Below are 144179 nucleotides of genomic sequence, written 5' to 3'. Positions count from 1 at the left end.
TTCCAGCTTCTTCTTTGCCATTTCTAAGCTATGGCTCTCATTCTCATATTCAGATATAGGGACAAATCTGCAGCCAATATATCCATGTTTCCAACATGAGGAAGGACGAAGGGCAAAAAAGCATTTGAACACCTTCTGGTGACTTACCAGAAATTCCATACAACATTTGCATATATATATATATATCATTGGCCAGATTTTAGTCGTTTCATCACACCTAGCTACAAATGAATGTTTCAGGTAAGTGGGTAGGTGATCAACTAAAAGTTGGGGCTCTATTGAGAAGGAAGGGTGAATGTATATGGGAAGTACTTAGTAGTCTCCTCGATGATACACAACACTGTGCTACTTTTGGAAAAGTGTCCTAACGCATCATATCATTTCAACCAGAAATACTTCAATATATGCCACCAACAAATAAGGGTATCTTTAACATAACCACAAGACCCAAAAGATCACACCAAATGAAATTAACAACTCCATAATATATATACAGGTCATGTTCAGTTTTCCTAGATTGTCTCCTAAAATGTTTTCTTACATTTTTTTTTACATTTTACATTTGTAAAAATCGATATCCAACAAAAATTCAAACATTGTATTTAGTTGATAGGCCTAAGAGCACTTTCAGTGACAGAGCAATCAACCCTCACACACTGGAGATTGCCATTCCCAGTGTGTTCCTTAATAAATTAATCAAAATATGTTCCTATTGGAAGAGTAGACTAAGACAAAGGAGACATAACAACCGAAGTGTGAACATAGTTTAGTTCCGAGTCCCAGTAGAACAGATGTAAAAAGACGTTTTTGAGACAATTATGGAAATTTGGGTAGGGTCTAAATACCAAAGACTTGTTCATTTTGTTGGGTGTGATGATGCTGCTGGGGCATCATCCTGTAAGACGTCCCCACTGTTTAGAACTATAGAGTGAAATAGAGTACAATGACTTGATGACTGGGATTTGTTTAAAAATACTTCAGCGAAGGAAAAAGAAAAATAGATGAAACAAATGTGACAAAATATTGGTAACTGTTAAATCTGGGTGATAACTTTTGGGAGGTTTGTTTCGGGGAGGTTTAAACCTTTTTAAAAAATGTTTAAAATTTTTTACAATAAAACTTTTGTATTAGAAGAAGTGCCCAACTTCATTTTGTGTTGTTTTTGTTTTTAAGGCAGAGTTTAGCTCTTGTTGCCCAGGCTGGAGTGCAATGGCACAATCTTGGCTGACTGCAACCTCTACCTCCTGGGTTCAAGCAATTCTCCTGCCTCAGCCTCCCGAGTAGCTGGGATTACAGATATGTGCTACCATGCCTGGCTAATTTCGTATTTTTAGTAGAGATGGGGTTTCTCTATGTTGGTCAGGCTGGGTTCGAACTCCCGACCTCAGGTGATCCACCTGCCTCGGCCTCCCAAAGTGCTGGGATTACAGGTGTGAGCCACCATGCCCGGCCAGAAGTGCCTAACTATGAATGAAACCACCCATAAACTTTTCTTCCTGGAAAAGAAATCACATTTGTTTTTCTTTAATTTTCAATTAATATTTTCTACTATGTAAAGTCAATTAGAACAAAAGCTCATTTTCCTTATTTGGACATTACTTCTGTCTTTCCTCAGCCAATTAGAAGAAGCTTTAGAAAAAGTCTGACAACTAAACAGCCCTGTGTGGTGAGATGCTATTTATTTAACACACAAAAAGAAATGACCCCAGTAAGAACTGCATCTAGGAAAGAAGGCATCTGAGATCATTTCCTATTCTCAATTTTCCCTAAAACAGAGCTTCACAAAATCTGGGAGGGATTAATACCCTGAAGCTACATCATACGCTGAAGAACCTTGTGATATATAAATATTCCTTATGTCACTTTGTTGGTTTTTTTTTTCCTTGGACCCTTGAAAACTCTTTTAGAATCTTAGCTGCTACTTAAATCTGTTGTCAAAAATGATCATAAAAACAACCTGTGGCAGGCCAGGTGCAGTGGCTCATGCCTGTAATCCCAGCACATTGGGAGGCTGAGGCGAGTGGATGGCCTGCTCAGGAGTTCGAGACCAGCCTCTGAGCAACATGGTGAAACCCCATCTCTATTAAAATACAAAAAAATTAGCCAGGCATGGTGGTGGGCGCTTGTACTCCCAGTTACTCAGGAGGCTGAGGCAGGAGAATCGCTTGAACCTGGGAGGCAGAAGTTGCAATGAGCCAAGGTCGTATCACTGCACTCCAGCCTGGGAGACAGAGCAAGACTCTGTCTCCAAAAAGAAACAACAACAACAAAACACTTGTGTCAGAGACAATAGTGCTTAATAAATAATACATTTGCTCCTTCCATGCTGAGTCCTCTAGTTCTTGGTTCATTCCATGCTTGGCCTCAAGCCTATTCACTCCCTCTGTGCTTAGTCCCCTTGCAGTTAGAGAGGGACAAAGCCTAGTTTGGACCAACAGCCTGTGAAGAAAGTGAATGTGTGTTATTTCTAGGATACGGTATTGAAAGCCCATGTGAATTTTATAGCCCTTTTCCCCTACCTCTGTGATTATGGAGGAGATGGCTTATTCAGAGAAAAAAAAACAAACACACAGGATCAGAGCAGCCTAGATAGCTGAGCCATTGCAGAGAGGACAGGTGCCCTGCAGAGCCACACAGATCTACAGATGACTTTGCACAAGCAGGAAATAAACCTTTGTCTCCTTAGCAACTTATATTTTGCAATTGTTTGTTGCTGCAGCATAACTAAGCCTATCCTAACACATGACTGAATAGAACAATATGAATAATAACAGGGGAATGATGAATTATTACAAAAACTATGTAACTACATAGGAATGATTACAATATACTATCAGTTGAAAACAAGTAGAAAATGAAAATATGATTAGAAAGCTAGGTGATAATTAAAGGCAGGGCTTCCTCAGTAAAATTTACATAGTGGATAAAACTGAATGCAAAAGTCTCAAAATGTCTTTGGAAAAAAAAATCAGCCAATCAGAATTTCATATTTACTAGACTCTCAACTGCTAAGATTGAGATGGGGAGTGGAGCTCAGTGGAGCTTAGACCCATGTTCAGGTTTATTCAGATATAAAAAATGTTATTACAAATTAGTAGTATCCTGGAGACTCTCAGAAGGCAGGGCAAGAGATTTGCAATATGTCAGAGAGATTGCTGAGGAGGGCAAGATATATAAACATTGGGGACCAAGGAAACATTGTTTATTGCTGTTGTGACTCCCATTCTCTCCCCAGACTGTGCAGGTTAGGACATGTATTTTTCCAGAATGATGGATGATTTAACAGAAAAAAAAGGGATCAACCTAGAAACAGACAAATGAAAATCAGGAAGGTTCAATTCCCAGAGCTTATTCCTCCAACGCTGCCCGCAGGAGAGAAACTGAATCTGGGGGAGAGATAGCTTTAGGTCACTGGAGAAGTGGTAATAAGGCCTATGTGAAACCTGCCTCTACAAAGCTTCCCTTTGCTCTGACTCTGAACTCAACAAGCAACCCTCTGATGCCCATTTAGATATCCTAGATTCCTTAATATTTGAAAGATGCTGTTCAAGATAGTAAACATGACTATTTCTCTCTCTGTAAACTAATCCACTGATATGAGGAATGAATGGTCAATGATAGTACATAGTACGTGGTCTCCTTCACAATTATCAGAAAATAGATATTCTGGTTATTAGGTCAGTCTCTTGTTTAGAAAGGACCTGTCATGAAGAGGCTGATTGCTCTTGGGTGACATTAAATCATTTTTGGACCTACAAAGCTAAGGATCATAGTCTGGACTCCGGTGATGCCAAAGTATTGACACCATGAGAAATCTGATCACAGCTGCTGACTACATTACTGACATCATACTGGTATACCTGCCACCTGCAACAAAAATTATATAAAGCAGGCAAAATTGTCAAAATATTACTGAGTTATTAAAACTCTTATAATAAAATTTAAATCCACAAATATATATACAAATATATGACAACAAAGGAAAACAAGGACAAGAAGTATGCTGGATATTCTCTAATCTTCACCCCTCACTGCCCTGTTTAATGCCCTTGATGGATGACTTCCACTGATGACATCAGCCATGCTCCCTAGTCCCCAGCTTCTGGTTGGGCACAGTCAGTAAGGGGCAATCCAGAAGATGGGAGGACAGGAGGAGAGAAAGATCAAGACATCCTATCCTGTCACTCTCCCTTTGCTAGGCCATGGTTGGGCTTCACGTATATTCCCCAACTATGGTAGCAAACCCTGTCAGCCATTTCTCTTCCCTAGCTACAAGCTTTCACAGGGTTTTCATAATAGCTCCACCACTTTTCTTCTTTAGGCCCAGAGGAACAACAGCTTGGCTTTCTGCTGTCAATGGTCCCTTTATTACACCCCCTTTAATTACACCTTTGAAAATGCTATCTGTTTCCAACCAGAACCCTGTCTTGTACAAGAAGAGAGGATAACAATAAGGTTACTTTGCTCATATTATTTCAAGTATAAGGAATTCAGATATCACAGTTATCAGTTTTAGGGGGGGTACATCTAGGAGACAATGAAAGCAACACAAGATTTGAGCTTCTGAGAGCAAGCCTGTGCCTTGTTTCTTTCCATTCCCAAGAGTCAGCAGAGAGTAAAGTCAATAGCAGAGATTCTGGAACCAAGTACACCAGGTTCAAGTCTTGGCTCTGCCACTGACCTTAGGCATGTTATTTAACCTAGTTTCCATGTCTGTAAAATGGAGATAATAATAGAATTGAAAGAGTTAATACGTAATGCACTTTGAATAATGCTGTGGGTATGTTTGCTCTTGTTTTCCCTAGTATCAATACAGTATCTAGTTATAGGTGCTCCACAAATTCTTAGTTATCACTAAATTCTATTGGACATAAGGCACATTAAATATAGATAATTAATTTCTTTTTTATGCTTATCCCCAGAAACTCCTGAAAATAGTAAATATAGGAATAAAAGAAGCAATTGCTCTTTGGTTAGGACCAGTAGACTTTTGGACTTGCAGAATGCAAGTCACACTGGTATTAGAAGAAAAATTTTTAAAGGAGAAAGTATGTCTTGCCATGAAAAATCTCTGTTTAATAGGAGTCTCTGGAGCATCTTAGCCAATTATGAGTTTTATACTGAAAAAAACAGACGTTTCCTTCCTTCCTGATCTATCTCCATAGCCCTACTGTGTCTTTGTTTTAGTTCACAGAAGTTAAAAGGAATTATCATCAGTTGTCATTGTGTTTTTAAAAGCTCGTGCAAATAGACTCCAGTCTTCTCCCCCTCTATGCCCTTATCTTCTCAGCTTTCCCCATCTGTGTAGGCTAAGGTAACTCTAATTTCCAGTTTATCTTTCCCAGGGGAATTGAACATAGCACCTTTATAATTCTAATATCAAACAGAAAAAAACCGTAATATTATCTATATGGAACCCCAATTCCATGTGAATCAAATATTTGCTTCAATTTATAACACAGAAATACTATATGAAAATATTGGGGGAGGAGGGTTGTTTTTTTTTTTTTTTTTTTTTTTTTGAGACGGAGTCTCGCTCTGCCGCCCAGGCTGGAGTGCAGTGGCCGGATCTCAGCTCACTGCAGGCTCCGCCTCCCGGGTTCACGCAATTCTCCTGCCTCAGCCTCCCCAGTAGCTGGGACTACAGGCACCCGCCACCTCGCCCGGCTAGTTTTTTGTATTTTTTCGTAGAGACGGGGTTTCACCGTGTCAGCCAGGATGGTCTCGATCTCCTGACCTCGTGATCCGCCCGCCTCGGCCTCCCAGGAGGAGGGGTTTTAAAGCAAGTACAGAATGTCAGTTTATTTTTGGAATGGAAAAATGTACCTGAAATTCTATTAAAAATGGTCATCAAGTTTTAAAGCTTTACTTTTCTTTATTCGAGTACTCAAAATAATGAGAAAGATATAGGGGGTTCTTAAGTGGAAGTCATATACAAATAAAAATTACATAGAATTTGGCAGTGTAGGATATTTGCATTGTATATAATCTCTATACACAAACTCTATAATCAAGCTATTTATTCTTTTGTACTCCATGAAGTGAATCCTTCTCCAGGTAAAGTACAGTCATCCAAGTGTGGACAATATCCAGGCTGTAACTCTGCTAACAACCTTTCATGAAAATTGGCAAGATTTTTACCCATCTAGTTCAGTATCATCATTGACCTAATTCTTGCAGCCAGTAACAATCATTCTTTAAATGTCGTAATCTTATTTATATATATGTATATATATGTGTGTGTGTGTGTGTGTGTGTGTGTGTGTATCCATAGAGCAACTTTTATTCCATTTGCTGTTTGTCTATTAGTGCTATTTACATGGTTTTATCAGTCATTTCCACTGTAGCTGCTGCTTATTATAATAACTTTGATGTTTTTTGGATCTCAGTACACAGTTGAGTGATTATACTTCTGAGTCATGGTACGCAATCGTTATGATTCCCTGAAAGGAGTGTCTCTTGTTTTATTTTATAGATCATTTTTCTCCTTGAAAACAAAAAATTTGCCCCATTCCAATTTTTTTCCTCATAAGCACACTCTCTATTTTTAAAATATATTTTATAATGAGACATTTGTATAAAAGAACATATGCTGATATTCTGTATGTTTATGTGTTTTAAACTTGCATAAATGGTGTTGGATTATAGGTCTCACTCAGCTGCATTCTTTGTTTTTCCCTCCTTTGAGACAGAGTCTTGCTGTGTTGCCCAGACTGGAGTGCAGGGGCGTGACCACAGCTCACTGCAGCCTCAACCTCCCAGGCTCAAGTGATCTTCCCACTTCAGCCTTCCAAGCAGATGGGACCACAGGTGTGTGCCACCATGCCTGATTCATTTTTTAATTTTTTTGTAGAGATGGGGTCCTACTATGTTGTTGGGGCTAGTCTCGAACTCCTGGGCTCAAGCAGTCCTCCCACCTCAGCCTCCCAAAGTGCTGGGATTATGGGTGTGAGCCACCATACCTGGCCCTTCTGTTCTTTTTTCACTCAATTTGGTTTTTAAGATCTACCTATGTAGCTATATATATATATTATCATTTTTAACTGCTACCTCATATTTTTAGTATACATCCACCCTATTTTACCTCTCCATTCGTCATCCATTCTACAAAATGGAAATGTACGTTGACTCTATTTCCCTGTATCATGGACAATTCTGTAATAAACATTCTATATATATCCCCTTATGTACCTATGCAAGAGTTTCTCTTGGGTATATCCAAGACCAGAATTTAGGATCACTATGCATATTTAATCTCACCAAGAAGTGCCAGAATGTTCTGTACTGCTTTATATTCTCACAGGGAGTGAGTACCTGAAAGTTTCTGTTTCTCCACATTCTCATTAACATTTGATGTTATCCTGTTTCCTACTTTTTGCAAATTTAATGAGTGTAAAGTGATATCTCATTGTTTAATTTGCATTTCTCTGATCACTAGTGAGGTTGTCTCTTCATTTACTTTTAGGGGACTTCAGAAAAGGAAAAAAACCAAATGGTTATTCAAACCCTTTTCCTATTTTCTCTTTGGGTTTCTTGTCTCTGTTTTGTTAATTTTCAGTTCTTATATGTTTAGATATTAACTCCTTGAGAGTTTTGGGTATTACAAATATCTTCACCCAATCAGTTGTCTATTAACTTTGTGATATCCTTCATGGAACAGTTGATAAGTTCAATTCTATCAACGTTTACCCTACAGTTTGTTTTTGAGCTCTTGTTTTAAAAGACTTATATTCCAAAAAATGCAAAAATATTATCCTATGCTTTCAACTATTAGCTCTGTACCAGGACTCAGCTACCTTTATTATTCTATCTAAATTTCTCAGCTTCATTGACTTCCCTTCTACTTCTGTGGCTTTTCAGGGGATAGATTTAAGTAAGGAGGCAACTCTTCCAGTTATTTTGCTATCTTTGTTGAAATGGAAAGGGGAAATCTTTTGTAAGTTTAAATGAAGAATAAAAGCTATTTTATAGATTGGAATCTAGTAAAATTTTGTCTGTATTCCTTGAGAATGAGCTGGTTATCAGACACAAGTTCAGCCACAAAGAATCCTGTTAATACTATTTGCAAAAATAAAGCTACCTTCAGGGACATTCAGTATAATTAGGAATGCTGCCATTAATAGATATAGCAAACCCATGATTAAAAATGCCCTACTATAAAGTCTCGTAAGAAAACCTTTGAGAATAAACATGAGAAGAGGCTCCCCCTATAACCCTCCGTGAAGAGCAAGAGAAACAAGGGAACTGGAGCTCCTGGGTTACACAGTTTTCCCACATGGTGTAGTGTAGGTAGCAGGTGGGAGCTGAATTCTTGTTAGTCATTAGCTGGAAGGTGGGTCAAAAAAGAGTGAGAGTGAAGAAGAAATTGAACAGACCCCACCAGCAAGATGGTGAGCAAAACATGGATATAAAATAGAGCAGGAGAGAGATTTTAGTGGCTGTGCAGGTGTAGACTTTCAGAGAATGGAAAGAATATTTAGAGAGGCAAACTAAGAAGGCCTGTATTTGGTATGCTGCTTTAAATCCCACATTCAAGGCCTATATTATTCTTCAAGACACCTGGAGTCCTATTTGTGTTTTCATTTCCTATGACTCTGTGCAGAGGCTAGGCCACCGGGCCTTGGCTTTTATTCAGAACATGGATAAATAAATCCTCTGTCCAGGTGCAAATGAGTTTTATTCTCTCTGCTTTTCTTACTCATTGAGTCCTGAGTATCTCATGTGTATCCTTTAATATAGCATTTGTCAAAGTGGGGTTAGCAATTGTAAGGGTGTTCTATAGTCAAATAAGTTTGGGATATGCAGGATTGTACAGTTTTAACATGAGTTCTTTGCAGGATTTCTTGGAGCCTTTAATATGCAAATATGTGCTATGATTCCTCAAGAGACAGACATGGTATTGTCACCAGTGTCAAATCTGAATGGGCTGCAACAACTGGATTCTTGCCTCCTTGAAGGAAAGAATTTGGCCGAGGGGCAGAAGTTGGTTTAAGGCAGAGTGAGAGACTGAGGCAAGTTTTAGAGCAGGAGTCAATGTTTATTAAGTTTTAGAACAGGAATGAAAGGAAATAAAGTACACTTGGAAGAAGACCAAGCGGGCAACTTGAGAGATCCATGTGCCCTGTTCAGCCCTTGACTTGGGGTTTTTTATACATTGGCATGGTTTCCAGGTTTCCGTTTCTTCTCCCTTGATTTTTCCCTTGGGGAGGGTTGTGTGCATGTGCAGTGGCCTGCCAGCGCTTGGGAGGGGCCGCATGCACAGTGTGTTTACTGAAGCTGTGCACCTGCTCACTTGAGGCATTCTTCCCTTACCGGCGGGGCATTCCTAGAGGAAAGTCATATACTGGTTAAACTCGCCATTTTGCCTCTTAGTGCGCATGCTTGAACCTGCTCGCCCAACTCCTGAGAACTGATTATGAAGCTGCTGATCACCAGCTTCAGGTGTTTTCTATCTGTTGGAAGACTGCCTTTCCCTAGAGCCGGCTGCAACCAATTATTATTTTAGAGAGACTGTTAACCGCCTGACCATCACCTGACGATCGCCTGACATTCCTGATGGGGGCCCTCTTCTGCTCTGCTCTTGTCTGCCTAGCTACTTACTCTGACAGTATGCTACACTTCTCAAATTTGACCACAAAATTCTTTTACTTGGGGCATCTCAGGATACTAATGTTTCATGGAGCAAATTCTAGGAAATATCCTGATGGATTGCCTAGCTTTGTTTGAGTTAGAATGGGGACTTAACAAATGTGGTCAAGGACAATATTTTTTGCAGTTTTTCTGAAACAGCATCTTGCAAGACACATTCTTTATACTATTACAGCAGTTGCTTTAACCATGATTGTGTTATCTGTGTCATTTCTGTCAATATGCATGAGTAAATCCAACTAAGTAGTTTATTCTAAAGCCTCTTGTATTGTTTGTTCTCCCTTTGTGACACTTCATGTGATTAGTCTTGTTTTCCTAAGAGCATGTATCCTCCATAGGGTAAGAACCATGCCTATACCTTTCCTGAATAATGCCACAACACATGGTACAGATCCAATAAGTGCCACTTGATTGGAAAAACACAGCAGAAGCAGACTTTTATAAACTTTCCTTTGTACTTGATAACATGACATCTAAGTATTTTTATGCTTTAATTATCACCCTTTATTCCTTTTTTCTCTTTCCTTTTTTAGCACTAATTATTCCCTAAAAGGAAAATGGAGAAAATAAATCCAAGCAAAGCAGCCCTGAAAACTCGTTTTTATTTATTCCAATTTTAAGGATATATCATTGACTAATGACTAAAAACTATGTCAACTAGTCTTTTGCTTGATTTTCACCCAGTTTATTCATTAGTTGACCAACATTTTGACTCTACTCTTTCATGGCTGTGTTTTTCTTAGATGCAAAACGCAGTATTTTTTTGGAACTTTTCTTTGCTTTTCAAGTCAGGAAAAATTTCCCTACCATGTCATTCCAAAAGCACTTGGCAGGTAAACTCTGTTATATCCTTATGTATGAAGGTCCTTAGCTTAGTATAATGGTATTTTGCCAAGTAAACAATTTACAGTCTATTATTTCTACTGGAAAGCCCCTTTTCAAATTGAAGAATTTCACAATTTAAAAAAAAGGCCACTGGTCAGAGAACCCCCAAGTTGTTCTTAGCACTGGTATTTGGGGTTTACAACTTAATGGGGTGGCATTCATATGGTCAGGTTGATACCAACACATCAAATTTACAATAGAAACTTTAGGGCAAAGTAGTTCTGTCAACAGTGCCATTGTTCTCCCTTCCCTTGTCTGCCTGCTCCCTCCCCATCTCCTTCATCTTTAAAATTATTGGCCCCTCTGCATGGACCTCTCCAGACTCCACCCTTGCTATCCTCTGGGCTTTATCCACACCCCTGAACTTTTCTTTTATCATTGCTTCTTCTTATCAACACAGCTTGCTGGCTTCTTTCAAGATTTCTTTCCAAACTCCATTAACTGCCACATACTTCTTCTTTCTTCTCAAATGTCTCCATTAGTGGATTTCCCTTCTCCCACTGCAACCTAAAACCAAGCCAAGAGATGTGGTTGGCATACTTTTCACTGAAGCTTCCAGACCTTAGCTCCAATACATCTTATCAAGAATTCCATTTTCTCTGCCCATACAGGATTCTCTCAACATTCCTACAGTTGCCATCCATTAGCCTCCAGGGCCGTTCCTCTCCCTCCTAAGTGTCAAGCTCACTGTTTTCATTTCTATCACATTCCCTTCCATGCTATTGATGGAGCACAATATCAAAGCTGGCCATCCATCTAACATCCTGGCTTCCCAGCTTAAGACCTTCCCTCTTCTCTGACTTTCTAATGCACTTCCCCTGGATGTCTTCCCGCCACACACACACACACACAAACATACACACACATACTCTCTCTCACACAGTCATGCCGTACAAGATCTTAGACTTATTCAACACTCAGTATAAAGCAGTATGTTTGTGTTTTTTATTTGCCTTACCCTCAATGATATTTATGTTGAGCATATTGAATGCTTATCCTATATTGAGTGTTGACTAGGTCTAAGATCTTGTAATGATCAAACAAACTGGAGTGAGTAGGAGTGACACTATAAACTGGCTTAATGTTTAATTTCATACAACTGCCTTTGACACCATTGAACTTGTTCAGTCTTCCCCATCCATGAATGAAATTTCAGGCAGTTCTCATGGTTTTTCTAATTACTCTCAGGTGTTAATAAGTATTTAACTTTGATTTTGTAAACAGTTCACTTACATTGAATCAAAACTTTACTATCTCAGTCCATTCAAGCATTCCCTCCCCCCACAGTTTGGGCTACTTCTCTCTACCTCCTCCTCCTGCTCCTGGCTAATTAGTCACTCATTCTGGCCCCCAGGGAAGGTGAAGGGGGTTGAAAGGAGAAGATTAACTGAAAAGTAGAAGTCTCATAACACTAGTGCCAGTGAAATCTCTTTGTTGGGGGCCCAAATTCTGGCTTTTCTTCTCTTTAGTGCTTCTGTGGGTTTGTAGGGGTTCTGTCAACATTCCTTTTGTGACGTCTCCTTCTGATGGCTATGAATGACACAGCTCTCAGTCCCTGGCATCTGGTGGTCTCTGTCTGACCTTCTAACCCTTCCCAGCAGACCTGTTTTGCAAAGTCCCTTTAAGACAACAAAGAACAGCTACTATAAGTCAATAATAAAAAGATAACCCAATTTAAAAACAAAGGGATTTGAATAAATTTCTCCAAAGAATATATACAAATGGCCAATAAGCACATGAAAGGATGTTCAACGTAAATATCATTGGGGTAATGCAAATCAAAAACACAGACACCACTTTATATCCACTAGGATGGCTATCATTAAAAAAAGGCAGTAACAAGTGTTGTCAAAGATATGGAGAACTTAGAACTTAGCTGCATTCCCATTGTTGGTGGAAGTGTGTAATAGTATGGCAGCTTTGGAAACCATCTGGCAGTTCCTCAAAAGGATAGAGTTAGATATGACTATGTTTCATTCATCCCCAGCAATTTCACTCCCAGGTATATGCCCAAGAGAAATGAAACAGATGTTCAAACAAAAATTTGTGACACATATGTTCATAGCAGCATTATTTATAATAGCCAGAAAGTAGAAACAACCCAAATGTCCCCCAGCTGGGTAAACAAAATGTGGTATAGGCAAGCAATGGTATATCCAATACAATGGAATGTTATTCAGCTACAAAAAGTAGAGACACTGATTTGTAACATGCACAAACTTTGGAAACATTATGCTGTGTGAAAGAAGCCAGACCAAAAAAGGCAATATATTTTCTAATTCCATTTATATGAAATGCTCGGAATAGGCAAATCTGTTGAGATAGAAAGTAGATTAGTGGTTACATAGGGCTGAGGAGTAAAAGAAGCAGGAAATGACTAATGGATACAGGGTCCCTTTGGAGGAGATGGAAAGCTCTACAATTAGATTATGGTGATAGTCACACAACTCTGAGTCTACTAAAATCCACTGAGGTGTACACTTTCAAAGGGTGAATATCATGGCACATAAGTTATATCCCAATAAAGCTGTGAAGAATGAGGAGAGGAAGGAAGGCAAGGAGGAAAAGAACAGTTACTACATCAGGTCCATGTCACTGCTACTGTGGCCCTCTTTCCCTACTCTAACCAGCCACCACTAATGAGGCTTTATTTTTTTCAGGAACCAGTCCTTGTGTTATCCAAATTTCAGTAAAGCATGCAATATAAACTCAAAGTGATTCTTTTCAAGTCTTCCTCACTTGACTTCAGTTTGGGGATGGAGAATACATCTCCCCACATTCCCCCATGGAGATGTACCACACTAATTCTCCAAAGGAATCCTTACTGTGTCTGAGAAATCATTTATTCTTAGCCTCCTCTTAAAAAGCTGATGAATTAGTGGAAGAACTGGATTGGAACCACCCTCTTTACAAATCCTTCATAGATGGTGTAAAGCTTGGCTAACCCAGGGCTCAGTAAACTTTTTGTATAAAAAAGCAGATGGTAAAGATTTTAGTCTTTGTAGTCTATATAGTATCTGCTGCAACTACTCAATTCTGCCATTGTAGTATGAAAGCAATCAGAAAAACAAATGAATAAGCTCAGCTGTAATCCAATAAAAGTTTAATTACTAAAACAAATGATAACTGAATTGGGTCCATGGGCCTCTTTAGTTTGCTCTAGAGTCACGTGGAGGAGTTTAGGCAGTGAAGGGGAGGGCACTTGACACTTTTTATTTTAACTGGAAGAGCCCCTTTTAACATTCTATTAGAGTATCAGGTAATGAAAATCCTCTTTCCAATCAAACTCTCCCGTCCTGCACTCCCAAAGTTCTCAACAACCCTGAGCTGCTCCTTACTCTCATTATACCCTCCTGTTCACCTGATTAAGTAACTGCTTTAATTTCAGTCATTTCCTCACACCTTGGACCACAGCTCAGCTTGGCCATGCCTTTTTCCTAGATTCACTTACCTCCTGACCCTCTCCAGGCTTCCCAACAATCAGAAAATCTAGGTATGTGGGACTTTTTCTGTTCCTGGACTGCCAGGAGGTACCATGGCAATCTCACAACCATAGTAAGTTGTTTGACCACACAGTTAACCCTCAGCAGGCTTTACTCATCCAGCATTGACTTCTTAGCCAACTTTGGCCAATTGAAAGCTTTTCATATCCAATCAAACCTCTAATTATTTTTCTGTAACTCTCAACCGGTACTCTTATTGCAGAGATGGTAGAGACCACTTGTACAAACTCTCCAACTTAAACGTGCTCTACATCTTAATCTATACTTGTACCATCATTACAGTAGCCACCAGCTACACGTGGCTATTAAGAACTTACAAAATGTCTAGTGTTAACTGAGGAACTAAATTTTTACAATTTTACTTAATTTTAGTTCATTTAAATGTAAAAACTTAAGCAGAATAAAACACTTTCTGCTAAACACAACTTTTTTGTTTTTATTCAACTGCTTCAGCTTAATCATTAAAAATTTAGTATCCAAATTAAGATATGCTTTAGATGTAAAATATGCACTGAATTTCAGACTTAGAGAAAAATAAAATATTTCATTAGTATTTTTATATTGATTACCTGTCAAAATAATATTTTCAATATATTAACTTATACATATTAAAATTAGTTTCACCTGTTTCCTCTTTTTCATGTGGCTACTAGAAAATTTAAAATTAAGTATATGGCTCACATCATATTTCTGTTGGATAGTACTGGTCTATACTCTCCTCAATTCTTCCTGTATCAGAATAAGGAACCACATTTTTTTTTTCTTCTGTGCCATCTCATACAGAATTTATGAATCCCGAGTTCATTTATCTTTTAGAATGCCAGATAACATTTCTTTCTTTCCCCAGTTATCCCAAACCATTCTCTTTCTAGTTCATTTTTATTAACCAAATATCAGGGAAGAACAAAGGATGTGTGGTAGCAAGTCCTCCTAAGACTTCCAGGAGGCATGAAGAAAATGACTCAAAGTCAGTTTAGGTATCTCAAATCTAAGGGGTGAAACCTCAAAAGGAATTTCTTCCTTACCCAGGCAATTAGAGACCAGGAATAGAATAGCCCATTCCCAGAGAAAAAATAGAGGAGACTCAATAGATTTGCATTAGCACCACTGATAGTTATATAAGTAATATAAGGAGTTTGATCTGAAATTTAATACAGACTAGGTTCCTAAAAACAGACTAAGAAAGTCTGCTAAGTTGGAATTTTGGAAATGAGGCTATATGAAATTTCAGTGAAGACAAACAACCATTCATGTTTTGGAGAGGAGGGGATTTTGCTTTTAGTTGTTGTTAATACTATTTTTTTGATTCTGCATAATTGCTAACAATAAAAAGGAAAGGAGGAATTATAAGTATGTCTCCTCCTTTAAAGAGTTAGGGTGAAAGGAAATTGTTTCTCTCTTCCTGAGCCTCACTGGGAGCTAAACCCAGCTTCCAAGTGGAAGTAGAGGCCAACAGTTCAAATCCCCGGAACTTCCAGGAAAAACAAAAACAAAAAAACACCAACCATTTCAGAGGCCCAGCTTGGTAACTGCAAGTTCTTTATTCCTTGACAAAGAAAGAATAGGCATGAGGAATCCATATTTTATGATCATTGTCTCCATGTTTTTTCAAAACAAGCACCAGCAACTTATTTCACCTCTGAGTTTCATCTTTGAGTTTCATCTTTGAATATACTTGAGTGGGGAAAAGTTCTTGTTTGGATCTATGGTTTCAACCTATAGTTACTGATAAACTTTTGGTATGGGGAAAGCTTGTTGGTTGCCTGTGTTTCAAATTTGAGATCTCTCTGTGTAGACCTTTTTTGGTATTTCTGAGTAGAGATGAGAGAGAAAGAAAGAGTTTGTGTGTGAACACTTGTGTATGTGTGCATACCTCTGTATGACTGGTGCAGAAAGTAATGCCGGAATAAAATTAAAATGAAACTGGAATTTCAGAGTAATTTGAGTTCCTCTCCAAAATGGGTGAATCTGACTTTCTTCCAGTATGGAAAAGGAGGAAGAGGGTAACTTTACAGTAGAAAAATCTGATAAGAACTATTTGAGGCAGGTAGTCAAGGTCAATATCAATAGTGGTAACTCATGTTCAGTTATGTGCCCATGATGTGATGCGATGAAAACTGCCCTTTTCTTGTGTGATCTTCCTTCCCAAAACCCATAATCCCAGGATAATCATGAGAAAAACCCCAAATGAGGCACATTCTAAACATGCCTAACTTTATTCCTCAAAACCATAAAGATCAAAAACAAAGCTTAATAAATTGTCCCAGCCAAAAGGAGCCTAAGCAGATATGACAACTACATATAATGTGGTGTCATGAATGGGATCCTGGACCAGAAAAAAAGGCTTAGGTTTTTTTTTGTTTTTTGTTTTTTGGTTTTTTTTAAGGAAAGCTGAATACATTATGGATTTCAGCTAATAATAATGTGTCGATTTTGGTTTATTAATTATAATGAATATATCATGCTAATATAAGATGTTTATAATAGGGAAACTGGTTATGGGGTATATGGGAACTCTCTGTACTAACATTGTCCTAAAATAAAAGTTTACAAAAAATAAGAATATTGCCTGCTGCTCTAGTGCAGGCTCTTAATATTTTATTAGATAAAATGAGGATAAAGGACTTGTTATTAACCTTGTAATAATATCCTTGAGTCCATGCCATGGAAGTACCTTATAAGTAAGATCATTTTAGGATAAGTTTCTCTTAGTGCATTACATTTCTCTTAGTAAGTAAAGGCCCCAGATAGTATCCCTCTCCCCAGGGTTTCACAATTAAGTGTGAAACCCTGGGACACACTGAACTGTAACAGATAATAGCTTCATCCTGGTCCACTGTATTGCCTGCCCACTGTGGCATTGGCTGAACTCACTGTTATTTAATGCTGCTAACACTTGGATTTTCCTGGAAAAAAAGTCTTTCTCAACATAATGAAAATACCACAAAACTTCAAACCCTGAGTAGCAATAGTCAACTCAATAACCCAATCTGTTCCCAGTTGCAAAGTGAACCCATTTGAAGAGAAACTTCTAGACATATAAAGTGCCTGCTTAATATGCTAACCACATTTTTATGTTCATTTTTTCCCTTCAATGTAGGTAATAAAGTTATAAGTTGATTAATACTGGTTTCCAGTTTGAAAGTAAAATCTCTAACTTGCTTCCATTACTACTTTGATTTGAAAGCTAGCTGTTTCAAAAGATGTTGCAAATTGAATAATACGTTAATATGCTTTCACAGATGATTGCCTTCAGGGAGAGTTTAATTATCATTAGGAGTGTGTGCCATGTTTTAGTTAGAACACAAAAATGTGGTAACAAGAGAAACAGATCATTAATGCTACCCATTTAATAAATACGGAACTAACATTTGTCATGTTCCAGGCCTTATGCTGAACACTGGGAATATAGTAGGCGACAAAATAGATACAGGGTCTGTCCTCTTGGTACAGGATTACATTAATTGAGTGAATTTATGTCAGATTATGTAACCGACTTGACTGAGCAGTCTCAACAACTTGGGAATAAACATAGAACTGTTTTATTTTTCCAGTAAATGTTTTCAACTCTGCTCTGTTAATCCTCCATCTCATTGGATAGCAGGATCCCTAATGTGATCTCAGTCCTAGTCTATAACTTGCTGTCCCTTTCAGTTATTAAAACATAATGTCTATGCTTATTAAGACTCAGGTCTGTTTATTTTAAAACTTGAATCACTTACTTGATCAAGGTTCCCCTTTCCCACAGATGGAGTGTGGTTGGCTCTTTCACACCACACCCTCCTTTCCTGCAGTTTTCCTCCTTCTAATTCCAACTCAGAAGGGTGAGAGAAAAGGTTGTCTGGTTATGGGACAGTCCAGGCAATGCTGCTGTTCCCTTTCTCATGGTAATCGCCACTGATGAAGCCGTGATAGACACAGTAATAGACATGGTGTGGGGAGCCAGTGCCCTAACTGACTCATTAATGAGGTATTTATCCCAAGTAGCTTCCCTAGGATTTGCCAGTCTCTTGAGAGACTCAGCTACATATTCCAACTTGGTTCCTTGTACCATATTCCTCTGATATGCATACTCTTTTCCCCTACACTGGAACAGCAAACCTATGACCCCAAATCTCAACTACGCTCTGTGGTTCCAATTCTGGAGTGTATGTATGAGCACAGGCTAGATCCATCTTTTGTACCTATTTGGAAACACACATTTCCTACCTGGCCTGGCATTGCCACACACTGTCTCAGACCTCTTTCCTGATCTTTCCCCTTCTCAGGTAAAAGCGAATCATCAAGCCCAGTGGCAGCAGGTATATCCCACTAGGAAAGGAGATACTAGTCTCTAGACACATTCTTATTTACCAGTACTTATCTTGCTCACCATGCACCACTTTTTGGGCTTACCCCTTCTCTATAAAGAAATGAGAGGAGAGAACGTGATGCTGCCCTCAATGGCCACATGGTATATTAGACAATTATGCAGTGGCCCATTCCCCAGCCTGTGAGATGCCTGAAACTAGCAGGCCTCCATATAGGAAACCTGAGAAATTACAGGTGAAATGCATGTGGGAAATAGACCTGGAGCAATTCAGATGCCTAGTGTCTGTTTTGTAGGATCCATTAAATTTGAACATAGGCCTACTCTATGACTCAGCAATTCTTTTTTCTAACTGTAAATTGACAATTTATAATTGTATAAATGTATGTAATTTGTATAATATAACCAATGGGACACAAAATGATGCTATGATTTATGAAAACAATATAGAATAATTAATATAGTTAAATATCACCTCAAATTCTTAATATTTTTTGTGGTGAGAACATTTCAAATTTACTCTTAGCAATTTCAAAATGTAAAATATATTCATCATGCTGTGCAATAGATCTCAGAAAAGTAATTCCTCTTGTCTGAGATTTTGTACCCTTTGACCAACATCTCCCCATTCTCCCTATGCCCCAGCCTTTGTACCACACAAGCATATTATCATATTCTACTCTCTGCTTCTATCAGTTCAATTATTTTAGATTCTACCTACAAGTGAGATCATGCAGTATGTATATGTCTTTCTGTGCCTGGATTATTTCACTTAGCAAAATGGCCTCCAATTACATTCATGTTGTCACAAATGGTAGCATTATTTTTCTTTTTTAAGACTGAATCATATTCCACTGTGTGTACAGAAGACAGTTTCTTTTTTATTTTTTTCTGAGATAAAGTCTCACTCTGTTGCCCAGACTGGAGTGCAGTGGCATGATTATAGCTCACTGCAGCGTCGAACTGCTGGGTTCAAGCAATTCTCTCGCCTTGGCCTCCTGAGTAGCTGGGACTTCAGATACATGCCATGATGCTGAGCTAATTTTTTGTATTTTATATTTTATATAGACTGGGTCTCGCTTTGTTGCCCAGTCTGGTCTCAAACACCTGGCTTCAAGTGATTCCTCCACCTTGGCCTCCCAAAATGCTGATTACAGGAACGAGCTGCCTTGCCCAGCCTACCATGTTTTCTTTATTCATTCATCTGTTGGTAGACGTTTAGGTTGATTCCAAACTTGGCTATTGTTAATAGTACTATAATGAATATGAGAGTACAGATGTCTCTTTGGCAAACTGATTTCAAACTTTTGAAGCAAATACCCAGAAGTGGGATTGCTGGATTATATGGTAATTTTGTTTTTAAATTTTTTAGGAACCTCCATACTTTTTTCCAAAATGGCTGTACTAATTTACATTCCCAAGAACAGGGTACAAGGGTTCCCTTTCTCCAAGTCCTTGACAACACTTATCTTTCACGTTTTTGATGATAGCCATTCTAGCAGAAGTGAGATCATCTTATTGTGGTTTTAATTTCTATTTCTCTAATAATTAATAATGTAGAGCACTTTTTCATAAAAGTCATTCCCAGATATACTCAGGCTATTGGTTCCAGGACCTCCTTTAATACCAAAATGTGAGCATACTCAAGTCCCACAGTTGGCCCTGTGGAACCCACAAAATTCACATATAAATAGAACTGCATAGTTCAAACCAGTATTGTTCAAGGGTCAACTGTATCCTGTTGGCTATTTGTATGTCTTCTTTTGAGAAATGTATGACCCAACAATTCCACTTCTAGGCATATACTCAACAAAAATGAGTACATATGCACCCACAAATGGTACAACAGTATTCACAACAGCATTTTTTCATAATAGTCCAGAACTGGAAATAAATAGTAGAAATGTAGTAGAATGGCTACATAAACTGTGGCATTGACACAAAGGAATACTTTGTAGCAAAGAAAAGAAACAAACTCCACCATATGCAACATGGGTGAATTTCACAAACATAATATTAAGGGAAAGGAGCCAGAAGCAAGAAAAATACATAATGTATGATTCCATTTATATGAAGTTCAAAAGTAGGCAGCACTACAAGATGGTGCCTGGTGCCAGGATAACAATTCCCCTTGGGGAGGAGGTGTATATAACCGTGGGTGCTATCAATGTTCTATTTTTTGATCCAAGGTTGTTCATTGAGCTCTATACTTATAATTTATGCAGTTTTATGAGAAGTTGGTGAATTACACTTTAATAGGGTGTTTACTAAGAAAAAAGACAATGTACTTTCTTTAATAAAAAAAAAGTTAATAGTTATTATATATAGAAATACTACACCCAAAGAAGCCAATTTAAGATTTGCAGCTTCAGAAGTCAGGGCTAACATATCCCCCAGTGAAACATGACTTATCCCCCCGTGAAACATGACTTTTCATTTAGAGCAAACTTCCAAATTACTTCACTTACTTTCAATTCCAAGTGCTCTTTGCATGTACAAAAACGTAGTGAGAACTGTCGACGTGTTGGCTCCATTAGCAGAAGAACTTTTCAAAGTGTTAAATGATGCCAGTTTTATATCTAAGTCTTCAGATGCTTCAAAGAGAAAGTCAAGTCCAATAATAGCTCATTGTTTTCATCTGCTGCAGCAAATCGAGGTTGGAAGTTCACTTTGACAAAAGTGAAATAGTTCTCATTATTGTGAATCCTATTGTAACTTCAGTTTAAAATGTCAATATTAAAGATAAATTGACTTGGTTTTTATAGCTATAATATTTTGAACTAATGTAAGTAAGTATATGATACTTTATTGCAAAGAGTTTTAAAATAGAACTATATGATAGTTCTATTACAGACCAATGTAACGATGCCAATATGTTACATAGTTAATACATTCAAAAAATTATATATAATTTTTATTATTTTAACCTTCCTCTTTCAAAGGTGTCCCAGTTAAGTTAAATGTTAAATATAAGTTAAGTTGTATGGTCTCCCTATCCATGACAAATAGCTGAATCACCCTTCCTTTCTCTAGCAAGCCATCCCAACACGCCTCCCTTCCCTACTCTAGACAGAATGAATCACTCAAAGCCGTATGATGTGGTAAATCGGCCTGAGGTAAGGGTGATGGAAAGAACATTCAAACTTCCACAGCTTTGCTTATGCTTTTTTCAATTTGAAATGTACACAGCCTATGTGGGGAACTAGCCCATCAGTTGTGCAGGTTAATGAAGGGTAAAAGAGTAGGAAGGATGTGAGGTTGGAGAGCAAAATCTTTCAAAATCTGGCCCCAACCAAAAAGTTGGAAGTTTATCCTCTAGTCAATGGAAAATGTCTAAAAAGTTTCCACCACAGGGAGTGACAAGATCCCATTTATGCCTTTAGGAAGATTGCTCTGACACCTGCAAGGGAGAGATTGGCAAGGACAAAGACTAGAAGCAAGATCAGCTGGTTTAGCTCAGCAGGTGTCATCTGTGTTCCTGCAAAAAGTAAAATTCTTAAGGAAAGAGTAAAAGGGAGAAGAAGAGATTTTTTCGAGGTAGAATTAAGAGGATTTGGTGACAGATAGTTAATGGGATTAATCAAAAAGCAAATGTAAATCACTTAGCTTAGGTGATGTAAATCACCAGCCCATAGTAGACATCCAATAAATATTCATTTCCCTACCTCTTAAAAGTGCATATACTTCTCAATGAGTGTGTTTTTCTGTTCTTTGGTTGCTGGAATAACTATGGTCCATATTCTTTTTTTAACTAAATAATATATTTTCATCTGGGAAAAAAAAACTTAAATGCAATGAAAATTGGAACAACCACTTTGGAGAATTTTTGGTAATATTTGGCAAGAAGTGGCAGTTTGAGTAAAGTCAACGATACTCATACTTCAAGACCCTGCAAGTCCACTTGTGGCTATAACCCATACTGAAACTCTTACACGTATGAGAGTCTTATGCATAAGGATGCTCATTGCAGCATAATTCATAATTACAGAAAACTGGAACCAATGAAAACATCTATGAAAATGAAAATGAATAAATGAGCTGCAGAATATTCATATGTCATAGTATACCACATTTACCAGCATGGATAAATCTCAATAACATATTAAGCAACACATACACACACACACACAAAAAGCTGCAGAGGGATATAGTATGATACCATTTAAATTAAGTTTGAAAACCTGTTAAAATACTATCTAATAAGGGAAAAGTGTATACAAGAGGGGTACATAGGAGGTCTTAATTGTATGTGACATTTAATTTCTATTTTTCCTTATTGAAACATTTTTATTGTATTCTCTTGTTGGAAGGGGAAGATAGGAACAGGTAAGACAAATAGGATATGACATTGACATTTAATTTCTTTGAAGAAAAGTATGGAGTAATGTTAGGATTAATAGGGGTGCATTTTCTAGTGTTCATTACAAGATTATTCTTATTCATACATAAAACATTTTACAATAAAATAAAAAGAATAATGCAGTAGAATAGTCAGATGTCTAGTCTCCTTTATGCTTCAGAATAATACTGTGCCCAGTATTTGCTAAAGGCTTCAGGGATAGACATTGGGTCACATCTTTAACCTTGAATTATCTCCATAGAAACAGCAACCACCTTGGTGCACTAGACAGAGAGTTCTGAGAAACGGGTGTGGGTGCTCTTTTTGGCTCTAACCTTGAGCAATTCAATAATTGTTCTTGTAACCTTGTGCAATTCGTTTCACTCTTGCCCTCAACTCCCTCAAATCCAGAAATCCAATCAATACAGCTAAGGTGACAGCCTGAATCTTACAGCAAATCTTAAAAATAATACCAGGGGTAGCAACCATGTATCACTGCCCCAGAGACTCATGTAAGCATTTTCACTAGGAGGATTAAATGAGACAGTGTATTCATGGTCTGTTGTTCCTCATCTATACATCAGGAAACAGGCTTAAAGAAGTTAACTAACTTGCCAATGACACACAGATAGAGCAGGGATTTTAACCCAGATGTCACTTTCTGATTCCAAAGCCCATGCACGGTCTTAACCAGACCAGGGGACTCTTGCTAGGTCAGATCCTTACCGTTAGTGAGTATCCCTTTTAATGTTCTGAGTAGGATGGCCATGTAACTTATCCTGAAAACTGAGATACTTTGAGTGTAAAAGAGGGATCTAATAATTACTCCGGGACCACAGGCATAAACCAGGACTGTCCCAGGCTAACTAGAATACGTAGTCACCATAGTAATGAGACTCTGGCAAACACATTCCAGCAGTCTTTTCAGATATATCACACCAGCACAATGGTTTTCTAGCAGTAAACAAGCCAATTGATTTAGATTCCCAATCTAAGGTTCTGTTAGCAACAGAAGTCCTCTTAACCCAACTGGCAGAAATAGTCGGCCAAAGGAGTGCCTTCCAATGGCATCTGCACATAGCTGTTGCCTGCAGAGGAACACAGCAGCTGCTCCAAAGTCTTTCCAGGGCTTAGCCCTTATCGCCCTATTCACATTCAGGAGCATGGAGCTTCTATTTCCTCCCTTACTGAAGCATTTTAAAAAATCTGTCTGCAAAGAAGCATTCACTTCTGAAAAACTTTGATATAAGAATGGGATGATGTTGCCCTCTGGTGTTACCAAGAAGTGGCAAGCAGCTACACAGACTCGGTCAGGGCAAGGGTGAAGGCAAGGGAAAGCACAACACTAGCCCTTACCAAGCAAGTGTATGAACACGTCTTCCTCCTTAATCCTTACAACAGCTTTGCAAAGTCCATCCTTATATTCCTCATTTTTATAGATAAGGAAACTGCTCAGAGAATGAGTATTGCATTGAACCCATATCTATCAAGCATTAAAGTCCATGGTCTTTCCTTGTATCATTCTATAGGCCAATATAAAAACTGGGGGTCTTCAAATATTCAAAATATATTTATTGAACACCCATTAATGCCAGAAATTGAATATGAGGAAAGACTGACTTATTCCATAAAGAAATTTCAGGGTAGGCCAGGTGCGGTGGCTCATGCCTGTAATCCCAGCTCTTTGGGAGGCCGAGGCAGGCGGATCACTTGAGGTCGGGAGTTCGAGACCAGCCCAGCCAACATGGCAAAACGCTGTCTCTACTAAAAATACAAAAATTAGCTGGGCAGGGTGGCACACACTTGTAATCCCAGCTTCCTGGGAGGCTGAGACATGAGAATCGCTTGAACCCTGGAGGCAGAGTTTGCACTGAGCAGAGATCATGCCACTGTACTCCAGCCTGGGCGACTCTGTCAAAAAAAAAAAAAGAAGAAGAAGGAAACCTCAGAGTATTTTAACATGAACGCGTATGAGGGCTAGACTAATCACTCAGTGCTTGTGATTATGTGATCACTTTCACTTGTAATGCCCTCCTACATCTTTGTAATATTTTCCTACATCCTTTGGAAACATTCACTGTTTTCTTCACCAGTCCTGGTCTCTCTCTTGTTTTTGATTCTCCTGTCACTTTCTCGGTAGCAGTTTTCTTAGTCACCTTGTATTAGAGTCATGGGTTTATCTAATTCCTCTGTTCATCACCCTTGTATTATATAATAAACTACCTGAGAGCTGAGACTGTGTCTTATGTTTTTAAATTTCAAACCTCCATAAAACCCTCTCACAGTACTTCACTGAGAATAGACCCTCAAGGTGTTCGCAGAATTTGGACTGTATTAGATATCAGCCACTTGATGATATTTTAATTCCAAGAGGTTAATGATTTTTTTTTTTTTCCAACTTGGTAACATCCCATTGTGTCCTCTTATAGGGCCAATTAGCCATGTTAAACGTCTAATAGCCTGGCAGGATCAGAGCTCTCCCAGCTCACATCCCTGTACTGGTGAAAGCATAAGACAACAAGCCCTGGAGCTGGGAAATGGGCTAGTGGTACAGTCTTTCTCTGCATCTCCAGAGTGGAGGCTGGAGGGGCAGTGTTCTGCTATGCTTGTTTCTGTCTCCTTTCATTCCCCTATTCCCCTCTATATTTGGTAGTTATTCTGTTCTACCCTAGCACTTTCTACCCTCTCATTCAACTGCTCCCTTAAATAGAACCTTTCTGCATTTTTCCTTTCCCTAAATGGCTTTCACTGATCCTGACTCTGGCGAGTCCTCTGTTTTCAGGGAAATGTGGCTAACCTCCTGACCTCTAATTCTGCTACAGAACAGCTGTCTTCCCACAGGCCATATATTAACCCTGTTTAAGCAACTCTTTAAATTCCTGACATGCTCAGTCAGCAGCAGCATTAGCAGCAGCACCATCTGCTAGGAGTTTAACCCTCTGGTTCCCTGGACTTGAATGGCGGAGGTAGATTAGAAACTCAAGCTTCCACATGTAGCTTGGCTTAAGTCACATGATACCTAAATGCTCCTCTATAATTCCACTAATTCCAAACATTAGCAAAGTAAGTTTTTATATTAAAAAGGAAAAATTCTAATACATTTATGTTTCAGTGATATATAACAGGAAAATATTAGAAACAAATATCCAATAAATACAAAATTAAGCCATATAATAGCACAACCAAATCATTTTGAATGGCTTCATAATATTCTGTGATTTTGACATATATGTGTTAACCTGGAAAAATACTTAAGTGAGAAAAAACAGAATATAAGAATGAATTTACAAGTAGTAACCATCTTGATGTACTTTTATCCAACCATTTTTTTCCTACATATATATATTTTTTAAATGTAGGAAAACAACTGCTATTAGTTTAGAAAGCATTTTCAGATATTCATAGTAGTAACAAGTCAATGCCAATATAATACTCTGCTCCAGGTACAGAATGTTAACAACATAAACCCACAGCCAACGGGTAGCATAAACCATTTTATTGCTTCCACCAGCTCCTGTAACTCTTTCTTCTATTAGCAATTCTTCAACACCACCCCCACAAAAAATAAACCCTTTTATTTCCCTCTCTTCTGCCCTTTCTTTCTTCCCAAAGTCATCTCAGACTCTCTTCTTGGCACCTGTTTAAGTCACAAATAAGGGGAATAGAACAGAAGAATAGAGCAAATACTTCTCCAATTTTATCTTTTTACCAGGACTCTCCTCCTTATGTCCCTGAAAGGACACAGGTCACTGTCACTAAAGAAAAACTGGTGGCCCATGAGTACGCAATTCCATTGGGAGGTGACAGTCCCACCACTGTAGTTTCAGACAGGCAAGATCATAACTTTGTATAATAATTGCCTAATTCCAGAAAGTGGGCACAAAAATATTGTTTGCTTCCCAAAACCATAATGGAAGGTACTCTCAGGCCTTTGCCATATATGCTAAAAAATTTTCTTATTTCTTTTTATGGCATTTATTTTCAGGATATGGTGATAGTTGCTGAGAGCCCACGTGACCTAACACTTGTCCCACCAGACAGCTGAGTATTTTTACTGATAGACAGTGGCATCTACTTGGAGGAGCCTCTTTAATATGTATTTAGGCAGCAGTTGTTCAAAACACAGTTCAGTCCTGTTATACAAAGAGCCATTTCCAGTCATTCCATTTGTATTCAGAATGCAATCAGATCAAGGAATAACTCTAGTTAATATTAGAGAAAATGGGAGGACAATTATAGGTTCATAACTCAGCCCATCCACTGTAGCTTGGAATTTGGGGAGGAAGAGTACAGAGGAGAGGTACAGATTCAATTAATTTCTTGATAAGTTTTCCATTTTTATGAGTTCCCACACTTGATTATATAGCAATACCCTATTCCCTTATAGCACAAACACACACGTATACCACCATCTCACCATGGATTAAGTTCCTGAATATCTACAAGATGAAAGCAGTTGAATTTGGGAACCTTAAAAGCCTAACACATAAACAGGAATGAGAGACTGAGTTTAGTGGTGAACTTAGGTAAGTTCTATAAAATTAATAAAACTATAAAAGAGCACAGTAAATAGACTGTTGATAGCCTTTTGTACAACTTAAATTAGTAATAATGGGTCTGTACTGAATAAAATGGAGAGTAGAAAGATAGGAGTTCTCAAGTCCTAGTGGTCTTGACTGATCTTTCGTTCCATGGCTCCTCAAACTTTAAACTAGTCTTGACTGGAATCTGTTACTCACCCTACCTAAGAAACACAAGAGGAGGAACAAGACTAATGATGAACGATTCATTGAGTTTCAAAGATAGTGAAATTAGGTGTGCCCAAGAATTTCCCAAGAGGCAGTTAGAAATAGATAACTAAAAGAGATTAGGAGTGAAGACAGACATTAGGGAGTCATCTAAATAGGAATAATGGATGGAAAAAATGAAAAGGAAAGAAAGCAAGTAGGGCTGATGCTTGAAATAATTCAAGACCAGTGGACAGAGAAAATGAACAAGAAATAAATTATTTTTCCTTCATTATCTTCAAATCTTCTGAAGTTTCACAGAAGCCAAGAGAACAGAGACTTTTCAAAAGAAATGGATGCTTATCATGGCTGAGTACTAAAGAAAGGTAGAGGAAAATAAGGACCAAGATCATTAATTTGATATCTGGGAATTGACAGTCCATCTCTGGTTTCTGGATTCATTACCCCACTAAAATGCTTCTCTCCAGGTAAAGAGGGTTTAAACACTAAGTATATGATGAGGGAAACAAAGGACAAGGGTAGACTCCTCCCTTTCCTTCACTATCAAACCATTTTGCTTATTTCAAGGTGAGAGGGTAATGGAATCAAACTTTCTGCAGAATAAAAGAGGCCAAATTATGTTAAGAGTTGAGCTGTTGTTCAGTTATGCCAAATAAGTAAATTGGTCCAGATAAGAAAATTAGAAGTTACATTCCTTCTAGTCCCAGTTTATTTATACATATCCTAGACATATTTGATAAAAACATTTTTTAAACATTAAAGCTTCAAAATAGAATTTCAGAAACCTTCTGTCCATTACTTTTAAACCATCACTGGTCTAACTTTTTATTTTCCTTAATGCTATTTTATGACCATTTTTCTTTGTCCATAAACACACATTATGCCTGCTTAGGTTTTCCAACATACAGGTGTGCCTTAACTTACTAAAACAGCCCTGGAGACAGGTCTGTCTCCAAATACCTTCAGTTATATTTTAACTCTTTGATACTCTGAAAACATTTTTGATTAATGAATACGAACATAAATATCTGGATGAAAATGAAAACTGAAGATTCTATAATTCTAAATGGCAGAGTTGGGAGGCCAATTAGTGGTCATCTAGCCTGATCATCGACAAAAAGCATATTTTCTTCTATGGTTGTCCAGAAGTAATAGCAAAAAAATCTCTATGTGGTCAATTTTTAAACAATTCCAATAATTTAGAAACTCTCCCATTTATTATTCTGTGTGACTTTAAGGGAATAAAAGTAAGAACAAAAAGCGGCTATTACAGAAAGACTTATTAATGCCTCTCCCATATAACAATTTTAAGTATTTGAAGGGCTGTCGTATTTGTCTCCTTTAATTAATTTAATAAACTTCTATTGAGCATTCTGTGCAAAGATGAACCAAAAAACTGCTCCACCCTCCAAAAATGGGTAGTTGCAAAAATCTTAAGTATCCTCTCACCTCCCTAACTTACCCGGTGAATTTCCCAATAGCTCTATGTCTTTTTTATTTTTTGTACCCCCTTCTCCCCCAACAAAAAGTATGCCTAGAGACTGGCCTGCATTAGGATAGTAGATGAAAAATTCATCTTTTGCCTTATTCACATTTAATCTAGTATTCAGTGTCATATAGTTTGTAAGGGGTGAGTTTGCAGACTCCAATATTTGCAGTAATTAACCGAAGACATCCCCTTAGTACCAATGGAAGACATCATCATGTAAGATGGAGAAACTGGTCATGTGGATATCATTCAAGACTCTTCAAAAACAACTGCTTGGTCACTTATGTTGGGAGAAACCCAGTCTGGAAGGTTAAAAGTAGCAGCACATTCTCATGCTGTCAGCCCCTCTAGCAAATCTTTCTTCCTTCCACTGGGAAAACAGTGGAAGATGTTCCAGGGATCATTGGATCAATGCCTGAATCTAACTTCCTGACCACAGGGTAGAGAATTCACATATTCAAAATATGAAGTCCTTTTTTTCCCCTTTAAGCGTGGTTATAGGATGTAAAATATCTAAACTCAAGCTTTCTGAATTTACCTGACTTTCCATAGGCACAGTTCAAAACTATTAAGGGGATAAATAAAAAGTTGGGCAAGTGCATTTTTGGTTTAAAATGGGACTCTTAAAGCAGAAGGGAGTTTCCTTCCCCCTCCCCCACAAAGAATATTTTATAGATGTGAAATACTAAGAGATTAAAGTTTCAGCAGAAATAAATATCTCAAAGGAGGCGCCATACTATTTCCTTTCCATATGTTTAGTACCTCATTTTCACACATCGTTTGTAGTCTCCTAAGTTTAGACAAATCATCTTGGCTATGTAGCTGCAAATCACTAAAGAGAGCCAAGCTCATAGAAGAGAAAATGTATGTTGTTCTTTGGGTTTCTGAATAAGGAAGGTACTTAGGTAGAATCTTATTTAAAAGCTTGCCGTTTTAAGTAATTTCATGCCTCTCATAAGATGGTACGTATAATAATTTCACCTATATACTGTGTAAAAAAATAGGTACTAGCCCTAATCAGCACTAATGCTAGAATTACACAAGATTTATCTGGCATTCATGCTGTTACAACGTACATAATATATATGATATAGCCATATATTTGCAAGCTTCTCTGAAGCACCATATCATCTCTAGGACTCTATCCACAGCACATAGTGTGTACATAACTGAGAATGAGATGTGCTTCTTGTGCTGGTCATTTGCCTGCTTGTTCTCAGATTCATTCTCATCCTTGCCTAGTTCTCCTGTAGCTCAAGGTCTACATTTCTCAGGCTCCTTTGACAAGTGGCTTCTGATAGGTTTGGCAAATGGGAAGCTATCTACTAGATTACTTGAAGACATACCCTGGAGAAGAGAAGCAGCCAGGGTATTTCTCCCTTTCTCTCTCTGCTTAGTAGCATCTCTGGCTGTAAGTGGTGGTGGTGGTGGTGGTTGTTGTTTTGTTTTGTTTTGTTTTTTGAGACAGAGTCTCACTCTGTCGCCCAGGCTGGAGTGCAGTGGTGTGATCTCGCCTCACTGCAAGCTTTGCTTCCCGGGTTCATGCCGTTCGCCTGCCTCAGCCTCCCAAATAGCCGGGACTACAGGTGCCTACCACCAAGCCCGGCTAATTTTTTGCATTTTTAGTAAAGACGGGGTTTCACCGTGTTAGCCAGGATGGCCTCAATCTTCTGACCTCGTGATCTGCCTGCCTCGGCCTCCCAAAGTGCTGGGATTACAGGCGTGAGCCACTGTGCCCGGCCTAGTGACTTTTTTCCGTAACACCAACTCCTTTAGGATAATTCTATGTATTTCCAGATCTCACAAGACAGCCACTGAGAAGTTCTGGCTCCTACTAGATGGTTCAGTTTCTGAGCTCTGAGAACACTATGTCCTCCCTTCTACCCCATCAGCCAAAATGGTGGTAGCACTTTCCTGCTTTTCCTAATTTCAGGATTCCTCAGTATCTTCTCATTTGGCTTCACAACTCTTCTATTACCTGTGCAACAAGTCCCCTGTACTAAAAGTCTTCTGTCTGCTATACGCAGAGTGATTTCTGGTTTTCTGAGGGGCTTCTTACTGATACTCCACATAGAAGTCTAAGATTGTGTTGTCATTTTTGATCATGAATGCAGTGATGACCTCCTTATAGGCAAGAAATGGGACACTAGTAATTTGTGGTAGGCGGTGATATCATACTTAAACTATAAGCTGTGGTTTCTCGAGGCATAGAACAAGTTGAAGGCAAGACTTTGGTCAAGTAACTATTGCATTTAACCATTATGATAGTAATAATAATTAACAAGAATTATTACATAGGATGGATGTTTCTGACTGCCCTGAAGAGTGAGCACAAAGAAAAAAGATAAGCCTAAGGCCTTAAATTTTTAACCCAAAAATCAAACTATATAGCCACATTCCATACCTCCATTACCATAAGGCAGAAGACTGAGTATCAGGCCCAACACTTGATAATGCATCATCAGTTACATGTATAGTCCTATCAGGTATTTTATACTGAGGTAAAGGACCTGGTTGGGAACGAGTGGTACCTGAGACTCAATGGGCAGACAGGGATGAGGTTCTGAATGCTGAATTGCCCTGAGCCTTCCTCTCCAGCAAAAGCAGCTCTCCTTTTGTCAGTTTTTCAATTTAACACCCAAACGGAGGCAAATAATCTTCACTTGCATAAAACCACTGCATGACTTCACTAGTGGCAGATGCCCTAGAAGAGGATGCTTATTCTCCCAGAGCCCATTCAAACCACCTATCATTATTTCTAATCTCATAACAAGAGTTTGATCCAACATAGCCCAGATGAAAGTATATGATCTGCTGCCATATGAAATAGCAAATACACCAAAGGAACTGCAAATGTTAATTTATGTTAAAAGAAATGTAGGGGACATGTATGAAAATATATTCTAAAGGACTATTCAAAAGGATGAAACAAAGGTTGGATCAGGGTGCATTTATTGAGATAGACACATATACCTGGATTCAGGATTTCCTGTGGTGGCTCAAGCATCAGCGGTGGTATCAATCACCTGCTAGTTTAGTAGAATAAGGCCAGTAAGATATGAAGTAGAGATGGCAGAACTTGCTTGACATACTGAAGAACAATGCTTTCAGACAAATAAAACACAAACCAGAAATGTAATTTTAAATTTTCTAGTACCCACATTTTAATGTTTTTAACAAATTATCTCAAGTACTCAATAGCCATTAACCATGAGACTAGTGGCTATAATATTAGATAGCACAGTACAGGCAAAGGAGTTTGGAGAATCAGAAATTTGGAATGGACTCACAGCGTGCAAACTGCTTAACCACTGCCAACCGTACCCTTGCTTTGAAGGATCCATAGGACTCTCCTTTAACCAAGTTGTTAAGAAATGCATTGGTGAGGGAAGCATGCTCATATAGAGGACAGTTGCATCCCGTTATATAGCAGCATTAGCTTGTGGTTGTATCACAGTTTAAAATGGCTACAAGTGTGAGAATGGATGCTGAGTAGTAAAAACAGTGTATGTACTAATCATTTGCTTGCTTTGTCTTGCATGCATTCCCCACTGTTCCTCTCTTCTGAATGTGTGAAAGAAACAACATTTTCCAGGCTTCTTTACCCATCACTTACGGTTAAGTTCAGCCAGTGGGAGACCTGGTGGGAAACTGGAGGAAAGAAAGAGTAGAGGGAAAGCCAGGGAATTTCTTCTTCCCTTACTTCAGGTAGCATTTCCAGCAGAGCCTGAGCCTCCTCTGATCCCAGCCCTCAAAAGCCAGCCCCTCCTTCTGTGATACCACCTCCTATGGACAGCCCTTGCCATGATTCTAACTCCTCACAGGCAAACCACTTTTTTGTATCTGTTAGTTTATTCAACCAAACTCTGTTTAATGCAATCTGTTATTATAGACACCTCTAATCCAGGGGAAGAGATCACAAATCCCCACAAATGGATCTACATTGATCTCTTAAATAAAGCCTATCTGTTTTCCCCTGATATGTTTTACAGTTTTAAGTATTCATTATATCCTTATGATACACACACAAACATACAATGTATATGCCAAGTATTACAGTTTTCCATGGCAAGATTTTCTATAATCTGGGAGCACTAATATTACCTGCCATGTGAAACCTGTTACTCCTTGCCACAGGATAGACGCTCCAGGAAACAGATTTTGAAGTAGAAACTAGCATTCAAGAAGTTCTTATGACAGTTGTCAGGATCAAACTTGGGAAGTGGAAAAAGCAATGTAGTCACAACAAAGGCCTTACACATGTGCATAAGGAGTTCTGGAGCTGCCATGTCCCTACAGAATAGCCAAATATTGATGTAAAGGGGCTAAGCTTTAAGAACCCCACCTTCACCAGTCATTGGCTGCAGACAGGAACCCTCCTCCCTGATGGGGCATGACCTTGGGCAAGACAGGGCTCCCTCCTCAGGGAAGACCTCAGCAGAAAGCCCCCAGCTTCCTATATTGTTGAAAAAATATGAATATTTGAGTCCTGAAGATGGCAATCAGAGCAGTCACCATAGCTTCACCTTGGGCCACTCAGAGCCACTTGTTTTGTATAATACATTTCTTTCTTTCTTTTTTTTTTTTTTTTTTTTGAGATGGAGTCTCACTCTTGCTGCCCAGGCTGGAGTGCAATGGTGTGATCTCGGCTCACTGCAACCTCTGCCTCCTGGGTTGAAGCGAGTCTCCTCCTACCTCAGCCTCCCAAGTAGCTAGGATTGCAGGCCCCCACCATTATGCCTGGCTAATTTTTGTATTTTTGCAGAGATGGGGTTTCACCATCTTGGCCAGGCTGGTCATGAACTCCTGACCTCAAGTGATCTGCCTGCCTCAGGTTCCCAAAGTGCTAGGATTACAGGTGTGAGCCACCACACCCAGCCTGTATAATTTCTGAAAGCACCTCTTCCCTCTTCCTGTGCCCCTACATCCCCTAGGGATATGTAGAAGGGAAAGACTAGTGAGGTAACCTACAGCCTCTTCTGCTGTAGCTCTTCTGGGGCTAAAACTGGTATTCATCATCTCCTTCTTCCATGACCGATTCACCTACGGCTTCTCATCAATTAGCATCTCTGCTGGTCTTTTTGGTTGACCTAGTGGGCTAACCCAGAACCCAGTTACTGTGTTCTTTTCAAGCCATGATTCTTGTCCTTGTCAATTTAACAACAAAATGGGACAAAAGAGTACCAAGAGTTGCCCACGCATACTCCTGGGTGCCAGATTTATTCCTCCCTGTCCCTGCTGTATAACAGCAGCTCAACCTCTAATGCCATAGGTCTGTAAGGTTCCATGGCCCAGTGGGAAGGGCTACTTTTCACTATAGTCTGGACATGCTGCAGAGCCCTTTCCCGTACCAACTCATGCCCAAGATTACATAGCTATTGAGTTACCAATCTTTCTGGGCCTCAGCTTCATCTGGAAAATTAAGAGAATTACAGTATATATTTTATTATGTTGTTGTGAGGACTAAATGAGTTTATATGAAGCGTATAAATGGTGCCCAACACATAAAAAACCTCACAACAGTAAATTCTACGTTTTATATTAATTTGCCTTGGTCTACAAATAAGGAATACAAGTATATACAATATGCTTAGAAAACACAGAACTATGCATACATTTTTCTTCTTTTTTTTGAGACAGAGTCTCGCTCTGTCACCCAGGCTGGAGTGCAATGGTGCGATCTTGACTCACTGCAACCTCCACCTCTCACGTTCAAAAAATTTTCCTGCCTCAGCCTCCCAGTTAGCTGGAACTACAGGCATGCACCACCACGCCTGGCTCATTTTTGTATTTTTAGTAGACGGGGTTTTGCCATGTTGGCCAGGCTAGTCTCGAACTCCTGACCTCAGGTGTTCCATCCTCCTTGGCCTCCCAAAGTACTGGGATTATAGGTGTGAGCCATCATGCCCAGGCATTTAAATTTATTTCAATAAGAACTGTATCATTTGCAGTTAATTTTATGTCTATTCCCTGGATTTGCTTCAAATGAAGTTCAGAATCCTTCACCATTGTCATAAGAAAAGCTAACCTTGGATATGGGAGAGAGTTAACACCTAGGTAAGTGAACTTTGGCCACTGGGGTATAGGAGCCACTGGATATTCTCCTCTTTTACTCCTCCAGTGGATATTCTGAGGTGCATTTTACATAGCTCCTCAGAAGAATCCTGCTAGGATCAAGCCTCAGTTGCCCACAGAGGTGATCAGCTCAATAACTCACTACTAAATTGGCCTTCCTTTCCTATTTGCCTCCTTGCAATCCATATTCTTGTTTCTGAAGATCACATCCCAAAATAAATTACCTACAGGGAAGATCTCTCAGGCTCTGTCCTCCAGAGGAACTTAGTCTAGAACAATTAGTACCAGAAGTAGCCCAAAGAAGCAAAGGCTGTAGATGAATTCTGGACCTGCATCACTCTCTAGTCATTGCTGGTTGGTGAAGTGACTAGAGAGTACACTAGTAAACTTTCCTTAGTAGTGGGTTTGAAGTGCACGTGGAAAGGCAACTGGCACTTAAGCTGTTGCGGGCAATGGTAAGTCTAAGGACTGTAAGGTTAACTGGTTTTCAAAATGGACTTTTAGACACCTTGAAAAAAAGGAAAATGACAGGCTCAAATTAGCTAACTATAACTCAAGGCACACTGTGAAAGTCAGAATGCATCCACAGCCGTGTTTATAGACTATCATTTCAGCAGCCATGGGGCAAACAGTGCCAAAGATCAGGCTCAGGATTTGCACAGTAGCAGAGCCACAAAGAATACATGCATCATCTTTGAGGTTGTGCATTCAAAGTGAGCCCTAAACCCTGGGCTGGGGACATTTGGGTAGAAAAGCTAGAGAAGATTGAATCCCCAGATATTCTTAGCCCTCAGACCCCCCTTTCTTGCTAGAGGAAAGAAACCTCCCTTTGCCTGCATAACTAACAAAGTTCTCACATGTAGCAGGTGTCTCACAAGATGATGCTCAACCTCCATTAGATCCATTCCTGCCTCCTCTCCTTGATTGTGACCAGTAACTATCATCACATTACAGTCTGAGCAAGGAATACACCAGAAGAATATAGTGTACACACCCAAAGAATTCTAAGGTCTGGGCTAACATGACTAGGAACTGAAGAAACATGTAAAAGTAGATATTCAAAGTGCAAACCAGGGCACCAGAATAAGATTGCATTTTATTGACATGGTGGCACTCTTCAGTGGATCAAGCAAGGAGTCCTGGAGGCAGTCCTAATATACTGCTGGCATGCCTCCTTGGAGCTCAGTGTTGCAGGTGGACTTCTCTGGGAAGAGACTTAGATGGAGATTAGCATGCAGGAAACTTATCAGTGAGTGCTCTCAGAATCAAACCCTATAAAACGGAAGGAAAGGAATTACGATTTGACTGAGAAGAGCTCAGGGGAACCATGCAGAAAGGAGCCTTGGGAACTTTGAAGATGGGAAGGCCTTTCAGAGTTGCTGAGGTGGGCTAAGACCCAGACTTTATATCCACCCACACCCAGGCACGGGAAATATATTGGCTGCCCCCAGAAAAGGGTCATTTTGGGCTCACAGTGCTGGCATACACAGACTCATATTGACGAGAAGGTGGGGTTGCTCCCACAATGGGAGGCAGAAAGAACCATGTCTGAAACTCAAGATTCACTGGGCATCTCTTGGTTCCTTTATGTCTATGAAAGCAACTGTCACCCAGCAAGTGTAACTATATCTTGTTGGGATGAAGGTCTGGGCACACCACCTCAGAGAAGCAACCTAGATCCACTAACAGGCTGCTGCAAAGCTGTGTAAAATCTGAAATGTGTAATAGAAGAGGGAAGATAAATATTAATCACAACCTCAGAACCAGCTGCAGCAGGGGACTATATTCTTTGTCCCACTACTCCTCATCTATTTCTTTTTATTGAGATTACAGCCTGCCACAATGTAGGCTATGATGAAATGGACTTGACCCTGGGCCCAAACAGATCTCAGTGATACAGTTACACTGTAGTGGACCCCTCTTATGCTTCACCTCACACCTCTCAGCTCACTTCCTTATTCTATTACCTTGGCAACCAGATGCACACCAGTGTAACTTGATACACTTTGCTGAGCCACACCAATTATTTCTCACTTTCTGCACCCACCCTCCTCATCCCATTTCTCCATTATCACTATATGGGACACCTGCAGGAACTTGCTAAGTGAATTTGATACATGCACAAACATGGATGGGAAAAGGAATTAACACCCACGGAGTAACCTTTGCCTCATCCCATTCCTCATGAAGATAATTTTCAGGTGCCTTCTATTCAGCTAGACAGAGGGTCCTTGGCATGTTTATGCCCCAGTTGCCCAGAGAAGTAATCAATCAGCTCTCTGACGCATCCTTGACTTTCCAAACTCCTTCCCTATTTCATTCTTCCTTGTCTCCCATTCATTCTTGAGATCAATTACCCAAAGAAACTACCTCCATGCAAACCCTTGTCTTGGTTTCTGCTTTTGGGACAGCCACTTCATGAGATTTAGTTCATCTCCCCTTTACCATTGAGCCTACATTTTGCCCAAGGTCACATGGTGAAATGAAAGGACACTTGGTGAATGTCTTCAATGCCTCATCACAAAGGTATCTTAACAAGGCACTTATCTTGAAAATCTGGACAACTTCAAGATTCACTTCATGTGAGAGTGATTCCACTTTTGGAGGACTTCCTAAAGGCTGGTGAACACAAAGGCTTCTGTGAAGACAAGGTCCTCAGGGTCAGTGACAGCCTCACACTGGATCCTTGGTAAAAACAAGTCAACAGGCCCTGAGCTGTCAATGTTGACAATCCGTTCCAAAATAATCTACCATTATCTTTTCCAAGTACTAAGCTGCACAGCAGTTTTGTTTCACTAAAAATAACGTTCTCCATTACACCTTAAAGTCATTTTTCAGCTGAATAGCTGTAAACATAGTTTGCAGAATTCCTATTTCACTATGTGCCTTCTCTTTTTTCCCAAGATTCTACGATTTAAGATATCTTTACTTTGACTAAAACACTGGAATATCTTCTGTGTCATAAAGAGTATTTGGAATATGAATTCTCGGAGGACAGGCATTATAAAGATGTCTTTCATCTTAATATACCCACAGCACCTTGTTAACAGAAGACACCTGAATATTTGTTGAATGAAATTTATTTGAGATCTTAGCAGGTCCAGCTGTTGAGTTTCTTCAATATTGATAACTCAGCAATATCTGTCTGGTGGTTGTCAGTCAGGATGGACTAAATTAAGCCCTAATAACACAACTTTATTGTATTAACACACTGAGATTTAGCAGTTTTTTCTTACATTACATGTCCAAAGGACAGCAGGGGAGTTCTCTTCATCAAAGTCACTTAAGGATCTGGAATGAGAGATTTCATTTCAACATATGCTTCTATGATCACACAGGCAAGAAAAGGAAATATGGCAAATTAAAGACTGGCTCTTAAAGTTCCACTCCGAAGTGACATATACCCCTTTGCTCTGGTTTCTTCAGGCAAAGCAAGTCATATAACTAGCTTCAGATTTTATTTTAAACAATGTACTTAGTAGTTTTCACTAGAAAAAAAAATGTAGCATGAATTCGTAATTACGTATTTTGCCCTGAATTATCTCGGCTCTCTACTTCACTTTAGAAGAGACGTATCAACCTAAAAGCAGAGGTTTATACTGCACAAATAAAGAGTCAAAAACCAAGACAAAGGTATGCAGTTGCAAAATGGCCATTTATTGCCTACAGGGGAAGGAAAGGGAGGGAGAGAAGGGAAGTACACAGGTGCAAGGAAACAAGCATATATTTAGCCCTATACATCATGTGTGAGCAGTAACCAATCTCCAAAATGGAAAAAAATATTTTGTTATCTGACATAGTAGTTAAGGTTCTTAAGCACCTCCCTTCTGAGCTGCCACAAGATTTAAAAGGCAGGACTGCTTTTTTTTAAGTCAATGTTCACATTAATGAAAAAATACTACCAACCGTGTCCTTTTGCACGCACACTTTGTACAGTGTCTATTGTGAAAAACATCTCAGCTGAGCAGTTTTGGTCAAGATTCAGACCTCATCAACTGTTTAAATGTAATAAATAGAAAAATAAAGCAGCTGGTGATTTTGTCAAAGAGAATGTGTTCAGTAAGAGTAGAACCACTTTCTCCAGGGATGGCAGAGAGTGTTAAATGGTTAAAACACCTACAGAACCAGTCTATTAAACATGAAACACTAGCAAGCTACAATTACATGGCACTTCATTAAATATTCTAATTTTTAAAAAATCTTAGATTTTTAAACTGATTACTGAAACACAGTAACAAGTTGATTTAGTCCTTGGCTTTTTCTTAGAACAAAAGCAAAGTAAATATACAACCTAGAACAGCAGAATTTGTTTTGGAATAGTATCAGTGGAAACTACCAAGTATTCAGGGAAAAAGTTACTAAAACACCTTGCTTGGTTTTATAGTCATGTGCTTTGCTTTCCAACCATTAGAATTAGATAGTTACAAAAACACTTTTATAGGCCACAGAATGACTCAAATGTATGCAAAATAATTCTTTAACTTAATGCCAGGTAATGAAAATAAGTGTACCTTTCCCTACTCAAACGATAAATTGAGTGGAAAAGTAGATTGTCCCATGGACAATTAGTTGGCACTTGTTATATAGTTGAAAAAAATCACAACAGAAGACATAAATTAATCCATGGTGAATTTGACCCACACACCCTGGCCCTTATAAAAAGTACATACACACTCTCTTTAAAAAAAAAAAAAAAAGTCCTCCATACTTCCCCACTCCAGAGACAACAAAGCCAAAGATGAAACATTCAACCTTCTCAAAATATTCTAAGTATTTCTATTGAACTCTGTATCTCAGCTTCTCCAAGATGAAAAAGTTGTTTGCATTTGGACAACTGTACGAATGCCCATAGTGCACATCTCAGTGCTGCTGGTGTTTAAGAAATGTGTCACCCATAACCCTGAACAATTCCAGATCCAGTGTGCAGTAACACAGCCATCCAAATCCCTCCCCCTGAAAAGTTGGCAGAGCACCGCTCAGGAATTTCACAGGTAAGGGAATATATTTTTTAGCAAGTTAAGCACAGAGAAAGGACAGTACAGTTTCTAAGTAAATACAAACCCAGATACTGCATCACTTACTGCCTCAAGATTGAAACAAGCAGCAGGATACTAAGTCTGTTTGGTAAGAAGCAAAGCCATTGTTTGATATCAATGCTGAACCAATTTTTTGACTTCAGATAACTACAAACTAAATAAAATGTGGTACATATAACAATTGATAGCTTGAAAGAAAATACATCAGTAATTTGAAATTAATACGGAACTGAAATGAGCAAGAAAGGACCACTTCTGAGAGGGTTACCATGATTCTTATGCCTTAGAGTTAAAAGTGACAGACATACAACTGGAAAATTATCTAAATTTTGAGATTGTCCTAACAAAAATAACTAGTAATAGGCACCAAACTAGAGCCTCCAAAAGATTCTGAAAGCTGAATGGACCATGCTACCACCATGCCAAAAGAGTCATATCACTTGGCATTTGTATATCATTTTCATAATGTGATTTGTTTCTGATGACATACTTCTAAATGCAGTTCAATGCTACCCAGTTTATACAATGTACCATAAAAATTAACATTTAATAAGCACAAATGTCCTTATTTCATATGCTTTGAAAGTGAAAGCTATTTTGCTTAAAAAATATTCCATTACTTCAATGTTCATGTCTGTTGAAAGAAGAACTCAACATGTTTATTTTCCTTTGGTTCCAAGAATAACCCAAGTCTAACCAAACGTATGCCACAAGAAATTGCCAACTGGGTTCATAAAGCTTGGTTATTTTCCTGGTATCACCCTATTTCCTGGTGTAGGACCTGTGGTTTAATAGAGATATTTACATAAAAAAGGTATTTGGTTAAAACAAGAAATATGCATGCTCTTCCTTACCACCTTCCTGGAAAGAACTGCTTAGTTTCTTTCTGTGAATCTTGTTCAAGACATCTTGTAGTATAGATATAAGGGCTGCTTCTTTTTTACCCTCAAGCTTTAAGGTGACACTTATAAAATAAAGGTGAGCATATCACTCTATAAAATGAAAGACGGTCTTGGCATCCTGTTCTTAAACAGATTAGAACTTTGGTAAATAAGACAGGTTAAAGATGTACTAAAATGTTTGAATTTAATTTTGGTGATTACGATGCTATTACAAAATTAGAATCGCCCAAAGCAACCATAGTATAAAAGTTCTCATCTGTCTACAAATTCAAAACTTTAGTTCAAGTTTCTGGCTTCCCTAGTTAATCTGTCTACCTACAATTCACACAGTTCTCCAAACATGATATGACTCAAAGGGAAAGGCGTAAATGAATCTGCTACACATTACAAAAGTGACCTTTTTTAAAGGGTAGGGCAGGTGGCAAAAAGAATATCTTACCAATGTGAGAATTCACATTTCTGTCAAAATGTAAGTATGTATGAGTGCTATTTTGAAAATGTGCCGTAAAGTCTTTGCTTGCTATAAAAACCATTATTTTCCAAAAACTGGTCAGCATATTTTGCAAAGCTATTAAAATACCTCAGAAACAGAATTTAAAAGGTTAGAATCAAATAAGCATTGGGACACAGTTTTATCATTAGAAAATCTAGCCATGTATTATGAATGACATAATGATATGGTTATATGTCTCTGGTTCTTCAAAGAACATATTTAGCCTATTCTTCCCTGTGCTTTCTATACTCTGCTGTTTCATACTAAAAGTATAGATGGCATTAGTGATTTTTAGAAACGCTTGGAAATGCAAATACAAACTTAAATTTTCACCCATTTAACAATATAAACTTAGAATTTTAAAATGGAACACTATATTTGCCCATGTTCCAGTTTTAATGTGCCACATCCTCAATGCTAATATAATCTATCATAGAATCAAGTGATATGAGCCTTAGATATCTTTCAACTTTCTCCCTTGCTTCTCTGTGATTTAATATATAACTTTAAGACACCAAAAAATACGGGCAAATAAGAAACGGAGCTTTTATATTTTTGCCAACTACACTAAAACACAGTGGCTTCTTTAATACATTCACACAGGATGCTAATTAGTAAAATTAAATATCTGCCTATGAATATCAGAAAAGTAATTTGAAAAGAAAGAGCTTGGAACAAGGCAAATGGGAAGGGAGGAAAAGCTGGTCTCAGAACCCATTGTGCCATACCTGACTTCAACATGTGATATTCAAACGAATGTTCACACGCCTTACATCAAAGAAATGAAACAAAAATATTCAGCTATGTTATTATACAAAATTTTTTTTTACATAAAACATCATAAATCTGGAACAGATTTACTATATCTGAATTCTAAAAAGTTGCCTATAGAATGGTGCTGGGATTCTGTTCTCTGCTTGCTTTTAGGCAGTGCTGTTGCTTAAAAGTTGACACCAGGCACAATATTTTAAAACAAAATCAACAAGCAAGGAGCAGTAGGTGGATCTGAGCCTTTCCCAGATGTCAGGCCTGAGGATGCTGCAATATTCCCCATCAAAATGTGTAAAGCTATGAGGCGGATACTGATGCCTGAGAGAGTGGGTGACTTGACATGCACTTGTATGACTGTAATAATGGCAAACAGTACAGTTTTCTCTTCCTCAAACAATACTGTTTTAGTAAATTTAAAGAACATTCCAGTTCTTAGACAAATATCGAAATATTTAAGTTTTAGGAAAAACATGTATCACATTCTGAAAATGCCCAGATTTTTTTATCTTCTGATTAAAATATGCAGCAGCCCAAAGGCATAAAGCTTAACTCATTCTGATAACTAGAAAGTATATGAGAATATATATTTTACTTTCATTGAATATATATATGTCATTCACCTCTTCCTTTTGGCTTCTCACTGCCAAAGTTCCAAATGGCATGCGTTTTAACAAGACAATGCTGAGGAAAGCAGCATTTCTGATCATCTGAATTGGCAGCTCAAAACAGATACCACTCCTTTTACAAAGGGAACAGAGGGTGAAGGGTATGTGAAATTTGGGCAGTGGGCTAAAGGGAAACCGTGCACATGAAATTTGGGTTACCATGCCCCAAGTGTGTACCACCCAAAACATAACACAATTACCTACTTCAACAGAGCTACTACCAACATTTACTAAAACCACATTAAAAATACACAGGATAATGAATGGTTTGAAAGAGCGCATTTGAAGCAGAGAGAACCCAATTACACACCTTCCTGCAACAGAGTGCCTCGATCATACACAAAATAAACTTAAGCTGTTTACAACGTTTCCCATTTTTTTTTATTTTTTCCCTCTACATTTAACTATTAAAAAAGTTTTTTATTAATAAATGGGCTCCTCTGTGGTTCATATACAATCATAAGTGAACTTTAAATTCCATTTTATACAAACATCTCAAAAAATATTGGGAGTGAAGTATGGTAGGAAATATTGCTCACATTGCTAATTAACATGCGTATATGAAAGGAGGAAAATGTTTTGTTAGTGCATATACCTCCAGAGCAGAAAACCCACCCAAAACAAAAGATCTAAAATAAAACATACAGTAGCTGATTACAAAAAAAGGTAATGTCCACAAAATTAAGTTTTTCATGCTATTCTACTTTCCAGTACTATGCTTCAGGTAATCAATTTGCATGGCTAGATGTTGCATACTTGAGGTATATAAGAAGGGAAACCTGCATGTTGAGGAAAATCTGTCATCTTAAGGGTTGTTTCTTTTTGTTTATTCTGGTACTTTAACATTTTTAAAAGAATATTTACATCAAAATTCACTGAACTACAATGACATTCCAATTATAACAGATGACAAACAACGCCTCTATCACTAGGCACTTTTAAAAGGGAGTTTAGGCTTTACAGAACCCTTCTGATGCAATCCCATGTATGATATGACATCATCCCACCACCCTCGTCCCACTAAAATTACCCTTCTGGGGAAATATTATCTTATATAGCCTGATTAATTTACTATGGAAGAAATTAGCATAAAATGACCAAAGTAAATGTATCATTTAAGACCAATAAAACAGTCTAAGATGTCAGGTTTGAAAGAGGAGACAAATTGTGTACATTTAAAACTAATTAAATAATTTAAATTTGACCTGTACTTTATATATTAGTGAGACACAAATATAGGCTATTGTCTTTTAAAATTTCATTCGCATAATGGAAAATTTCTTGTTTAATAAAAATATCACATTTTGAGACTAGAAACAGTAAAGTGCATGAAAAGTTTAAAATATAAATTTCAGAAAACTCTTATAGCAGCAAAAAAGCAGAATAAAGAAAAACTTAAAAACACAGACACAACCTTTTCCTGTTACTGTGCCATAATTAACATCAAGTAGCGAACCAATTATTCCCCAGAAAACAGTATTCTGTTCACTGCCTCTTGAGTCACAGATTTTCAACTGGCCCCTCTTAGGCAAAAAAAAGATTCCAACATACCTAAAGGCATCAACAATTGGGAATAAACCAGTAGCTTCTTAATTCAACCCTGACAGACAAAGGAAACAAAGATTAAAAGCATATGATGGCCATTTGGCAGCTAGAGTCAGGACAATGGCCCAAGGTTTTCAACTACTGCCCCAAATGTGTTCCCTCTCTCCCAAATCCTTTGCACTGTCATCTCAAAAAAACCAACAGCCCCATAATCTATGTTGGAAACACATAAAGTATCTGTATGATTTTCCCTATCTGAAACTTTGATCAAGGTCCTTTTATTCAGATTTTCTTTAACATTTGACTATAATGGCAAAAATGATATAGGTCATATAACATCTGTTTTCCTGGCACAACCGAACAGAAAGAAGGTTGAATTGGAGTAAGGAAAAATTCATTCTGTGGGCATCCTAAATGTACCGCATTCTATTTTCAAGGTATGTGGCAATACAGATTACTTACTCTTTCTCTATAAATAAACTTGAGAGACAGGCTTAGAATTAATACTTCCAACAAGGTTATATAGAGAGGACAAAAAAACCAAATTGATTCCTCAAAAAAACCCCAAACTAGCATTTGGCCAACAAATTGTCCTGTGGTGTTACATGCTTGATTATGAAAGCATATTGTACAACCATCTTTAATTTTTCAAATTCTCTTAAAACGTGTAGAGGCTATCTCATAGTTTATGTACAGAATGAGCAAATTTAAGTACTCTGTTAATGTGCAAATGACTTGGGAATCCAAAAATCAGTTATAAAGGAAAAATTCAAGGTTTTTCCTGGAAGGCATATCATCATTCAGTTTAAAATACTGTATTTATAGTTTTTAAAAATTGCCTTTTATAAAATGGTTGGCTCACTGAAACCACTCAAAAGAAAGTATTTGTTTTGGAAAAACAAATACACTGTTGTTGGGCCTCAAATTGGTAATTTATCAATTTTGAATGCTGGCTCTTAATACAATATAAAGGAGGAGGTCCAATTTAAAAACATGTTAAATTAAAATTTTGGAAAGAGAGTAATACTTTGGTTCCAGCCCTACTGCCAAATGATACCAATATGCACAAAAATGTACAAAGTCTTACAGCAAACACATAATGAAAGAAACCTGAAGAAGCAGCTTAAGGATGGCCATACTTCACTCCTACATACTTTGATTTACAACTGTACAGGTCCATAGCAACAGATCCCCGTCTTGGCGGGGCAGTACTCCACTACCTCCGATTAGGCAAGTGAACACCATTGACAAGAGGCAGGAGTGGAGGGTGGAGTTCAAGTTGTGTTAACAGTGAGAAGTGGTCTGAAGGGATGTGAGGGTGTGGACACCCAGTGATGTTGTTCTCAACCAGCCATTGAGGATCTAAAGGCCCCAGGACACCAAGCACGTTCATATGAGTCTTGGAATAGAAAATGTAGTCAATCACGCCCTGGAAAGAGATTGGGGATAGGAAGAAAAGAAAAATTCAGGATATATAAAGAACAATCCATAACTTATAAAAAACAAAAAACTGAGTATCTTTTCTTTTGGTACCTGTTGTCTTGATAGTGGGTCAAGTAAGACTCAAATCTTCAATGGGTATTACATGAAATAAAGGTGGCTCAATAGGGAAACACAGCATGCTACTGGAATTATAAATCCTTGCATTTGTGTGTAAGTGATAATTTGAGAAGCTAAACACATTAAATTATGTCCAGTTATCTTTAGAATTGGCCTGCTTGGTTTAGTGAAATCTAACATATCAGTATAAATATAATGGAACCTGTACTAATCCTATTGGCTATAATAAGTAGAAAATAAGAATATATAAGCGCATACATAGTTAATGGTATTATTTTCAATTATTTGCATATCGAGATATCCAAACACACCTGGCTGAAGCTGTAGTAAACCATGTTTATGAATTTGCTAATCCTAGTTTAGCTTTCCCAGATTTGCTACATACATACAAAACACTACACAGTTAGTTAACTGTCCTATTCTTAATTTAAAATACTCATTTTCACAAATACTAGAATATGTGTAAATTCTGGATTTCCTTCCTGCATAAGGATAACTCAGCAAAAATCATTCAGCAGGAAGCCATACATAGCAGTTTTATCTCTCAGAGCTAAATGACTTGATTAGTCTGATCAGTAAGTCTCAAAACCAGGGGGCTTTTATTATCCCAGGTTGTGTATGCAAGAGAGCAAAATCAAATTTCTTCCTATCTAGTTCCTATTCATATCAGGACAGCCTGAGCCCAAGGAGGGAGAAATATTTCTACACCTGTAAAAACCTATTTACAAATACTATACACGAGTTCCAGCCAATACTTTAAAAAGTATTATAATGAAACGGGCTACTTAAAACACAAAAACTTTTAATGAAAACAAATTTTTATATTGTGAGATTTTGGACACAATCATTTCAGTTTGTTGATTTTCATTTGACCAATATCAAAACACCAAAACTGCTCCTCTCCTAAGAGAGAAGATTCAGGTGCAGTGTCTCATGCCTATAATCCAACCCTTTGGGAGGCGGGGGCAAGAGGATGGCTTAAGCCCAGGACTTCAAGACCAGCCTGGTTAAACATAATGAGACCTGGGTTTTTACGAAAAATTCAAACATTAGCCAGGTGTGGCGGCATGCACCTATAGTCCCAGCTACTTGGGAGGCTGAGGCAGGAGGCTCACTTGAGTCCAGGAGTTTGAGGCTACTTATAATTGTCCCACTGCTTTCCAACCTGGCTGACAACAAGACTCTGTCTCTTAAAAAATAATAATAATAAAAGAAAAGAAGCCCTTATCCAACCCTACTTTACCACAAATTAAGGAACTTACATGAGTCCAGGGGACTCCAAGTTTAAATGGTCAAAAAATGATAGGATCATAAGGTATTATCCCTTCATTTTGGTTATATGCCTAGTTTTACAGTTTTACAGTGATATTTCAGAAAATGAGTTAACAAGGATCAGGGTAATTTTATTTCTCCTTATGAGACAACTTTTTGCTTCAATTCTAAAATAAAACACATGAAATAATCTCAATTACTTATGTGGAATAAAACCTCCTATAAGGCCGGGCACAGTGGCTCATGCCTGATTCCTGTAATCCCAGCACTTTCAGAGGCCGAGGTGGGCAGCTCACTTGAGGCCAGGAGTTCATTACCAGCCTGGCCAACATGGTGAAACCCCATCTCTACTAAAAATACAAAAAAAATAGCTGGGTCTGGGGGCATGCACCTGTAGTCCCAGCTCCTAGGGAGGTCAAGGCAAAAGAATTGCTTGAACCTGGGAGGCAGAGGTTGCAGTTAACTGAGAATACACCACTGCACTCCAGCCTGGGCAACAAAGCCTCCTATATCTTACAACCTTATTAGAGCGCCATCATGCACATCAACTGCTAGAATTCTTTGCAAAGGTAGGCCCCAAGAAAAAAATGTTAAACACTCCAGGAAGTAAGATGTTTTTAATTGAACGCATCACTTGTAATCATTCTCTTGGTTTGAAATATCCGGAGTAAAAACTCTTACCAAAACCCTTAGCCAGGTTATGTCTGAATTCACCCAACGTATTTGTACATATACACCTATGAGAAGGATCCCTAACTTTGATCATAGGCACAAAGGAGGTTACAGACTAATGATTTTTAACCCTTTTGAGTCAGTTTCTTTTTTAAAAGATATAATACTAATAATGTGGGAAAATGCACTCTTTATATTAGTAAGGACTATTATTGTATAAGTCTATAGAACTGTATTTGGAAAAAAGTCAAAACACAACGAAAATATTAATAGTCTGAGTTACCATTATGCTAAGCTTTGTTTTTTAAAAGAATGCCAGAAAATTACAATACCAATTTCATAATGTAACAGAAAAGTTTACTATTTGCTATAAAATAAAAGCTGCCCTTCCTTTTATTAAATGATTCAGGCACACCCTCAGATTAGAGGATAAGCGTGGGGTGAGGATCAGCAGCAGGTTTGAATTAAGCTGTTTATTAAACTTACCTGGTCTGAAAGTAATGTTGAAAAAGGAGTAATTCTTCTAATTGTTTACTCTTCAGTTCATTCCAAATCAGTTTGCAATTAAATGAATCTGAGCTCTAAATACCTCTTTTCTACATTTCTATTTTGTTCAAGGACCAAGAAAGTAAACAAATACTAAGCCAAGAAACAAAATTTAACACCTCTCTGATACAATGGCTCCTCACTAATACAAATGGATCTGTATTCGATGCTGATCACAAGGAATTTTACATTTGATGTTACCTATCTTCTTTTACTGATAGATTTCAATATTGGGATAGCATTACAAAATATATGTATAAAACTGAAAAGTTCATTTTCTGTTGGACTAAGAGCTCAATTCTCTCTACTCATGTGTGCCCTTAGTTTAGTCTCTAGCCATCTTTCCTTCAAATACTATTCTATCCTCTCATCCCATCTATCTATCCAGCCAGCCTATTTATCTTCCCATATATTACTCTCTCCCACCTTTATCCTTCTCTCTGATTCTCTTATACATCCAAACATCAAACACTCTCTGAGCCAGACATTTCTAGTTCTTTAGCTGTACTTATTTGAACAACGTAAATGGCTCAATAGGATTTTTTATTCAATTATTAACACAAGATCTTTTGAAGGACTGTCAATAAATAATTTAAACCAATTCAGATGACTAAGGAAGGTAGATTAATGTCCCAAATTGTGTTTCTCAGATTTTTTTATTTACAGACAAGGAAGAAATAAGCTTTTAAAAAGTCTAGGCCGGGCACAGTGGCTCACACCTATAATCCCAGTACTTTGGGAAGCTGAGGTGGACAGATTGCTTGAGCCCAGGAGTTCAAGACCAGCCTGGGCAACATGGTGAAACCCTGTCTCTACCAAAACCAAAAAACCCTCAAATTACAAAAATTACCCCAAGACCAGCCTGGGCAACATGGCGAAACCCTGTCTCTACCAAAATAAAAAGCCCTCAAAAATACAAAACTTAGCCAGGCATGGTGGCACATACCTGTAGTCCCAGCTACTCAAGAGGCTGAGGTGGGAGGATTGCCTAAGCCCAGGAGGGTGAAGCTGCAGTGAGTCATGATTGTGCCACTCTAGGTGACAGAGCGAGATCCTGTCTCAAAACAAAAAAAGTCTAGGCTGGGTGCGGTGGCTCATACCTGTAATCCCAGCACTTTGGGAGGCTGAGGTAGGCAGATGGCTTGAACCCAAGAGTTTGAGACCAGCATGGGCAACATTGCAAAACCTTGTCTCTACTAAAAATACAAAAAATTAGCTGGGCGTGGTGGTGTGTACCTGTAGTCCCAGCTACCTGGGAGGCAGAGGTAGGAGGATGTCTTGAGCACAGAAGTTTGAGGCCGCAGTGAGCAAAGATCCTGCCACTGCACTCCAGCCTGGGCGACAAACTGAGACCCTATCTCAAAAAAAAAAAAGTCTATGTGAAAAAGAAAAAAAAATTTTTCTTTTTACCTATACACATACCTAAATAATAATGATAGTTGCAGAATTACTAAACACTTATTTTCAGGAACTTTATCACAGGTTTTCTGGGTTACGCTGGCAGATATATATCACTATAGTTACAAGGATAGGATTTAAGCTGTGGTAAACTGTGTACCATTAAAAGGTGTTCCTTTAAGCTTACATAAAAGCAATGATGTGCTAGAGTCAGCTAGTACTAGCTTTTCTAGCACCTCTTCCTAACTGTGTGTTCAATGGTATCGTGTTGGGAGACTGGATTCTGCTACAGTAGAAGTACTTAAACCACAGAAATCGGCAAACACCACAAATCAGAGCTTTTTCCCAAAAAGCTCATTATTAAATGTTTACCAGCACATAACTACATATGAGTGGCTGGGCCAAAATGAACTATCGCTGGATTGAATTATCTTTTCTAATAGCAAAAATACTAAATTAGATTCAATTTCTAAGCACTTTTTTTTCCACTTCATGATTATGAAAGCTGATTAGTAACAACACATGAATTCCTTTTCTTCCTCCTCCTATTTGTTTCTTGGAAAGGAGCTAACCCACACAAAAACAGAAAAAGGTTATTGGAGATGTAAGGGAGGCCATTTGTAAATTTCCTTTGGCATTTTATTAAATTCCTGCTAGGCTTCTTATACCAAACTGCTTTCTAACACTTGGATTTTTCCAGATAGTGTAAGATTCTACTATAGATGCCTGAAATGCCAGAAAGTCAAAGAGAGGTACAATAGCAGAGTCACAGGTACACAGAGTGATCAGAAAACTAGCACTGGAAAAGAGATTACATAAAGCCACCACAATCTGTCTTTCTAAAGAAGAGCTGGTCCTGTACAATCGGCCTTTCCATTTTTTTGTGTGTATTTGTCAAAAAATGTCTTTTTCTTTCAGAGTGTTCCACTGCCTAGGAATATATTAGTACAAATACATGGATATAAAATAGAACCAAAGTACAACCTTCTCTAACCCCATTCCCAAAAGAAACCTGAAAATTTAAAGATACTAAGACATCAATGGAAGGTAGAAAGAAAATCTTGAGAAAATACTACATAAATTCATTCAAAGTGAGTTTTGCTATATTCAGTGCTTTTCTGTCGGGGGCAGGAGGGAGGTTACTGCTGAAAGTTAGGGATGGTTTGAGCAGGTGAGGGTTAACTATATTGATATATACAAAGTGCTTTGACAAGTGCCTCGTACCTAGTGAGCATTTCAAAGTTTTTGTTATTATATTATTTAAAATCTAAACAAACGAGAGAGCAAGAAGAATTTAAGACAATAGCCATAAAACCCAATGAACCTACTTATATCTAGGTGCATACTTAGCCTAGACATTTTAAGAATCTAAAAATTCCTGAAGATTATACAATTAATCATAAAGAATTTACACCTTTTTGTTACATGCTTGTATCTGAAATAATTTCTACACCTGCCCAAAGGCTGCCACTCACTTTGAAATCAAAGGTGTAATTGGTGTAAGGCATCAAGTTATTTTCATAGGCGCTCTTAAGTTGGAAGCCATGTGTGATTCTCCCTTCTGAGCTTCCATTCTTTCCATTGCAGCTGAAGTTCATAAGACACTCATTGTACCTTAGTTCCTTGAAGTCTTTATGGTTGTCAGCTACTCCTCCATTGCTTAAGTATTCCACAACACCTGGTAGAATAAAGAAAAAAGAGACACTCCCATTTAGCATTCAGACCTTACACAAGGCTTCACAGCCAAGACTTGTTACCAGGTTAATCCACCAGGCTCAGAATGGTTTTCTTAGATTGAACCATATAAAACTGCCTTTTGTCATTATTTAAAAATAAAAAATCAAATACCAGCCATTTCATACGATTCAATCAATTGAATCAAAGGATGTTTGCCTATTTCAGAACAAAATATATCAGGAACACTCAAAGATATCCTTAGTTTTCTTGGTGGTTCTTCAGGCCAAAAATTTCCAGGACCTAGGATGGCATTCACCAGGAAGGCATTAACCCTAAATGTTTTCGGAAAATTATTCCAAACCACTATCTTTTTAGCATTTTCCCATTCTAAGCAACAACTCTGCAAATATATAAGTAGAACATATTAATAAAAAACGTTTACAACAAAAACAGATTTTGCATCTTTAACATTTCAATGTCTAGTGTCAGCTAGACAGTATCATTCTTTATTTTGAGCTACAGTGAGTTTTCTCAGTCTGACACTATAAAGAATATTATATGGCAGAAATATACCACTTGGCTAAAAATACAAGGCTGAAGAGAAGAATAGCATTCAGAAAAGTGCACTGCTTCCACTGAATTAGCAAACATGAAAACAGTATCAAAACCCTTATGATTAGTGCATTATTAGAGTCATCCTTCTATTTGTAATAAGGATTGATAGTAAGATATAATGAATGTGTGATAAGCACAATTATCAGTATTGTAAATAGCTCAGAAGGCACTATTATTTACCTAGTATTTGCTACATGCCAGGCACTGTTCTAAGTGCTTTATTCATGTAAATCTCACAAACAATTCTATGAAGTAGATAACATGATTCTCCCCTTGTTAAAAATGAAGAACTAGGCTGGGTGCGGTGGCTCACGCCTGTAAACTCCCAACACTTTCAGAGGCCGAGGTGGGCGGATCATCTGAGGTCAGGAGTTCGAGACCAGCCTGGCCAACATGGTTAAAGCCTATCTCTACTAAAAATACAAAAATTAGCTGGGCGTGGTGGCATGCATCAGTAATCCCAGCTACTGGGAGGCTGAGGCAGGAGAATCGCTTGAACCCAGGAGGCAGAGGTCGCAGTGAGTCGAGACTGCACCATTGCACTCCAACCTAGGCAACAAGAGCGCAACTCTGTCTCAAAACAAAAAAATAAAAGGAAAAATGAGGAACTTAGTCACAGATTGCATAGTTCATAAGTAGCAGAATCAGGATCCAACCATGACAGTCTGGCACCAAAGACATTTCACTACGTTGTATTGCCAAATGCCAGCTAACTGGCTTTAACAAATCAAATACAATGGGAGAAAAACTTGCACTTGAGAGTAATTCAACTTAAGAAAGGATTAAGAAAGGAGCATGTGGTTAAAGTGCCAATCAGGCTAGGGGTTAAAGACAGATATTTATTAACAATGATTTCAGCATTATTTGCTAAGAAGAAAAAGATGTTTTCACGTTCAGTGACTTTTTTAATATTCCAAATGGAGGCATTTAGGTTATCTTATAGTAACCTTATTGTTACTTACTTAAATAACTTAAAATAGCCTAGTAGTGATAATATACAAAAGTTAACATATGCTTTGGTATTAGCAAAAGAGTAATAGTTTAATGTTTTCTATTTGATACCTAAAATGCAGAAACTATTTTTATAAAAAGTAAAATGATATAAGTTCAGACATAAAGTAGTTTAGAGGAGCTCAAGAAGTAATATGAAGTCCTACGATAATTTTAATCATTCTTCTGTACCTACTAACAGTATCCAAATATCACTTAATGAATTCACTTAAAAGTTGCTAACATTATTAAACTAGATAGCTACCTGTAATGAATATTTTCTGGCTGCCCCTTCAGATCACCCTTCTGCAGTACACTCTGTGCCTCAGGAAGCTGATCTTTATTGCATCAACTGCAAATCCCTCCCCCCTCTAGCTTCTGGTTGGATTTGATCAATGGGCAGCCTGGCAGGAGATCAGAGGACAGAAGCAGAGTGAGGTAAGAATATATATTACCCTGGTACCCTTCTTGTTGGTTTGCCAGGGATTGACTGCTTCATGCAATTCAAAGCCATCACTCCTATTATGTGGCCCTTTCCTACAACTGTATTTTTTCCAAGTTCTGATGACAGACAGCTCCCACTACTTTCCCTTTTAGGTACAGGAGTGGTAAAGAGATCTATTACTAAATCCCCTAGGGGCAGAGTACTGCATCATTTATTGCTTTGTTTCCCTTAAACCAGCCAACACCTTTGGAAATAGCTTCTTTATTAAACTCTTTTCTATTACCCTGTGTCCCATCCATGGGATTCTTACTGATACATTCCCTAATTTAGAAGAGAAATTATCTATTCAAAATTTAGGAGCTAGCTGGCCTCTGAACCCAAGAGTAAAAGTGAAATTGAAAGCAGTGAGGAAATGATGTTATAAATACCTGAATCTGGCAATGAGTTAAGATCTGCACATAGCACCAGCGGGATGGAATTAGGATCTGCAGTTGGGCTGCCAGGCCTACTAGAGGCTTTCTCCAGAATGTTTTTAACCTCTGAGACAAACATCATGGTCTGGATAAGCTTCACATCAGAATACTCTGGGTCCCAATGCATGTGGGCATTTGCCACTATAAGCAGCTGTTTGTCTGCAGCATGAATAGGCTTCATACCTAAATTTAAACATTACAAAAAGAAGACCCAGTTATGCTTTATGTCTGAAGAAATGTGGCATCCTCAGGTTTTCTCAGTATGATCCACAGCTACTTCTTTACTCTTTTCCATGAATTTATAACTTCCCTTTTATCTGATAAAGTAATTCTTAGAAGCTAAAGGGCTGAGATTCTGGTAATCCTACTACGGGAGTTACTCTCCTAGATTAAGTTGGCAAACTGTAGTCCATGGGCTAAATCTGGCCCACAAATTTGGTACAGCCCTTTAAATATCTGTCATTTAAATAGCACAATAATGTAGTAAGGCAGGTTTTCAGTTGAGTTACCTAAACCTCAATCTAAATTCTTACTACTGTCTAGTACTCATTCACCTTGCATTTCCCAAGCACAACACAGCACAACTGTGATAGGTCAGTAGTAAAAGGCAGTAAATTATATTAACCTATATAAGATAAAATAAGCAAGTGATTTGCTACCTGAACAAATTCACACCATATACCCAAATAACATTATTTTAAAAACCAGAATTATAGAGTAGTGTGCTATAAAAGTCTGGACTCCTGGGTTTTAGACTTGGCTTTCTTACTAATTGTTTTATGTAGTCTTGGGTCAGTAATTTAACCAGATTCTTTCAGGAAATGAAATATTCCACTAGAATATCTCTAAGGTTTTTTATTTTATTCCTATAATTTTATGTTTTTAATTCTGTTAAAATAAACATTAACATCGTACTTTCCAAAATGGTGGATGGAATACATTAAGATTTTTGAAAATTAAACATAGTTAACATTTACTGACAGATGTCCATAAAATATTCAAGATATAAAACTATTAATATACATACTCACATTCTGTATGTTAGTACCTCTATAGAGAAATCAACAAGAGCTATTTCCAGAGTATGAATGACAGGAGGGATCTCTCACTTTTTACTTTACATACCTTTAAACCATTGGACTATCCGTAAACATACAAATTTAATTTTTCTTTTATAATTTCTATAAAAGTATCTCAAATTTTTCTATTGGAATATAAGCTTTGGGGAAAAAGACCTAATTTTCTAAGTCTACTAGTTTGGTAAAGTTTCTTTCCAGTCTTACCAAGCTATAATTATCTTCAGTGTTGAGAAAACAAGGAATTGAAGTATCTGTTATATCTGACATAGTCACATTTAAAGCAATTTGATCATAAGATAAATACCTGTAGCCAAATCTTCTAAGCTATCTTCTTTTCCTAGAAGTTTTATAATGTCACTTTTAGCTACAGATTAAGTATTCACAATATTAAAAATTTTCCCCTTCAAGGGAGCCATAAGCACTATATTACTAAATTCCCCTTCTAGGAGTACAACAGGTATGTATTTCAGAAGGTGAAAGTGTCTACTATTTAAAATTACTCATCTGCAAATTAAAAGGGGAGTAAAACTACAAAAGAAATTCTCCACAATATCAGAAAAAAAAAAAGTACCAAACTTTGGGAAGAATAAGATTGTAAAGGACATAAAAGTAGATAAAAACAGAGGGGCTAAGAAAAGTTAAAAGTTCAAAATTTCACGATCAAAGATTATCTTTGATAATGAATAAATTGAAGTATGGTGAGAAAAGAAGGTCTGACATATATGCATGGTCTGAACAATTCAAATCAATACTCAAGGCAGAAATAATCTTTTCCTCTACAAAAAGTACAAGGGAAAAAAAGCCCTGACGTGGTCTCACTCCTTTCTTGCTTAAAATGTACTAGTAAACAATGAAATGCTCAAAGGCAGGCAGTAGGAAGGATAAAAAAGGTCTGTTGTGTGTAAAGTACATAATGAGATTCTGACTCTGAAGGAAGCTATAAATAATCTAAAATGCTAAAGAAAGTACCATGTAGATAAAAGATCCTGCTCTTACCCTGAAAATGACTGAGATATAGCAAAGAAATTAGAGAAAATGTGCCAAGTCCTTAACCTTAAAGACAAAAGAATCATACTCAAGAAGCTAAAAATATGAATCAAAAAGAGGACTAAGTCATCATAATTTCTAAATTCAGCCTAATCAAAATACTCCCTATTTCAAAGAACTGCTTGGGATTAATGGCATATTTAAAAAGATTTTATTACATATATTATCTGGTAAGTAAAAAAGACTGTGATAGACAGCACAGAATATCCCAACAAATATGAGATGCTTTACACAATGGTGCTATTTTCCTGCCCATCTCCCTTAACTTTCCTCAAAAGAAAATAACTTTGCAATAAGTAACAGCAAAATTCTATTCACTTGTTTTGAGATGGAAAAACTTGGGATGGTGTTTATTTTTAGTAAGAATATTTTACATTGCACTCACCTGCTCCAAATAGTTCTTTGTGGACCTCTAATACCACAGCGACACCAATATTATCTTTTGTCATCACTCTGTTCAGCATAGCTTCGGATCCATCTGAATTAGCCATCGCCACTTGATTAAATTCCACTGTATGCTTCTGCACCAATGTAAATCTAAAAGGTACATTATTATAATAATTTTAGGTACTTAGACTATCATGCTGAAAGACATTAAATGAAAGAAACATGACATTATGCATTGTCTCCCTTGTCATTTTCTAGCTGCAAGTGGCCATGTGATACAGTTCTGGCCACTAAGACACAAGAAGTCTGACTATTGTGAAAAGTTTCTCAGAGGCCCCACCTAACAAAGATGGCATATATATCCCTTCATGCTTTTATATCTTGCCCCTTACAGCTAGTGCTCAGAGAAATAATAACCATCCTGTGACCATGAAGTAAGAAGCAGGAAGGCAAAAGCCAACCTTCTAAAAATGGGGAAGCAGCTGAACCAGTTCTGGACTGCCTATTTCTGGAGTTCTTGTGTTAGAAAACCACCCTTCCCTCATTTAAGCCACTGCTAGAATTTTCTGGTATTTAAAAGTGCACACAATCTCAACTAAGTTAATGATAAAAACATAAAAAGAATACAATCCACCTACCCTGTCTGTAGTTTTATTTCTACCACATCAAGGTATCTGTCAACAAAATGCAGGGGCACACCTTTATCTCAGCTAAGGAGTAACTGATTTTTCCATCTGGCTTTTACTAGAAAACTGCAATGGGGTATAAGTACTCTGAGAAACAGATTCTGCAAGATGAAGAAATGACCCTCTCTGTGATTACAGCTTCTACACTAATAATATTTTCTTTTCTTCATTAATGTCAAGTTATTAAGTATTGTAGAGTTGTAGGATTTAATATAATTAGTTTAGTGCTGCCATTTAATCGCAGTGGGATCTTGGTCAAGTCCTTTAACCATTTTTAGCCTAATCGTATTAATTTGTGAAATATTTATGAGTAATCAAACCCTACTAAATACATTACTTGCACTAGGTGTTCAGTGGTGAGAAGACATACTTAGTCTCATAACAGATCCCCTCCCCACTTTCAAGCTTTGAAAACAGAAACTAGTTTCTGTTTCTTCAAAAATATTGACTTACTATGCCACAGGATGCTGTACTAAATGAAGCAATATTCCCTTCCCTGCTCCAATTCTGAATGTGTCAGATGGGCTGACAAGTGTAAAGGGTCAGTTTATGTGCCTATTTCTAACCCACAGTGCTTAAAGTGACTATAGTTTCTACCCTCTAAAGAGGTAATCTATAAGCTTAAATATGAAAGCTGAAAGTTACTAAGGTGAGGAATGGGGTTAAGAGCATCCCAGGTAGAAGATGTGAAAGGTCCTGAGACAGCAAAAAGCTTTGCAAGTTCATGTGTTAGGAAAGAATGGAAGGGTATGAAATGATGCTGAAGAGGAGAGATAAAAGTTCTAAGCCAGGACATGATATCATTTGATTTACATTTTTTAAGATCACTTTAGCTGCTCAATTAAAGAACTGTTAACTAGGAGGCAGATTAGAAAGTTTGTAAGGTTATCTGAAAGAGAAATGATGGTGGCTTGAACAAAGGCAAGAGAAATCAAGAGGAGTGAGCAGATCCAAAATGTGTCTTATAGACAGGATTGACCATTGTCCATATCAGATCTCTTCAAACAATTTTAAGCTGTGAAATACCTTTTACAGTTTCTGGTGAGATTCCCACAGATAAAACAGATAAAAGCAGCATTATGTTAGAATAAATCAACCACTGAAAACAAGTAACCTATTTTGATGAATACAAAAATTTGAAATCAGAGGACAGAGATGATATAGTTTTACATTAGTCTCAGTGTCCAATTAATTTTTGTATTTTGTTTTGATTACAGAGTATTATTAAAAATCCTGATTCACACAGCTATAAATGGTAAATAACTGGCCCTATTACTCAGAAAAAAGAAGCAGGCATGAAGAAATTTGATTCAGAGGTCTGCATCAAAAATAAGTTAACTAAGCAGCACTTTATGAACATGTTAATGATTTCCAAAATGTTAAAACTTGTATTTGAAACATGTGAGTGAACATGTCATTGTCAAATTACGGTTCAATTATTCATATTTAATTTTTGAGATATCTTCTAAATATTCACAGAACTTCTATGGTATACTTACAGGAACCTAGGATTCTGTATAAAAGTCTTAAAATTCTGTTAATTATAATATTTTTAGAACTGGAATAATTTTACTTCTACCAAAGCCAGGTCATTCTTTGCGGGGTGGGGGTAGGGGAACACAGGACTCTAATTAAAAGAACTATCTTAACTAAAATTTGCTTTCCTGTATTCTTCTCCCATTTTTTCCATTAAACCTAGATCTAGATCTTTTCTTTAAAAGAATATACATTAAATCTAATTTATCTTCCAAATGACACCACTTTAAATATCTGACAATAGATGTCAATGCTCTCCCACCCTCCATGTCTTCTCCGGAAAAGAAATGATCAGTTATTTATAAGATATGTGATGTTGTTCATCTGAACAATTTGTTTAAATTTGCTCAACAAATTTAAATTGAACTGACAACTAGGTCTGTCTTTTTGAAAAGTTCATTTGAACAACTCAAGTTTACCCAAAGGTGCAGTACCTATAACTGGGCATAAATGAACTACAGCCTTCTTCATTTTTTAACTGTATTTTTGTTAATAAAGACTAAAACTTCACTTTGGGGACAGCCATATTAATTATAAGCCAAACAGGAACTGATACATATCTGAAACGTTTTGATCTTTTTGTTTTTAAAACAGGTCTTGTCAGTCCTGCATTTATAGGTATTTCAAAACAAAAACGTGGAAAAAATGATTACATTAAATATGTTTATTGTAGAGATATGAGAACGAAGAAAACTAAGTCACTTATAACTCAATACCTCCATTTAAAAGTTAATATACTTCCCCAGACTTTTCTCTACACACATACACACACACACATATTTTTACGCAATTAGAACAATACTATTCTATCAGGGACATTTCCTATAACATTTAACATTCTTCCAAATCAATTTTGATGACTGAATTATAGTCCACTATACAGATTCGCCATAATTTATTTAACCTGTGTTGGACATTTAAGTTAACTTCTCACATATTTTAACTAATGCCATAATGAACATTGCTACATATATTTTTCTGCAGTCTCAGCTGATTCTTGTCCCTCCCTCTTTTTATTCCTTCCATTAATAATCTAAGAGCAGCAATCATTACCTCAGTTAAGTATGACTTCATGAACTTCCGCTCATTAGTTCACCTATTCGGATATTAAGTGCTCTGAAACTTCATCCTATTTAATTTTAAATTTTTTACAGATATATAAGATAGTTGTACAAATTTATGGGATATAATTCTATTTTTCTATTGGATGTAATTCTATTTTTCTAACAGATTAAATATCCCTGCCAGCTTTTGAACATTTAGAAATGTTATGAGCATGTATTCTCTTCTCTCAAAATAATTAAATTTCTCAATAGGACATTATAATAAAAATAACAATAAAAAAGCTACCATTATTGAGGATCTATCCAGTCTCAAGATTTGTGTTAAGCACCTCATATATGTTAGTCCTAAAATTTGCACATGGAGATATACTGCTCAGATTCCTCATCAGTCCTTCAGGGATTGCTTCAGTTGCAGAAAGCTGCCTACTCATGGTCACATACTTCTAGGAGCATCACCATCCAATTAGAAATCAAAAGCAAAAGGTCCAGGGATTTGGGCCCCTGGTGATTTAACTCTCACAGGCCATATAAGCTCTAAAGCTCCCTGCTGAGTCACCTGAGGCAGTCAGGCCTGCAACACTTCACTTTTCTCCGTATGTCCAATTCTGCTTCCTCCCCTTTCTTTCCACAAGTGTTGATTTCTAACAACCTCCTGAACACTGAACTATCTCCGAGTCTTCTTTCTGGAGAACCCAAATTGCAGTAGGAGGTATTACTACTGCCATTACAAAGATGAAGAAAACTGAGGCTGGGGCAAGTCTGTCTTTTTGAAAAGTTTGATAGTTCATCCATCCCCCAAATCCTAGAATTTCTCTACTCCAATATTTGTAACAGATTACCTTTGCCAGTTCTCTAACCACACTTCTGTAAGATCTTTAATACCATAAGATATAATTATCTTCATTTGAAAACCTAACTAGTTAGTGCAGTTTAGTGACTCTCCTGGCTTACCAATCTCACCTTCGTGGTTTGCCATTCTCCTTTTTACCTGGTCTTAGTGTTTCTAGTTTGAGGAAAATTCTTCTCAATAGAAATCATGAAAGCAAAACATAAACTGTATACAGCTGTTTTTTGTTGATCATCAATTACTGATTATACAGTCTGCAGTGGGTCCATTCCTTCCTTGTTATTTACAGTGCATAATATTAAAATATCCTCCTCATTGCCTTAGCACTTTCACCCAGCCTTTTCTTTTCCTTAAGTTTCTTGGTAATGATCATAGGTTCATAAAACTTTTTAAAAAATACATGACTGATTTTTTTCATTTAAATAACAATTCTTTAAACATAAATCTTGAGCAACTGCTGGGTTATTAGACGCTTGCAACTACCCTTCCAACCTTCTTTCTCATTGGTATATACTGCCATACTTTTGACTTTTAAATCTTCTCAACCTTTTAAAGGTATCTTCTTTTTAGTGTCTTTGCTTTCAAAAGTCGAGAAAAGCAAAACTAGTCTTCCTAAACAGGATGCATCTGTCATTATAATACTCCCATCCACTGACACTGAGAAACTTTAGCACACACATTCTCACTCAAGTTTTATCACTACAGCTTCACCAAGGGTTGAAAAACCAAAGAGAGAGTTGAAAACTAGTTGAAGCAAATAAAGTTCCTTCTTTCTAGTAAATAAGAGTATTGATATGTTTCTTGAACTTTAAGACTTTCTCAGGTATTCTGCTTTTAAAAGAATGAGATTTCTAGCATTAGTGCTGATGGCTGTAATCGTCTACAATTTATCTTGTTTGTTTATAATTGTAACAAATTTATAATATAGTAAGATATAATTACCCATATTCTATCCCTACTACCTTAACAATGCTACTTCTTACATTCCCTTCCCATACAAACCAAATGTACTCTACTCTGCATGTACTGTCTGTCTCACAGATTTCCACACAGGTAACATTTTGAAATATAGAGGTTTTCTGCCATTCTTTCTATTATTAGATGTTTCTTCTTAATTAGACATATTGGTTTACAGTTACTTTCCAGTCATTGTTCCAAGTCATACAGCCTTGGTAATACGGAAAATCTTAAATTTGTCTCTCTTGATACATTAGTTTACTACTCATACTCTGTGACTGGTACACAGATGCTAAAAGCATTACTCCTGGTGATATTTTATTCTAAGAATTCTTCTGTATATTCACATTTTTGGAAAAAAAAACTAGACAAAAGCTCAAATGGAAAAAGAAAGAACATATACTAATTTAATAAAGACTACTATGACCAAAAAAATCCCCTTATATGATTTGAGAAGTATTATTAGGTTGGATGTTTCATGTGCAAAAAGAACACGTCCAGAGCAGTCCTTCAAATAAAGACATAACTCAATTTCTTACCAACTTGTAGTCTAAAAATAACTTTGTGGGCTGTGATGTAATTAATTAATGCTAGAGAGAGGACAGTGACTGCCAACTATAAGAAACTAAAGCAATCTATAGGATTTAAGTAACATTCCCTCCCTGAATTCAATTACAGGTAAAAAGGGACAATGTAATACACAGTCAAGACAATAGTATAATCACAAAAAGTTAACTCTGACCCCTTCTGGATCACATCCCAACACTGTTAAAACCAAACCAAATAGAAGTTCTTACTATAATCAGTATAAAATGCTATAAGATGTGTTCTTGGTCCCTTTAAGTAATCATGGGAGTGTCGGAAGGTAACTAACTGGAAAAGGTAAGCTGAGAGACTAGGTTAAATAAGGAAGTAGATAAACAACATCTTATATTTGTACAGCTTTTTTTTTTTTTTTTTTTTTTTGAGATGGAGTCTTGCTCTGTCACTCAGGCTGGAGTGCAATGGCACGATCTTGGCTTACTGCAACCTCTGCCTCCCGGGTTCAAGCAATTCTCTGCTAATTTCTCTATTTTTCAGTTGCTTTTTCAGGAATGTTTCTAATACAAAGGGTAAGTCCACTGGATTCAATAGTAAATTATTCGCCTGGCGCAGTGGCTCACCCCTGTAATCCCAGCGCTTTGGGTGGCTGAGGTGGGTGGATAACCTGAGGTCAGGAGTTCGAGACCAGCCTGACCAACATGGAGAAACCCCGCCTCTACTAAAAATACAAAATTAGCCGGGCGTGGTGACGCATGCCTGTAATCCCAGCTACTCAGGAGGCTGAGGCAGGAGAATTGCTTGAACCCGGGAGGCGGACGTTGCAGTGAGCCAAGATCATGCCATTGCACTCCAGCCTGGGCAACAAGAGCGAAACTCCGTCTCAAAAAAAAAAAAAAGGTATTTACAACTCAGTTTCTACATATACATTATATACATATAAAAAACATATGCATATGTATGAATGTATTTTGTAAAATGCTTTGGAATGTAAATAATATTTGTTAAAAGACAAAGCAAAAGCTGAGATCTGGCATTTTATAACTCAAAGTTCTATTTTCTAGTATCTTTATGCATGTAACTCCCAAAAAATGTTCATAATGATGACCAAACAGGTGCTGCCAAATCCAGAAGTAGATTCTGAATCCCCCAAAACTAAACTAGAATAATATGATTTAAAGAATATTGTATTACATTCCAATTATCTGAATATTGGTAACTTGTGTCCTAGCCTTTACTAAACAATACTCTATCCTTTCATCATGATGGATTAGAGATTTTTATTATAGTATTTTGCTATAAATGGTAATTATGATAGTTTCCATTTATTGTTGTGTATTCTGTAACAGTTTTTCATGTATGATTAAACAGTCATCAATGAAGATGAGGAATTATCAGATAATCTGATTACAGAAGAAAGAGACTGAGAATAAGTACAGTGTCGAACTACTCTCCCCGCAGTTATCCTTGTTAGTTTTGTAACCTCTACAAAAATGATCTTACAAGAATACACAAATGAAGAAACAGGTCCAGAAATGGTAAGTCTTTCAAAATTACATAGCTAAATAAATAGAAGAAGCACCTGACTTCAAAACTCAGTCTTTTTTTGCTCTATGTTGTATTTCCAATCTGAAGAAAGAATACAGGCAGGGTAGAATACTTTAAATTCCAAATAGTTGGCACTGAATAGATAGCTAATAAGACATGGATAAATATTTGGTACTGGGACAGAAGGTGGTTTTGTTCTACTATAGGAGGTATATAGTCCTGTCATTCCAGGAAAGATGTTAAAAAGAGGTACAATGCACTGATGTATCACACTCAAAGTCTTAATCTGTTGCCAGATCCATGTTACCATTCAGGAAAAAAGAGTTGAGGAAGAAAAGAAAAACAGGTGATGCATGCATCTAAGTATTTCCTGTGTGCTCATTACTTAACTAGTTCACAGCATTTTTAATAATACAAGAACCGATTTGTAAATACCCAGATAACAGTTCTAATTGTTATTTCAAAGCCTTAACTACCTCTAGTAAATTGTTAAGGAATTTTAGATTTTTCCTCTCAAAACTGTGAGAATAACAAGAAAAACCTTCCATATTATCTTGAAAGAAACTATAGCAAATAGAAAAATAGCCTGATGTTAGATGTCTCAAGTTTACTGGTGCATTTTTTTTAAGTTACGGTGTTTCAAGGAAATTTGTGTATGAACATAGGTAACAAATACTGTCAAGCACGGTGGCTTACGCCTGTAATCCCAGCACTGTAGGAGGCTGAGGCAGGTGGATTGCTTGGGCCCAGCAGTTCAAGACCAGCCTAGGGCAACACAGCAAGACCCCATCGCTACAAAAAATACAAAAATTAGTCAGCCGTGGTGGCATGCACATGTAGTCTGAGCTACTCAGGGTGCTGAGGTGACAGAATCACCCGAGCTTGGGGAGGTTGAGGCTGCAGTGAGCCATGACTGCCACTGCACTCCAGCCTGGGTGACAAAGTAAGACCCTGAGACCCTGTCTAAAAAACAAAAACAAATGTCAAATTCAGGGCAATTTTTCTAAATGAGTTAATCTTATAAGAGATATTACTGATATCAAAAGCTCAAACAAGAAGCCTCAAGATTACAATAGTTGTAAGTATGGACTATGAAATCAGACTACTGTGTAACTTGAGCAAGTTATTGAACTTGTTTGTACCTCGGTCTCCTCATCTATAAAAACAAGGAAATAGTTGTATAGCTGCCTATAAGGGCTGCTTTAAAATTTGAACAAGACAATTAATATAAACAATTAGAAAAGGTCTGACAGATGGCAAACACTCTGAAGTATGGTCATATAACATATAACAAGATTTCAGTCTGCGAGGGACTACATGCCAACGGTAGTCCCATAAGACTATAATGGAGCTGAAAAATTCCTATTACCTAGTGATGCTGTAGCTGTCTTAACATCACAGCACATTACCTTTTTTATGTCTAGATATGTTTAGACTCAAATGTCATTGTTTTACAATTGTCTATTTACTACAGTAACATGCTGTACAGGTTTCTAGCCTGGGAACAACAGGCTATACCTTATAGCCTAGGTGTAAAGTAGGCTGTACCATCTAGGTTTGTGTAAGTACACTCTACGATGTTCCCACAACAAAAAAATCAGCTAATGATGCATTTCTCAGAATATATTCCCATAGTTAAGATACGTAATAGAATTATTCTAAAATGCATAAAAAATTACCAAACCATTAGAAGAATTTAGTATATTCTGACCTCAAATACTACAAGGTTTTTTACTAATCATTAACCAAAATAAGAATATCTCTACTACAAATTCATGGAAAAGACAGGAAAGTAGGCATAGATAATGGGAAGTGAACCAAATATCTTTCAAATTCACTGAGTTTGTTTACTTAAAATAGCATGTCATGCTGATAATGTGCCTGAATCAATAAAAATAGATTGGCTTTGATAAAATAGATGTAAAACGGGGAAATACTGGAAAATAGCTGTAAGCATGTATATGCTTATCCTGTAAGTAGATGATTCCCTAACGTATCAAATCCAAATTATTAACCATGGGATTCAACCTCTATCAGATGTCACGTTTCATTTTCAATTGCCCTGACTCAGTCAACCCTTTTAACTCTCTACCTCCATATGCTCTGTGCCTGCCTCTCTTATCTATCCATGCATATCTCTATCTTATATATACACCATATGATATTGTAATTGTCTTACATGCCTAGCTTTCCCTACCGGATTTGAGCTTTCAGTGAGATTAGGAACTATGTCTTGACTATCTTTGTGTCTGTTGTGCCTAGCACAGGACTTATCACAAAGCAAATGTTCAGTACACATTTAGTGAATAAATGATTAAACAATTGTATGAAATGTTAATTGTAAAAGATAAAAGATTGGTAAAATGAATGATTCTCAAAAATCAACTATTAAAAAAATCACAGAAAAGAATCCCAGACCACTTAGGGCTAACCTTAAAAGGTACCACTTTCTTTTTTTTACAAAAAAACTAATATTTTACTTCACGAAAATATGTTCTGAAATATGAGACCATTTGAGTCTGTATCTCTTAAAATGTTTAGTGTTATTTGATAATAAAAGCATAAGAAGTAATACAATAAATATCCTTATTCCAAATATACAGCCTGAGAAATGAAACATTAACAACACTTTTAAGTTGTGTAATACTTTTTTCTAGCTTTCTGTTTATTTTACAGGGCCAAACTAAAGACAATTTTAAAGTGTAAGAATTTAAATAAATAAAAGTACACCATTGTGCTTTGTTTCCTTAACTTACTTTTCTGTTTTGAAGAATATTGCACAACCATCTACATGCTTTCTCTCCTGCTCAGACATGATTTTGGCACGTGACTTTGGAGAAAAAAATCCATCATATCCACGCTCCTTCAATGCTGGCAGAAAGAGAGTGAAGTATTGCTCTGTTTCCACTTCCTGAGATGAAAGAAAAGTTATCATCTATATGACAGAGGGAAAATGCTGATTAAGATATAAAAATGTTCAGCATTATAAGATGTAACTTAATAAAAATAATTCACATAGCAAATATTATCTTACTATCTTACCTGATTGCTAGCAGCTGCTACTTGACAATGGTAGCTTTTTAAACATGAAAGAACCAGAAAGGTGACATGATTTTCTCATGCTCACACAGATAGTAACAGGAGTAGGACTACATCCCAAGGTCTCTTGATGCCCAATTTACAGTTCATTCCATTATACTTTACTTCCTCAAGACTGGCAACTAAACAAAGCAAGTTGGGTATATGATAGATTCTGTGATAGGGAATAGTATATTTTATATATAAAAAGGTAATTTAAAAAATTGCTTATCCTTCTGAACTATGGTGGAAAGAAATGATACCCAAGAGTGAGAAACATAAAATCTATTCACAAAAAATTCTACTTTAAGAAATTTTTAAGTACCTAAAATCACAATCATCCAATGGCCTCTATTAATTTGATAATTATTAGCCTATTTTATTCTTTGACTCACAAAATATTTTAACAGGTCTTTCTAAATGAAAGAAATATGAAGATAATTTATGTATGCAGATGTTGCTAACAGCATGAGTTTACGACAGCAAAAACCCATAAACAACTAAATGTACAATGGTAGGGGAAAAGCTTAATCAATATACGTTCATATAATTAATTAGTTTTGAAGAATTTTAGTAACATGGAAAATCTATTAAGTACAATAAATAAGAAACAAAATGTATCTGTAAATATATTTTATTTAATGTGTAGAAGAAAAATACTCCAGAAGTTTTAACACAACAACTATCTTATGACATGAAATTAGGTATTTCCCTCCATCATGCTGTGCATTTTTTCAAAATTTCCAACTTCTCTAGAATGATCTCTTTTTAATACAGTATAGTATTATAGCATCACTTTTATAAGACAATTTTCTTGAATTATGATGTTTTATCCTTCAAACTGCTACATTTAAGAGGGTTTGAGGCTGTTATCACTACAAATACTAAACCAAGAGGTAGACAAGAAACTAAAATAGCCAATTTTGTTTACCTCCTCCTCTCCCCAATTCTCTGTTAGTCTCAGGGTTTAGAAGAAATTTTATTTTAATTTTAAAAGATTTTTATATTTTCCCAAGCAACATAAAAATAAATTATCAAGCTACTCTGTTACATAAAAAATTTTTAAATAATTTTCCCTCTCAGGCTATAATGAAAAGAATGTGTGAAATTATAACACACTTTTTTTTTCTTTTTGAGACAGAGTCTCGCTCTGCCGTCCAGACTGGAGTGCAGTGGTGTGATCTCTGCTCACTGCAACCTCTGCCTCCTGGGTTCAAGTGATTCTCATGCCTCAGCCTCCCAAGTAGTTGGGATTACAGGTGCACGCCACCTCGCCTGGCTAATTTTTGCATTTTTAGTAGATATGGGGTTTCACCACGTTGGCCAGGCTGGTCTCAAACTCCTGACCTCAAGTGATCCACCTGCATTGGCCTCCCAAAGTGCTGGGATTATAGGCGTGAGCCACCACGCCTGGCCTGTAACACATTTTTAAACACCTTTAAGAAATAGTAAGTTTTTGAGTTGATGAACATGTTAATTAGCCTCATTTGATCATTTTAAAAAAATATATGTATCAAAACATCACAGTGTACCCCATAAACATATACAATTATTTGTCAATTAAAAATTTTTAAACCTTTAAGCACTTAACATGTTTTGAAAGTTGCTAAGAAAAAAGTTACTAAAAAATATTCAAACATCTTTTTGGCTAATCATTAGCTAAATTTTGAAGCAATAAAACACATTTCATGAAAAGATTCTGCTTCTTCAGTAAAGTTCAATTAATAAAGTGCTATAAAACAGAAGAATCTAAATTTCAGAGATGGTTTATAAAGTAAGGTAAGGCAAATAACGCATGATTTATAGTATAATATTTTAAAATATGTCTGTTTAAGGAATAACTGTGGGCAAGCTTTTTTTTTTTTTAAACAGACCCCAATATAAGTTAAATTTATATTCCTAAAACACTGGCAATCTTCTGTGGTTTTCTCTTTCAGCAATACCAATGATCATGAGGTGAATATTAACATGAATAATGGGTAAGATTATTTCCACTTAAGTGAATAGTAAATAAATGTAAGTAGATGGTTGTATTCAGTCAGTAAAATAGTTTCACTATGGAAATGTCTTAAATGCTTATTTAAATTGTCCATTTTTTTTAAGAGGAGGAGAGAAAACAATTCTTTTTGAGCTTTGGCTCTAAACACAGGATCTCTCCCAGTGGTCAGATCTTCTCTTATGTTTAAGTTCACCTTTTAAGTTAAAGACAGTTTAATTTCTATGGTGTTACCTGAAGACTAATGATATCTGCGTCACAGTTAACAATTTCTTCCATAATTCCCTTTTTCCTGTATTCCCAGTTTAATGCCCAGGATGGGCAATAGCCATATAGCTGCCGGGTAGCGTATTTATCACATAACACATTGTAACACATAACCGTGAATGATGCTAAGAAGTGGGAGAAAAAACAACAGACAAACGGGAGAAAATTAGGCAACTTTTTCTAAAGCAATATCATGTGTACACCTGCACAAGCACACAGCACACACACATACGCCACATATCATCATTGTAAAATGCCTAGGCAAGATTAAGATTGCTAATCTGCTAAAACATCACTGGAGTCCATCATACAAAATTTACTTTACTAAATCTAGTATTAGACTAACAGCTCATATTTGAGAGTTTTGAGGAAATTTAATAAAAATTTAAAATTTTAAATCTGCTAATTTTTTGCTTATAACGTGCTGAAGAAAGCTTCTTTAAATGAGTGGGACAAAATTAAACTGTAGTTGCATTTTAATTAAAGAGCTCTAATCTCATTACTTCTTATTAACAAAATATCTATAGTTAGCATTTTTTTGGGGCCTCCTACTGCTATCATTACTTTGAGGCAGAAGAGTATGGACTAACAAAATTTAGTTGTAAGAGAATCCTTTTTGTCAATCAAAGGTGCGTTTCTGAAATAAAATGCTCATTTTTAAATGTCCTTTAACTATAAAAAGACTGTGAGCAAACTAATAGGAGAAGATGGTTTGCATCCTTGCTACTGTGTGCATACTTGCTAAGTGTGCTGTGAAGACCAGCAGCATCAGTAATCAATCACCTGGGAATTTAGAAATACAGCATCTGTGGTCCCATAAACACCTCTTTTGGACAGGATGTGCAGTTCAACAAAATCCTCAGGTAATTCATATGCAATTGCATGTTAAAGTCTCAAAAGCCCTGATTTTTATCAGTAATTCTCCATCTTGGCTGCCTAGTAGAATCACTTTGTAGATCTTTAAAAGAAAAATGCTGAAGTAAGGATCTGACTCCAGACTAATTAAGTTGGAATATTAAGAGTCTAGCTATTCGTATTTTTAAAAAGCATCCCAGCATCCCAGGTGATTATAATGAACAGACATGGCTGAGAATCACTTATTTAAATAAGACATGAGGAATTCAAAGTGAAGTGACACTTGATTGAAGTTGGTTCTGTTTCAGATGATGGAAAAAGTATTAAGAGAAACTCAGTTCAGTCCCCTGAGGGTCTGACTGGTGACCATTTTGTATACTGGGAGCAAAATTTCAATTTGAGTTGACTTGTATTTTCTGAGTATTTATCTTGGAAATGACCCAGCATCATTTCCAAACCACTACACTGTGAAGTAAGCACCCTGAATTTACCTTACTATGCTTCTCAGGATTTGAAATGTCATTTGGAAGTAAGGTGAAAGAGGTAGACTGCCATTTGCTTCATTCAGTTTTTTCCTAAGACTTTGTAAAATAAGATTTCATTAAAAAGATCAGAGATTGCAATTTTTATAATATAGCCAAAACTCTTTATATCCCTGCCAGTGCCTGAGAATGAACCAGCAATTTTTAAACAGAAGTAAAAACTACCTAAGTGTTATTATCACTCATCTCTCATACTCTGTTTCTATTTGGGACCTTTTTCATTATCTAGGCTTGATTCCCATATAGTTTATCATTATTATTATTATTATTATTATTTTAGCAATAAATCACCCTTGGTCACCACAAGGTATTATATACATCCCTCTATGCATCAGAAGTAAAATGCATTTTTAACAGTAACTTTTTTTTAGCACTCAGCTCCTACTCAGGGAAGCACCATACCTCAAAAGTCCACACTAGTTTTTCAATGAAGAAAACTCAAGAACAGATTACTTTGAGAATTCAGCAATTAATGAAAATTTGTTTCTATTGTTCCTTTTCTTAATGGAAATGTAGCTATGCAATATTAGAAAATCTTTTCTTCAAGATTATGTTCACTCATATTCAAAAGAATTAGAAAATGGTGTTTTTAACATCAGAAGGGAATAATTAATTATACACCAGGAAAGGCCAACTATAAAATAAATCTATCTAGCTTTAAGTTTTGTAGAAAACATTAGGTACTCCTTTCACTTAAACCACCAATATGCAACCTTATAGTAAAAATGTTATTCATAACATTGACACAGTGCCTCTTAAAACAAGCTGATATTGCAGCTCTAGAGTGTGGTGGTTTTAAAATTATTACCTCTGAAAGACACAAAAATGTACTGCATATTATAATATTTTGTAGTGTTATTAAAATGCAAATAGAACCATGAAGAGGCTATATATCCCACATTTCCAAATACTTAAAGACTTGTTCTGAATTCTCTTAACTTAAAAAAGCCCAAAACTCACCAACAAAAGGCCTTTATATTGCTCAAAAAATATATAAAGTCTAATTGTGATTTACCCTTTAACAATTAATTATCTTGTTTTTTTGAGACAGGGTCTTGCTCTGTCTCCTAGGCTAGAGTGCGATGGCACAATCTTGGCTCACTGTATGTAAACTCAGCATCCCAGGTTCAAGCGATTCTCATGCCTCAGCCTCCTGAGAAACTGGGATTACAGGAGTGCGCTACCACGACCTGGCTAATTTTTGTGTTTTTAGTAGAGACAGGGTTTCACCATGTTGGCCAAACTAATCTTGAACTCCTGGCCTCAAGTGATCTGCCCGCCTTGGCCTCCCATTGTGCTGGGATTACAGGCATGAGCCACAGTGCCCAGTCAAAATTTATTAATGTAGTACTATTCTGTAACTGGTTTAATCTTCATACTGAAACGCTTGCAATTTTCATTTAATTTTAAAATGAAATTAGATATCATGAAAATTATTACTTTTGTGATTAAAAAAAAAAAGACATTTGGAAAAACAGTAATTCATAACTTATTTTAAGTAGAATTCCCAAGCCTAAAATACCAAATATGAAGAAGAATTTATAAACGTCAAACCATTATTGGTCCCTGCAAAAAGATAAATGCTTATGTTTTCTACATTACTTCAGTTCTAGAAATGCTAGATTATATACCTATATTGCTCAAATACCATGTATTATTTCTACACCCCTGGGCTGGTATTATACTTTGTTGCCAATACAGTAAATATATGCCCAGTCTACGTTATTCTTTCATAAATGTTATCTACCTCTCAAGAAAGATCAAGTACTTCTCAGTAGTTTAAAATTTTTCACAAGAAAAACCACTGTTATTCATTTTTCTTACATCACCCAATACTCTCTGTGAAGATGCCATTTGGAAAGCTGTATTATAGAAATAATTTTAAAACCAAGGGCTGCATTACTGTGAAACATATAAGACACTTATTGACAAGTCTATCTTAATGTGGACTTTTTAAAAGTTTATTCATCAGTATTTTTAAACGCATCTACCCATGAGAGGTAAAAATGAAGTCTTATTTATTACATATCATGAAGCCCAAATAACATTTTAAGTATTTCTGGGAAAAAAGGAAGAATGAGAAAAACTATTTACCTGATGGCAGAATTTGGTCTCGTTCTTTTAATGTAATCCATGGCCTCGGAGGAAGCTGCTCTGGATGAACTGGAAAAAAAATTTTTGTAAATATAGGTTAATTTCATGTGTTTCTGAATTCTGACGTGTTTATAATGTCAAAACCACCTCTGTTTTCCATTCTGCTGTAACGGCCTGCAAACTGGCTTAATCTAATGCTGAAATTTAATGAAGATTTAGTAGCCAAAGGAAATTTAAGAAAAGCTATGCAGAGAACACAGAACTAATACAAGAAAATAACATTAGGAAACTCATTAATGGCATTTTTACTTACATGGTATTTACGAAAAGTGCCTATTTAAAACCCTACGTAAAATCTTAGGTCTTTAATTATATATGTAAAGTGTATTGACTTAGCCTTGTGGGAAATCAAAGCCATCTGAAATTCCAACCCTGATGAATTAAAAGAGTCAAACATCTTTAAAATAGAAAAAAGTACCTATGAATGTATTAAAGTTAGTGAATTTTCTAGTGCGGCCTTCATTTCCTGATTATACTCTCTCTCTTTTATAATGTCAACACAAAACAAGAGATAAGGATAGAACTACATTATGCAGAAAAAAGGAAGGCACTTGTTAAACACTAATTGCTCAGATATGGTTATCAATACTATGGAACCAAATGCTACCTAACTACCAGATGAGTTAAGATTTAACTACCCCCTTTTCTTTTCCTTTCAAAATCTTTGAAATTACAGGACAACTTGATTCAAGTTTGCAGATTTGCCCATGGTAGTAATGGCTGAGAAATGTATTGCTTTAAAACAAAAAACTCTCCATCTTTATCTAGCCACTTTGGTCAAAACCAAGGTAGCCCAGATATTTAACACTGTCACTTTACTAACAGTTTTGGTGTTCTGAAAGTCTACCTATATAGTACTGTGTTTTAGCAGCCATACTCTTCACAGAGTAGAATGAACACCATTTCATATATTCCATATCTTCCCAGGAAAGAAAAGAAGGTTATAAGGTAATAGACAAATCATCCAGCTTGTTCAACATACTGAATCCCAGAAAACAATCTTCTGGCTATGTGAGTGCCATAGAATCACGGCAAGTGTCTCAAAAATGAAAAATCTAATATAGAAACAGAAAAAGTAAACAAAAAAATTTCTAGCTATTGGGATCCTTATCAGCAAAATCTACCTAAGTTGGCTTGCTTAAAAATTCAGAAATCCAGAAACTTCTAGAATAAAACAGGTAATATAATATCAACATTCTAGTGCTTCCAAATCTTAACTAGTGTATGACAATGTAGCAGTTTAAGTATAATGCACAGTAATCAGCAATATCCAAAGAGCCAAAAACATAATATGAGCGAATACTCTATCTCACTACTAACCAGGAAAATTAAAAAGATGAGATAGCATATTTGTTACCCAAGTTCATGCAAAATTTTTAAGTGCAATAACATCCAGGACTGGTGATGGCGACAAACAGCATGTACAGCTGGTAGGAATATAAATTAGTACAGCTATCTTGAGAATAAACTGGCATCTTTTAAATTTTAAAACATCCATGTCCCTATGACAGAGCAAAATTCTATGTCCTGGGATCAGCCCTATCTTCTTTAAGCAGCATTCAAAAAGATATCCATTACACCATTGTTTATATTAACAAAAGCAATAGTAAATGGCTAAATAATATCCATTTTAAGAAAGACTATGCTATAGTTTAAAAAGAAAAAAGATAAATATGTGTTCAAGTGGAAACATACCCATGGAATACTGTTGAGTAAAAAGAAGTAGGAAAAAAAAACAGAATAATAAAATGTGATATATTTTATTTAAAAATGTTTAAACCACACACTAAAAGTAATAGTATAAAATTTCTGCTGGTATAATTTTTGTATGTAAATGCTCACCAGAAAGTAAAAGGATATACACCCAACTTACAAGTGTGATTACCTGCATGGAAGGGACTGTGATTAAAAGTAATGATTAAAAGAAATTTTAATCATAACAGGAATTTTAACTTTTTTTACAAAAGGATAATATATTCATATGAGACAAGCATTTAAAATCAGTTTTTTTTTAAGATGAAACTACATGGCCAATGATATGACAAAACAAAGAAATAAAGAGTTATATGGGCTACTATCACATAAAATAAATAAATATATTGGTGACTCAATCTTCAACAGAGCTCAAGAGAGCCATCCTTCCTCCCCACACCTAACATTGACTGGCAGCACTAGGCCTGATCTGCCGGCAGTGCAGGTGTCAGCTGAACCTGAAGAGACAACCAAATCTACATGCTAAACCTAAACAGGGTAACTGCCTGCTGAAATCAGAGATTTAAAAAGCATCAGAAGTCTCCTAACATAATATCCAAAATGTTCAGGGTACAAATAAAAATCACTGGTCACACCAAGAACCAGGAAAATCACAACTTAAGTGTTAAAAGACCAACAGACACCAACACTGAGCTCAATCGGATGTTGAAATTACCTGACATATTTTAGAAGAGCCATCATAAAACTGCTTGAACAAGTAATTACAAATATTCTTGAAAAGAATAGAAAAATTCAGCAAATACAGAGAAATTATTATTTTAAAAGTATCAAATAGATATAATCCAACTGAAAAATACAATAACCAAAATTTTAAAACTCATTGGAAAGGCACAATAACAGATGCCAAAAGATAAAAATCAGTGAACTTGAGAATGAATCAGGACAACTTAGTCTGAAAAACAAAAAGAAAACTGACTGAAACAAATGAACAGGGCCTGAAAAAACCTGTGGAACCATAATTTTTTAAAAATCTAGATTTGTATTACCAGAGTTACAGAAGGACAGGAGAAAGGATGTGAAGCTAAAAAAGTATTCTCAGAGAGAACAGGTGAAAATTTCCAAATTTATGTGAAATACTTACACCTAACAAATTTAAGAAGGTGAGCAAACTTCAAATATGAAGAGCCCAAAGAAATCCATGCCAAGACAGATCATAACTAAACTTCTGAAAACTAAAGAAAGAACCTTAAAAACATCATATAGAAATAGCGTATTACCTATAGGACACCAACACAAATGACACTAGATTTCTTTTAAGAAACCATGAAAGCCTAAGGAAGTGGTACAATATTTTTCAAGGACTGAAAGAAAAGAACTGTCAACTGGAAATTCTGTATCCAGAAAAAGTATCCTTCAGAAATCAAGGGGAAATAAAGATGTTAACAGACGAAGGAAAACACTTCTGTTGCTAGCAGACCTGCCCTCAAAAAATAGCTAAATGGGGGCGGGATGCAGTGGCTTACACGTATAATCCCAGCACCTTGCAAGGCTGAGATGGGAGGATCACTTGAGGCCAGGAGTTCAAGACCAACTTGGCCAACACAGTGAGATACCATCTCTACAAAAATTTTAAAAAATTAGCTAGACACGGTGACATGGGCCTGTAGTCCCTAGCTACTTGGGAGGCTGAGACAGAAGGATCACTTCAGCCCAGGAGTTGGAGGCTGCAGTGAGCTAAGGAAATTCTAAATATCAAGGAAAATAGAAATGGAACATCAAAAAAGGAAAGAACAAGGAATCAGTAAAGTAAATGTGCAGCAAGACAGAAAGTTGAATAACCATGAATATAAAACACATGAAAATATACCCTAAGTATATGTAATAGAAAAGCTGAAATAACTACAAGAAGACAGACAAACCTACCATTTTGACATGGATTTATTGGTAATGAACAAAACCAAAGTAATCATTGAGTACATCTAACACATTCAAACAATATAATTAACAAACAAACTAATATATAGGATACTGCATCTAATGAGAAGAGACATTATTTTCAAGTGTGTACTTAATTACAAAAATTAATCATCTGCAGAGGTAATAAATAACATATTGTTAAAATTTAAATTAATCAGGATATGTTCTCTAATCACCATGGAATTAAGCTAGGAACCTAAGACAAAGAAAACTAGAAGAACTCTGAAAATAAACAAGTTTCTAAATGACTCACAGGCCAAGGAAGAAATAAAGGCTATTAGAAAACATGCTGAACTGAATGATAATGAAAATAATACAAACTAAAGCTTGTGAGATACACCTAAAAGCCACTTTAGAGGAATATTTATACATAAATAAATATATAAAAATATTTGAGGAAAAAAAGACTGGAAATTAAGGCATGTGTACCTTAAGCTAGAAAAAGAATAGCAAATGAAACCAGAAGAAAGGAAGAGATAAATAAATCAATAATATTAAAAACATACAATAAAGAAGACCAATGAAGCTAAAAGTTGGTTCTTCTTTTCAAAGAAAATATTAATAAATGCCTGGGCAAGACTTTGCATAAATATCCGAAATGCAAAAAAGACATCACTACACAACCTACGGATATTAAGACATCATAAAATATTCTGAACAACTTACGGCTCATAAATTTGAAGATTTAGATAAAATGGGCTAATTTCCAGAAAACACAACTTTCAGAAACTCATAGAAAGAGAAATGGAAATCAGAATAGTACTATAGTTATTAAAGAAATTAAATCAGTAATTTAAAACTTCCTACCAGAAAAAAAAAACCCAGAAAGAAAAAAAAAAAAATCAACCTTAAACAAATTCTTCCAAACAACAGAAAATAAGGGAATACTTAAACAAATTTTCAAAGCCAGTATAACTTCAATATCACAAGCTGACAAGGACATTGAAGGAAAAGAAGTACTGATCAATCTTAAGCATAAACACAGATGCAAAAAATCCTATATAGGCTGAGCATGCTGGCTCACACCTGTAATCCGAAAACTTTGGGAAGCCAAGGCAGGTGGACTGCTCAAGGTCAGGAGTTCGACCAGCCTGGCCAACATGACGAAACCCTGTTTCTACTAAAAATATAAAAGTCAGCTAGGCGTGGTGGTGGCGTGCCTGTAATCCCAGCTACTCAGGAGGCTGAGGCAGGAGAAGCACTTGAACCTGGCAGGTGGAGGTTGCAGTGAGTTGAGATTGCCCAACTGCACTCCAGCCTGGGCGACAGAGCGTAACTCTGTCTCATAAAAATAAATAAATAAATAAATAAATAAACACTAAATAAAATATTAGCAAACTGAATCTAAGGTGTAAAAGGATAATAATTTATCATAACCTTGTTGGCTTTATTCTAGGAATACCAAAGGTGGCATAACATACAAAAAAAAAACCCATCAATATAATTACCATATTAAAGAATAAAAATAATCTACTCATCTTAATAAAGAAAAGCATTTGATAAAATTCAAAATCTAGTCATATTTTTTTTAAAAAAAAAACTTGCCTAGCAAATTAGGAATAGAAAAAAACTTCCTTCATCTGATGTTTATCTATATAAAAACTACAGTGAATATGATACTTAATCAAAAATTATGAAATTAGACAAGGATGCCCATTATCACCACTTTTAGCTAACTAGTGCAATAAGTGTAGGTTGGCAAGAAAATTAAAAGGATTAGAAATGGAGTAACACAACTCTCATTACTTGCAAATGACATAATTGTATACATTAAAATAAAAATGCATTAGCATTAAAAACTATTTAGCAAAGTGGCTGAATATGTTCTTTAGCAAGGCATTTAGTAACTGTTTAGGAAGATGATCAAATACCAAAAAATATACAAAACTCAATTGTATTCCATTAATCAGTAACAACCATTAAGATAGTAAGACATATCTTTAAAATGATTATTTTTAAGAGAATTAAGAAGTTAATATTTAGAATAAATGTAATACAGTATGGGCAAGCCCACTACACAGAAACCTAAAACTCAATATTGAGAGAAATTATAAAAAGCATAACAAATACAAGGATCCACTGTTGTAAACATATCAATTATTTCCAAAGCCATCTATATAGATTCAATATAATCCCAAATAAAATCTCTACATTTTGGAGAGGGGAGAGATTTTAAAACCTCATTCTAAAAATTTTAATTAAAATACAAGATAAAAGAACACAGAGGCCAGAACTAGCCAAGATTCTTCACAATAGGTCAAGGGGAAAGACTTACTCTACTGGATCACTCTACTGGATCTCAAGACTTTTTATAAAGCTGTCCATAATTAAACACTGTTACATTGCTATAAAGATGCATGGAAGAGAATAAAGAATCCAGAAACAGACCTACACATACCTTGACACCTGATTTATGACAAAGATGACATTAAAAAACAATAGTGAAAGGACAACCTAATCAATAAAAGGCTCAGAGTTAATATAAAATACATATGGAAAAGTCATAAAACCTAATTCTAAACATTAGAAGTAAAAAAACAAAAAAAACCAAAAACGGTTTCCAGATAATGTCATAGGAGAATATATTCATGATCCTGTGGTATGAAAAAATTCTTAAAAAGGATAAAAGCAGTACCGTTACAGAAAATATCAACAAATTGGACGGGAGTACATTAAAATTTTTCTGTATGTCAAAAAACAAATTAAGAGAATGAAAAAGTTAATAATAGCATGGGAGCAGATATTTGCAACATATTACCAACAAAAGGCTTACATCTAAAACATACAAGAACTCCTTACAAATGACACACACACAGCACACACATATGGCTGGATTGACTGGCTACATCTACAGAAAGAAGAGTTGTGTTTTTTTTTTGTTTGTTTTTTTTTTTTTTTTTTTTTTTTGAGACAGAGTCTCGCTCTGTCACCCAGGCTGGAGTGCAGTGGCGCGATCTCGGCTCACTGCAACCTTCACCTCCCAGGTTCAAGCGATTCTCCTGCCTCAGCCTCCCGATTGGCTGGGACTACGGGCACGTACCACCACACCCGGCTGCTTTTTTGTATTTTTAGTAGAGATGGGGTTTCACCGTGTAAGGCAGGATGGTCTCGATCTCCTGACCTTGTGATCCGCCCACCTTGGCCTCCCAAAGTGCTGGGATTACAGACGTGAGCCACCACGCCCGGCCAAGATATTTAATTTTAAAGTAAGTTAGAAACAGCATACGTATGCTATGTATACAGCTTAAATTGTCACATATTCCTAATTATTTACTAAGAAGGCTTCTATAATAAATTTGCTCATTTGTACTGATCAACTTTTAGTCTTTTTAGCCATAAACTTTTCAGATAATATTTAGTTTTACCATATTATAAACCTTACTTTATGTGAAGGAGTGGGGAAAAAGGGCGTCTTATGATGAAGAGAATTTTAAAAGAATATAGCGAACATATGATGGTGGCCACTATGCTGGAACTTACGATTTCTCTAGCTGTTTCAGAATTCTGTATTTTATAGAAAGACATCATGCTAAGAAAAATATTTGTATACAGTAGTATCTCCATACTTTTACCCATATTTTCAGAGCTTAAGCAAAAAAAAAAAAACAAAAACAAAAACCAAAAAAAACACACAACAGTTTTAAATCAAATACCTAAGAGTCTTCTTTTTTTGTTTTTAATATATATATATATTTTGAGACAGAGTCTCACTCTGTCACCAAGGCTGGAGTGCAGTGGCGTGATCTCAGCTCATTGCAGCCTCTGCTTCCCCGGTTCAAGCGATTCTCCTGTCTCAGCCTCAGGAGTAGCTTGAGTTACAGGTACACACCACCACGCCTGGCTAATTTTTGTATTTTTAGTAGAGACATTTCACCATGGTTTCACCATGTTAGCCAGGTTGGTCTCCAACTCCTGACCTCAGGTGATCCGCCTTCCTTGGCCACACAAAGTGCTGGGATTACAGGTGTGAGCCACCACGTGCAGCCTGGTCTTCTTACAGAAGAAAATTTCCATTTGGAATACAACGACTTTAAATTGTATTTAAATAAATCTGGTGTTCTTAATTTAAAACCTGGTTGCAAAATTTCCACAAATGTGTGGTCAAACTAGTCATTTCATTCATTAAAAATGTGTAAAATGTGAGAGTTCCAAGTAATTTGCACCAAATTCAAACAACTAATAAACTGTGTATCTTTGTGATTAAGAGCAAGATAATCTTAGATTCACAGCTCTGGCACTGATTAGCTATGTATAAATAAATTAGTCTCTGAATCACAAAATTTACATCTCTAAACTGTGAGTTAAAGTTCCTATGTCCTAGGTTCTTAAACAAAATAATGCAACTAATCTAACGTATTGCTTGGTAAATAGGAAACATTCAGTATACGAAAAGAAGAATGTTTCACTAACATAGGATATATAATGGAAGGAACTCCAAACCCACAAGCAATTATAAAAAACAGTCAGATGCTCTTGAGCAACATATGATATATTAGCTGGTTAATAATATCTGTAGAATTTATTTTACAGCTCTGTCACTAACAGTTACCTGCGAGATTGTCAAGCATGAAGTTCAGTAGCTTTCGGGTTCCATCTGGGTCCTGGTATAAGTTGAGAATATCCTGTGATAAAGGATTGCCTAAAGCAGAAGACAAAAATAAAACCTATAAAACATAACTGCAAGGCAAGACAGAAATGTATACTACAAAATAAAATACTAATTTCTTAAATTGAATTCTACTGTATTTAATCTATTATATACATTTTAAAAATACATGTGTAAATAAATATTCTCTTTAAAACAGTCATAAAGAAAAACTTCAAAATCTTTAAACTCTAAAATTTGGGCTTGTCCAAAACATATATACACATATACATAAAAGCATATATATTAATCTTAGTTCTGAAGTAATATCACAACCTGGCACCTTGAAGTAATCCTATAGGTTCTATGTTAATCTTCGAAAACCTGCATTTATCTTTTAAGACCACAGACAAACTCAAAGACAGCCCTATAGGAGAAAGAATGAGTGATATCTTAAAGAAGAAGGGGTCTTCTTAGAATATTTATATCACATATAGGAAAAACAAATATATTTCAAGTAAGAAGAAAATGTGTTACCAAGATATGTTAGTGACATGTGACAAGAAAACAATTTTGTTATAATAGTAATTAGGAACGTGTGAGTACCAAGAGTACAGATTTATCATATATCAAAGAACACACTATTGGTAACAGACTATAGTCCCTTAAGAAATAAAGGAGGTATTCATTAAGACAAGCAAGCAACAACAGTCTAGCATTCAAATTTGAATAAAAACCACAGAACTTCCAAAACTGAAGGTTCTGTTAATAACAAATCAACCAAACCTTCAATGCAACACATACCCACCAGCACAGCTACAAATTTTTTTGAGACAGTCTCACTCTGTTGCCCAGGCTGGAGTGCACTGGCACAATCTGGGCTCACTGCAACCTCCAGCTTCCAGGTTCAAGGGATTCTCATGCCTCAGCCTCCCAGGCAGCTGGGGACTACAAGCGCCCACCATCATGCCACTAGTTTTTGTATTTTTAGTAGAGACAGGGTTTCATCATGTTGGCCAGGCTGCTCTTGAATTCCTGGCCTCAATTGATCCGCCCACCTTGGCCTCCCAAAGAGCTGGGATTACAGGTATGAGCCACTGTGTCTGGCCTAAACAAATTTTTTTAATGACCAACCAAATGTTACAAAGAATGCAGAATACCTTGAACTCTTCTACTTCAATTCAATTACTGGTAAATGGTATGAATACTTTGGAAGTCTGGTTGGTAGTTCCTAACTGACTTGCAAGTGGGAAAAGGGAACTTCCTAGGGTGATGGAAATACTCCACATCTTGATTTAGGTGCTGGCTATTAAGGTGTATACCTTTGTCAAAATTAGTGAAGCTGGATTTTACATATGTGGATATTTTACTGAATGTAATTATAACTCCAAGTACTCTTGATGAATGAGTTAGGCAGTAGATTAGACACAGCTGAAAAGAAAATCAGTCATCAAGAAAAACAGATTCAAAGAACATTATCCAAAATGCATCACTAAGAGTCACAAAGATAGAAAACATAAGACAGTAAAAGATATGGAAGTTAGAATAAGATATGAAATTGGAGTTCTAGAAAGAAGAACAAGACTTAAGTTCTGATCCAACATATAAAGATTTTAAAAGCTGTCATTCCTGTCCTCACAATTGAGGTTATAGGACAAACTGCTGTCCCAAACACAAAAAAGCAAATACAGAGAATCACAACTTACTGGCAGCAGAAGCCCACAGCTAGAACTAGAACACTTTAAACTGTAACTGACAAATTGCTGGAGGCTCCATGTAGATTAGCTTGAGAGTTAAAAACTCCAGCCTAGTCTTAGGGCATTCCCACCCTTTCCTAAATTGTACTTCCAGGAGTCTTACCAGGCTCTCACTATAAAGACTGGACAAAAATCTCATTCTTCCAAAAGGGGACAGGAGAAAGTAATGTTCTCCTTAATAAGTACTATATTCAAAGGAAACTATTTTACCAGAATCTAAGTTTTCCCAAAGCTTAACAGACCAAGAGTAAGACAAATGCCCTCTCTAGCCTTTGACATCAAGTAGGAAAATAGTCAACTCTGGCTCACTAAAGCAGACCCAATTACAGGACTATAGGGCACTTCCTCTCCCTCCACACCTTACCACTGCATCAACACCTGCAGCAAACAGTAAACAGTTAACTCCTAGCCAGAAAGAGAGATTACAGAGAGAAGTGAGAAAAGGCAGTATCTGAAGAGGAAGGGCTGCAAATTTTCAAAAACCAGTTTTTTAAATAAATGAACTGATACAGGATGCACAATATATACACAGAAGTTTATGAAAGGATTTCATTTAAAAATAGATTATCGTGCAAACTAGAAAATGACAAACAGAAGACTTTAAAACGAGATGGGCTGTGGCTGGGCGCGGTGGCGCACGCCTGTAATCCCAGCACTTTGGGAGGCTGAGGTGGGCGGATCATGAGGTCAGGAGATCGAAACCAACCTGGCTAACACAGTGAAACCCCATCTCTACTAAAAACACAAAAAATTAGCCGGGCATGGTGGCAGGCGCCTGTAGTCCCAGCTACTCAGGAGGCTGAGGCAGGAGAGTGGTATGAACCCAGGAGGCAGAGCTTGCAGTAAGCCGAGATTGCATCACTGCACTCCAGCCTGGGCGACAGAGTGAGACTCCACCTCAAAAAAAGAAAACAAAAAACAAAAAACAAAACAACGAGATTTGTTGAAAGACCCAATCCTATCAAAAGAATAAACAGGAGAATGACAAGTGTCAACAGTGACTACAGGAGCTAGAATACAATAAAATAATATCTCCAAAGAGTTACACGAATTGTAATTGAGACTTCAAACACTCCTATGGTTATTGACAGAAAAAAGCACACAAGAAAATTAGTAAGGATGAAGAACAGAACACTATCAACCAACTTGGCCTATTATTTACACAATACTCCACTCACAAACTGAAAATAAGCATTCTTTCCAAGTGCACATGAACATTCACCAAGTGAGACCATATTCTGGGCCAGAAAACAAACTGTAACAGATTAAAAAGGAAATAAAATCATACAAAACATACAGTCATGGTCGAACAAAATAAAACTCGATACCAACAGACAAATACCCAGAAAGTTCCCAAATATTCTGACATTAAACATCACACTTCTAAATAATCCATGAGCCAAAAAGGATGTCACAAGGAGATTTTTTTAACGTTTTAATTGGTCTGGGCATGGTGTTTCACACCTGTAATCCCAGTGCTTTGGGAGGCCAAAGTGGGAGAACTCCATGAGACCAAGAGTTCAAGACCAGCCTGGGCAACATGGCGAGACCCCATCTCTACAAAAAAAAAAATGTATTTAACTGGGCATGGTGGTGTGCACCTATAGTCTCAGCTACTCACGAGGCTGAACAGGATTGCTTGGGTGCAGGAGTTAGAGGCTACAGTGAGCTATGATAAGACCACTGCACTCTAGCCTGCATGACAGACTGAGACCCGGTCTCAAAAAATAAAAGTATAATTAAATGTTTTGAGTTAAAATGAAAACATGACATTATCAACATTTGTAGGACATGGAAAAATCATTTTTTAGAGGGAAACTTACAGCTTGAAATGCTGACATTAGAAACAAAAAGTTCTAAATTCAATGGTAAGGACAAATGAAACCCAAAGCAAGCGAAACTAAGAGCAGAAATCAATAAAATTTTTTTTAAAAACTGCCAAATTCAAAAGGTGGCACACTCTAAAAAAGAGGCAATAAAATTGATAAACTTCTCTTTGACAGAATGAAAAGACACAAATTATAAATATTAACAATGAAGGGACAGCCATAAAGACAGTAAAAGGAAAGAAATTTTTTTTTTTTTTTTTTAATGAGATGGAGTCTTGCTCTGTCTCCCAGACTGGAGTGCAGTGGCGCAATCTAGGCTCACTGCAAGCTCTGCCTCCTGAGTTCATGCCATCCTCCTGCCTCAGTCTCCCGAGTAGCTGGGACTACAGGTGCCTGCCAGCACGTCTGGCTAACTTTTTTTTTTATTTTTGTATTTACTATTTAGTAGAGACAGGGTTTCATCGTGTTTCCCAGGATGGTCTCAATCTCCTGACCTTGTGATCCACCCACGTTGGCCTTCCAAAGTGCTGGGATTACAGGCATGAGCCACTGCACCCAGCCAGAAGGAAAGATTATTTATCCTGAAAGGATATCTACCAGAAACCTACAGTTAATATTAATGGTGAAAGATAATGCATTCTCCCTAAAATCAAGAACAAGGTAAGGATATGCACCATTGTCACTTCTAGTCAATACAGTACTAGAGGTCCTAGCCAATGTGATAAAGCAAGAAAAATGAAATTAAAAATATGTATCAGAAAGGAAGAAATGAAACTCTGTGTTCACAGATCAAGAGTTGGTAAAAAGCTCCAAGAAAAAGTAAATTTACAAACTTTACAAGAGACAAGGCCAATACAACTAAAAATCAATTGTATTTAATTCTATACAATGAATAACTGAAAATTTAAAAAGCAGTACCATTTGCAATAGCATAAAAAATCAAGTAAGTAGATATAAATCTAGCAAAATATTTACAAGATCTATACCCTGAAAACTGCAAAACTTTATAAGAAACTAAAGCAAAGATCTGTGTAAATGAAGAGCTATACTGGAGTGAAAGACTCAATATTAAGTCTCAAGATTAAGGTATTGATTATCCGCAAACTGATCTGTATATTCAACATAATCCCCTGACAAATTCCAGCAGGATATATTGCACAAATCATAAGTTCATTCTAAAATGTATATGAAAATGCAAAGCATCTACAAGTATCAATGCAACTTTGAAAACTATGAACAAAGTTTGGAAACTCATAATCCCTGTATCATAGCTGATCACAGAGCTACAATTTAACATTTTGGTATTAGCATAGAACAATGGGACAGAATAGTGTGTTTAGCAGTAGATCCACACATATTTGGACAACTTAATTTTGACAAAGTTGCAAGGAAAATTCCCTGTAGAAAGTATAATCTTTTCAACAAATAATACTACAATAACTAGATATGTATACGCAAAAGAATAAACTTTGTGCCATACATAAAAATTAAAACAAACCATCAACCTAAAGGTAAAATTCAAAACTATAAAATTTGAAAAAAGCACATTTTCCTTCATTTCTACTGTTAAGTAATATTCCATTATATGGATGTGCCACAGGTTTTATACACACAACATGAATGAACCTCAAACACGTTATGCTAAACCAAATAATCCAGACTTAAAAGGCGACATGCTGTATTTTCCAATATATGACATTCTGGAAAAGTAGTTGTCAAGGGCTGAGAGAAGAAGGCATTGACTTCAGTAGGCATAAATGAATTTTGGAGAGTGATGGAACTGTTTTTGACTGTGGTGCTGGTTATGCAACTACATGTCTGTCAACATTCACTGAACTAGACACCAATTCTTACTAAAGAGGTAAGAATTTCACTATATATAAATAGCAGGTCAATTTTTAAAGTTACTTTAAAATTAATCTTTTAAAAACTATATTCAAGGCACCATCTCAAGAATAAACACAAGGAGTCTAGAAACAGAACAGAGCAATTTCAAACAAAGAGAAAGTAAACAGAAAGAAAAATATGGGAAAAAAAACCTACTTTTAGAAGGGCAAGGAAGCAGAAAAAAATTACACACAGTGGAATCAAAAGGTAGGACAGCAATAACAAAAATATCAATAATTTTACGTAAGGCAACTGGTCTGAACCCACATTAAAAACAGAGTAGAATGGATTAAAAACAAAGTCCAGCTATATACTACTTATAAGAGCTATACCTAAATGTAAGCACACAAAAGGTTGAAAGTAAATGGATAAGATATACTAGACAAACATTAACCAAAAGAAAATTGGCATAGCTATATTAGAAATACAGACTATAAGACAAAATCCTAATAAGGAAGAAGCTCAGTACCTAGTATTGGGTTCAATTCACCAAAAGACATTATCATCATAAGATTATAATAATATGAAGTGGGTACTACTTAATAAAATAAACCCAAGATATGTAAAGCAAAAACTGACTGAAGTACATAATAAACAATTTCATTTTAATGGAAATTTTAACAAAAATACTGAAAAAGCCAACAGTCAAAAATTTCTAAAGACATAGGAAATCTGAGAAATACAACTAACAAACTGAAATAATGGACAAATAAATAAATCCTGTGCCCAAGACGATTAAAGAATCCTCTACTCTAGAGAAAGTAGAGAAAAAAAATTCTTTTCAGATACAGGTTAAACATTTACAAAAACCAATCATATACTATGCTATAGGGCAAGAATCAACAAATGTCACAGAACTGGTTCATTAGCCTATAATGCAATTAAGTTTTAAAGCTAACAATAAAAATAACTAAATTTAAAATCAGATGCATGGAAATTTTAAATAATATTTTAAACAACCGACAAGTCAAGAAAGATATTATAACCCATATTAAAAATACTTAGACCAAAACAGTAATGTAATACTTCCTATCAAAACAGTGTATGCAACAAAAAAGTAGCCAAACAGGCAAAGCGGTAGCCTTAAATGCTTATATTTGAAAGTACAATCCAGTATAGGTACACATTTATCTCAACTTCCAGAACCAAACAATGCATAGTCGCCACCAACATATACTGAATCATTCCCTTTAAAACTGGAAACAACAGAAGTACGCCCAGTATTAATGCTTCTACTCAACATCATATGAATTATCCTAGAGTCAGTGCATTAAAATAAGAAAAAAGAAATCAAATATGTAAGAATTGGAAAAGAAAAAAAAAACAAAGCATTATTTCAGATGAAATGATTACTGAATGTAAAACTCCAAAAAATTTGCAAGTAAGTTTTTAGAAGAATGAGATTTTAGAGCCAAGAAGGCTTACTATAAGATTAATTTTAAAACAAATAGAAAACCAATTGTATTTCTATGTCCAACAGCAAATAGGAAATGGGCGAGAAAAGAAAAAAAGAGAAAGAAAAACCTTAAAAAATAAAACAGTTGGCCAGGTACGGTGGCTCATACCTGTAATCCCAGCACTTTGGTAGGCAATGGAGGATAGATCACTTGACGTCAGGAATGTGAGACCAGTCTGGCCAACATGGTGAAACCCTGTCTCTACTAAAAACACAAAAATTACCTGGGTGTAGTGGCAGGAGCCTATAATCCCAGCTACTCAGGAAGCTGAGGCGGGAGAATCGTTTGAACCCGGGAGGCAGTGGTTGCAGTGAGCCAAGATTGCGCCACTGCACTCTAGCCTGGGTAACAGAGTGAAACTCTGTCGCAAAAAAAAAAAAAAAAGTAAAAAAGACAGTTGTGGTTTACAATAAAAACAAAAAAAGTATAAAGTACCTAGAAATAAGTTTAACAGATGTACTTGATTGGTGCAGAAAGCTATAAAATTTTACTAGAAGATATTAAATAAATGGACAAAGAGCCCAAATTCATGAATAGGATGATTCAATATAATTAAGATGTCAATTCTTCCTAAATTGATCCAGACAGTCAATGCAATTCCAGAGTTCAAACAGAGTTTTTCATGAAACTTAACAAGCTGTTTCTTATGTATGAGGAAGAGCCATGGTGCCCAAATTGTCAAGACACTGCTAAAGAAAAATGTGAGGGGACTTTCAAAACCAAATACCAAGTTTTAATATAAAGCCATAATAAGTAAGATAATATGCTAATTGGTACAAGGTTAGACAAATTGACTACTGGAAAGAAACAGAAATTCCCAAAATAGACCTAGACATAGTTAATATATAAGAAAAGTGACTTTACTGGTCAATGAGAAAAGGAAAAACTATTCACTAATGATGTTGAGACAACTGGTTACTCAAAGGGAAAAAACCAAAATTAAATTCCTCCCTAAATTAGACCCCTCAATACTATATTTAAAGATCAATTACAAGAGCCACGCACGGTGGCTCACATCTGTAATTCCAACACTTTGGGAGGCTGAGGCAGGTAGATCACCTAAGGTCAGGAGTTCGAGACCAGCCTGACCAAGATGGTGAAACCCCGTCTGTACTAAAAATACAAAAACTAGCTGGGCGTGGTGGCGGGAGCCTGTAATCCCAGCTTCTCAGGAGGCTGAGGCAGGAGAATTGCTTGAAACCAGGAGGCAGAGGTTGTAGTGAGCAGAGATCGCACCATTGTACTCCAGCCCGGGCAACAGAGTGAGACTTTGCCCCCCCGCAAAAAAAAAAATCAATTACAAATGAATTAAAGAATTAACTGCAAAGAGCAAAACCTCAAAACTTTTAAAAGATTATACAAGAAAATATATTTCTGATTTAGGAAGGGCAAGATTTCTGTTATTAACAAGACACAAATGTACTAAAAACAAGAGAAAAGATTTCAAAACTCAACTACATTAAAAATACCAGATCTGGCCGGGCATGGGGGCTCACACCTGTAATCCCAGCACTTTGGGAGGCTGAGGTGGGAGGATCACCTGAGGTTAGGAGTTCGAGACTAGCCTGGCCAGCATGGTGAAACCCCGTCTCTACTAAAAATACAAAAATTAGCCAGGCATAGTGATGCACGCCTGTAAATTCCAGCTACTTGGGAAGCTGAGGTAGGAGAATCGCTTGAACCCAGGGGGTAGAGGTTGCAGTGGCCGAGATTGTGCCACTGCACCCCAGCCTGGGTAACAGAGCGAGACTCTGTCTAATATATATATATATATTAGAAATCTATTCATTAAAAAGATACAAGAAAACAAAAGGAAAAGCCATGGAGTGGGAGAAGACACTTATAATGCAAAATAGAAAAAAGAACTCCCCCAATTCAAAAAGAAACCATCGAATAGAAAATAGGCAAAAACATCATTAGTAATTTCAAAGAAATATAATGGCCAACAGGCACATGAAAAAATGCAAAATCTTATCAGCAATTAGGAAAATGTCAATTAAGAGTACAGTTAGAAACTATTTCATACTCAATAACTGGCAAAACTTAAAAATCTGACAATATCAAGTATTGGAGAAATGACTGAAAATGAAAACTGTATTAATTTTAAGTAGTATCTTTTAGTACAACTACTTTGTAAAACATTATGGCATTGCCTAAAAAAACCTAAGGATGTACAGACCTCTACATCCCAATTCCACTCCTATGAAGTATATCAGAAGACATGTATGAGAATGTTCATGGCTGTACTGCTTATAGTAGCCAAAAAGAAAAATGGAAGCAACCTAAATATCTAAGGCAGAATGAATGAATTATAGTATATTCACATATCAGAATACAATACAGCAGTAAAACAATGAATTGTCATTAGATGTACGCATCAACATGGCTGAATCATAAAAACATAATGCTGAATAAAAACCAAGTCATAGGCCAGGTGCGGTGGCTCACGCCTGTAATCCCAGCACTTTGGGAGGCTGAGACAGGTGGATCATGAGGTCAGGAGATCGAGACCATCCTGGTTAACATGGTGAAACTCCCTCTCTACTAAAAATACAAAAAAATTAGCCGGGTGTGGTGACAGGTGCCTGTTGTCTCAGCTACTCAGGAGGCTGAGGCAGGAGAACGGTGTGAAACCGGGAGGCGGAGCTTGTAGTGAGCCGAGGTCACACCACTGCACTCTAGCCTGGGCAACAGAGTGAGACTCCATCTCAAAAAAAAAACAAAACAAAAAACAAAACAAAACAAAAAACAAAACAAGTCATGGAAAATTACATTCAGTAGGATTCCATTCATAAAAAGGTTAAAACACCTTTAACGGATGCATACACAACCCCAATACCTAAATTCAGGATAGTAGTAACATCTGGGAGAAAGATGTAATCGTGAAAGAAAACGCAGGAAACATAAAAGGTATAGGGTATCTATAATGACAAGGTATGATTGTGGCTATTTCCTCATAATCTCACCAACAGGGCTATTTTGTCAAATTTTTCGAATTCTCCCAATCTGATAGGTGAAAAATGATAATTGAATATAATTTCAATTTGTACTATTATTATGCGTAAGGCTGATCAGGTCCAATTTTAGACCTCTTTGTATATCATCTGGTATGAACTATTAATATGTTCTCTACTAGACTGTTCTTTTTCTTATTGATTTTTAGAAGCTCACATACAACACAAAAATAAGTATTTTGTCTCCTATATAAATGACAATTACATTTTCCCAGTGCATTTTTTTTAAAAAGGTATTTAAAATATTGGCTAATAGGAGAACAGCTATTCATTTAATTATTTTCTTTAAAATGTATGTTAATTACTCTTTTATATTATACTTCAAGAATAAAACAGATTTACAAAGTAAGTCTTCCACTGACATGGTCCATAAATGGACCAAATAATTCTTGGAAGAAAGCTAGAAATTTTCAAAATTAGTGAGGTCCTACATATTTTTATGACCTGGGACATCAATTTTTATTGCTCAAGGACAACTTGTTGGCCCACATGTAGGATAAAGTATTGCCTTACACCTTAGGACATGAATTCTAAATTCTTTTACAATAACTGTATGAGAATTGCTTTTACTTATGCCTTTTCTTCATAAAATTAATACATTTTTATTTTTCTAAGTGACTTCACAGAACACTTCCAACTTACTAGATTGGCCATGTCTGTGTCTATAGTTTTAAAATTGGCCTTCTTATCCTAATTCCTCAAATAACCTACTCTCCACACTCTCCTCAAATCTCAAAATAAAATTTCTAAAAATTAGCTTGTTGAGCCAGCATGACCCAAATCATTACTAAAATTTCAGTATCTGAGTTTCAAAGGAAGAAAAGGAAATAGAGAAAAAAAAAATCTTCCAGTTTCAAGACAAAATGTCTCAGAAACAGTTCATTCTCATTGTTTCTTTTAACCATATCACAGTGCTATTTCAAATGTTCCATTCCATTTTTTTTTTGACATAAAGTGCCATAATATGGTAAGTCTGACTTTGAAATTATTTCAAATTTTACCTTCCTAAGAATATAAAACTACCATTCATTAGCAACACTGTATCCCTTCAATTACTTCAAAAGCTACTCCTGCTATTACCATCTTAAACTTTTTAAAAGGAAGAGATCTGGTTTTCTGGATCATCTTGGAAAGTGGCACTGACAAAAAACTAAATAGACTCTCAAAGAAGTTTAGAAAAGCGCTATGTATAGGTACTTACCATATAACAAATTGAAATTTAATAAAAAAGAATTTATCCCCAGGCATAAACAAAGCTAAGTTACAGTTGGTGAAGCAGAGCTGGTGTCTGACTTGATAGATTTCAAAGAATGTAAATCAGTAGACAAAAGGCCACTAGAATCGAAGGCCAGTCAAAGACAATTGTTTGGAAAACTATCATTTTAACCAGAAAAACTGAATGAAGGACTAAGAAGATAATATTCAAAATTACTCATTCAGTTGATACTTAGTACAAATTTTCTGGAAACATGCTTGTACTTGAGATAATATGAAACAGAGTTATGAAAGAGTAAGAAATACTAACAGTTGCTTTTTCAGGAATGTTTCTAATACAAAGGGTAAGTCCACTGGATTCAACAGCAAATTACTTGCCTGGCGTGGTGGCTCACGCCTGTAATCCCAGCACTTTGGGAGACCGAGGTGGGCGGACCACCTGAGGTCGGGAGTTGGAGATCAGCCTGACCAACATGGAGAAAGCCCCGTCTCTACTAAAAAACACAAAAAATTAGCCGGGCATGGTGGCGCATGCCTGTAATCCCAGTTACTTGGGAGGCTGGGGAAGGAGAATCATTTGAACGTGGGAGACAGAGGTTGCGGGGAGGTGGAGGTTGCGGTGAGCCAAGATCGTGCCATTGCACTCCAGCCTGAGCAACAAAGCGAAACTCCATCTCAAAAAAAAAAAAGTAAATTATTCATTTGTCATTGATATGCTTTCTATCAATATCAGGAAGAAGAAAATAGCTACTAGTGAGGAATAGACTTGCCCCTACTCCAACTCCAGCTGAATGGCTATCTCAACTATATAATGAGATTGAGCATAAAGAAAATGAGGCGAAATGTCTCAACAGTACAATTTCAAATGCCTTGGGTTAATCCTCAATCCTCAGGAAAATATTTTAGATATAAGTATTCTCCCTCTCTACTTTATAGGTGATTTTAAAAAATCAATAAAATCTTACAGAGAAACTATAAACACAAGATTCAAACCATTCATATAATTGTCTAATTTATGAAACTGAATAAGGAAACCTAATTGTCATATGTTATTTCAACCAATAATATCATCATTCTTTCTATTCTTATTCAAACTTCATTCTTAATGATCCATTATATGACATAAGCAAATGCAGGCAGAACATTATCATGGAAACTAAAATAGTCTTTTAAGAAGGAAAATAAAATCTATGAAAGTGTATACTTTACAAGGCTTTGACTGATGTTTATTCCTCATGAGCACAGAAGAAAATGTTTAATACAGAATATTCGTACTTGGTCCTATTAATTCATAAACTCTCATATGCTATGCCATAAGAGAAAACTATACAAATTTCAATGTTTCTATGAATTGAGTGTGCCTTTCATCCCAAATTAAATGAGAAAGATAGTCAGAGAAGTATGTATTTTGGACTAACACACGTTACTTAGAATAATTTACTTAACAGGTATAGCTAATTTTACTATTATAACGTTTTCTCTCCTATAATCACATCAATGCTATTTTATTTAGTCAAAAGCTAAACATGAGGCATTCTGGCTGAGGTTTAGACTATTATTATGTAAAGTAATCCCTTTTTTTTTTTTTTTTTTTGAGACAAAGTTTTGCTCTTGTTGCCCAGGCTGGAACACAATGGCGCGATCTTGGCTCCCCGCAACCTCCGCCTCCTGGGTTCAAGTGATTTTCCTGACTCCCAAGTAGCTGGGATTACAGGCATGCACCACTACACCCGGCTAATTTTGTATTTTTAGTAGAGACTTTAGTAGGTTTCTCCATGTTGGTCAGGCTGGTCTCAAATTCCCGACCTCAGATGATCCGCCCGCCTCGGCCTCCCAAAGTGTTGGGATTACAGGCGTGAGCCATCACACCCGGCCTAGTATTCACTTTTTTTTTTTTTAAGTGTTAATTTAAATTATCTCTTCTAAGAAATTTCAGTTTTACAGAAAATTAAAGGTAAGATATAAAAACCAAAAAATTTTCCCCTTACAAGTTTGTTAAAATGATGGCACATATTGAAATCTTCAAGTTCAATTTGATACATAAAGAACTACTTTTCTTTCAAGAGAAAGTACACGTAGTCACATTCTCAAAATCATACTAAAACTTAACCTTTTTAAAGACCAAAATGCTCTTTCAAAGGATCAGAATACCTGAAAACTGTTTAAAAATCACTTACCTTTCAAACCTAGAGTTTGTAGCTGGAAGAGCCGACCAAGTTCATAAGGCAAAACCCGTAACAGATTGTTATTTAAAAGCAATTCCCTGTTTAAAAAAAAAAAAAAAAATTTAGTTTAATATACTAAGTTTTATTAACATCTGTATTTGCCATTAATGCTCCTTCTAACATACTATAAGTGATTGTTTATATTCAAGGCACATCTCTATGTGCTCATCCAAAAACACTGTACAATATAAAAGTACTATGAAATGTGTAATTGCCACTACTATTAACAATGTTTCTATTTCTATGATTTACTCATTCTCTAGCTCACATTAAAGTTGGAGGTGTAGGAACTGCATATCATTCTCAGGCTAAATCTACCCCCTTTTTTCTCACCAAAAATGCCTGTCAAATGCAAATGTGACAGATATCCTTAGTATCTAACCAACAGATATCCTTGAACCCCATCTAATCAATAGAAAAAAGTACAAATTTTTACACAAACTTCAGGAATAAACTGTAATTAGTAGCCAATCACCTATACCTTAAGTAACTGAATACTAATCATATCAAAATACTAAGAAAACAAACCAAAAAATTAATAAAAAGATTAATAAGAGACAGGTGAAGTATATTAAAGAAGACAAAAGAAAATGTGAAAAGATGAAAAAAAAACTATGATCGACAATTACTGACATGAAACATAAATATTAAAATAAAGCATAGATAGTACAGACAAGAATAGGATAGCATAAGTAAGATCTAACTTTATGACTGTGAAATTTTGAGCAGACTATAGGAAAAAAATAGCACCCTCATTAGTGGATGACCAAAAGTAAAAAAAGCAAGTAAAGGAAAGTGAAGAACAAGATTTTAAAACAATGTTTAAGTTTAAACATGTGACGGCAATTTTTAAAAATTATTACTCAACAGATAATCACTGGAAACATTTAGATAACATCTTAAGATTTCCTACAAAGTTTTTTTAGGATTTCTTTAGGGAATTTTTAAAGAATCCCTAAAAATTAGAAATAAATCCATTTCATCAGGTTTTAAGGTTTCCTTAAGGAGTTGTATTATGAAATATAAATATACTTTGACTCAAATAATAGAGCTATGTTATCAGTTGTATTCATCAGCAAAACTTCATTTTTCAAGTATTTCTGATCAGTCTTATCACATTGGATAATGAGACTTTCTATTTTAGCCTCACCCCACCTCAAGTTTGTCAAGGAAACTGGTAATACAAGCACACTCTAATTCAGGACCCTCCAAATTTAAAGAAAGGAAAAGAAATGAATAACGGAGGCCAACTCAAGCACTATGCTTAGACAGTTTATATAATTTGATAGTTACAACACACCAAAATCCTACTATAATTGAGTAACATCCCTAATTTTCTTAAATTTAGAATTTTATATAATGAGTCATGTCTGTATTACTTCCTCACCTGAGAGACACCATGTTTCCTAGTTCTGCTGGTAAACTTCTGAGTTTATTGGATGACAGATCCAGGTAAACCAGATTATGAAGCTTGGCAATATCAGGTGGAATGCGACTAAGGTAATTGTCATTTAGGTGCAGCGCTGTCAAGTGTGTCAATGACCAAAGTGATGTACTTAGGCTCCGCACTCTACCTAAAAGGCAAAATACTGAAGTGTAAAACCCCAGGCCCAAGATGACACCTAAACTACAAGGACTAAAAAGTGGTAAGAGAGGCTGCAAATACACATGGATATTGTATCTCTGACATTTTAGTTTTTCATTTAATGCATTTGATTGCTTCCAAACACGCCTGGCCCTCCTTTACGTTCATGCCACTTTCACATGACAACCACTCTTTCTCATGAACCTTCCATGTATTAAATGAGAAGTGGCAAAATGTGGAAACCCTTGGAGTTTAACTGAGTAGTTCTCAATCAGAGGCAATTTGGTTTCCTCAAAGGATGTGGAATGCCTGGAGACATTTTTGGTTGCCACAACTGAAGGGGTACTACTGCTATCTAGTGAGTAGAAGCCAGGAATGCTACTAAGTATCCTACAATGCACACAACAGCCCTCCACTATTATTCAGCTCAGTGTCAGTAGTGCCAAGGTTAAGAAACCCTAGATTAACTTAGTAAGATCGGCTCATATTCATTCTTCTGACTACCAATCATCCATCCACCCAGTTACCTTTTAGCTAAATGTGCAAGTAATTCTCGCTATTGACATTACAATGTAGGGTTTAACTCTTCCACATGAATGCCTATTGGGGAAAAAATGGCATTTTATATATAATCTGTATTATATCAATTCATAAAAGAAAAATAATACTTATATTTTTAATAAACTTTAAATTTTGTAGTAATTTTAGATTCACAGAAAAGTTACCAAGATAACACAGAGAGTTCCTATATATCCCTCCTTCAGCTTCCCTAACATTAGAATCTGCATCATCACCATGGTACATTTGTCGAAACTAGGAAACCAACACTGGTGCATTACTACTAACTAAACTCTAGACTTTATTTGGATTTCACCAGTTTTTATACCTTTTTATTCCAGATTCAATGCAGGCTACCATTTTGCATTTAGTTACATCTCCTTAGTCTCCTCTGGTCTATGACAGTTTCAGCCTTTACTTGTTTTACACGACAATGACAATTTTGAGTATTAATCAAGCTAGGTATTTTGCACAAGGTCCTTTAGCTTGAGTTTGTCTGATGTTTTTCTCATTATTAGACTGGAATTATGAGTTTTTAGGAATCACATTTTATTTTACCCAATCCCAAACAGGTAGTAAGGTCCTGTAACATAGTTATTATAATTTATTAGAATAAATAGATAGCTTCCAGGTTTTCTCCTTTGCCGACACTGAGATAGGAGGATGGCAAAGATTTCAATTTGCAAAAATAATTACTCTGAAATAGCCTAAATGAAATCTATTATATCAAAGAACCTGGTTTTACTTAGAAACTAAACTCCCAATATCCTCAATTCCAGATGCCTGCTCAATGTAATCTCAAAGAATGGAAACAAAGATATTCAGTCACATATAAAACAGATATATTAAACACCAGTATCTCAACATCTTGTAGCTTTTCAACTAGTCTGTCTAATTAAAAATGTACAACAAAAAATATAGCAATACTCAACTTTTTTATTACCACTATTACATGCCAGATTAAATGCTTCAGATTCCACTCACCCGAGATTTCTAATTCTGCCCAGTGAGATTTTTTCCCATTGGCTACCTCCTCTGCTGACATGATGGTATAAATTCTGCGAGGATCTGGAGGATCATATTTTTCCTTTGGCATCCCTATTAGTCTGTTTAAAAAAAGAAAGAAAAAAAGGATATCAACAATTATTATAGTCTTGCTTTAAAAAAAGAGAAAATAAGATAGGGTAAACTCCTTTTCTCTCCCCATTACCAGTCTAGTAAGTCATTTTATACCACAAATTCTCACTTGCAGAAAAAGAAAACACACACATTATCTGCAGTATGCTAGGATCTTGCAGGAACTTATTATCAGATGCCTCAGGGAAAATGCAAATAAGCAACAGCACTGGACTTTGCAATGAACATCATGGTTGCTTCCTAACCCCTTCCCTTCATTTAGCTGTACTGCTTTCCCAAGTAGTAGTTTCCAGAATGGACTCTGACTAGTCTAATAGAATCAGTAATTCTATTCTCCTTTCCTCAGTGATATTCAGATATCCCATGCCTAAGACAATCAGCACATGACATTCCCCTTGCCACAGAGATTTAGTTCAGGAGTATCTAATAATCACAAAACCGCAGAACTCTTTCTATATTTATAGGAAAAGCAGGCTTCTCTCTCCTGCTGGTCATAAACAAAGAAGAATACAGCCCAAATTGCTGTTGGCAGCCATGCAACAACAATAAGGAAAGTCAGCCATGGAAGGCAGAGTCTGGAAAACAGAAAAACAAAGGCAGAGTCCTCACTGAATCACACCTGTAGCACACCCAAATGCTGGCCTTTTCTGATACACAAGCCAATATAGTTCCCTTACTGTTTAAGCTAGTTTGAATTGTGTTTCCTGTTACTACTAATCAAAAGTGTCCTAATTATAATTAGTATGAGTACATATCTTAGTTTGCCTGGGTCAGTCTTGGTTTATATCTGTTGTTCTGAAGCAATTATTATTATCATCCCTTTTCATGCTCAAAAGAGTCCAATTTGGATGAGTTACATGGTCACCCTAATCAAAACTAGTATACTCATGTGTCGTTTAACAAAGATATGTTCTGAGAAATGCATTATTAGGCAATTCAAACATTGTTATGCAGCACAGGACTATACTGTGCCATCTTCCTGCTGTAACTGCCAAAATAATCACTGAACAATTATCAATGATGACCAGATAGACAAAAAACTCATCAAATGTGCTATGTATGAAGTAGATGACAAATGGCTCTAAAAGTAACCTTATTCAACATAAGAAGTACTGCTTGGTAGTAGGCAGAAAATAAAATCCAGTTCATATCTAACAAGAATAGCAAATGACACAACGTCCTGAGCCTAAATTAAACTCCTGCATGCTTTCAATAAATTGCCACATAGTATTTATATTGGGTTCTTTGCTCATATTTTAACATATATACATACACCCCAAAACCAAGCATCTGAATCTGGAACTGTTTGCAAGTAAAGTTTAGACCTTATATCCCAAATTGAAGAGTTGCTTTCAGGTCATCTGAAATTTGTTACATGTAGAGATTAATGAAATTTGTTACATATAGAGATTAAAGAAAAAAAAGATATTCTATCATGTAACAAGAAATCAAAACGCTAGTTTATAAGAATGCAATCAAAGTTTCCCATATTATCATTTTCTCTCACATTTCTAAAGGGAAAATAGTCATTCCTTTCCACTTACTTAAAGGAGCAGAGAGAAAGTTTTCCGTATCTGTTCATATGTTAACAGTAATTAGTTTCCAACTTTCCAGGTTAAGCTCTTCAACTCTAATCTTATCATACAATTTGGGCGATGCTAAGCCGTATTTTATTTTCCATAAATGTCTCAGAACTTCATATAGCACAAAGAATATGATCATTTTCTGCAGGAGAAGAAATTTGATTTCTACCATATTCAGCCTATATATAATACTTCTGAAAATAAAGTTTTTAGGTAACAAGGTTTTCAGAATTTCTGCTGTACACCATAAGGCACATGTGTCTCTTTGGGTACTTTTGTGTAATAATGTAAGAGTCTACAAAAAAATACAAGATTAAGCAAAGCCAAATCAAACAGTTCTAGATCCAAAGACGCACTACATAATCCATTACCTACAATGAAAATGGGTAAAACACCCTAAATTTGCAAAAACATATAGGTTTCACTAATTTTAGATCTTTTTTTTTTTTTTTTTTTTGGGAGACTGAGTTTTGCTATGTCGCCCAGGCTGGAGTGCAATGGCGCTATCTCAACTCACTGCAAACTCCGCCTCCCAGGTTCACGCGATTCTCCTGCCTCAGCCTCCTGAGTAGCTGGGGTTACAGGCGTGTGTCACCACGCCTAGCTAATTTTTGTATTTTTAATAGAGATGGGGATTTCACCATGTCGGTCAAACTGCTCTCAAACTCCTGACCTCGTGATCCACCCACCTTGGCCTCCCAAAGTGCTGGGATTACAGGTGTGAGCCACCACACCTGGCCCAATTTTAGATCATTTTTATAAAACACAGGGCATAGGATTAGAAGGCAATTTAATCTGTTTTAATCACAGCTCCCACTAGATGCGATGTTCCTTAAGGGGACTATGTTTCTGTGTGGAGACATATCCTTTTTATATCTCTATACAGTTCCCGCCACATAGGAAGCACTTAACATGTATTTGTGGAATGATCAATGATCATATGCTTTATAATCCTAAAATCTGCCACCTTCCTCCCTCCCTACTCATCTCACAGCCAATTAACACCCAATGCTTTTCTAAAAATTGATACAAAGAAATGGTAATTCATCCACATGTTCAATTTTCCCAGATATTTTTAAAATCTAGATAGAAGATTAATAATTACCATCTTTTCTGGTGCTCCAATTCTAATCTCTAAAACAGATACTATATGGAACTACATTTCTGTTTTTTAATTCTGCATGTTTCAATCTTTGTAAGTCCATTAAAATTACAAAATCTCTTCCTAAAAAAAAAAAAGCACTATAAAATGTTTACCAGTATCTATAATATGTAAAAACCAAAGTAAGATCAATACTGTCATATTAGGGGTCAGAGGTCTCTTTTGGATTTGATTAGGACGTCAATAAAAATGACTGAAGCTAAAACATTTCTCATTTGAGTTTACTAAATAATTTAGTATAGTTCTGGTCACGATTGCCCCCAAAATCAGGTTTTCATTGTGCTATTAAAAACAGGCAACTTGGCCTGGCAAGGTGGCTCCCGCTGGTAATTCCAGCACTTTGGAAGGCCAAGGTGGGCGGATCACTTGAGGTCAGTAGTGAGGTCAGGAGTTTCAGACCACCCTAGCCAAAATGGTGAAACCCTGTTTCTACTAAAACTACAAAAATTAGCCGGGTGTGGTGGCCCATGTCTGTAAATCACAACTACATGGGAGGCTGAGGCATAGGAATCACTTAAACCTGGGTGTCTCAGGCTGCAGTGAGCCAAGACTACCCCACTGCACTACAGCCTGGGCAACAGAGTGAAATCCTGTATCAATCAATCAATAACAGAGAACTCAATTTCAGGAAATTAACATTATTAAATCCTTCCGTTCAGCTTTATTTTCCCCTCGCAGGTCTCGGCATCAACTTTCCACCTTGTAGGCATACCACAAAAATCTATTTCAAAATATCTTCAAATTATGAAATAAATTATTCAAATGTAACTTCAATCTCTAAATGTGACACTGATCATGTGGCTTCAAATAGTCTCATATACAGCTCAGTGCAAGACTTAAATACTGAGTGATTAACATTTTTCATCCAAGAAAGAGAAATGTTTTATTTGGGAAAACGTACTGCAATTAATTTCTTTCTTTTTTTTTTTTTTTTTTTTTTTTTTGAGACAGAGTCTTGCTCTGTCGCCCAGGCTGGAGTGCAGTGGCCGGATCTCAGCTCACTGCAAGCTCCGCCTCCCGGGTTTACGCCATTCTCCTGACTCAGCCTCCAAGTAGCTGGGATTACAGGCACCTGCCACCTCGCCCGGCTAGTTTTTTGTATTTTTTAGTAGAGACGGGGTTTCACCGGGTTAGCCAGGATGGTCTCGATCTCCTGACCTTGTGATCCACCAATCTCGGCCTCCCAAAGTGCTGGGATTATAGGCTTGAGCCACCGCGCCTGGCCAGCAGTGCAATTAATTTCTTATCTTTAATTTCAAACTAATGAAGAGGCAGGTTTTTAAATTAGTTTTTCCAAGAGTTTCTAATTTCTACAACAATTTACATAGATTCTCAAAAGATCTTCCCATAACATCAACCAAATTTATACTGGGAATCCCGATTACATAACAAAGCCTGTTAGCAACACCTTTCCAACTTCGCCATCTAACTTCATTTCAACACTATGTAAAACACTCCACTTAGTTCCTCAAATACTACACAAGCTGTTTTTGAGTCTGCCATTCATTCACTCTTTATTTCTTCATTTCTTAGCATGTCTCCTACAAAGGCCTCAGAGACTCTGAGTAAAATTTCTGAGAGTAACCATCAGTCCTAGATAAGGAACCTGATTTTCTCCTACGTCTTATATACTCCTTACATTAAAAAGTTTTAATCTCCATCACCAAAGGCTGATTAAACACTACCACAGAGTGAAGACTTTAATAAATTTGTCTTTGGTTCTATTAAACAAAAACTTCAGATAACTCTGTAAAATACTGACTTCATAGAAAATGTATTTCAAAGCTGGGCACAGCAGTACACTCCTCCGGTCCCACCTAGTTGGGTGGCTGAGGTGGACGGATTGCTTGCAGCTAGGAGTTCAAGGCCATTGTGCACTATAACCACACCTCTGAATAGCCACTGCACTCTAGCCTGGGCAACATAGCATTAAAAAACATTAAAAAATAATGCAGCCTTAAAAAAAGAGTGAGTTCACGTCCTTTGCAGGGACATGGATGAAGCTGGAAGCCATCATTCCCAGCAAACTAACACAGGAACAGAAAACCAAACACTGCATGTTCTCACTCCTAAGTGGGAGGTGAACAATGAGAACACATGGGCACAGGGAGGGGAACATCACACACAGGGGCCTGTCGGGGGGTGGGTGGCAAGGGGAGGGAGAGCATTAGGACAAATACCTAATGGATGCAGGGGTTAAAACCTAGATGAGGGGTTGATAGGTACAGCAAACCACCATGGTACATGCATACCTATGTAACAAACCTACATGTTCTGTACATGTATCCCAGAACTTAAAGTAAAATTTTAAAAAACATTAAAAATAAAAAAATGTTTAATGTATTTTAGGGGGGGTTGTATTTTAGTTTTTAAATTTATAAGCAATATTATATGTAACGCTAGGTCTGCTTTGCACAGAAAAATTTAAATTTAGAGTTTCCAAAACTGCAAATAAATCTACATAACATGCTATTTCAATGAAAGGTATATTTTAAAAATACATATGAAATACATCCAAATATACTACCCCAAATCTCAAGTTTTATATGTAGCACTAGGAAAATAAACCAGCATAACTCTCCTTGAAAAAAACAAGCTGGCCAAATCAAGGCAAACTGGTAAAAGCTAGAACTAAGCTTCTGTAAATACTGGTCATCTAGAGTAGCTTACAAAAAAACAGAAGCCTCTATAGTGTATGTAAAGATGTAAGTCCTAAAGCGTTAAATTACAGTTTCTCTCTTACCACCCTAAGTGTAAGGTCATTTTATCTCAGTCTATATTTGGCACAATTAGTGTTATTTCATTTAGGATTCAGACTAAAAATCCTACAAGCACCGGAGTGCTTCATAATGAATCAGACTGCTAACTCAATGAAATCTGACCCAAAATACAAATCACTAATCATCTCAACAATAGTTTGCAAAATCAGTCATACGCAGAGATACAGATGCTGGCAGAGTTCCTAAAATTGAAAGAACACAAAAATAAGCCTATATGAGGCTTAATTTACAGCTCAGAGTAAATATCAATAACTTATTCCATTTTACACATTCTCAGATAAATCTGTCTTATATTGGCATTTATTCCCAAAAGTTACAGACGGGAAAACATGTTTTTTTGTGTGTGTGATTTACTACATACTCATCTTAATAAGTAACTATCCTTCCCATCTGGTCTTAACCACTATAAGCTCCCTTCCTGAGAAAATGTGTCTGTATTTATCTTGCTTAACAAAGCAAATAACTCTTGCACTGTGCCATTTTTTAAGTTTCTATTTCCTTATCAATATCTTTCTTGTTGTTGTTGTTTTTAGACAGGGTCTCACTCTGTCACCTAGGCTGGAGGACAGTGGTACAATCATAGCTCATTGCAAGCTTGAAATCCTATGATCAAGTGATCTTCCCTCCTCAGTCTCCCCAGTAGCTGGGACTACAGGCACATGTTATGACACCCAACTAATTTTATTTTATTTTATTTTTATTAGAGACGAGGTTTCACTATGTTGCCCAAGCTGGTCTTGAACTCCTGTCCTCAAGAGATCCTCCTGCCTTGCCCTCCCAGTGCTAGCAGGATTACAGGCATGAGCCACAGGGCCTAGCCTTTTTTTTTTTTTTTTAAGAGACAGTGTCTACCTATGTTGCCCAGCCTGACCTCAAACTCCTGGGGTCAAACAATCCTCCTGCCTCAGCCTTCCAAGTAGCTAGGACTACTGGTGTCCCCACTATACCCAACTATAATATTTACTTTTAACGATACGCAACTATTAATCATTACAACTGTCATACTAAATTTGTACTTCACCTGAATGAGATAAGCAGCTGATACTACAAAAACTGCCCCTAGCAAACTACACTGCATATAGTAAGATCATATTGACAAAATTGAAGATTGATGGCAATCCCAAGAGCTTAAATGACATCCTGGGATAAAGAACAATTTAATTAGCAATCCCATTCCATTTCCATACCAAGGGCCTGTGGATGGCATTTGTCTTTAATTATATATTCAACTAAAGTTCATAGATTATAAAATAATGCAAACATGTTTTTAAAAAAAGACTTAATTCCAAGTGTTCATGACATCTCCAGCTCTGTGACCACTCTAAAAAAAAAACTTACGTTTTATAATGGCAAAGTCACTCATCATTACTGAAAAAAATAACCTTCAAACTTTTGAGGTCTAATGTTTCTGACCAGTTTAACATTTATTCAAGAAATATTTACTGCATGCCTATTGCTCACTACTGACATTTACTGTACCAAGCACTAGGGTGCTTCAATAGTGAACAAGATGTACATTGTCCTCACCCTCATGGAGCATATACTGTTTCCACAGCACTACTTGAAAAAGAAAAGCTATACAGTATTTTGCTTTTCAATAATTCTGCAAGGAATTTGGCATTTCTTGTTACTACTTTCTTTTTCTCCCTCATCGGGTAGCTGCATTGTTCTCTATTGTCACTACTCTAAGCAGAACAACTAAAGGGAAAATAAAACATTCTTATCATAAAGGAGGAGGGTGATGAATAATTGATAACCTCTGGCATGGTCAAGAATAGGTGGAGAGAACAGAGTTCCCAGGATAAGAATGGGAAGTTTTAAATGGCCTAATATTGGGGAATGTGACTGAAGATAACAGGTTAAACACATACTAGTACATTTAACTTAAGATGATAGCAACTGGTTTCCTGAATCAGTGATATTATTATTTTCTACAACCCTTGCTAGCAAACCAAATAATTAGACAACCCAAGGAACAAGGAAATACTTGGACTCAATATGTCTTATTTCTAGTCAGTTTATTCTTGGGGCTCTATTTATTAAATATATCTCAAGTCAAACATTAGTTATCTATGCAAATAAAATGCATAGGCATATGTGGCAATAAAGCCCCTAGATGAATATGAGAAAATGTTATTGGTTGTTATACATCTTTCCAAAGGTAATTCAAAGATAACTTTACGGCAATCCAGAGATAACTTACAGGAAGCTTCTGGCTCTGGAAAGCGATGAGGGCATAGTCTACTTGTCAGTTATAGTAATACCAGGAGGAAATAAAGGAGAAAGAATTAGAATACAATTCCTTTTCTGCATATTTAGAAACTTTCTCCCATATTTGAGATACAAGACAACAGCAGCAGCAACAACATGAAACATAAATAAATACTAAAATAAAAAAACAGAGACCAGACTTGGGGTTATAAATCTATCAATCACTTCAAATTTTCAAAAATAATGCTACTATAGACATGTTTCATTTTATTTCATTATCAATATGGACAATTTAAGCTTATGATTTTCCTCCCAGAATTCCAAATTAAGTCTTAGTCTCCACCTAACTTAACAATTACAATGCTTTAATGCCTTGCATTTAATGCCTCCCACTCATCTAAAGATACTGAATATAATCTAATTTTTTTTTTTTTTTTGAGACTAGGTCTCACTTTATCACCCAGGCTGGAGTGTAGTGTGGTGCAACCTCAGCTCACTGCAGCCTCAACCTCCTGGGTTCAAGTGATCCTCTCACCCCAGTCTCCTGAGTACCGAGGACTACAGGTGCACGCCACCACCATCTAGCTAATCTTCGTATTTTTTTGTAGAGATGGGTTTCACCATGTTGCCCAGGCTGGTCTTGAACTACTGGGCCCAAGTGATCTGCCCACCTCAGCCTCCCAAAGTGCTGGAATTACAGGTATGAGCCACTGCACCCAAACTTCTTTTCACTTTTTTGATTTAGTTTGTGTTTTCTATCCCCTCTGATATATACATTTGCCTCTTTTTTTTAATGGGTATCAACTTTCTTCTCATCATTCTTGGCTTAAGTCATCTTTCACTTCTTCTTCTGTATATTTTCCCATGCAGAAATCAAGTTACTTCTAAAATTTATATGGAAAGACAATCTAAAATAGCCAGTACACTTCTGAAAAAGATATAAACATAGATGTGCATGGTATCTGATTTTTCAAGACTTACTAAAACTACAGTAATCCAGAGAGTTTGGTATTTATGAAAGAACAGACATACACAGTTCAATGGAACAGAACTGAGAAACTAGAAATAGACCCATATACATGATCAATAGATTTACAACAAAAAGATAACCATAGAGAAAGCACAGATTTTTCAACAAATGGTGCTAGAACAATGGTATATCCATATGGAAAAATAAATTAATAAACATCAATCCATACCTTGCATTACAAAGTAAACTTACAAGGACCATGAGCTTAAATATAAAACCAATAACTATAAAACATTAGAAGAAAACATGAGAGAAAACTCTTTGTGACCTTGAATTAGGCAAAGATTACTTAGACATAACATAAAAAGTATGATCCATAAAAGAAAAAATACTGATAAACTAACTTTCAAGAAAAGTTAAGACTTCTGCTCTTTGAAAGCTGAAGGAAAAGACATGTCAGGGTTTAAGAATAAATATCTGCAAAACATGTATCTGAAAAAAAAAAACACTCCAGAATATATAAAGAACGCTCAAAACAAAATAAATAAAGCAATCTTATTTTTTAAATTAACAAAATATTTGAACAGATACTTCAAAGAAGATACACGGACAGCAAATAAGCACATGAAAAGATGCACAACATTAGGCATCAGAGAAATACTAAAAACCACAATGAGATATCACTACACATTAGAAGGATTAAATTTAATAACTGACAATATCTAGTGCTGACGAAGATTTGGTCTGCATGCACACGCACAAAACAAGCGGGATTAAAAGAAAACTTGTCTCAAAGTGTCACAGTGCTGAAGTAGAAGAGATGATGCAAGACTTCCACGAGCAGGTGACACTAAGCTGAATCTTAAAGAATGAACAGGAATCAGTATTTCCCTCAAGGAAAGGGGTTGTAGGTATGGCAGGGACAGACAAAGCAAAAATAAAAGCATAAGCAAAGACTCATAAATAAGAAATAACATGGCCGGGCGTGGTGGCTCATGCCTGTAATCCCAGCACTTAGGGAGGCCAAGGACAGTGGATCACCTGAAGTCCGGAGTTCAAGACCAGCCTGACCAACATAGTGAAACCCCATCTCTACTAAAAATGCAAAACTTAGCTGGATGTGGTGGCAGGCACCTGTAATTCCAGCTACTGGGGAAGCTGACACAGGGGAATCACTTGAACCCAGGAGGCAGAGGGTGCAGTGAGCTGGCATCACACCATTGCACTCCAGCTGGGGCAACAGAGCGGAAGGGAGGGAGGGAGGGAGGGAGGGAAGGAAGGAGGGAGGGAGGGAAGGAAGGAAGGAGGGAGGGAGGGAGGGAGGGAGGGAAGGAAGGAGGGAGAGAGGGAGGGAAGGAAGGAAGGAAGGGAGGGTAGATAGGAAGGAAGGAAGGAAGGGAGGGAGGGAGGGAGGGAGGGAGGGAGGGAAATAACATGAGAACGCTAAGCAGAGTGGCTCACACCTGTAATCCCAGCACTTTGGGAGGCTGAGGTGGAAGGATCATGCTGAAGTCCAAGAGTTCAAGACCAGCCTGGTGACACAGTGAGACCCTGTTTGTATTGCTAAAGAAAATAAAAGTAAATTTTTTTAAAAAATTGTTTTTGAGACAGGGTCTTACTGTGTCACTTGGGCTGGAGTGCAATGGTGTATGATCATGGTTCAGTGGAGTCTTGACCTCCTGGGCGTAAGTGATCCTCCCACCTTAGCCTCCCAAGTAGCTGGGACCACATGTGCATACCACCCCACGCCTGGCTAATTTTTGTATTTTTTGTAGAAGCAGGATTTCACCATGTTCCCCAGGCTGGTCTTGAACTCCTGAGCTCAAGTGATCTGCTCACCTTGGCCTCCTAAAGTGCTGTGATTACAGGTGTGAGCCTAAAAATTTTTGTTAAAAAAGAAACAATATGAGGAGAGAGGCTGTTCACAGGGGTTGCTGAAAAATACCACCAGAGTCATGGAGAGATGGCGTTCTATATGTAAAGATAGAAAGCTTCAAAAATCTGCTTGTTTTACTGAGTCTTTCCTATAAATCATTTTCCTCACGTAAAGAATTTGCCATCCCTAAGAGTCTAATAATAAATGAGGCCAGGCGCGGTGGCTCATACCTGTAATCCCAGCACTTCGGGAGGCCAAGGCGGGCTGATCCTCTGGTTTAAGACCAGCCTGGCCAACACGGTGAAACCTCGTCTCTACTAAAAATACAAAAAACAGCCGGGTGTGGTGGCGGGTGCCTGTAATCCAGCTACTCAGGAGGCTGAGGCAGAAGAATCACCTGAACCTGGGAGGTGGAGACTGCAGTGAGCCAAGATCGTGCCACTGCCCTCCAGTCTGGGCAACAAAGCGAGACTCTGTCTCAAAAAATAACAACAACAATAATAATAATAATAATAATAAATGAAACTACCAATCCTAGTTGCCTCTTTCTCATTCCCTTTTATTTTCCTCTACTCAACAACATTGCTTCTAGTTACACATCTGAGTGGGCTTATATCCTCTACTGATTTAGCTATCACATTCTTAAAGACATTACAAATGCCCTAAAATCCCTGTACTTAACATTAAATATAAAATACTCTTGTCACTTGCCATCATAAAAGCAAACTATAGCATGGCATTTGACTGTCATTACACTTACCCCCAGTTTCTCAGCATACACAATTATAATCACTAGTGTAGTGAAGAGATTCATTCAGTTAGAAAGAGACTCAAATCTAAAATATGTACTCAAACTCTTCTTTGAAACTCAGAGAATCCACTTAAAGGAGACTACACTATCTATTTGTAAATTTGGGATTCTTTAGGGGCAGCAAATGATGATGACAATAATCACCATCACTGCAACTACCAACTACTAGCTACTACATAAAAGTTATTTACCTAACTTTATTTCACTTAATTCATTTCTACCAACAATCTTGTAAGCAGGTATTACTATTTCAATTCTAGCATTCAGAAAACTGTAATCTAAAGAGGTTTAGAAGCTTGCTGGCAAGGAGCAGGACTGGAATTCAAATCCAATTCCACTACATTGATCTGCCTCAGATATATGCCTTCAGTAAATCCTTTATCTTTAAAGTTTGAAAACTCTCAAAATGATCTCCCATACTAGTATCATAAATCTGAAAATCTATTTTCTTTGACCAAACTTCTTTTTTGTTCCAATATTAGTGGGAAATCTATATTCCACAATTTGGCAAAAAATAAGTTAAAATAGCTCCATCACATTCCAAGATTTAATGAATATATTCAGGATTTAATTTTTTTGCATACTAAGGTAAAATGTAAGCGAACAGTTTTTTAAAAACTTGGAGTGGAAAAGATCTCTTCAGGCAGGAATCCAAAAATAGAAACATAAAAAGACGTATTTATATGATTATCTAAAAATTCAAATCTCCTATACATTATGTAAGACAAAATGAAAAGCAAGTAAAATAGGGAAGATATGTATGACATGCATGATAAGGTTAACAGTTTTAAATACACTAAGAGATTGCATAATACCTTTCAAATGAGAAAGAACATATAATAATAATAGGCAATTCGGCTGGGCACGATGGCTCACACCTGTAATCCCAGCACTTTGGGAAGCCAAGGCGGGCAGACTGCCTGAGCTCAGGAGTTCAAGACCAGCTTGAGCAATACAGCGAAACCCCATCTCCACTAAAATATAAAAAAATAGCTGGGCGTGGTGGCATGTGCCTGCAGTCCCAGCTACTCGGAAGGCTGAGGCAAAAGAATTGCTTGAACCTGGGAGGCAGCTGTTGCAGTGAGCCAAGAACATGCCACTGCACTCCAGCATGGGCAAAAGAGCAAGACTCTGTCTCAAAAAAATAGTAATAATAAATAATAATAATAGGCAATTGATGAAACAAGTACAAATGTATAATACATATATAAAAAATTAACTTCATTCTAAATGGAAAAAGCAAACAAACACAAGACAATAAAATATGATGCCACTTTCAGGAATTTAACATAAGCCTAAAGACAAGAGTTTATGCTCAACAATAAGGTAGTTAAAGAAAATACAGCCATATCTATATGACAGTACAAGTCGCCTTTCTCTTTTTTCATAAGTAAACCAATTGATTTAAATTTTCCACTAACTCCCCTTCCACACATCACCAGTATTTCACTACAATGAAGATAATGTTTTCAATTTTTAAATTTTAAGCAGCTAAAACTGGTATGCTTGAATGGGATGGATTTTAGGCCAAAACAGAATAAGGTCAACACAGAATGATTCAATGCAGAGCTGTCTCCCAAACTGTACATTATTTAGCTAATCATATAGCTTTTAGTCAAACCCAAAGTGATAGTAAACCCTCTAACTGCTTGTTTTCAAGGAAAAACTTAAGGTATCCTACAAACTGACTGAGTACACAGCCTATCCCCCTCCGACTCCCCACCCCGCCACCCCGCCCCAATGCAACCATTCAGTCAACTCAATTTTCTCATTAACGAAATATTCAGATACAATGCAAGGAACTTTTAGCCAAAGGGGAAAAAAAGTCAGTTTTTTTTTGTTTAGTACGTTGGGAGGCCGAGGTGGGAGGACTGTTTGAGGCCAATAGTTCAAGACCACCCTGGGCAACATGGCAAGACCCTGTCTCTACAAAACATAAAATTAGCTGGGGTGGTGGTGCATGCCTATAGTCCCAGCTAATCAGGAAGATTCCTTGAGCCCAGGAGGTTAAGGCTGCAGTGAGCCATGATCATGCCACGGCACTCCAGCCTGGGAGAGGGAAGGAAACCCTGTCTCAAAAAAAAAAAAAGCCAAGCATGATGGCTTATGCCTGTAATCCCAGCACTTTGGGAGGCCAAGGTGGGCAGATGGCATGAGCTCAGGAGTTTGAGACCAGCCTGGGCAACATGGCAAAACCCTGTCTCTACAAAAAATACAAAAATTACCTGGGCATTGTGACATGTGTCTATGTTCTCAGCTACTTGGGAAGCTGAGGTGGGGGGATTGCTTGAGCCCTAGAAGTGGAAGCTGCAGTGAGTGGTGACTGTGCCACTGCAGCCTAAGTGACAAAGCAAGACATTGTCTCAAAAAAAAAAAAAAAAAAAATCATTCCCATATGCTAAACACAACATACAAATTTTTAAATATAAAGAATGCCCTAAAAATCTTCTGTGCTCTGCCTATTTATCATTGTCTCTCCCCCTTCCCCTGGTAATCACTCCTCTTTTTGCTGCCTCCATAGTTTTGCCTTTTCCAGAGTGTCATTTAGTTGGACTCATACAGTGTGTAGTCTTTTCAGACTGGGTTCTTTCATTTAGCATTATGCATTTTAAGTTTCCTCCATGTCTTTTCATAGCTTGATAGCTCATTTCTTTTTATCACTGAATAACACATCACTGTCTGGATGTACCACAGTTTATCTATCCACTCACCTACTGAAGGACATCTTGGTTGTTTCCAAGTTTGGACAATTATGAATAAAGCTACTATAAACATTCACATGCAGGTTTTTGTGTAGATGTAAGTTTTTTACTCATTTGGGTAAATACCAAAGAGCATGATGGCTGGATCATATGGTAAGAGTATGCTTAGTTTTGTAAGAAACTGCCAAACTATCTTCCAGATTAGCTATATTATTTTGCATTCTTATCAGCAACGAATTCCCATTGCTCCACATCCTCCTCGGCATTTGGTGTTGTCAGTGTTCTGGATTCGGCCATTCTAAAAGGCACACTAGTATCTCATTGTTGTTTACAAAGGGCTTTAATTAAAAAATAAAAAGTCATTTGACTATTATTTGAAGATATGCATAAAACTTTCCTTTTTTTATTTTACTTTATTTTATTTAGAGACGGATTCTTGCTCTGTCGCCCAGGCTAGAGTTCTCCTGCCTCAGCTTCCCGAGTAGCCAGAATTACAGGTGTCCACCACCACGCCTGGCTAATTTTTTGGTTTTTTTTTTTTTTTTTTTTTTTTTTGTATTTTTAGTCAAGACAGGGTTTCTCCATCTTGGCCAGGCTGGTCTTGAACACTGCTGACCTCGTGATCTACCCACCTTAGCATTCCAAAGTGCTGGGATTATAGGCATGAGCCACTAAACCCGGCCAAAACTTTCACATTTTAAAAAATAATCTTTGCAGCCGGGTGCAGTGGCTCACACCTGTAATCCCAGCACTTTGGGAGGCTGAGGCAGGCGGATCACTTGAGGTCAGGAGTTCCAGACCAGACTGGCCAACATCGTGAAACAGTCTATACTGAAAATACAAAAATTAGCCAGGCGTGATGGTGCACACTTGTAATCCCAGCTACTTGGGAAGCTGAGGCGGGAAAATTACGAACCGGGAAGTGGGGGGCTGCAATGCGCCAAGATTGCGCCACTGCGCTCAGCCAAGATTGCGCCACTGCACTTCAGCCTGAGCAACAGAGCGAGGCTCTGTCTCCAAATAACAATCATCATCATCTTCAGCATCATCTTTGTCTATTTCTGATAGCCTAGCATGTTATCAACATTGAGAAAGCTATATATTACCTAAAGATATCTGCAGACTATCAAGATAAGTAACAAATGTGAATGGTTTAAAAAAAAAGAAAAAAAAAAGGAAAGATTAATAAAATGAGAAAACACTGCCAAGTAGAGGAGGTAGTTTAAGAATAATTACAGATTCACAAAATAAATGGGTGTGGGTATGTAAAAAGGTCAGTGTCCATTTAAACATCCATATTTTCTTTGATCAAAAGCAGAACATGTATGGTTTTTGTAAAATGTTTTGTTATTATAAGCCTAATACTAATAGCATATAATTTCTCTAAGGCTCATTCTTCTGTTGTGCCCATGATATTTTTCTAAGTTTTTTTTCATATTCTCATTGAGAAAAATTAATCTGATTTTGCTTTGGTATTATTTAAACAATAAATGGTAAGTATTTTTGACTGTAAATCACTCACATACCCATAATATTTTAAAAACCATTTGGTATTATGAAAAATATTCCAATAAGGAAAACCTTGCATCTAAAGGAAACACTGCATGTTCTTATAGATTCAAGACCATATTCCTCCCAGAGAATATATATATGTACGTATATATACACTTGAAGCATAAATATCATATTCAAAAGCACGTTTAAAAACAAGGATACTTTACACTGTATTTATTCATCAGCTGTTCAAAATTTTAAATTCAAATAAAATTACCCAGAGTTACTTTACTTTGTTTAGAAGCGCCTAAAGGTCATTTATAAATGCCCATGGATAACAGATTATCCCCAAGCAGTAATATCCTGTCTTGAGATAGAAAATACTTGTTTTCCCAACGATCTCTAGGCATAACATAAGAAGTACAATCATCAGTAAGCTATGTCTCTTCTTTTTGAAACTAAAATGCAATGACATATAAAAAAGTTTAGATTTGGGTGCTGTTAACCATGAAAACTTCCCTAGGTACCTACATCCATGGCAACTATAGAGGCAAAAAATTATATACTTTAAGCCATCAGTTTGAACAATCAGCAAATTAAAAAAAAAAAAAAAAGATGCCCTTATTCACCAATCCCAGTGGCAGCAACTAAATCAAATAGCTATGCTAAACTGAAAATATGAGAAAAATATATTAACTAAAATTAATAGGCCAGGCAGTGGTTCACACCTGTAATCCCAGCACTTTGGGAGGCCGAGGCGGGCAGATCACCTGAGGTCAGGAGTTCAAGACCAGCCTGGCCAACATGGTGAAATCCCGTCTCTACCAAAAATACAAAAATTAGCTGGGCACGGCAGCATGCTCCTGTCATTCCAGCTACTTGGGGGGCTGAGACAAGAGAATCGCTTGAACCCAGGAGACGGAGGTTGCAGTAAGCTGAGATCGCGCCATTGCACTCCAGCCTGGGCAACAAAGTGAGACTCTGTCTCAAAAAAAAAAAAAGAAAAAAAAAGAAAAAAAAAATGACAGTCTAGAAAATAAGTATTGATTAGTAACTGTCATGGCTCTCTCCCAGAAATACTAAAATAAGAGATCACAGTCTTCTATGGCGGCACATACTAAAGTCCCCTCTAAAAAAGTGACTCTCAACCAGATGTGATTCGGCAATGTTTAGAGATGATTTTGGTTAACACAATTTGAGTGGGTTGGCAGGGGTGCTACTGGAGACATTCGGTGCTACAGGAGACATTCGGCAATGTTTAGAGATGATTTTGGTTAACACGATTTGAGTGGGTTGGCAGGGGTGCTACTGGAATCTAGTAGATAGAGGTCACAGATGCTGCTAAACACCTACAGTACTCAGGACAGACCCCACAATGAGAAATATTTTGCCCCAAATGCCAGTGGTTCTCAGGTTAAGAATCCCTGCACAAATATGACCTAAGCATGAGTCCTGAGTACAGTATCTGTTGAAAAAAGCATTTAGAAAATCAAGCACCATGCAAAGAAATCATTATGTCAGAGAGAAACAAAAAAGCCAGAGGTTTATGAGTTAAATTTATTTCCAAATTCTTGGTAAAAGGTGATGATATTCTAGCCATCAAAATTGTCTCTAGATGCTGAGAAGCAGATAGCTAATCCACCAAGGGCTGAACATCCCAGTAATTTCCAAATGAAGACAAATAATAGGATATAACTATCATTCAATGAGCACTAACCATGTGACAAACACTATCCATAGTGTTTTATGCTTAATCACAACAACTTTTCAGTTGGAGGTGTTTTAATTATCTTAATTTAGAGTGGCATGGGGGCATTCTGAAATTTGCCTTTGGTCACATGGTTAGTGGGTGGCACAGTGGGATTTAACCCAGGCAGTCTGGCTCTACAGTCCCAGCAGCAGAGACTATATCATGCTGCCCCCGTCTCGTATGATGGACTTGGAAAACTCTGAGGACAGAGCAGGAGAACAGAAAAGAACTTGACAGGAATTCTGGGCATTTCCCTGAGTACTTAGCAGCAGCCACTGATTTCTGAGTGTTGGGTACGGGAGCTGAGAAAGACATGGCCAACACGATTACTATAGAAACTGCTCAAGATTAGAAGACAGATAAGCTTTCTATAGGGTAAGAGTGTACAGGTATATGCGTTATAAATTTTACTAATATGTCTCCCATGAAACTTAAAAACTGTGAAACAATTTTTGTAAATTCTATATAGCCGGCCGGGAGCAGTGGCTCACACCTGTAATCCAGCACTGTGGAAAGTTGAGGCGGGTAGATCAACTGAGGTTGTCAGGAGTTCAAGACCAGCCTGGCTAACACAGTAAAACCCCATCTCTACTAAAAATACAAAAGATTAGCCAGGCATGGTGGCTGGCGCCTGTAATCCCAGTTACTCGGGAAGGTGAGGCAAGGAGAATCGCTTGAACCCGGGAGGCGGAGGTTGCAGTGAGCCGAGATCGTGCCACTGCACTCAAGCCTGGCAACAGTAAGACTCCGTCTCAAAAACAAGAACAACAACAACAAAAAAGATTTTAGAAATAGAAGGAAAGAGAGATTACAGTCTGGTAGTTCTCAACTTCGGTTAGCCTTTATGGAAGAATCAATACCAATTCCACACAAACTCTTCCATAAAGTTGAGGCAAATATTACCCTAATACCAAATGAGACAATCAGAATGCAAGAAAACTATGGACTTCACGAACATAAATGTAAATAAAGGGTTTTTTTTTGAAGTTTAGCAAATCAAATCCAGCAATATAAAAAAAGAGTGATCCATTATTATACCAAGTGGTGATTACCCCAGTAATGCAAGCAAGGTTGATTTAATGCTCAAAATAATAATAACCACCTATTAAGAGACCTAAAAGAATACACATGATCATCTCAATAGATGCATAAAAAGCATCTGAAAAATCCAACAGCCATTCCTATTTAAAAACAAAAACCTTCATTTAAAAAATAAAAGGGAATTTACTTAGCCTGGTAAATGGCATCAATGAAAAATCTATAGCTAACATTAATGGTGAAATTCTGAATGCTTTCCTCCTAAGATCAGAAACAGGGAAAGGACGTTAGCTCTCACTTCTATTCACGTTTACACCAGAAGTTCTAGCCCATGCAATCAAGCAAGAGAGAAAATATAAAAGTCATGGAAACTGGAAGAAAGAATTAAACTCATCTTTATTCACAAACAATAAATTATATATATGTAAAAAATCCTACGGAATCTACAAAGAACTACATCTACCAGAACTAATGAATAAGTTTAACAGGTGGCAGAATATAACATGAATATGCCCCCTGCAAAAAAATCAAGTGTATTCATTTCTACATACAGGTAACAAGCAAAAGTAAAAAAGACAGAGTTTCCCTCTTGTTGCCCAGGCTGGAGTGCAATGGCACCATCTTGGCTCACTGCAACCTCTGCCTCCCGGGTTCAAGCAATTCTCCTGCCTCAGCCTCATGAATAGCTGAGATTACAGGCATGCGCCACCATGGCTGGCTAATTTTGTATTTTTAGTAGAGATGAGGTTTCTCCATGTTGGTCAGGCTGGTCTCGAGCTCCCAACCTCAGGTGATCCACCCACCTCAGCCTCCCAAAGTGCTGAGATTACAGGTATGAGTCACCGCACCCGGCGAGTAAAATTTTTTAAAGTATCATTTACAATAACATAAAAAAAATAGAGATTAATATAAAAAACAGATGTGCAAACAAATCAGTTGACACGGTTTGGCTCTGTGTCCACACCCAAATCTCATGTCCAGTTGCAGTTCCTAGTGTTGGAGGAGGGGCCTGGTGGGAGGTGACTGAATCATGGGGACAGACTTCTCCCTTGCTGTTCTCATGACAAAGTTCTTAAGAGAGTTGGTTATTTGAAAAGTGTGCGGCACTTCCCCCTTCACTCCTGTTCTCTCTCTGTCTCTCTCTCTCTCTCTCCTGCTGGCCTTGTAAGAATGTGCCTGCTTCCTCTTCACCTTCCACTATGATTATAAGTCTTCTGAGGCCTCCCCAGAAGCAGAAGTAAGTACAGGGCCCACAGAACCATGAGCTGATTAAGCCTCTTCTCTTTATAAATTACCCAGTCTCAGGTATGTTTTTATAGCAGTGTGAGAATGGACTAATACACCAGTACACTGGAAACTGTAACACATTACTGAGAAAAATTAAAGAACTAAATAAATGAAGTCATACATTATATGCGTGGGTCAGAAGAATCAATATTAAGATGTTATTCTTCCCGAACTGATCTACAAATTTAACACAATCCCAGTGAAATACCTAAGGTGGGTTCTTTTTAATTCATTGAAAGTGATCTTTTTTCTTTCCTTTTATCTTTAATAATTTCAGCTTTTATTTTAGATTCAGGGAGTACACATGCAGGCTTGTTACATGGGTATATTGCGTGATGCTGGGGTTTAGGGTCACCCAGGTAGTAACTAAACTACCTAATAGGTAGTTTTTCAGCCCTGCTCCCCCCATGATGCATTTTTTTATAGAAATTAACATGCTTATTCTAAAATATATATGGAAATACAAATGGCCTAGAAAAGCTAACACTGAAACAACTTTGAAAAAGAAAAATAAAATTGGAGGATTTACACTATTGATACGATCTGGCTCTGGGTCCCCACTCAAATCTCATCTCAAATTGTAATCTCCATGTGTTGGGGGAGGTGCTTCGTGGGAAGTGATTGAATCATGGGGGAGGATTTCTCCCTTGCTTTTTCTTGTGATAGTGAGTTCTCAGGAGAGATGGTTGTCTGAGGGGGATGTGTGGCACTTCCCCCTTCACTCTCTCTCCCCACTGCTCTGCCATGCTAAGACATGCTTGCTTCCCCTTCACCTTCTGCCATGATTGTAAGTTTCCTGAGGCCTCCCAATCATGCTTCTTGCCTGCGAACCAGGAGTCAATTAAACTTCTTTTCTTCATAAACTACCCAGTTTCAGCTATTTCTTTATAGCAGTGTAAGAACAGACTAACACAACTATGTAATTTCAAGAGTTATTACAAAGCTTCAGTAATCACGTCAATAAGGTACTGACAAAGATAAACATCAAGAGAACAGAGTCTACAAGCAAACATAAACATATATGGTCAATTAATTTTCAACAAAACTGCCAAGGACACAGGTGTGGTGGCTCATGCCTGTAATCCCACCACTTTGGGGGGCACAGGAAGGCAGATTGCCTGAGCTCAGGAGTTCGAGACCAGCCTGGACAACATGGCAAAACCCCATGTCTAACAGAGAAATACAAAAGATTAGCTGGGCATGGTGGTGTCCCTGTGGTCCTAACTACTTGGGAGGCTGGGGAGAGAGGATCACTTGAGCCTGGGAGGTCCAGGCTGCAATGAGCCATGATGGTGCCGCTGCACTGAGCCGTGATGGTGCCACTGCACTCCAGCCTGACAGAGGAAGTCCTTATTTAAAAAAAAAAAAAAAAAAAAAAAAAAAACAAAAACCTGCCAAGGATATTCAGTGGGGAGGATAATCTTTAACTAATAGTGCTGGAGCAATTAGATTATCATATTTTAAACAAATGAACCTCAAACTTTACCTCATACTATATATACATAAAAAAAAAAAACACAGTAGCCCCCCCCCCATTCCCATCCCTTATCTACAGTTTCACTACAGTTTGTAACCTGTAGCCAACTGGGTCAGAAGATATTAAATGGAAAATTCCAGAAATAAACAATTCACAAGTTTTAAATTGTGTGCCAGTCTGCGTAGTGTGATGAAATCCCATGCTGTCTCGTTCAGTCCTGCTTGGACATGATTCATCCCTTTGTCCAGCATATTCACACTGTTTAGTATACCTGCCCATTAGTCAATCAGTATCTGTCTCAGTTATCAGACTGTCAGTCTCACAGTGTGTTTAAGAAACCCTTATTTTACTTAATAATGGCCCCAAAGCATGAGTAGTGATGCTGGAAATTCAGATATGCCAAAGAGAAACCATAAGAGGCTTCCTTTTTAAGTGAAAAGGTGAAAACTTTCAATTTAATAAGAGAAGAAAAAAATCGTATAGTGAGGCTGCCAAGATCTATGGTAAGAATTAATCTTCTACCCATAACATTGTGAAGAAGGAAACAGAAATTCATGTGGTAACTGCAGTTTTAGGCAGCCACTGAGGGTCTTGGAATATATATCCCCCACAAATAAGGGTGGGACGACTCTGCTCAACATGGATCACAGAGCCAAAATTATAAAATATTTAGAAGAAAACACAGAAGAAAACCTTGGTGACTATGACTTTGGCAAGGATTTCTTCAACACCAAAACAAAAGCATGATCTATAAAACAAAAAAATGATAAGTCCGACTTCATCAAAATCAAGAACTTTTGCTCTTTGAAAAACATTATTAAGAAAATAGGCTAGGCATAATGGCTCCTGTCTGTAATCCCAATACTTTGGGAGGCCAAGGAAGGAGGAGCACTGGAGACCAGGAGTTCAAGACCAGCCTGGGCAAATACAGCCAGACCCCATCTTCACAAAACTAATACAAAATCAGCCAGGTGCCTACAGGCCTAGCTACTCAGGAGGCTGAGGCAGGAGGACTGCTTGAGCCCAGAGGCTGCAGTGAGCTATGATCATGCCATTGCACTCCAGCCTTGGCAACAGATTGAAATCTTGTCTCTAAAATATATAAACGATTTTTTTTAAAAAAGAAAATAACCCACACACTGGGAAAAAATATTTACAAATCATGTATATGATAAAGAATGTATGTCCAACATAAAGAACTGTCAAAATTCAGCAATAAAAAAATTTCTAATGGGCAAAGCATTTTAATAGACACTTCAAAGAAGATATATTGATGGTTAAAAAGTACGTAAGATGCTTTACTCATTAGAGAAGTGAAAATTAAACCACAATGAGATTCTACTCTATACTTTGGCCTATTAGAATGGCTACGTTTTTTAAAAATCGAGCAAGAAAACAACCAAAACTTTCACACACTACAGATGAGAATGCAAAATTCTCCAACTTTCGGGAAAAGTTTGAAGGTTTCTTAAAAAGGTAAACAGGCCAGGCACAGTGGCTCACACGTATAATCCCAACACTTTGGGAGGCCGAGGTGGGAGGACTGCTTGAGTCAGGAGTTCAGCATGAGCCTGGGCAACATAGTAAGACCCCATTTCCATTAAAAAAAAAAAAAGCCAGGCATGGTGGTGTGCACCTGTGATTCCAGCTACTAAGGCAGCCAAGGTAGGATTGCTTGAGCCTGGGAGGTCAAGGCTACAATGTGCCATGATCACACAACTGCACTGCAGCCTGAGTGAAGGAGCAAGACCCTATCTCAAAAAAAGAAAAAAGTTAAATATGCAGCTACCGGCCGGGCGCGATGGCTCAAGCCTGTAATCCCAGCACTTTGGGAGGCCAAGATGGGCGGATCACGAGGTCAGGAGATCGAGACCATCCTGGCTGACACGGTGAAACCCCGTCTCTACTAAAAAATACAAAAAACTAGCCGGGCGAGGTGGCGGGCGCCTATAGTCCCAGCTACTCAGGAGGCTGAGGCAGGAGAATGGCGTGAACCCAGGAGGCGGAGCTTGCAGTGAGCTGAGATCCGGCCACTGCACTCCAGCCTGGGCGACAGAGTGAGACTCCGTCTCAAAAAAAAAAAAAAAAAAAAATGCAGCTACCATATGATCCAGGCATTCCACTCCTAGGTATTTACCCAAGAAAAATGAAAACATTTGTTCACCCAAAGATTCAACTGAACTCAAATATTCTTATAGCTTTACTTATAATAGCCCCAAGCTGGAAATTGTTAAACAGGCCAAGCACAGTGGCTCATGACTGTAATCCCAACACTTTGGGAGGACAAGGTGAGAGGATTATTTCAGGCCAGTAGTTCAAGACCAGCCTGGGCAACACATCAAGTTCCTGTCTCTACAAAAAAACAAAGTTTGCTGGGCACGGTGGCATGCACCTGTAGTCCTAGCTACTCAGGAAGATCACTTGAGCCCAGGAGGTTGAGGCTGCAGTGAGCCATGCTCATGCCACTGTACTCCAGCCTAGGCTAGTATAAACAAGGTCAAAAGTAGTATGTTCAGGACAGGTGTGTTAGCTCACACCTGTAATCCCAGCACTTTCGGAGACCGAGGCAGGTGGATCACCTGAGGTCAAGAGTTCAAGACCAGCCTTGCCAACATGGTGAAACTCTGTCTCTACTAAAAATACAGAAAGTAGCTGGGCATGGTGGTGGGCGCCTGTAATCCCGGTTACTCAGAAGGTGAGATAGGACAGGAGAGTTGCCTGAACTCAGGAGGCAGAGGTTGCAGTGAGCTGAGATCGTGCCACTGCACTGCAGCCTGGGTGAGGGGAGTGAAACTACGTATTTAAAAAAAAAAAAAAAAGGAACACATTCAGACCCAAACTAAGATGTTGCAAGGGTACCTGTATAAAAGGATCACATATCATCTATTTTAAACCAAGTGTGAGAGATCTTTCATTCCAAGTAACAAATCCTCTAGAAAAAGTAGATTTAGTCAATGCTTTAATGTGAAAAAAACTTAAGTAACATTCTAACACTTCATATAAAATCCTTCATCTTTTTCCCTTTCCTATTTTCCAATTTCGGGCTCTGCCTCTCTGGTGGTATATGGCAAATCCAAGAATTGAGTATTTTTTCACAAATGTAATATCTGTTTGTTTATATAAACAATCACCTGTATATAAAGAATGTTGTACTCCATCAAAAAAAAAAAAAAACCTAATTCTAGAAATTGATTTTAATTACTAGAAAACTGAACTTGATAGTATCAAAAACTGAACTAATGAATCCTTTTCATAAAGCTAATTACTTTAGCTTTTCTATTTCTTCAGGAAAATATTTTAAATTAAGTCTTATACAAAGGCAGGTGTTATGGCTCACACCTATAATTCCAGCACTTTGGGAGGCCAAGGTGGGAGGACTGCTTGAGCCCAAGCGTTCAAGGCCAGCCTGGGTAACACAGTGAGACCCTACCTCTACCCCCAAAAAATTTTTTTGTTTTTAAACTAGCCAGGCACAGTAGCATGTGACTGTGAGTGACCACTAGCTTCTTGGGAGGCTTAGGTAGGAGGATTACTTGAGCCCAGGAGGTCAATGAGCTTATAATCATGCCACTGCACTCCGGCTTGAGCAACAAGGCAAGACCCTGTCTCTTTAAAAAAAAAAAAAAAAAAAAAAAAGTCTTGTATACAAACTTTTGAACAATATGAAAGTCTGAGAATAGATGTAACAGCCATCCCACACTTTTGATCTGAACCAAATTATACAATATTTTAATGTCAGATAAACATAAAAGATGCATAAAGACGTGTTAAAACTAGTATGACTATCCTGAGAACCAGGGTTTAGAATGTGTATAAGCCATATCTAAAATCTACAAGTCTCCATTAAAAACAGTAGAGTAAGACAGAAAAATCTTAGTAACCCAACTGTCTGAGATAAAACTTGATAAAATATAAAGAAAAGCTCCATCCAGGAAAGGGTTCCAAGGTACCAACATCCCAGAAGGATTTAAAAGAAAGGTAAGGCCAATGCTGACTCACATTGATCCAAAACAACTAGCATTAAACAAAGAGCTAACCCTTAACTTTTTGGCATGAATAAAATGCCTACAAAAGTATCCACTCTACTCATACAAATGACCGCCAAGAAGGTGGTGCTTTGTATTGAGCGAAAAGGTTAGAAGGGAAGGGGTGTCAACTTTAAAATAGCTCCGAAAATAGTTGATTAGAAGGATAAAGAACAAGAGAACTTACAATGGCTTTGAGTCAAGCTTGGTTCCAGGAAAAGGATACTCTGACCCTATGTGAAAGCAAAAACCAGCCACTGAAAAATATAGACACCCAGATTTTGCCAGCAGAAGGAAGAGTATTGTTCATTTCCCACGAAGGTAGCAGAGCCTTTAACTTCAATTCCTAGGTTTTCTTGGCAAAAAGATACTCTGCTAAAGCAACAAAGCAAACTAAACATAATGCTCTTCACAATTTCAATCCTGCACTCAAAACGCCAGCTTCACAAACTCATCAAAGGTCACAGAGGAGCTAATTTCCTGTTTTGTTACTTAAAACTCATTACCTTCCTCCTGAGCTAACCAATATGGAATAATTTCCTTCTTCTTGTTTTGAAGCTGACAAAATAATGACAGTATACATACAACATACTAAAAAAAATTTTTAGATAGTTACTAAGAGTCAAGGAAGAGAATTTGGTATCATTTTCTGAAACCAAATTGCAGAGAATCCATGTCTAATATTACTCCACTTGAGGAGGATTTATTTTTCTTAACAAATCTTAAAACCTTTATTTCGAAGTTATTTTATCAGAAGACAAAAGGCGGGGGGGGGGGGGGAATGTAACATTTTATGAATATTTATCAAAAACCCAGGATAAGTCATGCACCTTGCATGTGCCTGTAGTCCTGGCTACTCAGAGGCTTAGGCAGGAGGATTGCTTGAAGTCAGGAGCCCAAGGCTATAGTGAACTATGGTTGCATCTGCGAATAGCCACTGTATTCCAGCCTGGGCAATATAGCAAAAACTATGTCCCCCTACCCTAAAATCCTTATAGTTCACGAAACAAGATGACAAAAATGTAAACAATGACTACCATATTGTAAACATTTATGTCCCATTTCTTTCTAAAATGTATTTAAACTTGCTTTCCACAAAAGAAATATAACACTATTTACGCATAATTTCAATTTAGTGAAGAATATGTGTAAATTCCATTAAAGTCCATTATAAAGCTACTAAGAAGATTCCAATGGAGCTAAATCATCTGTTCTAAAACAGATGATTGTGAGGTGTGTTACAAATACAGTAATTTGTAACTATTAATAGCAAAAATTACCTAAATTTATGTACAACTTATACATACAATATAAATATACTGTATGTCAGCATTGATTCTCTATCCTCTTACCAGTATTCCAACAAGAAGAAAAGAGTAGAGTTACAACTATTTCTCCCAAATATTACAAATCATGACGGATACATGTTGCATATGCACATATCCTTCATGTATGTTATATAGGTTTTAGTGTTCTTTGTATTAAAATATGCCTCTTATGCTACTAAAATATGTTTTCATTAAACATAAATGACTTCCTAATTACTAAATGAATTTTCAATCTCCTTTTCAACCAGCACTCATCCCACATGGTTTCTCTGGCTTCGAAAACTAAGGACATTATTTCTTGAAACTTTCCCCTCCCTTATCTTCTGGACCAGATTTTAACTAGACTGATAGAGTTTACGAATGAGAGAGAAAAGAAAAAATGCACTGAACCCCCCGTATGTGCCCAGATGGTATGCTAGAGAATTTGAATTACTGCATTTAACTTCACCAAAAGTATAGACCCTAACTATCAACTATCATTTTACAGATGAGGAAGCTGAGATACAGAGAAGTTGTGCAGACATCTAACATCTCACAGCTAGTAAGTGGCTAGACAGGAATTTTAACATAGTTAAGACCAAATACAAAATCCAAGCTTCTACAAAATCACGCCAAATTTCAGACATTCCCAGAAGAAAATGTGGAGAAAATATTTTATAATCTTTGGGTGCAGAAAACTTATTCTAAGCAAGGCAAAGGCCTTTTATAAGGAATGATAAACAGTATTTTAAAACTTTAATGTCTGTAAGGCAAAGAGCAAAGTCATAAACAAAATCAAAATATAAACAACAAACTGGAACAAAGTCTCTGCAGTATTGATAATGAGCAATAAGGTAATGTTTCTAAAATGTAAATAGCTATTAACAAAGCAATAAGAAAAAAATACAGACACCCAATAGAAAAATTTAGGGTAAAGGTCATGATCAGGCAAATCACAAAAGAATGCATGGCCAAAAAAAAAAAATTACCTCCACTATAATTAACACATTCCAAAATTTAAAATATGTATGACTTTTTGTTATCAAAATGACAGAAATTAATAATGTGAGTATGAGTTTGGGAAAATAAGCATACATTACACAATTGTTGGGAGTAAAATTTTATAAAACATTTCTAAAGGGCAATCTGACAAGATGTATCAAATCTTAAATGTGTAATTACTCTGATCCAGCAATTTCTTTCCTAAAAATTTGCACTTTAAAAAAGTGTGCAAAGGTGTTTATACAAGTTTTTTCACTACATTAGTATTGATAACCCTCAAAAATACAGAAATAAATTGTCAATCAACAGGGGATTGAATGATAGGACATCAATAAAATGAATTACAATGAAGCCGTTAAAAAGCATGAGGTAGGGCCAGGTGCGGTTGCTCATGCCTATAATCTCATCACTTTGGGAGGCTGAGGCAGGCGGATCATCTGAGGTTGGGAGTTCAAGACCAGCCTGACCAACATGGAGAAATCCCAAATCCACTAAAAATACAAAATTAGCCGGGAGTGGTGGCACATGCCTGTAATCCCAGCTACTCAGGAGGCTGAGGCAGGAGAAACGCTTGAATCCAGGAGGCCAGGCTGCAGTGAGCCAAGATAGCGCCATTGCACTCTAGCTTGTCAACAAGAGCGACACTCCATTTCAAAAAAAAAAAAAAAAAAAAACACGAGGTGTGGAAATGTAAAATGGCACTGCTGCTTTGGAAAAGCCTGTCAATTCCTCAAAAAGTTAAAACACAGAAATACATATGACCCAGCAATTCCACTTCTAGGTATACACCCAAGAGAAATGAAAACATACATCTTCACAAAACCATATACATGAATTATTTATAGTAACTATGTATAATAATATATTGCTCACTCATAAAAAGGAATGAAATATTGGCCGGGCACAGTGGCTCATGCCTGTAATCTCAGCACTTTGGCCAGCACTTAAGGAGGCCGAAGTAGGCAGATCACCTGAAGTCAGGAGTTCGAGACCAGCCTGGCCAACATGGTGAAACCCCGTCTCTACTAAAAATACAAAAAATGAGCCAGGCACGGTGGCGGGCTCCTGTAATCCCAGCTACTCGGGAGGCTGAGGCAGGAGAATTGCTTGACCTGGGAGGCAGAGGTTGTAGTGAACCGATATAGCGCGCCACTGCACTCCAGCCTGGGTGATGCAGCAAGACCCCATCTCAAAAAAAAAAGGAATGAAATACTGTTACATGCTACAACATGAATTAATCTTGAAAATATTATGCTAAGTGAAAAAAGCAGACACAGTCACATATTATATGATTCTACTTATATTAAATGTCTAGAAGAAGCAAATCCATAGAGACAGAAAGTAGAGTAGAAATTGTCAATGGATGGGGGAACTGGAACTAACTGATATTAAATATGAGGTTTCTTTTGTGGGTGATGGAAACCATCTGGAATTTGCCAGTAGTGGTGGTTCGCAACACAGTGAATGTACTAAAATCACTGAAATATACACTTTAAAATGGTGAATATTTGTGTTATATAATACATATCTCAATTTTTATCCAATGTTTTAAAGCATGAGGTGTATTTATTAATGAAAAAAGATATTTTCAAATAAAAAAGCAAATTAAAAACAGTATACACAATATGAATCTATTTCAGTTATGTTTTTGTAGTTATGGAAGTATACATTGACCAAAAACAGGTAACAGTACTACTGCTTAGCCTTGAACAACATGGGTTTGAACTGCACAGGTTCACTCATGTGAGGATTTTTTTTAACCAACCACAGATGGAAAATATAGCACTCATGAGATGAGAAACCCATGTACACAGAGGGCCAATTTTTCATACACATGGCAGGACCTGAGTATGTATGCATGGATTTAGGCATACACAGGGTCATGAAACCAATCCTCTCTATACCAATAGACTACTGTATATATCATACTACTAACAAGCTTGATCACCATGAAGCAGGATAACCAGAAAATTATGCGTTTTATTATCATTTGAATTTTTTTTTTCAAAGAACACATATTACTTCCCAAAACAGACATGATGCAATAAAAATACTACCATCTGCAAAGAAAACTACATTACTATGACAAAAATACATAGAAGAGGGTAAAACAGGAGACAATACAAGCAAAGATAATAAACTTGGGTTCCATAAATCTCAGGAAACCTGCGAATTTATATAGAAAAAAATTACATCGCCATTTTCACTAATCTCTAAAATTTTCATGCAAACCTAAATAATCTACCATAATAGTATTAGCAGTACCTGTGATTTTTGTCACTAACAGAAGTACATTTTCATTTCATATTATAGTTGTTATAGAAATCTCAAAATATATGTACCAATACTCCAAAATTATGGTAGTTATTAGACTCATTGCAAGATGTTACCTAACAGTATTAATAGAGAAGTATATATATTACTATATCATATTTTGGTATTTCAATATAACAAGTTCCTTTTAAGTCCTATTTATTTTATTTCACTCATTTAAAATTATTATTCTACAATGGATTCACTGCCTTCTTCAGACTGAAAAAAGGTCCACAGCACCAAAGATTAAGAATCCATGCATTAGTGGCAGGAAGGGAAACCAATCATGAGGATATTCTAATCATTCAAGCATAAAGTAAGCAGAGCCCAAATTCATGCAACAATAGAAATCACTCCAATAGAATTCACAGCAATCTATTTAACACAAAATACACAATTTTCTTCCTTGACCTGCCTCTTCAGTTTTTCTTATTCATCTCTGACTTCTTCATAGTCAATCATTAAGTAGATCTATTTCTTGACTTATCACTTTATATTTTAACTTTTTTTAAAAAGGCCTCCTTCTTTCCAGTCCCATCTCCTCAGCTGATTGTGAATACCTCAATTAGATTAATCTTCTTAAAAAATTAACTTCAGGTCGGGCACAGTGGCTCACGCCTATAATCCCAGCACTTTGGGAGGCCAAGGCGGGCGGGATCAACTGAGGTCTGGAGTTCGAGATCAGCCTGACCAACATGGAGACACCCCATCTCTACTAAAAATACAAAATTAGCTGGGCATGGTGGTGCATGCCTGTAATCCCAGGTACTCGGAAGGCTGAGGCAGGAGAATCACTTGAACGCGGGAGGCGGAGGTTGCAGGGAACCGAGATCGCGCCATTGCACTCCAGCCTAGGCAACAAGAGCAAAACTCCGTCTCAAAAAAAAACAAAAAAATTAATTTCAAACTGCCACCAACCTGCTCAAAATCATTCCATGGCTCCCAATGTCTTTAATAGTAGTACTGATAATTATGATATTCTAGAGCTACATCTTGCAGTATCTATTAATCAAAACAATTGCGTAGGTAAATGAATGTTCTACAAAACATCTAAAACAGTATTACAACATACAATTTGTGCATTAAGAGAACCGAGGTTACGGATTTAAAAACCACCTGCGCTCTAGAGTTGAAATCTTTGTATCAATGACTCCAGAACAAAATTAAAATTCCTTACCAAGATATTCAAGCCCTCCACGATCATGCTCCAATTTGCCTTATTAATCTCATGTTTCCACTCAAGCCCTAGAAGTTAACCAGAAATTTGCTTACTTTCCCAGTCACCACCACCCTTGAACCTGGACTCATTTTTCTGAAACTATAGATCTGTTGATATGATTTCCATGTCTGTAATGCCATTTAATTACTCATTCATTTAATAAACATTTTCCAATTCCCTACTATATGCCAAACTCTGTATTAAGCCCCTACTATGTATCAAACACTTGAGCTACAAAGGTGAGGCATATATCATCTGTGCCCTTAAAAATCTCACAATCTTTTGTATTTTCAGTAGAGATGGGATTTCACCATATTGGCCAGGATGGTCTCCATCTTCTGACCTGGTGATCCATCCGCCTCGGTTAACTGGGCGTGGTGGTGCGTGCCTGCAATCCCAGCTACTCCCGAGGCTGAGGCAAAAGAATCGCTTGAACCAGGGAGTCAGAGGTTGCAGTGAGCTGAGATCACGCCACTGCACTCCAGCATGGTGACAGAGCAAGACTCCATCTCAAAAAAAAAAAAAAAAAAAAAAATCCTACAATCTAAGGCTACAGCGGGAGGATCTGTTGAGCTCAGGAATGCAAGGCCAGCCTGGGTAACATAGCCAGATCTCCATCTCTTAAAAAAAAAAAAACTCACAGTCTAATGCAAAACAGAGACATAAACCCAAGTCAAACACAAGGCAATGTAGTAAGTGTTATCAATGAAGAATGCACAGAATGCTAAAAGAGCACAGAAAAAGTTCATAAAGCAGGACTGGAAGTACCAAGTGAGGTTTCCCAGAGTAGACAGTACCAGAGGTAGATTATTAAATAAATCAATGAGGTGATAAAGTTTATAAGGTATTGTAGGCATATATAAAGCACAGACCAGGCTGTAAGTCACTCACTACAGCTAGGCTAGGGAATATGTGAGAGAGAGGAGTAACAAATACAAAAACTAGAAAAGTAAGCAAAGACAAGATCATCATGGCCCTTACATATAATGCTAAGAAATCTGCATCTTATTTAAAAGTAACAGGATGCAGCAAGATATCCTAGAGAGTACACAAGTTTAGATATTCCAGTGGCCTCAATCTATCACTTACTTGACCTTCATCAAATCTGCCTCTCTAAGCTTCAATTTCCTCAACTGTAAAGTAGAAATTAATAATATCAACTTTACCAGAATTGTTACAAAAAGAAATGAGTTCACGTAAATCTCCTTGCATAGGGGTCAGTCAATAAACTGCATCCAGACTGATTTGGCAGCAAAGAATGGCTTTTACATTCTTAAAGGATTGTTAAAAAAGAATTACAACAAAAAAATTAAAGGATTGTTAAAAAACAAAAAATTACAGCAAAAAAGAATATGCAACAGAGATCTTACATGACCCAAAAAGCCAAAATATTTACATCTGTCCCTTCACAGAAAAAAGCTTGCTAGGCCTGGCGTGGTGGCTCATGTCTATAATCCCAAAACTTTGGGAGGCTGAGGCGGGATCATTTGAGGTCAGGAGTTCGAGACCAGCCTGGCCAACATGGTGAAACCCCATCTCCAGTAAAAATACAAAAATTAGTGAGGTGTGGTGTGGTGGTGTGCGCCTGCACCTCAGCTTCTCGGGAGGCTGAGGCAGGAGAATTGCTTGAACCTGGGAGGCAGAGGTTGCAGCGAGCTGAGATCATGCCACTGCACCCCAGCCTGGGTGAGAGTGGGACTCTACCATTTAAAAAAAAAAAAAAAAAAAAAAAAGAGGAAGGAAAGAGAAGACAAAAGAGAAAAGAAGAGAAGCTTGTTGTCTCCTATCCTAGCCCCATAGTAGGTAACCAGAAAACACTAACTATTATTAGTAAAGGATTACAAGTAGAGAATGTAAGCAATGTGGGATGAATTTTACAAGGATTTCCCTGGTGACAATGTATATAAAGGAAAAGATGTTAAATGAGATATAATGGAAGTTGTAGACTAGCAAGGAAGATACTGCAGTAGTCTATTAATTTTTTCTCTGCCTTTCTTCTCATCATAAAGGCAAGAGCAACATTTATCTCCTCTCTTACTTATGCCTGTAGTTTAAAATCCATATGTACTCTATATGTCATAGCACTTAATATTAGTTACTTAGCATATTCTGCCTTCACTTGTTTACTAGATCCAAACTTAAACGTCCTATAAGTGTAAGCATTATACTATAAGAGTGTTTTAAATTCAAATAGATCTGGTTGTAATCTTGGGCATGTTAATTAACTTCTTTCCTAATAGGAAACAGTAATAGTGTACGTGTATTGATTTTTAGTTTGGTTTTTTACTACAGATGTGCCAGGTAGTGTCCTAAATACTTTACAGTACATCATTTAATCCTCATAAAACTCTACAAAATAAGGAATATTATCGCCCTATGACAGATGAGAAAACTGAAGCATGGAGAGGTTAAATGAGTTTCTGTAGAGCTAGAAAGTGGATGATCCAAGGCTCACTTTCTTAACCAGCTTTAGAATGAGAATCATACTGCCTCTCTCATAGGATTTTCAAGAAGAATAATTTAGATTACACATTTAAAGGGAAGGAGGGGAGTGGCTTTTCACATTCCTTGGTACTCAGTAGTCAAATAAATATTAGTTTCATTCCCTGGTAGAAAGATTATTCTGCATTTCTTTTTATTCCCCAGAACCCTGAATACAATAGTCTATAACAAATAGAAGCTTAATAAATATTAATTAACAGGTTATACTTTTGGTGATTCAAATTCTTACAGTGTTTCAAGGCTACCATTCTGTATATAACTCACATTATGTTGTTCCACAAAATTATATGTACATATTACAGAAGATTGTACTAAATATGAACCTATAGAATAACATACCCTGTAAGTAATTTCTGGGTTTTGCTTTGTTAAATATAATAAACACTATGATCAGAAAGCAACGGATATGAGATTCCAACAAAGTCTTTGTATAGAGAGACATTAAAGTTGGGATATACTAAATTTAGTTCTATTCTTTTAGCAGTATTTGTAGCTGGTATTATATAACTCTAATTTATGTTACTCATTTCGGAAATCTATTTAAGTAATATGGGAAAGAGAAAAATAGAGTTTAAACTTTAAGATTAGAGAGGGAGGTTCTCTCTGCAAAAGATGACTATAAGGAACATAAAGTGTTTTAATCTCTATTTTGTGTCACCAATTTCAATTGTTAATAAATGAAAACAATATTTGAAAGCCCCAAATTACCAGGCATCTATTCAGTACAAATAATGAGTTTCTCATAGAGCAAAACAAACTACTTATTTTTTTAAAAATAATTATAAATTTTATCTGTACCAAAATTTTAAAGTGGACTAAAAAGAATTAATGAAAAAATCCTGCTACAAAAAAAAATACAAAATAAAAATTCTATTACCACTTTCCAATTTCACCTGTTAACAGGAATATTCTTAGCTAAACTCAAAGTTAACTTCTCAGAGCTATACATGAAAGACAAAAATAAAAATTTTTAAAAATATTTATCTAATCAGAAAATGGCTGCATGGGAACACAATTAAAATTTCAAAAAGTAAACAAAGGGTAATCACCACATCAAAGGGAAACACAACTTTACCTTACTAAGCAAAGTTTCCTATGAACTTTGTTAAATTAGAAAATTAAAAAGAAAACTTATAAAAACAAAGCCATTGATGCTGAAATGTTTAGGGTGGGAGAATGTCAGCTGACAGCTAGATTCAAAGTACATTAAACTAAACATAAAATTTTTTATTAACCATAGCCCCAATATGGCAAATGTTTGCTTACTTTTTAAATTTTTTTAATTGGCATTTAATTGTATATATGTACGGGGTACACAGTGATGTTTCCATACATACAATGTGTAGCAATCAGATCAAGGCAATTAGCATATCCATTGTCTCAAACACTTATCATTTCTTTGCATTTGGAACATTCAGTATTTTCCTTCTGGCTATTTGAAACTACATAATAATATTGTTAACTACAGTCATCCTACAGTGCTACAGAACACCAGAACTTACTCCCCCATCTAGCTATAATTTTGTGCCCTTTAACAATCTCTCTCCCTAGCCCTCTTCCCCCTACCCTTCCCAGCCTCTAGAATCCTCTTTTCTACTTTTTACTTCCATGAGATTGACTTTTCTTGGCTTCCACCTAGAAGTGAGAATACATGGTGTTTTTACCTTTCTGTTCCTGGCTTATTCCACTTAACACAGTGTCCTTTAGTTCCATTCAAGTTGCCAAGAATGACAGGACTTCATTCTTTTTGAAGATGGATTTCATTCTTTATGGCTAAAGAATTCCATTGTGTTCACTTCTTTTTAAGTCCATGGCTGGCACTTCATTTATGATTTAGTATCTCCTCTGATGCCCTCCAAACCTAGCTATCAAGCTACTCAGTAAGAAATTCTCCACATGCTTTTTAGTATTTTTCAAAAGAAATGATACTTTCCACTGCTCAAAAAATCTTAATTATTCAGATCAGTAAAAGATTAAGTCATCTCCAAATGTGCATGTGTACTGATATGAAGATGATTAAAGATCAAGAAAGGGCCGGGCGCGGTGGCTCACGCCTGTAATCCCAGCACTTTGGGAGGATGAGGCGGGCAGATCACAAGGTCAGGAGTTCAAGACCAGCCTGGCCAACATAGTGAAACCCCGTCTCTACTAAAAATACAAAAATTAGCCTGTAGTCCCAGCTTCTCAGGAGACTGAGGCAGGAGAATCACTTGAACCTGGGAGGCAGAGATTGCAGTGGGCTGAGATCAGGCCACTGCGCTCCAGCCTGGGCGACAGAGTAATACTCCGTCTCAAAAAAACAAAAACAAAAACAAGAAAGGAATGGGGCAGAAAGGGACAGGGAAAAGGAGGAAAAGCTAGCCCCTCTTCCTCCAGCAAGTTAAGCATTATTATCTGCCCCTTATTACCTGACATAGCATCTTTACTTTTCTAATCCACATTTCACACTTCCCTCAAAACTCAATCCTAACACTCTCTCACAAACACACACACGCACACAAACACTCAACAATCTAGGAAATGAACTTTCTCAACCTGATAAAGGCTATTCATGAAAAATTTATAGCTCACTACTTTCTGCACACTGCCTGCCTATGGGCTAGCCCTTCTCCACAAGGAGCAGTTTAAAAAACAAACAAACAAAAAAAACCACACAGCTAACATCATACTTAAGAAGATGGAATGTTTTCTCCCTAAGATTGGGAGCAAGACAAGGATTTGCTGCAAGTCAAGTGACTTCTCTTGATGTTTCTTTTCAATTATGTTCTGCAGGTTCTATCCGGGGCAATGAAGCAAGAGAAAAAACTAAAATGCATCCATATTGGAAAAGCAGAATTGAAACATCATTTGTTTGAAGGTGACATGATATTCGTATGTAGAAAATCATATGGAATCCACTTAAAAACTATTAAAACTGGCCGGGTGCACTGGCTCACACCTGTAATCCCAGCACTTTGGGAGGCCAAGGCTGGTGGATCACGAGGTCAGCAGTTCAAGACCAGCCTGGCCAAGACAGTGAAACCCCATCTCTACTAAAAATACAAAAATTAGCCAGGCATGGTGGTGGGTGCCTGTAATCCCAGCTGCTCGGGAGGCTGAGGCAAGAGAATCACTTGAACCCGGGAGACAGAGGTTTCAGTGAGCCAAGAACACGCCATTGCACTCCAGCCTGGGTGACAGAGTGAGACTCCGTCTCAAACAAACAAACAAACAAACAAACAAACAAACAAAAACTATTGAAACTAAGAAATTCAGCAAGGTTGCAGGATATGAGATCAACAAACATAAATCAAGTGTATTTTTATACACTTGCCATGCAAAAAACCCCCAATTTTTTTTAAATTCCATTTACAATATCTGGAAGAATAAAATATTTGGGAAGAAATGCAGCGACAGAAGTATGAAACTTATATTCTGATAACTATGAAACACTGTTGACAAAGAAGATCTAAATAAATAGAAAAACATCCCATGTTCATGGACAGGAAGCCCTAATATTGAGATGGCAGTGGTCCCAAAATTGATGCACAGATTTAACACAATCTCCATCAAAATTCCAGCTGACTTCTTTGCAGAAACTGACAAGCTGATCCTATAATTGATATGGAAATACAAGAGGTTCAAATAGCAAAACAATCTTGAAAAAGAAAAAAAGAGTTTTTCTTTTTTTCTTCTCAAAAGGAAAAAGTTTGAGAGGTTTGAGGAATCAGAACTCTCAATTACAAAGCTGCAATAGTCGAGACCATATTAGTGTAAGGATAAACATATAAATCAATGAAACAGAATTAAAAGTCCAGAAATAAATTCTCTCACAGTTAGTTAATTTTGGACAGGGGTGATGACACAATTCAATGGAGAAAGAATAATCTTTTCAATAAATGGTACTGGGGCAACTGAGTATCCACATGCAAAGAAATATTAGACCTCTATAACAGATCATGTACAGAAATTAATTCAAAATGGATCAAAGTCTAAATGTAAGAGTTAAGACTATAAAACTCTCAGGACAAAACACAGAAGTAAATCTCTGTGGCCTTAGATTAGGCAATGATTTCTTAGATATGACACCAAAAGCTCAGCAAAATAATAATAATTTCACTTCATCAAGCTGAAAACGTTTCTGCCTCAAACGACACCATCAGGAAAATGAAAAGACAACTCACAAAATGGAGGAAAATACTTGCAAATCATATATAAGGGACACATCTAGAGTATATAAGACACTTACAACTCAGTAATTTAAAAAAAAAACTCATTATAAAAATGGGCAAAGATTGAGTCTTTTCACACACTTCTCTCCAAAGAGGATATACAAACGGCCAATAGCACATAAAAAGCATCATTAGCCATCAGGGAAATGCAAATCAAAACCAGGATCAAATCACACCCGCTAGGAGAGCTATGATGAAAAAAGAAGATAATAACAATTGTTGGCACAAAGTGGATAAATTAGAGCTCTCATACACTGCTGGTGGAAACGTAAAATACTGCAACCGCTTTGGAAAACTGTCTACAAGTTCCTCAAAAGTTTAAACACAAAGTCGTATATGTTTCAGAAATTCCACTCTCAGGTACATATCCAAAATAATTCAAAACATACATACATACATAAGAACTTGTACATGAATGCTCACAGCGGCATGATTTATAATAGCCAAAAAGTGAATGTCCATCAGCTCATGAATCGATAAATGTGGTGTATTCTTACACTGACTTACTATTCACCCATTACAAGAATGAAGTACTTGCTATGACATGGATGAACCGTGAAAACATGGTAAGTGAAAGGTGCTTATCATAAAAGACCATATGTTAAGATTGCATTTGTACAAAGTGTCCAAAATTGGCCAAATCTATAGAGAAAGGAAGCAGTAATTGCCTAGAACTAGGGGCATAAGAGAATGAAGGGTGACTCTTGAAAGATACAAGATTTATATTTTAGGTAATGAAAATGTTCTAAAAGTAACTATAGTGATGGTTGCACAATTGTTAATATACTAAAAACTGTTGAGCTGTACACTTTAAATGCATTACTTCTAAGCTATCTAAATTATACCTCATAAAAGGTGCCCAAAAGAAATCAACCATTTAAGTAATTCCTGACCCAACTGACATTCCATTTTATGTCTCAGAATGTCTATAGTTTATATCGTATTGACTTGCACTAGTTCATTTGTTTTGAAGTAACTAAATTATATGCTTTATCTCCTTTACTCACAAACTATAAGCCTTGCAAGAGTCTCTTCTACATCTTTCATACTTCTCTTTAGAACTGGGTACAATAATGGGTACAGAGTGGGTCCTCAGATTAGGTTTTCAATTTTCAAGATGCAAGATATTAGAGAAGTATTTACCACGGAGAAGTCAACCAGACTACTCCAAAATCTTCCTTTTAGGAAATAAAGAGATTATATATAACTCCCCAGAGATCCCTAACCAAACTGTTAGAATAAAAAATAAGTAAAAGTGACCCAGAGCTGAGGTTTCACATTGTAATAACCCTGGGCAATGATAGAATAAATTGTGATTCAATCAAAATTAAAGTTGTTCAGTGACAAAATACCATTTACTGTATTAGAGATCCAGTGTCAGTGCAGTTAGTAAAAGAAAGTTGTAGTATTTTCATCATGAAGCATGAGCACAAATTAATAATTAAGCCTCTGTTGTTTACTTGATGATTTTATTGTTCTTTCTGGGTTAAGGCTCACATGTATTAATTTTAATAACTTTAGAATTATAAAAACTGCAGCAACAAACAAGAGAATATGGTAAGGTCCACCTAAATGAGATTTCCCTCAAAGTAAAAGTAATAATCATCATCTATCCCAATAACGGAGGAAGAAAATTTAAAAAATGTGTTTCCTATGAAACTATACCCAGAAACTGAAATTCAGAGTTTTGTCCTACTGATCTGAACTGATTTCAAAATACAGAGAGAAATAACTCAAACTGCCAGAACTCATTAAAGCACAATGACAATCAATAACTGGATAGTACAGGAGAGACCCACTAAAGGTTACAGGATCCAACTGTAATGCTCTCTGAAAAATGTATGTCTTTATATAGCTACAGAAACTCACTTGTCATTTAAGCCCCTCAATGATGAGAGCTTCACCGTCCCACTCCTATGACTCTTCTTTCTCCTCTCCCCACCACTCTCCACTCACATACAATTTTACTCTTTTAAGATGGAAAGCAATTCTTAACTATCATAATTCACCTTTTGGATGTAATTTCATAAATATATGCTAACATCTACAATAACACCATGAAATGCCCCTTGTAGCAGAGATGGCCAAGCTTTCCACCAGCCAGGGACATTTCCCACTCCCCCTGCATTCAAATAAGACTCTGTGACAAATCTTGCCAATAAAATTTGGAGGAACGTTTGTCATTTAAGTCCGGAGTTTCTTAAGAAATGGTCATCAGGTAATAAGGAGGACTTCAAGGCCCTAAGAAATGGTGGAGTCACAAGATGTAAGTTGTATGAGTTCCTAAACTACAACATAGAGGAAAGCCACAAGAAATCTGCTAACCAGGAACACCTGCACTGGAACTGTCATGAAAGCAAGTAAACTGTCATGAAAGCAAGTAAACATCTGCACTGAACTGTCATGAAAGCAAGTAAACTTCTCTGAAATTTTGGAATGTATCTATTACTCTAATTAGCATTACCTAAAGTAATACACACAGAAATTCCTAAGTATTCCAATTCTCCCCAAAGACATTAATAACAGATATTTTGGAAAGATTGCTTAAAAACCCATTTAAGTAACATTAAATTTTAAAATCTAAACAAGTTTCCACCTTGATTTTGTTGTAACATAATTCCTTTAGTTTAAATAGCCTTAGTACTTCCACTTCATATCCAAATATCTTTATAGTTCAATATCATCTGTTTTCATGATTACTACAGAGAAACGTTCTCACCAATTCTTCCAAATTAAAAAAAAATTATGAAGTCTTTGAAAATAATTAATAAAGTCCAATGAAAATTACTTTATCAAATACTAAATAAGAGCAAATTCATTTCTATTTCATTGTTTCTAAGGTATTAAAAAGTATCATTTAGAGTTTTAAGGTAAGAATTATTTCTTTAAATATAACCATAGGGCAGAATATTCTGTTCAGTGTAAATACACACTCCACACACACTTCAAGAAAATCATGTTTTGCATTCTAATAGTTGCCCCTAGTTATTTACAAAAATTCAAGCCCCTCAATGAGCGCTTCCCCCTCCCCATCCTGTGACTCTTACCTTCACAGAAATTTTTATATTAAAAAAATGCAAAAAAGTTATACTGAATGTATTGAAATTTTAGTTTGAATCTTAGAAAATAAGATTTTTTACAGCTTATTATTTATTGATACAAATAAATTACCTAAGTCCTACTGGGAAATCTGGCATTTGTAAATAGGACCATGACAAATTTAAACCAAACTCCCACATTTTCTTTGTCCTATCTTTACTCAAAACAAAAAGAAAACAATATATTAACTTTTCTGTTATCTTTACCTTAAATTCCATACCTCTCCATGATATTATTTTTTCCACACAGCACAGTTAAAATTTAAGAACACATTTCCTACTCCAGACAAAATAATAAAAATGGAAAGTTATTGAAAGTTAAGTTGACACAGGATTTCACCTTACATTCAAAGAAATATTCTAAGAGGTTTTGTTTACCAAAATCAGTCAACATAAGCTAGCATTTTTCATAGTATTTAAACTTTGGGGATCTATATAAATTTTGGTTCCTTAATCCTTTTTAACGTTTAACTGTATTGAAACATATATGTGCTATATAGTGGTTGCAAATTTTTTACCAGGGCTACAAAACAAAAATCATAAAGAATAATGAAACTGAGAGATGGTCTATTTGAAAATATGAAAAAAATATTAAGTATAACTATTTTTATAAATGATTAGGCTATTTTAATGACCTTTTTTATTATTAGAAAAATGACTTCTCATATACACGAAAGTCATTTATATATATATACCTTTTGTACATTGAAGGGTTCTGAAAGATTCCATTGTCTTTTTTATGTTATAGTTACTTAATATTGCTCTAAATAATTAATCATATTTGTGCTTGCAAAGGCTCTTCAATGCCCATAGTCAGGGCTGCAGGAGGCAGAACTAAAATTTAACTAAGCATCTACTATATGCCAAACATATGTTTTCTCATTCTATTCTCAAAACGACCTTACTATAAAGGTATTAGCTCTCCGTGACTGATAAAACTCTGGTTTATAGATACTAGATACGTTGCCTAAGGTCAAACAGCTAAGAAAAATCACACAGCTGGGATGCTAACTGAAGTCTGTAAAACAAGTCCTTTTCCCACTAACTGCGTGTGTTAAATTATTTTTCCAGTAGTGGTAATAGAGAACAGCTCTTCGCCCCTCCTTCTCTTCCCTCCACTTCCCCGTGAACAGCATACACTATTTCTTTGTGAGACCAGGTGCAAAGAGCAATCTCTGGCCATGACACAGAGTACGGCCTACAAGGATCGAATCTGTATTATGATTTTATCCATAGTAGGGTTCTAGCTAAATGATCTAACTACATACAAATGTAATGAGGTTGGAGTAGAAAAGCACATTAGCAAATAATTATCCAAATGCCATTTGTACTTGGCTCTGAAATGTACTGTACACCTACTGGCAGCAGGTTTATCTTTACAATTGAGTTTTGCTTAGGCTAGTCTCAAAATAGCTTTCCAGCAGCACATGCTGAGTAGACGACAGAGGCTGCTTGATCTAGTTTTTGGAGACTGAGGAAAACGTGTTTGTTGAGCCTATCTTCATTGACAAGATAACTAGAGGCAATACGGTAAAATGTAACACTGTGCTTCCAATGTGTACAAACGGCTCAGCTAAACTCCCTGAACACAATCCACCTAAACAGTGTAAGCTCAATAACCGGCCGAGTTAAGGAGGATGACAGCTCCAGTAACTTCCTCTTCCTCACCCAGCTCCTCAGCTCGGCAGCGCGTACACGCCTCTCCCCCTAGGAGGCAGGATAAAACAATTTCAAATGCACAAAATCCATCCAGTCCCACCAATACCACCGGCCAGGGAAGCCAGTTTCCCTTTCTTCCTCAACCCTTCCAAGAAAATGTTTGTCTAATTAAAAAAAAAAAAAAACTTACCAACGGCAAAGTATTTGCAACAAAAATCCAAAATATTTACTCAGTCCCTCCACACAGCCTTAGGGGAAGGATGAAAAGAAGGGAACACGACACCGCGGATTCCCAACTGTTCTGATTCACTTTCCCTCGGGTCCCACAGCCGGCCGGGCGAAGGCTTGCAGTTGGAACGCCAAAATAAGCCTTCGCCTCTCAGGAGACGCGGAGGCGGCCACGGCGACGGCAATCGGCGCGTCCCGCCTCCGACCCTCACCTGCCCAGGCCCGAAGCAGCGCCGTGGGCTCGCGCGGGCTCGGCGTCCCGGGAGGCGTCCAGGGAGGCGGGCGGGCGCCCAGGCGGTTAGGCCGCGCTGCAGGCCGGCGCGCTTCCTGCCGCGGCCGGGGAACGGCGGCGCGGCACCGACCCGCAGCTCTCCCAGCCCCGCTGCCGCGCGTGTGCCGCACTCACTCAGCCCTCCCCGGCCGGCCCCCGAGGAGCAGCTCTCACCTGCGAGGCTCGGGAGCCTCAGCCACAAAACAGTAGGGACACGCCACTCTGGGGTCCCGGCCCCGGGCCACCCCCGACACACACACACACACACACACCCCGGAACCTTCGCCCGCCTCTGAAGAGACGCGGGTCAGCCCCGCCGCCCCCTCCAGTCACCCGACACACACCCACTCGCCGTGGGTCCTCGGGCCGCCCCCCCACCCGCCAAAGTCTCAACTCGCACACCCACACGCACATTTGTCCCTCTCCCACCTCATTTCCCCGGGGAAGCGCTCCTCTTCCCAACACTCTCGATCCTACTCGGAGGCACAAGAACACTCTACCTCATTCTCTTCCTCTGGCCCAGAAGAAGCAACAGCAGCCATTTCCCCGCGGCAGGGGAAACACACACACAAACACGCGCGCGCGCGCGCACCAGGCCCCCACAGATGCTTCCCCTCCAGAGCCGCGGCCGCAGACGCAAACACAAACACCCACGGCGGGCCTCGCTCCCGCCCGCCCCGAGGGGAAGCCGCGGCGGCAAACCGGGCCCAGACCTGGGACTCGCGGGCGGGCGCGCAGGGAACCCGGGCCCGGGGTCTCGGGGGGCCCGCGCCCCCTCCTCACCTGCATTCAGCGCGCCGGGGTCCGGGCGGCGGCGGCGGCGGCGGCGACGGGGCGGCTGGTGCTGGTGCTGCGGCGGCGGGGGAGGCGGCGGCGGCGGTGGCGGCGGGGCTGAGGGCAGCAAAGACATGCAGGCAGCCCGCCGGGGGGAGAGGCACCGGCCGGAGGGGATGCGGGGCGGGCGGGCCGGGCCGGGCCGCCTGACGAACGGCAGAGGCGGCGGCGCGGAGGGCGGCTGAAGGGAGCGAGAAGGAGACAGACCGGGGGGCGGGAAGGGGGACGAGGGCCGCGCCGCCGGGCTTCGAGGACAGTGACCCCAGGCGCGCAGGAGAGGCCCCGGGGCCGCGGCCGCCGGCGCGAAGGCCCCAGCCGAAGGAAGCTGCGCCCCCGCAGGGCCGGAGCCGCGGCTATTGCTCCGAGAGCCACGCAGAGCCTGGCCTTGGCCTTGGCCTCCTGGTGCTTGGGCTGCCGCCGCTGCGGGGGTTGCTGCTGCGCCGGGTGCTGCTGGGGCCGAGGTTGAACAGAGACGCCAGCTTTCGGTGCCTTCGCTTCCGCTCACACACTTTCACACCCCCGAGGGCCGGGGGAGAGACGTCCGGGCGATATCGGTATTGAGATTAATAACAAGGTGCAGAGAGTGCGAGAAGGAGGAGGGTTGATTGACGTGGAGGGGCTGGCGGGAGTCAGTCACTACACAGCGCGGAGGGTTGGGGTGAGGGGAAGGAGGCGGGGCGGTGACGGGGCGGAGCTTCTACGCCGCTCTTTGGCCCCGCCCCCCGTGCGCCGCATTTTGTCGCGGTGCGCGCGCGGAGGCCGCGGCGTCTTGTTGGTTTTCTCTTTTGCCCTGACTTTCTCACTGTCTTTCCCTGGTTTGAGCGAGGAGCGGGGCTGAGAAGAGTGGCAGGGTTTCAAAAACCCACATCCACAGAGCCTTGGCGGAAGAGACGGAAAACCGCCTCACCCCGGGTTCTTGTGTGGGCGCTGTTTACTGCACCCTCCTCGCCCGAGGCGACCTGACGGCGAAGCGGAGCGTAGGTTTAGGTGGCGGAGACGCCAGGTGAGGTGAAGTGACCGAAGGAAATGTTTCCTGACATCTTCGGTCGATTTTTTTTTTAAACGTGTAACATCTGTAAGTTGTATCGTGAAAGGTAAATAAAAGAACCTGTGACGCTTAGCGATAACCCGGTCCTATTTTCTAATTCTCCCTTCTTGTTGTAGACTTTAGTTTGTTGTTTGGTAGTTTATCCATCCATGTACAGAATGAAAACATCCTAATGTAAACTAGAAATAGTAGTGTTTACTTGGTGAACGTGGCTCTGATACTTTAAGTTTCTGGGGTTTGTTTTTGTTTTTGTGGGCCAGCTTCAGCTTTTAACCGCCAGGAGTCCGAAAAGCAAATTACACCGGCTGTAGAGGCAGAGTACTGCTGTTGCAGTTTTGCACAATTTTAATCTCTTTCTCAATGCATGCCCGGACTCGTGTATGTACCAGTGTTGGTCAAGGGTATATTAGCAATGTTCAGTATTTTTCCCCCCATAGGAGTGTTTAGCACACTAAGCACGTTGCGTTAGTTGCAGTTCATCTTAGGCCTTATTACTGAATGTAAAATGCCTTCCTCTCTTGGGGGAAAAGGTGCGGTAAAAATGCAAATCATCATTTAGCTAAAACTGAACAGCTGTTACAAGAGTCCACAATTGCAGAACTATTGCACCACTTTCATCTTGGCACCAGGAAGGGGGAATGAGTGAGTAAAAAAGCCCCTCAGTTCACAAGACCACAGACTACTTTCTTTTCTACCTATGTTAATTTTCCATTTCCCTCCCTAGCAACACCAGCCCCACAACCATCTTCTGTAAAACATGTCAAAACGTCCTTAAGCCTGGAAGAAGTCTCACTCTTTCTCAACTATCTAAGAGTCTAGGCTGACATAAAATGAATAATTATCTTTGACTTTGTAAGCAGGAAAGCCAAGCAAGTCACTTCAGGAGTCCAAATAGTGGACCTGCCTCAATGGCATCTTGCCACAGTATTTCTCCTTGGCACACAATCACTCTCTCCCAAGGAGAAATACTACCAAATATGGAAGGAAAGAGGAAAATAAATACCTGAAAAAAACCAATCAGGTAATGTGATAACCTCACAGATTTAAGCATCTTTAACGATAAATTTTGTATGAGTAGTCAATGAATTTTCATTCATATACAATAAACAAGCACATATGGAGGGCATATTGTGTTCCAGACGCTATGTTTAGCATTGGAGACACACAGCCAAGCATATATAGTCCCTTTTCTTAAGTAACTCACAATCATTGTAGGGGAAGCTGACACATAAACAGGAAATTCTCACGGAACAAACCAGAAATGAAAGTATGAGAGATGACACAAAATTAATAGTCACAACAATGTCTAGGAGGATGGGCTGACAGCACTGGCATTTACACGTGAGCCATATGACATCTGCCCACTCTTACAGGCTGCCTAGCAGTAGTGACAGTAGTGGGGAAAAATGACAGGGCCATTGTGAATGTTAAGCACTAATAAATGGTGGATTTTGGTGGTCCTGAAGGTCAACTTTATATATGGGATGTTCTTTGTTGGCCTCTAAATTTTAAGTAGTAAATGCACCACAATCCATAGCAGGGAGGGGTAATTGTAACTTTCAGAGTTAATGATGGACAGTGGATGTTGTCATAGGATCATTTATTTTAGTGCAGGTTAAGTTTAGTATTTACTCTCAAAGATGTCCTCTTTATACGATATCAAATTGATTGACTCACTAAAAAGGAAAGGAATACTTTTATATATTAACTATATTATCAAAAAATAGATTGCTGTTTTTCTCA

The 144179-nt window shown here is 37.3% G+C and overlaps 1 protein-coding gene across 17 annotated transcripts; it reads right to left on the bottom strand.

The window, feature by feature from the left end:
* Positions 1-38628: 38628 nt before the first annotated feature.
* Positions 38629-142057, bottom strand: CNOT6L (CCR4-NOT transcription complex subunit 6 like). 17 transcript variants are annotated; one of them, NM_001261293.1, is given in 12 exon segments: positions 38629-45837; positions 51332-51534; positions 54012-54239; positions 56568-56719; positions 66504-66658; positions 69056-69213; positions 72580-72648; positions 80879-80968; positions 94251-94336; positions 95686-95872; positions 97426-97547; positions 141055-141120. In NM_001261293.1, coding segments are annotated over 12 exon segments (1668 nt in total). In that variant the 5' UTR covers positions 141060-141120; the 3' UTR covers positions 38629-45624.
* Positions 142058-144179: the final 2122 nt, after the last annotated feature.

Source organism: Macaca mulatta, chromosome 5 (genome assembly GCF_049350105.2).
Source record: "Macaca mulatta isolate MMU2019108-1 chromosome 5, T2T-MMU8v2.0, whole genome shotgun sequence".
Taxonomy (NCBI): Eukaryota; Metazoa; Chordata; class Mammalia; order Primates; family Cercopithecidae; genus Macaca; species Macaca mulatta.
Note: the sequence above shows the minus strand (reverse complement) of the source record. Positions and strands in the feature narration are given on the sequence as shown.

Bases quoted from the DNA above. Each gene is read 5' to 3' on its own strand.
- CNOT6L (XM_015138445.3), bottom strand. The intron at 72,649-80,878 runs GTAACTGTTAGT...TTTTTTTTCCAG, and splicing joins CATGCTTGACAATCTCGCAG to TTCATCCAGAGCAGCTTCCT. The intron at 54,240-56,567 runs GTGAGTGCAATG...GTTTAAATTTAG, and splicing joins CAAAGAACTATTTGGAGCAG to GTATGAAGCCTATTCATGCT.